Here is a 124,509-nt window from a genome sequence, read left to right as displayed (position 1 = left end):
GGAACTGTGAGGGGACCTAAACCGACTGCGTGCCTACTACAGGACTTTCTATTGAGTACGTGGTGGATTAGATCACTGATTTCTGCAGCCAGAGGTTACAGGGTCAAATCCTGCCTCTGGCCCTGGTTGGTGTGCCTCACTGGATTGACAACCAGATGCCCAGTTGGGGGGGCACGTGAGAGGCAACCGATCGATGCATCTGTCACACATGGATGTTTCTCTCCCTCTTTCTCCCTCCTTTCCCCTGTCTCTAAAAATAAATAAATAAAATTAAAAATAAATAAACAAATTCTGCCTCTGCTACTTCCTGGCTCTGTGATCCTGGGTCAGTGCCTTAACCTCAATTTGCCCATTTTTCCCTTCTGTAAAATGGGGATATTAATAGTATCAACCTCATAGGTCCTTGACAGAAATCACCAAGTTAATAAATGCTCAGAACAGGTTTGGCATATGGAAGGCACTAGATTAATGCTTGGTCTGTAGGTGATTCTGAACATAAATCCAGGAGGGTGGGATTGTATGTATGTGGATGAGAAAACCCAGAGTTCGAAGATATGAAGCAGCTCACCTAAGACTGCAGAGCAATGGGACCCTAGCCAGACTCCAGCACCAATCCCACTGTGCAGTGAGGACCGGGCGGGGCCAACGCCGCCCTGGAGCCTGGGGCAGGCGGGGAGACCAACTAGCCTTTGAGCCCAGAGGAAGCCATGTGACTTCTGCTGGCTCCATCTGTGCCAGACTTTCTTTCCTTCTTTTATGTATATTTTATTGATTATGCTGTTACAGTCCCGATTTCCCTTCTTTATCACCCCTCCGCCCTGCACCCCCCAACCCTCCAGCGTTCCCCCCACTTAGTTTATGTTCATGGGTCATACACGTAAGTTCTTTGAGTTCTGTTTTCTATGCCATTTTTAATCTCTCCCCATCTATTTTATGACTACCAATTATGCTTCTTCTTCCCTGTACCTTTCCCCCCATTCCCTCCCCCTCCCCACCGAAAACCCTCCATGTGGTCTCCATTTCTCTGATTCTGTTCCCGTTCTAGTTGTTTGCTTAGTTTTTGTTTTCATTATTTTTCTTTTCTTTTAGGTTCATTTGTTGAAAGTTGTGAGTTTGTTGACATTTTCCTGTTTATAGTTTTTTTTATCTTCTTTTTCTTAGATAAGTCCCTTTAACATTTCATATAATAAGGGCTTGGTGATGATGAACTCCTGTGGTGGCAACTTTGCTCACAAGTCCCCCTTGTGAGCCAAGCCACGGATAAAAGTGAAACTACCAAGACATGATCTGCTTGGGGAGGAGAGGTGGTCAGTCTCTCAGAGGAGAAGGACCAAGAGCCCCTTCCTCAATGGCTTTTATTGGGTTGTAATACACAGGAATACAGGTAAAGCTCATCAATCAATGTCAGGTGGCCAGGATCGAACAATAGATAACATTTCAAAGAAATCTGAGGGCTTAGTCTGAGTCAGTGTCTGTCAGGTAAGGGGGTTGCAAAAACTTTGGGAGACATACTCATTTCCTGCTCGGACCTTTATCATATGAATAAAAACACTCTTAGCAAAGCAGGCTTCACAGGACTTTGAATTCTTTCTTATGCCCGATCACCCTGGAACCCACTCTAGCTGGCAGAGGACTGCACCACCCTCCCCGTCATAAGTTTTTAGGGTTAAGGGGATTAGAGCCAGAAAGCGCTTCTCCCAGACGGAAATGGGGATGCAGGCTATGCCAGAATAGCCGGCGCGTGAGGGTCCATCACTCCCTCTTCGCTGCAGCCCCGAGTCCTTCCTTGAGGGCCTCCCAAGTGATCGTGTCTGGCTTAGGTTGCCCCCCCCAGAGGGGTTGTACCCGTCATTGACTAACTGACCAAGCACTGGGGACAGAAGGATGAAGCAGAAGCAGCGTTGCTGCCAGAGACAAGCTTCGTCTCCTAAGTGGCTTGCATTCCAGAGGTCACTTACTGAGCCTTAGCCATGGGGGGCAGTTACAGCTCCTGAAACCAGGCAGAGCGGTTCCCAACAAACTCCTTTAACTTGACCTTATCTGAGAAGCACTTTATCTGCCCTTCCATTCTAAATGATAGTTTTGCTGGGTAGAGCAATCTTGGCTATAGGTCCTTGCCTTTCATAACTTTGAATACTTCTTTCCAGCCCCTTCTTGCCTGCAAGGTCTCTTTTGAGAAATCAGCTGACAGTCTGATGGGAATTCCTTTGTAGATCACTGTCTCCTCTCTTCTTGATGCTTTTAAGATTCTCTCTTTATCTTTAATCTTGGGTAACTTAATGATGATATGCCTTGGTGTGTTCCTCCTTGTGTACAACTTCTTTGGGACTCTCTGGGCTTCCTGGACTTCCTGGAAGTCTATTTCCTTGGCTAGATTGGGGAAGTTTTCCTTTATTATTTGTTCAAATAAGTTTTCCATTTCTTTTTTAATTTTTTTTAATTTTTAAAAAAAATTTTAAAGATTTTATTTACTTATCTTCAGAGGGGAAGAGAAGGAGAGAGGGAGAGAAATATCAATGTCTGGTTGCCTCTCATGCGTCCCTTTCTGGGAACTGGCCTGCGACCAGTTCCGACTGGGAATCAAACTGCGATCGTGTGGTTCGCAGGCCTGTGCTCAATCCACTGAGCTACACCAGCCAGGACAAGTTTTCCACTTCTTGCTCTTGTTCTCCTTCTGGAAGCCCTGGTTTGGATACTGGAACATTTCAAGTTGTCCCAGAGGTTCCTAAGTTTCTCTTCAATTTTTCGAATTGTTTTTTCATTCTGTTCCAGTTGGATGTTTATTTTTTCCTTTTGTTCCAAATCATTGATTTGAGTCCTGGTTTCCTTCCCTTCACTGTTGGTTTCCTGAATATTTTGCTTCATTTCACTTTGGGTATCCTTCATTTGTTCTTTCATTTTGGGACCAAGCTCCATCAGTTCTGTGAACATTCTGTTTAGAACTCTCCATCTGGTAGGTTGCCTATCTCCTCATCGCTTAGTTCTCTTTCTTTAGTTTTGTTCTGTTCTTTCATTCGGGCCATATTTCTTTGTCTTGGTGCACCTGTTAAGTTGTAAAGGGGTGGGGCCTTAGGTGTTCCCCAGGGCAGGACAACACTCTTTGCCGTATTGTGGTGCATGTCTGTGGGGGAGGAGCCGGAGGGGGAACCATGCAGCTTGCCTGCTCCGCTCTAGCCCCACTTTCCAATGAACTCTCATGTGAGACTGGGAGTTTCTCCCACCGAGGCAAACTCCCCCCCCCACTGTAGTCCACAGTCATCTGTGAGTCTGTTTCCTGTTCAGCCAGTCCCGTCTGCCTCGTCTCTCTCCTACCAGTCTGGTTGGTCTGGTTGACTGTCTTTTTAACCCCTTGGCTGTCATAGTTCCACGCAGTTTGATTTTCTGGCACTTCTGGTTGTTTATTGATTTTAGATCAGTTGTTATCCTCCTTTTGGTTGTGTGAGGAAGCAAAGGGTTTCTACCTACACCTCCATCTATGCCAGATTTTCTGTTGGTCCTGGCCTGTCCACTGCCAACCCTGATTGGTCAACACCTGCACCGCTCCCATTCCCATTGGTCAAAGTTCTCTCCCCAACCTTCAGCACAACTGTGGTCCATGGACCCCCAGGCACATCTTAGCCCCTTTGCACCTCCCCCATCTCCAATAAGGACACCAGGTTCTTGACTTTGCTTTATTGTTTGTGGGGGGAAGATACAGCCCCGGGCATGAAGAAATCAGGCTCATAAGTTTATGAACTGGGTGAGACGGCAGCAAGATGCGCATCTTCACTAACCCTCCCTCTCCGTGGGTGCGGAAACACAGGAGGGAGGGGGAACGAGGCCGGATCCCTGGCCAGGGCCTGAGACACAGGGTCTCTCAGAGCTTGGAGAAAGTGACGCTCTTCAGGTCCTTCTTCTCCACTGCGGCCTGGACAGACTTAATAATGTCCTCGGTTTGCAGCATGCTCATGTTCCAGGACGTCTGGATAAAGAGAACAGCATGTAATGGAAAAGACAGCAAAACTGGAGTTGGACCAATGAAAAACGGGACACAGCAGCACACCAATCAGAGAACAAGGCCTGCAGCAGACTCTGAGCCCTGACTGGTTGCTCTAGGACCAGAGAAGGGCTGTGATTGGTCAGATGGAGAGTCTTACCATGTAGTTGAGGCTCTCGGCCACCGAATGGTCACGGGAGTAGAGCAGGTTGATTTTTGTGCCCTGAACTGCCACAGGACTCTTGCTGGAAATCTCAGCTGCCAGGACAAAGGCCGCCTCGAGCATGACCTCCTTGTCCGGGAATACTCGGCTGCAGATGCAGGGCAGGGCATCAGGAATCAGGGGTCTGAGAAGGGCTTTCTCCCCTCCCTCCCATATTAGCAGTGGCCAATCACAGTAGAAAGTAGAAGCACCCCTCACCCTCCTCTACCCTGAAATGGACCATTCAGGTCAGAGCCAGAGACTCCAGAATAAAAAACTGACCATTCAGACAGAGGAAGCCATGTGGAATCTGTAAGTGAGGTTCCACGGGGACCCAGGGAGCCCCACCCAGACCTGCTGCCCTTGAACTCTTCACCAGAACCCGCGCAGTCCTACCTGACCAGCCCACTGCCCAGGGCCTCGTCAGCCATCATCTTGCGGGCGGTGAAGGCCAGCTCATTGACCAGGCTGCGGGGGGCGGGGTAGGGCGTTTCCGGGGACAGCAGTCATTCCCGCTCCAGGAGATGCCTTTCAGTCCCCTCCCCCAGGTTGTCCCACATACCTCTGGTTCCCAATGACTTTAGGCAGACGCTGCAGCGTTCCCACGTCAGCTGCCAAACCCACGTCCACCTCCTGCAGGAGTAAGCCCCTCAGGGCTTAGTCTCTGCCCAGTATGGGCCCCCATGCGACCTCAATGCCAGTGAAATTCTGCACCAACAACAGAGGTCCCTCTCCACCCCTCCCTCAAACACCGCCGCCCTGTTACTCCACCTCATTTCCACCCACATACTCTCACCCACGATGGTTCCTTCAGGCTGGAACACAGCCCACCTACCAATTCCCCTGCCACTTCAATTCTTCCAGGTGGGCCACATCTGTCTCCAGAGGGAGTCCCTCCTAACCCTGTCACCTCACCCCTTACAGCACCCCTGGGCACCAGCCGCCCTTTCAGGCACGGACCCCATTAGGCAGCAGCCCAGCCTCCCTCACACCTGACCTCACCTGGACAGCATGACCTACCCTTGACTTCCTCCATGGCCAAGTGCTTTTCTTCTTCCCAAGCCTCACTTTTTAAGGGTCAATTCTCCCATGAAGCCTCCCGGGCTCACTGCAGACCCCCGTCCGCACCCCAGCTCCTTACCTGGGCCATCCCTGCTCTGCCCCCACTCTGCCACTCACTGCCCAGCTCTAAGCAGGGCTTGAGGAAGCAGAAGCTTGGGAGGATGGCTCACCTTCACCTGGAAGAAAGCGTCCTGGGAACAGTACCGGATGTCACAGGCCGTGACGAGGTCCACACCTGGGGGGTAGAGGCTGGGGACACTAAACAGCCTCAAGGACCAGCCCCTGGACCCGGGTTGTGGGGTTTCACCTTGGTACAAAATCTAAGCAACAGATCTGAGGCTGGAGGCCACTGGATGAGGCAAAGGACAGCAGCCAATGGGCGCCCACCCAGAATGAGTTCCGGGATGAGCAGCGGAGGCAGACTTACCTCCGCCAATGCAGCCCCCGTGGATGACAGCGATCACGGGTTTAGGGCACTAGGAGAGAGCGGGTGGGGCGGGTCAGGGCTGGTTCAGGAGCGGTGGGCAGGCGGGGTGCCTTAGGAGCCTCCTGAGTCACCTTCTCGATGACGCTGAAGGTCTCTTGGTATCTGCTGATGAGGTTACGGAGGTGCCAGCTTGTGCGGGCCACATCATCTTTTTGTGGCTGGAGGATACCTGAAGCCATGTCCATGAGGTCTATACCTGGTGGGGAGGTGTGAGGAGGCTGAGGAGCCCCCCAGACCCAACCCATTATCCCATCCAGAGGCGAGAACCTAGGCTCAGTCTACTCGAACCCTCAAACCACCAGAGTGGAGAAACTCACATAGTGCTTAGCACGGGATTGTGAAGTAAATAAAAGTTAACATGTATTGAGTCACTACTCACTTTGTCTTTAGGATAATCCTATGAGGTGGGTCCTATTACTGTTTTCACTTTAGTGGGTGAACTGAGGCACAGGACAGTTAAGTTACTTGCCCAGGTTCACACTGGCTTGTGAATAGTGGGACTGTGATCTTGAAGCCAGAACCAGGGGCCATTCTTTTCACCCTCACGCCAGACAGTCGAGGTTTTGCCTTGAGCAACTGAGTCAATGGCACTAGCGTTTCCTGAGATGAGAAAACATGAGATGGACCAATTCTGGGGGCTCCCACTGCGAGACAACCCCACAGCTGACCTTTCCCCCCTTGTCATTCTCTGTGACCCCTAGTCTCTGTACTTCCCCCGCCCCCGGGGTGCCCACGGCCTGCTCCCCCCCACATGGCGGCCAGGGGGACATCGCAGGCATTTCAGGGACCTCTCTTCTCCCCTCCCGTCCCACTTACTTAGAACAAAATGCAAGGTCTTTGCCAAAACACCTGAAGCAGCTCGGCACAAAAGTCATTTCCAACCCATTCCTTCAGGCACGCAGGCCTCCAACCACTGTTCCCACAACACAACACAACACAACACAACACATTCCCTTCCCAGGGCCTTTGGCCTCCGGCCCCTCTGCCTAAAACAGTCCTTCTTCCTGAGACATGGTCCCAAGATTGACTCCATCACTCTATCCGGGCCACAGCACAGAGGTCACCTCCGCAGGGAGGCCTGCCCTGGGCACCTGGCTGAACAGTACCACCTTCCACCCCCTCCCTCTGCCTGTCTGCTATGTTGTCCCCATGCTGTTGCATAATAATGGGCTTATCTCGTCCAGTGCCTTTCTCCCACCGAGGCTGAGAGCTCCAGGAGCAGAGGAACTGCTGTCTTTTGCCCACCACTGTATTCCCAGTGCCTAAACAGGGCCTAGTACACAGTAGGTGCTCAGTAAGTGAGCAATACAGACATCTCCTGCCCTTATGGAGCTGCCGTTCTGTGCAAGAGACAAACACATAGGAAGACACATTTGGTCAGGTGGCGAGAAGTACTGAAAGAAGGAAAATGGAGCGGAACGGAAAGTGTATGTGTGCAGTGAGGGCTGTGCGGTGTTAAACCGGGCAGTCAGGGACCCTCTCACTGAAAAAGTGACACTCGAGCAAAGATGAGGAGGAGGACGCAGGGAGCTGTAGGGACATCTAGGGTGAGAGGACTCTGAATGGCAGGAACAGCCAGAGCAGAGGCCCAGTGGTGGGAATGCCCTGGTCTGTGTGAAGGCCCCTGAGAAGCGGGAAGACTCAAGGTCAGAGAGGTGACAGGCCCGGCTGTGTGGGGCCTCACGGGCCAAGGGGGGAACGATGGTTTTTCCTCCGAGAGAGACGAGAGATATGGGGCGGTTCTGATCAGAATCACCTTCCGCTTTCTTCTCCCTGAGCCCAATCAAGCTCATCCTGTTGCCTGTCCTCTAACATCAGTTAACAAATGTGAAAAATCCTTTCCACGTACACGCGGCCCCCCAATGCTCAGGCTTCGCTGCCTCCACGGTCTGTTTGAATAAGCGAGGCGGGAGACGCTGGCTCAGGGTAGAGCTGAATTTGCGCAAGTTAAGTATGTTTAAGACAGAACCCCTGTGCGACCTTGGCCAGGTCACTTCATCCTCTGGGCCTTCGCTTTCTTCTCTGTAAAACAAGGGCGCTCTGGCTGGTGTGGCTCAGTGGATTGAGTGCCAGCCTGTGAACCAAAAGGTCGCAGGTTCAATTCCCAGTCAGGGCACATGCCTGCGTTGAGACCCAGGTCCCTATTTGGGGGCATGTTGAGAGGTAATGGATCGATCTACCTTTCTCACATCGATGTTTCTCTCCCTCTCCTCTGAAATGTTCAAAAACAAACCAACCAAAAACCCCCAAACAAACCAAGGGTAAAGTCCTGAGAGCTGACTGCCTGTGAGGCTTCAGGGAGATAGAGCCCGGGGTGCTTCAGCCGTGCCTGGCACCAACGGCATCACAAGCCACTATTCTCACAGACTCCATTTCAACAGAGGCCAGAACTGCCCGGGTCAGTCCGAGGGCTTCTGCTGCCACCCACTCCTGTCTGGGGGACCCAGCGACCCAGAGGGAGCCAAGCCCGGCACCTGGAGATCCTTCCTCCTACCGGTTTTTCTGGTTTACCGCCCCTACCTGGACCTGCAGACACCGGCTCTTATCACCCCCTGAAGTGCAGGGTCCCCAACAGGGCAAGAGGTGTCCCCCTCCACAGTACGAATTGCTCACTGCAGAGAACCCCCCCCACCTCATTCCCTTGTGAACCTTGAAATGTTTCAGGTATTACTCATAGTCATAATGAATTATTCGCAATCACCAACAGCTACGTCACACGGAAGTTACACGCACTGACGTTTTCCCCGTGTGCCCTCACCGAGTCCTCACAGCAACCTGAGGCAGGTGCTGACGTTACCTCTCCATTCTCTTCACGTGAGGAAATCGCAGCACACCCAGGTGAAGGGATGTGGTCAGGAGGCACCCATGGGAGGCAGCTGGCAGATGGGGACACTGCCGTAGCCTTGAACCAGCACGTTAGAGACCCAGCAGTCACGTGGTGGTTATCAGCAGGATTCTGCGGCCAGGGAGCCGAGGGCAAAAATCCCACCTCTGCCACTCACCACCTGTAAGGACTGGCCATTGCCTCCTCTCTCTGGGCGCACGTATGAAAAACGGGGAGGAGAACTGGACCCATCTCTTAGGGCTGTTCAGTCTGAGCTCAACCCACTGAGCCACACCAGCCAGGGCTATCTCTTTTCTTTTTAAATGAGTAGTTCCATTCTATCATTACAACTACTAATGAGCCCTGACCCGTGTGGCTCAGTTGGTTGGGCATCGACCTGCGAAGCAAAAGGTTGTAGTTTGATTCCCAGTCATAAAACATGCCCGGGTTTCGTGTTCACTTCTGGTCTCGGCCCTCAGAGCCTTGCTGTTGAAAACAGGATGGGCACTGAGCAGAAAGGAAAAAGGACTTACGGACATAGACAACAGGGTGATTGTGTGTGGGAGTACAGGAGGGCTAAATGGTAATTTAAAATATACCAAAAAAAATTAAAAAAGAGCCCTGGCTGGTGTGGCCCAGTGGATTGAGCGTTGTCCTGCGAACCAAAGGGTCACTGGTTCAATTCCCAGTCAGGGCATGTGCCTGGGTTGTGGGCCAGGTCCCTAGCAGGGGGCACGTGAGAGGCAACCACACATTGATGTTTCTTCCCCTCTCTCCTTCCTTTCCCCTCTCTCTAAAAGTAAACAAGTAAACTTTCTTAAAAAAAAAAAAAAGAATGGAAGGGCAGTAAAGTGCTTCCCGGATAGGGTCAAATTAAAGGAGTTCATCATCCCCAAGCCCTTATTATATGAAATGTTACAGGGACTTATCTAAGAAAAAGAAGATCAAAACTATGAGCAGTAAAATGACAAAAAAGTAATAACTATCAACAACTGAACCTAAAATATAAAAACAAACTAAGCAAACAACTAGAACAGGAACAGAATCACAGGGATGGAGATCACATGGAGGGTTATCGGTGGAGAGGGAGCTAGGGGAGAGTGGGGGAAAAGGTACAGGGAATAAGAAGCACAATTGGCAGGTACAAAATAGACAGGGGGAGGTTAAGAATAGTATAGGAAATGGAGAAGCCAAAGAACTTAAATGTACAACCCATGGACCCGAATTAAAGGCAGGAATGCCAGTGGGAGGGTGGCGCAGGGCAGAGAGGGATAAAGATGAGAAAAAAGGAAAAAAGAATGGGACCACTGTAAGAGCATAAGCCATATACTTAAAAAAGAAGAAGAAAGCTTCAGGGCAGGGTAGCTTGGGCTTGTTGCATTTCATTGCATAATCTGATCGTGTGTGAATTTCACAAAAGATTCATGTTGTTCTGCTAGTTTGATTTGAGGATTTGCTCATACTCCTCCCGAGATTTATCTTCATAGTCTTTCAAGAGACATCACGTTATTCCAACCCGTGAGTGTAAAGGGAGGCTGGTTCTTCCTCGTCTCGGACGGACCTGGACGACCAGGTACTGCGAGTGCTGAGGAGCGAGGCTGACCTTGAGCTGCAAGCGTCATTCTGATTAAGAACAACCTCTGAATGTCTCCACCTCTGATAATGACCATATTCTTGTTTTACGTTCTGAAAAATTTGCTTCATTGTTGGAAGGCACCACTCACTGCCGGGGGGTGGGCTGTTGCAGAGCCTGCGTGGGGTCTGCATCTGAAGCGGCGGCAGCTCAGCATCTGGGGGCCTCGGGCCCAGTGTGGGGCCAGAAATAGGGTGCAGCACCCACCGCTGCTTTGGGGAACCTGGGCTCTTGAACTCCTTGGCTGCTTCACGTCGCCCTGCATGCCATGCCACCAATGGGCTGGGGACCAGGAGTGGGTGTGGTGCCCGCCCTCTGCAGCCCACCCTCAGGCTCCTCAGCAGAGCACCCAAGCTAAGTAGGTTGGCTCCAATCCAGCAATCGTTTGTGACGCTTCGCTTGGGGCGTGGATCCTCTCACTGATGACAGCTATGTGCTCTGGTTGGACAAGACACAGGGAACATTCTGGAGAGAGTTATCACTTAAAAGAAGGCTCTAGTACCAAGTAAATCACCTGTTTTTAAAGCTTTTAGCCTGAGGCCAACCTGAAGTTGTGCTTGGAGAAGCTGAAGACAGAGGCAGGGGCCGTAGTTGCTGAAATGTGAGGGAGTAAAACAGGAAGGAGATGGCTGGAGAGGGGAGCCCCAAATTGTATATAAATTCTACCCAGACTGCACACTGACCTATGAACCATGAATGCAGCCCAGAAGATTTAAAAACTGATTCAAACTAAGATGATAAAACAGGAATCTCAACACTCTGTTGAGTTATATAACAGGGTCCAGAGTTTCTACATCTTCCAATAACCCAATATCCAGGGCACGATCCGAACTTACTCCAAATATAAATAAAAGAATGCAACACCCATTTTTTTCAAAAGAAAAGATAATAGACAGGGCCAAGATGGAGGCGTAGGTGGAAATACTGTACCTCCTCGAACAACCAAATTTAAGGACAACAAAGATTTAGAAACAAAAATACAACCAAAACAGACAGAAAATTGAACTGTACCGAAGTCCGACAACAACGAACCATTCATCCAGACAGGTAAGAGGGGCGGAGTCAGTGGCCGGTGGAGAGGGGTCCCAGCAGGAGGAGATGGTTGTTGGCGACCCAGGCAGGTGTGGGATGGAAACCCAGTAAGGCTCGAGGCAGCTGGCTGACTGCGGACACACATTTGCAGGCAGATAAACCAGGTAGGTTTAAAAATAGTCGGTGAGATAGACCGTGTAACCCAGGGCCCTAGCAACGGGAAATAAAGCCTAAAAGCACCAATCGGAAAAACTTTCGGGGGTTGAGGTGCTGGGAGAGGCTCCCAGCCTCACAGGAGAGTTCATTGGGGAGACCCAAAGGGTCCTAGAATGAACACAAGCCCACCCATCCGGGAACCAGCACCAGAAGGGCCCAATTTACTTGTGGGAAGTGGCAGGGGGGCCCAAAATCTGAGAGAGGGCAGAAAAAAATGCCATTTCTCCCTCTCTGACCTTGCCCCCAGTCACAACCTAGTGACTGGGCTGACCTGCCCCAGAGAACACCTAAGCTTTCACCCCTCAGATGTAACAGGCGTGAACAGACCAAAACATTATGGCTCAAGAAGAACAGCTCAAAGCCCCAGAGCTAATACTTCTAAGGACCAAGAGATAGCCAACCTATCAGATGCACAGTTCAAAACACTGGTGATCAGGATACTCACAGAACTGGTTGATTTTAGGCACAAATTAGGTGAAAAAATGAAGGCTATACTAAGTGAAATGAGGCAAAAAGCACAGGGAACCAATAGTCATGGAAAAGAAATCTGGGACTAAAATCAATGGAGTGGACCAGAAGGAAGAAAGAAACATCTAACCAGAAAAGAATGAAGAAACAAGAATTCAAAAAAATGAGGAGAGGCTTAGGACCCTCCAGGACATCTTTAAACGTTCTAATATCCGAATTACAGGGGTACCAGAAGGGGAAGAGGAAGAGCAACAAGTGGAAAACTTATTTGAACAAATAATAAAGGAGAACTTCGCAATCTGGCAAAGGAAATAGACTTCCAGGAAGTCCAGGAAGTTCAGAGAGTCCCAAAGAAGTTGGACCCAAGGAGGACCACACCAAGACACATCATAATTACATTAGCCAAGATTAAAATAAAGGAGAGAATCCTGGAAGCAGCAAGAGATAAGGGGACAGTCACCTACAAAGGAGTTCCCATCAGACTGTCAGGTGATTTCTCAAAAGAGACCCTACAGCCAAGAAGGGGCTGGAAAGAAGTATTCCAAGTCATGAAATCCAAAGACCTACAACCAAGATTGCTCTATCTGGCAAAGCTTTCATTTAGAATGGAAAGCCAGATAAAGTGCTTCTCAGAGAAGGTCAAGTTCAAGGAAGGTCATCATCACCAAGCCCTTATTATATGAAATGTTAAAGGGACTTATCTAAGAAAAAGAAGATAAAAAAGATGAACAGTGAAAGGACAGCAAACTCACAGTTATTAACAACCACACCTAAAACAAAAGCAAACTAAGCAGACAGCTAGATCAGGAGCAGAACCATAGAAATGGAGATCACATGGAGGGTCAGCAACAGGGGAGTGGGAGGAGGAGAAGGGGGGAGAAGGCACAGAGAATAAGTAGCATAGACAGTGGGGAGAAAATAGGGGGGAGGGCAAGAGTAGTGTGGGAAATGTACAAGCCAAAGAACTTGTGACATATGGACATGAACTAAAAAGGGAGGTATGGGGGGAGGGGTGTGCAGGGTGGAGGGGAATGAAGGGGGAAAATGGGACAACTGTAATGGCATAATCAATAAAATATATTTAAAAAAAAAGAAAAGATAATAAACAGACTGACCTGAATGTAACCCATATGTTGGAATTAGGAGACAAGGCTTTTAAAGCAGCCTATAACTATGCTCAATGGCACAGAGAAAAACAGGCTCGCGATAAATAAAAAGACATGAAAATTCAGCAGATAAATAAAAATATAACAAAAGAAGCAAATGGAAATTTGAGAACTCTAAACTACAATATCAGAAATTTTTAAAAATCACTGGTCAGGCTTAGCAGCAGAACAGAGATGACAAAGGAGCCAGTGGGTCTGGCGGATAGTAACGACACGTCTGAGGAGCAAACCCGTGCGGCAACCAAAGACCAAACACACGTGTGACTGGAAATCAGTTCCTGTGTGTTGGGTAGTTGCATGGAAGTATATTATTAGTGCCACACACTTTACTGATAAAAAACCAAAAAAGACTCACAGGCTAAGGGCTTTATGTTCAGATTTCAGAATCCATGATCCTGTCATGCTCTGTTAGACTAATTTCTGAATTTGCATGTTTAAAATTTTTTTAGTCCTGGCTGGTGTGACTCAGTGGATTGAGTGCCAGCCCATGAACCCAGAGGTCACCGGCTCGATTCCCAGTCAGGGCACATGCCTAGGTTGCGGGCCGGGGCCCTATCTGAGCATGTACATGAGGCAACCAATCTATGTCCGCACTGACGTTTCTCTCCTTCTCTCTCTCCCTTCCTTCCCTTCTCTCTAAAAAGAAATAAATAAAATCTCTAAATTCAAAAAATGATAAGAGGAGAGGTTAGAAGCTGCTCAAAACCCTAATTAAGAAGCATTGCTTCCATTGAAACATTTATAGTTTTCTTCCAACCTGACCCTCATAGAAGTTTGGAGACTCTGGGTATTATTATCATGGCAATATGGTTGTTTGCATAAATTCATTAGGAATCAGTTCTTGTTATAACAGGACACAATTGGAAATTGGTGTATTACCAAGACTTTGACTGTAATGTCATGTCTCAGAGAGATACACCAGCCAGGGCCCATTGGTTGATTCTTATATGTGTCCTGACCAGGGATCAAACCCACAACCTTGGCATATCAGAACAATGCTCTAACCAGCGGAGCTACCCAGCCAGGACCCTGTGTTTTTCTAATGAAACTGTTTGGCTGCAGCCCTCTGTACCAGTGTTTCATTTGTTCTCCCATCCTTTGCCTTGGAATTACCAAGAACGAAAACTTTTTTTTCCTGAGCCTTGTAACTGCAGACCCCAGCCAGGCAACACAATGTAAATTTTGGATAAGTCATCACAACAGTTTATGCTTAAATGGTTTTGGTGACTGCTGCTGTTTTAGCCACACAGAGAGCTTGCATGAGCTGGTGTCAGGACATTCATCAGGGACGTCTGGACTGTGGGCCAGGGAAATCAGTCCGACTGCCACGGCCTGCCTTCATTCCAGCAAAATGAAGCTCTGGACCTTTCATCTAGAGGTCTTCCCTGCTGGCAGTCTTAAAGACTCAGAGACTGGGTACAGGTATCCTGGCCTACTGCTTCTTCTTCCATTGCTGTGGTTCCCATTTGTAAAATGAATACCTAGAATGCCCCCTCTAAGGCTCATGGACCAGGAGAAAGAGGTGGGCATGTGAGATGGTAAGAGGTGGATAAGAGGGGCATAATAGCCAGACAAATTTGACTCCACCTTTTGAGCTAATTCTCCCTGGATTGAACTGAGACCCAGCTGCCCTATATTCCTCAGGATCGAGGAGTGATCAAAATAAAAGGGGAAACTGTAACTGCATAGTAACTTCATTTATGTAACATGAGCTTTTCTCCTTTCTTTCCTTTTGATTCAAACTGGCGTCACCCAGCACCCCACTCACCCCCCTGCCTCCTCCCTTTCAGGACAACTCCCTTAAGCATTAAGCCCTCAGGACAATGAGGTTCTCATCAGCATCAAATAATCTCAGGAACAAAGCATCCAGTCTATTGAACACAAAGAAAGTTTTGGTCAAACTAGAGATAACATCTAGGCCTCAGTAGCATTTTAGTTCCAGGCCCAGAAAAACAGCCAAACGCCATTATGGCTGACATCAGGACCAGATGCACTGATCAACTACCCTAGCATGGACCAATCAGTAAAGACCACAACCTGACCGCGACCTTAACTCCTCAAGTTATCACGATTAATGATTTTTCCTCTCTGTGACCCATTGCCTGTAAGCCTTCCAGGAGCCAGGTCTTTGAGCATTAACTAACTTGTTTCCAGACATGTGCTACTTCCTGACACCTTTACTTTCTTTGATGCATTAAAAAAAGAAAAAAAAAATTGCTCTATTCCCAGGGTAGGGGACACTGGTGGGGATCGGGTGGAGAGCACCTCATACCTGCAGTGAACATTTTTCCTGCACCAGAGATCACCACAGCCCGACAGTCAGGGTCTTGTGCTATCTTGTTGAAGCACTCCACCATCTCTCTGTGCAGGAGCAAAGAGTGAGGAAGGGCTGTGTCTGGGGTGGAAATCCCCTATCCTCTTGTCCAACCATCTCCCACGCCCCACCCCTGCAATCCCTGTCTCTGCCTCCTCCTGCAGGCAGGCCACGGGGATCTTCCTGCCACACCTCCAGAAGGCCTTGTTCATGGCATTCCTCTTCTCCGGCCGGTTTAGCTGTACATGCAGAATGTGCTTCTGGGCAGCTGTCACCCTAAGGGACTCATAGTTGTGGTGTGGGGCTTCACTGGGGGCTGCTCTGGAGGTCTCATCTTGTGCAGAGGAGCCCATGGGTTGAAGGCTAAGGTTGAGACCCAGGTGGGTGGGGGCTGTCAATCCTAGGGTGACAAAGGAAGGAAGAGCTTTTGATGACCTCAGATTGGAGACGCAGCACCTTCGAGAGCGAAGGGGACACATCTCTGTGACCCTAGACTGGGGAACACAGGACTCTAGGAAATCTCAATTTGGGTAGATACAGAGTTGAAGATTAGGGGTGCATTATCAGCCACCTCAGTCTGAGGACCACTTCAAACTCTTAATCGTCGGGCTGACCCCAGATTGGGGACGGTGAGCCATCAGTGACCCAACAGTAACACAGGCCTATAAAACTGGGGAGCCATTGACCGGGAACACACAGTTCTCTGAGTTTAAGGGACTCCGAACCCAGCGTGGCCTGGGACAGTCCTCCCTGTCCTATAATCTCTATGACAGCACGACAGTGTAACGGACCCTCAGAGCTCAAGAGGTGACTCACGCCACTTCAGAAGGTCTCGGAGTCTGCGGGAAGCCGCCATCGTCACCGCCATTGCCGGGGTTGCTGGAGTAACTCGACAAGAGGAAGCCAAAGAGGCGGGCACAAAAGCAGCCATGTTAGGTGAGGGCACCAATGCTGCAGCCAGATGTCGGTGACACCCCTCCTCCCGCCATACTTACTAAGGGCAACCGGAAATAGCCTTGTTTGGTTGGCTAACAGGACCCTTCGGCCCAGTAGGAACCTGGCCTAAAAGAGTAATTCACCGGGTTATGGACATGCATGCATAAGTTCATCACAGCGCTGTTGTATAATGTCGTTAAAATTGGAAACAGCTCAAATGTCCAAGGACGTAACGGCTGAATAACTGCAACCCTAATAATTTACTAGTGCGATGTTAACTAAATTGAAAAAGTTACCTAGACGGAGTTTACCCACATATAAAGGAACGGAAAAATAGTTGGGCCATCATTAAGCACTAACTGATACTGTTTAATCTCCCACACCACCACGAGGTCCTACATTTTTTTTGGGGGGGGGTATTTTTAAAAAGATTTTTTGTTTTTATTTATATTTAGAGAGAGAGGAAGGGAAGGAGAGAACATCAATGTGTGGTTGCCTCTAGTGTGCCCCCAAGTGGGGGGACCTGGCCTGCAACCCAGGCATGTGCCCTGACTGGGAACCAAACCAGTGACTCTCTGGTTCATAGCCCGCGCTCAACCCACTGAGCCAGCCAGCCAGGGTAAGGTCCTACTTTCTTTGTACACAGGAACCTGGGGCTGGAGATGAGCAGTGCTGGAGAGGATTTATGTTGATTTGAAGCCCGTGTTCCTAAATTTCTTGTAGTCTTCTATAAAAACAGCCGGTTAACCCATCAGCATGTGCCGTGAAACTGCTTGAGTATGCTCATTTAGGAAACGTTCACCAGGTAGTGAAGGGATGGCTCTTGGCAAACAGGATTACAGGGATTCCCCTGCCTTAATGAAATGCAGTAGGCAGGCTCTACTGGAAAACAAAACCGGTGACTGTCCATCAACGGAAAACTGTTACCTATGCAAAGGAAAACTCTGAAACTGCTATGCAAATACCAAGATATGAAAGAGAAAGATATAGAACATTTAGTATTATCAGCATAAAAGTAGGCACACAATACGGTATGTACATAGATCTACAGGAGACTCAAAAGAGCTCACAAAAAAGTGCTGGGAAACAAAAAATGAAATTTATTTTACTCCCATGATTGGCTTAAAAATAAGTCAGATTTTGAAGTCTGGGGCTGCAAGGTGGACTAGTTTTTCCTTGTCTAGAGGTTCTATTTGAAATTCCATTTATTCATCTGATGCCATGTGTCTTCAGTAATGTTAATCTGAGCTTCAAAACTTCACAGTATATTCAAGTGGGTTCTTTTTCAGGAGCACATGCATGAACAACGTGCTGTACTTTCTCTTTTTAAAATTTTATTTTTAGAAAGGGGAGGGAGGGACACATTGAAGTGTGACAGAAACATTTATTGGTTGCCTCTTGAGTGCTTCCAACAGAGTACCTGGCCTGCAGGCCAGGCATGTGCCCTGAGCAGGAACTGAAAAATCAAAACCAGCAACCTTTTGATTTGCAGGACAATGCTCAATCCACTGAACCACACCAACCAGGGCGGTACTATCCTTTTGACTTGCTCCTTTCCACAGGCTACCTCTTCCATGAGCCAAGGTCCTTAAAGCAGACTCCTTCCAGGTTGTCATCCGTCACCCTCATATTACACAAGTTCCCACCTACCACAATTGGCAAGTATCTATCACATTGCAATTGTATATAGATCTTTTGACCCAGTAATTCCACTACCAGGAATGTACCTCCAAAACAATACTGGGGACATTGGCGAAGATATTTGTATTAAGATATACAGCACAGTATATTGTTTGCAGTAGCAAAAAGGTGGAAATACCCTTTGGGACCAGGTAAATTCTGACACACCCACACAAGATAAGTTGCATGGGTAAAGATAAGGAAGTTGCTCAGTATGTGGTCATGATACAGAACTGTGCAGATGTAACTCCAGACCATGCTCCTCCCACCCTGTTCCCCAGGTTTTGCACACATCTTTTGCTGCAGTTCAACCGCAGGGGCCATTGCCCAATGTGACAAGGAAAAAAAAACACACCAAAAATTAATAAAGGAACTGAAGAGAAGACTCTCACTTTTATCTTTCAGAAGTTTTATGTTCAAACCTTATAAAAAAAAAGGTAGGTGGGGTGGTAGGTAGGTGGGATTAATTTTCCTTTAAGGTTTTCCTCCCCCCAAACCATGTACTTTTTAAGTGACTCTCCCAACTAGATTGAGCTTGCTTAGGCAGAATCCACGAAAAGTGCACCACCAGGTCTCCTGATTTTTCCTCAAGACTCCTTAGTCGCTAGCATTCTGGCTGGTCCGCAGCCCTGGCTCACCCTTCTCCTCTCAGGGCTGGGCCTGCAGCTGTGCCCTGGCCTGCCTGCCCTTCAGGGGGATCAAGTGGGAGAAGCAGACACACCCTGGAATCCTAAAGTAGTTAATTTTCCGAACTATTTTATTGAAATGTGCCAAGAGTACATGGGCAGCACAAATATGAACAGGAAAAAATAATCACTTGTACAATAATTTTTAAAAGTGAAGGTTAATCTTGGGAGATATCAATTCCCCTCCCCTCCCCTTCCATCCTTCCAGCATTTCCATTATGGTTAAGCCTCTACTAACCTAGCATTAAAAAAAAGGAATACAGGAACTTTTGCAAAACAAAAAACAAAAACAAAAAACCAGCAAAAAGGAAAGAAATGTTTTCCTGCTCAGATGGGACTCTTCCACGGCAACTAATTACGAGGCATGTTGAGCAGTGGAGAAACACAATTTCAAGGTGTAAGGGTATGGACCATCTGCAAAGGAGAAGAAAGAGGTTTGGCTGAGCCCATCTCTGGAGGCTCTCCCACACAGTCTCCCCCCCCCCATTCACTGCCCAATGTGAGACTTAAAAATAAGCCAAATGCACAAGACCTTCCTCCTTCCCTTTGTCCATTCCTATGAAGAATCCCATTCCTAGCTCTGTAGCTGGCCCAGGGCTAATATGGCCCCTGCCCTGGGTACTAGCTCAGCCAACTTCTGCGACTGACGTGGTAGAGCATTACTGGCAGCTTCTGACAGAGAATACCAGCCCCCTAGAGGACAAGCCCAAGCAACTCCCAGTAGGCAGAGTGGGTGGCAGTGAGCAGTCAGCTGGCCCTCCCCCATGGGGACTATCAGGCTGCTCTCCTGGTAATCAGGTCCCACTTGTCTGCATCAATGACAACATGGAAATCTCTGGGGCTGTATCTTGATAGCAGGAAGGACAGCTCTGGCTTGAAGGCAGCCAACCCATTAGGCCACAAGGGGGATGACTGTACAATACACAGATACTCACTTGGGTTTTTCATCTGGTAATGGTTCAGGAAGCCCAAAGTCTCCAGAGCATCACTCTTGGACTCCCACTCCAGCAGCCCAGAGGAGCTGCGTTCACCTGACCAGAAAGCAAAGGTTTCAGGCTGACCCAAGCAGAAACCAGAGAGCTACCCAATATAACCAAGAAACAAAGGGGAATCAGGGAAGTTTACTCACTTTTGCCTGAGAATACTTTCACAGAAGATGGTCGCTTCACTCCCAGCTCATCACAGATCTGCAGGACAAAAGCAGATGCAGAAACACAAGAGTGCCACATGGCAAAATTCAAGCAGACTATGCTGTGCATGACTGAGTGCATGAAATTTTCTGAAGATTTTAAGCTTTTACCATACACTAAAGTGTCTCCATGACCCAGCCCCCCCAAATCTTCCATCTTCAGCTGCTATATGAGTGTTGACACTGGGTAAATGTTTGATGAACTAAATACCAGGACCAAAGTTCAATTCTACCAGTCATACTTCTTGCCCTAGCTTCTTCTGACTTTGCCCTTAACAGGACCCTCCCTTCAGATGTTATCTAGACAATGGGGCCCTGTCTGACAAAGGGGATATTGAGATTGGACTCTGATCATCATCTAACACCCAGACAGGGAAATCTTTACCAGAAAAAGTATAGACATCTTAGCTTGCAAAAACTGTTAACAGCCTGGCAGAGATCAACAGGTATTTGTTGCAAGGCTAAAATGAAAGGCCTACTCAGATAGCTGCGGTGAGGGACCAATTCCACGACACCCACCTCAAAGAAGTTCTCCTCTGTCACCTCCAGAGGGGCATTGAAGAAGTGCAACACATTGCTAGGGTGCTGGATACGGTTCTTGGCTGCCTGCTCCGGAGTGGAGAACCGATTGTTTCTCGATTCACTGAAGTCTTTGTAACTGGAGGACCCGTCTTCTAGCCCATATGATTGACCAGGCATGATGGCTGGCTGCTTAGAGACACTGCGGGGAATGGACACCTTTGTCAGGCCTACTAACCCCCAAATCCTCCACTAAGGCCTCACATTCCTGTCTGAAAGTGCTGTGGGCCTTAGCACTGCACCTCAGCTGAGGTGAGGCCCACACTTTCTCCAACTGCTTCAGAGAATCTGGAAACACACCCACCACACCCCGCTCCTGCCTTCATCATCATCTCTGCCTCACTGTGTTCCACAACTGGGTCCTGTCCAGAGTGGGCCCCATTTTCCTTCTCTTTTCTCCCCAGTCCCTCACTGACATATCCTACCCAAAGGAATTCGGGTACCTACCAGACTTTCAGCTTTTGCCCGAACATGAAGTTATTGTTGAGGTGGGTTATGGCCCGATCCACAGCATACCCATCAGCCATCTCTACCATGGCAGCCCCTGGCTTGCTTTTCATGAATTTCACCTTGGGGAAAGAAACCACAGTCAGCACCACTTCCCAGCTTAAGAGACCTACCTCTTGTCCCTTCCAAGTTAAAACAATTAACTCCTGCTTGCATATCTTACTTGTGAATGGGCGATCAAGAGAAACAGAAGCACGCTTGGCCCGTGCCAAGGGCACAGCTCAAGATAAACCACAGGAGGACATGACCCATAAGTGGGTCACTTAGCCAAGCACACACACACAAAAATAAGCACAGTGGCGAAAAAAAGAAAAAGCAAAAAGCAAGCAGTCCCCGGTGGGTGTGGCTCAGTGGATTGAGTGCTGACTTATGAACCAAAGGGTCGCCAGTTTGATTCCCAGTCAGGGCACATGCCTGGGTTGCAGGCCAGGTTCCCAGTAGGGGGCATGCGAGAGGCCACCACACACTGATGGCTCTCTCCCTGTCCTTCCCACTTTCTAAAACAAACAAACAAACAAACAAACAAACAAACAAAAATGCTATATTCTCATGTTGTGTTAACAGACACATTTGTCTGGGTACAGGGTCATAATGTAAAATGTTTTATTTGAGTTACAGTAAAAAACACTGGGAAGAAAAATAAATAAATAAATAAATAAATAAAACACCCCCCCCCCCCCCCAAACAACAGTGTTTGTTCCGAAAGCCAGGCCATCTAAGCTTAGTCCTGCTTCCACTAAAAGGTCCATGAACCTGGGCAAGTTTATCACATTCTGTGCCATTTTCCCCACTCGTCTCATCAAGGACTCTTGTGAAAATTATTTTAAGTTACTACATGTAAAGCACTTTTAAGAGTACCTAGTATAGGAAGAATACTTAACACGTATTAGCTGCTATTTAAAAAGCATTCATTCTTACCAGAGAATATATTCCCTGACTTTTTAGAAAGGAAGGAGGAGAGGAAGAGCAGACATAACGATGAGGGAAACATTGACTGACCGCTTCCCACATGCACCCTGACTGCACCTGCAACCTTCCCGTGTAAGGCACGCTGCTCCTCCCACGGCAGCTGGCCAGGGCCTGCTTAGCTGCTACTATTATTAATGGGCCAAGAAAGGCTGCAAACTCAAAAAGCTTCAGACAGGTTCAACAGAAGAAACCACATGATTTGAGTGAACAGTCACCTATCCCGCAAGGTAGAAGGCCCAATGTTGCCAGATCGTCTGGGGAAAACCCACACACAATGAACTTTGTAACATATACATGTTGCAGATCTTAACATTTGTGTAATATTAAGTACTAGTATTTTTTATGTGCTAGTCCTGGTTTTATGACTGAAAATTAAAAAATAAACAAACACCCATGTATGGTAAACAAACCCTGCCTGCAGCAGGTCATCCGATTAAGCAAGTTACTCTTTCTGGATCTCCTTGTCGGCTACTTCCCCCTCTTTGCTGACCGGCATGCCATGAGGTTCAAGGCTTCCTTGGCGCCTGCCATGTTTACAAGGAAAGCAGTGGACCTACCAGAAACTCACCTTCTCCACATTGCCGTATAAGCAGAACACATTGAAGACTCTGTCACAGTTCATCTTGGATTGATCCAAGCCATAGACCATCAGCACAGGGCTGTCAGCGTGGGGGCCATACTCGGGTGGTGGGGGAGGGGGTGGGGGGTGCCCATATTGGGGGCCGTAGCGACTTGGGCCCCGGCGGTGACCCCCCACGGGTGGGCCCATCCTTCTCCCTTCGTAGTGAGGTGGGGGGGGCCCGTAGCCCTCATCATGGTAATGGCTGTGGTACCCACCATGGGGCCCTCCTGGGGGGTGGGAAGGAAAGAGAGGGAGGGCGGGTGAGAATTTGCGTGGCGGGCGGCGGGCAGGGGCACATGAGCCACGGGAGTCCACGGAGGGGAACCCCCTGCCCTCACCATATTCTGCGGGGTGATCTCCCAGGAGAGGGGGCTGCCTCTGGCGTTTGTTAGGGTTGCTGCCAGGGTCACCTATGGACAGAGAAAGCAGTTAGAGCCTAGCGTAGTATGAGAGGTGGTTCTTTCCCTCTTGACTAAGAAGCTAAGCTCCAAGTCCCTTAGCTCCTGCAAGCCTGGATGCAACCCTCTGTATCAGCTCCAAGTCCCTTAGCTCCTGCAAGCCTGGATGCAACCCTCTGTATCTCATGAGGGTTGCTGGGGCCTCCCCTCTGTGGCCTGGCCCAAGGCGGGCATGAAGCCCAAGGCTGGAACCCACTTTACCTCCTTTGCTAATACCAACCGGGCTGCTTTCCTTTCTCTATGAAGGATAAGGCAAGGCTCTGAGCACTGTCATCTTCCTTGGGCCTGGTGGGAAGCCCAGCTCTTGGGCCCTCTGTGGAACCTGAAGCTGCTATGGAAGGTAATAGGTTTTCTAAAGAATAAGTTTTCTAAAATAACACCCAATGAAGGGAGAGAAGATTAAGAACAGAAAATAACCCGGGAAGAGCAGAAAGATATCAACTGGCTCCCAAAGCCCCCCAGTTCTAGGAGCTCTAGACCCTGGTTTCTAGGTCCCTTTTTCCTCAATCCTGGTCCCAGTCACCCTCCCGCCCAGACACGTCCAACTCAAACAGGGACTGGAGAAAAGGACAAGCAGGGCAAAGTCAGAAATCAGTTCACGTGAGCAATCATGTACAAGGCATCAACATTCTCAGACCCCGACAATGGCGCAGATCCACCCCGACCCCAGCTGCAGTTCATAACTGCTACCATTAATTTAGCGCTCGAGTGGCAAACACTGTGCTAAGCGCTTTACAGACATCACAGCTTCTAAAATTCCTCACAACAACCCTATGAGGTAGGTTCTGTTTTAGCCCCATTTTACAGATCAGAAAACTGAGCAGTTAACTTTTAACTGAGCAGTTAAGAGACATTTTAGCCCAAGGTCACAAAACAAGTTAGTGGCTGAGCCGGGACTTGAACCCAGGTCTGGCTGACTCCAAAACCCAGGGCTCAAGACCACTGCCCTTTCCTGCCACCCGGCCTGTGTTTCGTTTTCAACAATCAGTCATTACAAAGATGGAAAAGGGCTACTTACAGCAGTACAGAGTACAATGTCCATTTGTCACAAAAAACAAATCTGTATTTTCTCTTACCATTGGACGCTTCAACAGTGAGTTAGCACAGTTCTGAAAGATGGCGTCCCATCAAACATACACTGCGACCCTGCATCACATGGTTTTACAGTCATAAATACAAGTTACAGTACACATCCGCTACAATTTCTTTAAAGAATTGTTTTTAACAGTCAATGTTTTGATTAAATCAAAAATGGCTCACAGATGTTCTGTCCTCAGAAGATATCAGAAAAGTGGAAAATAAAGGTGTATGAAGTGGGTAGTGTCCCTCCATGTTGTCACCTCCTCACATTGTGTGCTGCAGTGCGGTGCTTCTGGCTGTGTAGCGCTCCATGTTATGAGGTGTGCCAGCGGCCCCACTACGCCCGAGCTTTTGGCCTTGTGAGCGCGCCCGGTTACCCACCAGCAGGTAACTGTGTACCTCTGAGCTGTTTGTCTGGTTTTAGGTCTGTTTTGGTTTTTGATTTTTTGGTTGTGGTTTAATTTTTGGTTTCTTATCTCCAGTTGGTGCAGATTATGTTGGCAGCTGTTGACTGCAGAAAAAATAAAAATATCAAAGCAAACAAAAGAGGCCCTCCCCAAACCAAAGGACTTAAAAAACAAAACAAAACCCATATGGCGAGGAATGGAGAGGATCCTATTGTCTTGGAGGCCCATGGAATCTACTTCAGTCTGTGAAACGGTTTCCGCCAAGAGCGCCGCTGGCTGGCTGAGAGCTCTGTTCTCTGTGTTTCCTACTTCTGTGTACATTCTCGGGTTCGAGTTTGCTTGGATTTTGACCTTGTTTTTAATGTTTAATAAAAAAGCAGTGTCTGCTGCCATGTTGCGTCTCTTTCTTTGTCTCTGTCTGCCTCTGTCTCTGTGCTTGTAGCTGTTCCTTGGAGCGCGGTGTGGTGTTCTTGATGTAATGAGCTCAAGTCTGCAGCTGTTTCTGGGGACGTGGTGGAGGCTGCATGTTCTGTTCTCTCCAGGAAGAGCTAGTGGTTTCTACCCTGTGTGTTGGTGAGCAATGTGCAGAGGCAGAGCCGCTGAAGTATGGTTCCCGAGGGGGGTGGCGAAGCACCGCCCTCACTCCAGGTTACCTCATCAGCTCTCGTTTTTGACCCCCAGCCTTGGGACAGCCAAAACTGAGAGGCATCAAAACCAATGCCCAGCCAGCCCCTGCCACTAGCCCCTGCTGGTCTGCACATCTTCTATTTATGTTCCTTGGAGAAGAAATGGTTGGTTGCCATGTTTCTGTTAGCAGTCATGTAATGCCATTGCCCGCTCTGGTACATTCACTTGGTCACCAATTTGTCTCTGACCTCTGGAGGGAGAAGCCGGGCCCACAGCACCCACTGCGAGGGTCCTGGGGAAGCGTCTAGCCCACCCCACCCCACCGCACTCCACTGCTTGCCCAGCTTCAAGGACGAAAAAGACAGGACTGGCTAGAAATGGGGTCCTCTGGCCTCCCAGGGCCTGTGAGATGGCAGCAACCAGCCTCCTCCCTCAGCCCATGGCCTAGTCCGATGTATCAGACCAAGACAGACACAGAGCTGGACGGTCTTGCTGAGGCAGTACTGCTGCTTTTCAAAGGCAATCCTCCACCTCTCCCTCCCATCCAAGGCAAACCATTCTTGACAAATTCTAGGAAGAGGGTTGTCCGTTTGGGCCCCCTGCAGAGAAGTTGAGTCCCCTCTACAAGTGAGGTAAGGCGTCTCCACCCTGTTCCAATCCAGGGTTTCACCTCTACACAAGGTCAACTTGCTGAGACTCTGATGCAGGGGCCTGGGAGCCTTCATCACCTCCCCAAGCTGCCCCCCCCCACCAACCCGCCACCCCAAGGAAACCCTCTCAATAGTGGACAGCCATTCTCCACTATTGAAGACCATTCCCAGCCCAGTGAGAATGGAGTGGGCCCAAGTAGGATCACAGAAGGGGAGCAGAATTCATTTGGAAGCTGCTACTGGTTTATAAGTCATTGTCACACCCAGCACTCAGTGAGGTCCTACTCCCCACCCAATCCAAACCCCTACTTTGATTCTGTACCCTCAGCTGCACCAAAGGGCCCCAAACAGCAGCTAGAACCCAAAGGGCTCTCACTCACCCTCTCCCACTAAAGTGTCTTCTTTTAAGAACTGATCCAAGGCCCTCCCATGTCCACAGGGAGCCCAATGGCATTACATAACCTTGAGCCCAGGTCTATGAAGTGCGCTAGTCAAGTGAAGACAAGGCGGGTGTGTTTAGAACAAAGTGGCCATCAGGATTACCTTGTCCACTGAGGTTGGGGTTTGTGTAGTCCCAAGTATCCTGATCATTCTTGAATACATTCAAACGTGTAGGCTATAGGAACAAGAAAGAGTTTAAGATCAGCCAGGGCCCAACTCAGCTGCCAGCTGCCAAGGGGCATTCACTCCCCAGACCTACCTTCGCATATTCAATCTTCAGAGTGCAACAGCCGGAGTAGATATCAGCCCCATTAAGTGAGGCCTTGGCCCGCTGGGCACTTTGCACAGAGTCAAATGTAAGTAAAGTTAAGAAAAGCCCCATCACAGAACCTCTTTGGAGAGAGCTTCAAGCTGTCCCAGAAATGGATGAAGACAAGCACCCAAAGACTGTGTTACATATGTGTTTTGGGGTCTGTTCATTGCCACAGCCACCAGCCACTCACATGAAGATGGGCTGGAGTGCTACCCTGGGTGAAAAACCACTGGCCAGAGTTCCTTTATGATCTGCAGTCCAACCCCACCAGCCAAGAGGTGGCAGCAACCTCCTCTGGCACCACTCCAGCAGGCCAGGCCACCTCTCTTGTGCTTTCACTAAGTCTGACAATCTCTGCAAAATGTCAACTAGATTATGATCCTGTTCTGAAAGTCCATCAGTGGCTTCCCACTGCACCCTGACCCAAGCTTCGTTACTGTTGTGGATGCCCTATTAACTTCTCTGAATGTCCATAGCTTAACCCCCTCCCCGTGCCTGCTATTCTTCAGTCATCAGGTCATTTGCTTTCTCCAACACTAAGCTCCTGTCCACCGGAAGATCTTTGCAGAAACTGATTCTTCCACCTTGAATACCAGCTCCTACCTCTTCATGGAAATTAAATATCACATTATCAGAGACCTTCCCAGATCCTCTTGTATCTCACAGCACTTTACGTTCTGCACTTTTACACTACACATCTGATTATTTATTGACGGCCCCTCCCATCAGACTGCGGGCTTTATGAGAGCATCTGGCACATGGCAGGCATTCAGCAGATACATGATTAAAAGGATGGCTCCTTGCCCAGTTCTGAGCACCCATCCCAAGGAACACCTGTTTCCTAGCAAAGGATATTCCACCATGGCCTGGACTCCATTCTTCCGGAAAATGACAATTCTCTGGACAGGGCCACAAGGGTTACAGATAGTGTAAAGAACATCCTGTAAAGGCAAAGACAGGCAATATGAAGGGGCACTGGCAGGTCAGTCTAGCTTGGTGAAGGAGACAGAGAGAAAGGGAAGAAAGGAGATCTCACGGAGGGGCCTAAAGGAATGTCTGCTAGCACGCACCGTGGTAATGGAATAGATGGGGTTCAAGATGGTAAAGAGAAGCACACTGTTGACGCTCCGGGAGTCATCTGAGTCTCCAGGGCGGGAGATCTTCTGGCTGGTAGAATAATTAACAAAAGCTGGGTGACCAGCAATGTAGATTTGGTTGTCAGCTGCATAGTTCACAGCGTTGCAAGCCCCCAACACATCTTCAAACTCCACCAACGCTTGTCTCTTTTTAGGCATCACCACCACATAGCTGGTAGAGAGAACACAAGTTTTAACCCTCTCAGGAGGACGGAGACAAGAGAACAGAATGGCAACAAGAACAGCAGGAGAATGACCTTCAATTTCCTATGAACTGACACTTCCCTGGCCTTGGAACTCCTGTATACTCCTATCACAGTTTTCTGATCTGAACTCCCCTTGTCGTAAGTGGCAAGACAGGCAAAAAGAGGTGTAGCTTTGGCATTACCTCCTCTGGAAAGCTTTCCTTCCTGACCCCTCTCCTCATGACTCAGTCCAATGCTCCCCATAGACTCCTGAGTTTCCCCCATCACCATGCTGATCACTCTGTGTGGGCAACTGTCTAGGAGAAGACCAGGGCAGTTTTGTTTTTTTAAGATTTTATTTATTTGTTTGTTTATTTGTTTATTTATTTATTTATTTTCAGAGAGAAGTGAGAAAAAGAGGGAGAGAAAAATCAACGTGTGGTTGCCTCTCACACCCCGCCCCCAACACTGGGGACCTGGTCTGCAAACCAGGCATGACTGGAAATCAAACCTGCAACCCTTTGGTTTGCAGGCTAGCACTCAATCCATTGATCCACAGCAGCCAGGGCCAAGACAGTTTTACTCACTGCTTTCCCCCCCAGTACCTAGCATGTACCACATTTTCAGTAAATACTTGCTGAATATGAGAATGCTGCTTAGAAGGTGCAAAGTAGAGAAAGAAAGCAAAAGGCCACAGAACTTGCCGGAACTTGACAATGGTCAACCTGATGAGCAGGAGTCTCAGAACTTAAATCAAAGGACCCTGAACCAAAGTGGCCAAGCCACTGCCAACCAGAAACTGGTGACACACGGGACACCAAAAAGTTGACTTGTCTGCACATTCAACCTGTGGCCTCTGAGTAGAGTACCTGATGGGTCCAAACTCCTGCAAGGCCTCCACAAGGTCAGCTTCCACCACGCCATCAATCAGGCCCCTAATATGTACAACTGGGGAGGCAGGGGTTTTGTGTGGGTCATCGTAGTTCTCCTGAGAAAAGAAGCAAAAACAAGATTTTGTTTATTACTGTACAAGATGGTGGCCCACTGACCTATGTGTTATTGAGGACCCAGTCAGGTAAGACAGTTGAGTGTCACCCAGGAAAGACACACAAATCAGACAAGGAATAGCAACTTAAGCCAACCACCTCAAAGGGATTCTGAGACAGCAGGTGGCTACTTGTGTAATGCCTCTTGCTGTAGCTTCTGAGAAAGGAAAAATGGAGGACTAGGCAGATTGCTTATCTTACATTCCTCCCAGAACCTGCCTCTTCCCACTGGTCAAAGAAATGTGGGAAGGGAGTGGCTTGGAAGTGGACACTCCTGGCAAGAGGGGCCTACACAATTCTCTCTTGCAGTCTGAATCAGGCGATCTGTCTGCATCCATTCCGACTTCTTTGCCCTGTCGCCACTAGAGCAAGCTACATCCATCACCCAGTGAAGCGTTACTATTCCCCATCACTCATCCCCAGATTCAGACTGGGTGAAAGAGCATATGCCCCAGAAGCTGTGGTAGTCCAGGCAGTCTTGACTACTTCTAGTTTTTAATCACTTTCCCACCAAAATCTGTGTTGGGAAACAACTACCTAAGCCAAACCACGAAAGAGAGAAAGTTCTTTCAGAAAGAAGAGAAAAACCAACCCATGCCACTAAAAAAAAGACAGCTCATTTCCCAGGGGATGAAGCATCCTCCCACTCTGAAGCCTTTGAGAATCAGGGGGCAAGTTAAATTTTTCCACCTCTTGTGAACTCTGGGCCTAGACTGCTTTCTGAAAACCACCAAACCAAAGCACATAATCGTGCTCTATTTCAGAAATAAACTACACAAACAACGGGAGGCACACACATGCCAGATAGGTACCAGGTCTGCACCAAGGAACAGACCAAGGAGTTCCAAGGCTGAGTTCTAATCCTAGCCCCGACCCTCACTAGCTATAGGACCTAAACGAATTTACCTCATATCTGAAGCCGGAAACTGTAGTACTATCCCCTATCTCATAAAAGTGTCGAGAATTCAATTAAAGTATCTTAACCATAGTATACATCGCAGCTAACCCCTGGAAAACCCTGCACATGGCTGACCGAGAGAGGACTTTCTCAACTTAGAGGGAATGGGCTCCAAGCCACAAGGAACCGGTGGTCTTTGCAGTGGAAACTAACGAGGGTGAATGCCTTCCAAAATGCCCACTCAGAGGGAACATTTTGGTTCATCAAATCCCCTGCACCCGGTTAAGCCCCAGAAATTACAAGCAAAACTGTGATGGCTCCAAAGCTTGGCTCAACTCCCAAACGCCTAGAAGACCTCTCACAAGCCTTTCTTCCAGTTTTCAATGTCCACAAAATACGGGACATAAAGTGTATTACTCTAAAAAACACTGATTTCCGTCTCGAGATAAACCATGGCGCTATAAAAACTGAAAAGCGTTCCAACAAAATTCTCTCGGGCGCGGAAAGGCCGCCGCCTACCCGTTCCCGCTCACGCGGTGCGCCCCCATCCACCCACGAGGCCGACGAGAGAAAAGTGCGCCTGCGCAGGGGGCCGAAGAAGAAAACGAGAGAAAAATCGTCTGGGCCGCAAACCCGCCCCTACCCGCACCAGCCCGCGGCGCCTGCGCACTGCACCACCCGCAGCGCGAGCTCTCAGCTCTGAATAGCTCCCACACGCAAGCGCTTGTCCTCGGGCAAACCCCGCCGTTTGCCCAACGCCTGCCCCTCCCCCACCTCCTCAACTGCGCGAGTGCAGGGGCGCCTGCGCAGAGACCCCTCGCCCCAAAGAAATATCTTCAAGGTGGGAAATTTCCCCTCACTTCCAGGCCACACCGGGACCTAGAGCCCTGGCCTCACCCCGCCTCCGCCGCCTGCCGCCCCGGCTCCTCCGCCACCGCCGCCACCGCCTCCGTGCTGGTCGCCGGCGTTGTCAGTCTTGAGCCGCTTCGGGGCTCGGCCGCCCTCACTGCCGCCGCCGTAGTAGCGGCCACCGCCGCCTCCGCCGCCCGCCGCCGCCATCTTCACCATCGCTCCAGACCGCCTCCGCTGCTCCTCCGGCTGCTGCCTCTGCTCCAGCCGCCGACGCCGTTTCTCCGCCCGGGGCAGCAGCCTCCGCGACATGGCGGTGCAGAACCCGCCTCCCCCCGCCTCTCATTGGGGGAGGGACACGCCCGTCACCCGCCGTCCCCACCCGATAGGGGGAGCCACTGGTCCCGCCGCGGGGGGAGGAAGGCTTTGCATGACTTGAGCCTCTATTGGATAAAGCCAACTCCGTTCGACTGGAGTGCCCGCCCTCGTTTGTTTGGGATACTCGTTATAAGCGAGCGCTTTCTGCCAATCACTTTACCAACCCTGCTGCCTTAAAATAAACTCCAATTTGATAGGCCGGAGCTCTGGAACCGGGCTCCCCACGCTCCTGAAAAGCCCCGCCTCCCTCCCACTTTCATTGGCTTTTTAGCTAATCCATTAAACCAAAAGCTCTTAGTCTTCCAATCACAAAGATTATCTCCCCGCGCCACTCGGCAAGAAGGCAAGGAAGCCCCTCCCTGTGGCCTCTTTCCATTGGTTACATCAGATGCCCGTCTTCAGCACATCCCACACGAGGATGTAGGACCACTGGTGGTCTCCAATTGGGTGGAAAAGGGTTGAGCCCACCCAGTAGGCTCTCTTTGGCTGTCTTGGAAATGATCGGAGATGAGAACGCATGCGCGAATATGCTTTCGGGCGCCACCGGAGACAGGGCACACTCTGAAGCAGCGAAGGCCTTTAGTACTTAAAAGTATTCAGTGAGTGGCGTGTGCCGCTCCGGAAGACTAGACCAGACAGAGTGGCAACTACCAGTGCAGCTGTGTCCCTATCTGTATACCTAATTCCTCTCCATCTTAAGCCTTCACAGTGCCAGAGGATCTTTTTAAACCGAATTTGTCCCTTTACATAGCAGAAAACCTGCCGAACCCTGTCCAGCTCGCTGGCGTCATTTCACCACTCCACCTCTAAATTCAGCCACAGTAACTCCTTCAACTTTGCACAAGAGGGAATCATATGCCGCGCACCTCTATATCTTTGCCGGAGCTAAGAAATGATCCCTTCTGTCCGTGCGGTCCCAGTTAACTCTGAAAAGACTTTCTCGTCCCTACCAGCCCCGACTCCCGGGTACCCCTGATCACTCTGGCCACTGGTTTTAACGGAACAGCCTTGATCTCTCTTAGGTTCTCTCAGTCCGGTGACTGTCTCTTCCTTTAGCATGGAAATCGTTTATGGGCGAGGGAGAGGTGGTCCCTGCCTCGGGGCTGGTCCCTGTACCAGGCACACGGTGCAGTATACGACACAGTACTAGCGCTTTGCCAAAGGGAGTCGTTAACGGTATTCTAACCGGACCTTCCTTCTTCCATAGAAAGCGCTTCCTCATAGTCTAGGATCCCGAACCTGGGGGCAGGGCGGGCGTCTGATTCGGGATCCAGTCCTAAAGGCTCTAAAATGTTAGGAGGTTGCCTGCTGGGGGGAGTGGGGCACTGCATTCAGAAAACGATGTTAGAGTTGTGGGAAATGCGGGGATGCCCCCCAATACTCCAATACTCCTTTCCAACCAGGTGAAAGGGGGTTCCCGAAATGGAGGTCCTTGTGGAAACTAAGTTTGAAATGGGGTCAGTGACGCTACCAGCGAGGGACAAGCCTGGTGCGCCCGCCGGTTTGAGGAGACAATAAATTTGGGAGTGAGCTGATGGAGATCTAAACCAGCTACCACTGAATCTGGGAAGATCCAAAAAGGTCCGCAGAACCCAGATGAGGGGGATGCCTCGCGATCAGGGCGTCAGAATTGAGGCGGGGCTGGTCCCACACAAGGGCGGGGTCGCGAGGTACAGACGTCAGAGGAATGCGGTGGGGGGAGGGGGAGAGAAGGGGCCCCTCCCCTCCCCGCCCCCGAGCTCGGCCCGGATGCCCCTCGCGCCGGCGCGTGCGGACCGGACGCGTTGGAACCGTCCTCTTCGCGTTATTTCCCGGCCCACGGCGGGCAACCGGGCGGCCGCGGTATTTGTATCCCGGTGCTGCTGGCCTCCACCCTTCCCACCTTGCGCTCCGGCAACGGCAACTGGAGGCGGGTGGCACCTCCCACCTCCCCCCCCCCCGCACCCCTCCCCAGCCCCTCGCCCCCAACCCCTACCAGCTCGGCGGCGAGCCTGGCCGGCCGTTCGGAATCGAAAAGAGAGCAGACACTGGGAAGTTTTGGAGAGGGAGGGACGGACCTTAAAGGGACCACGACCTTTTTTCAACCTGGAAAAAAATGGCGGGGGCGTGGGGGGGGGCAGACGGAGAGTTGGTCCGCGGTTGAGTGGAGGAAAGAAGGTACAAAAACAATGGGAAGACCGTAGGGTCTCTGCGTTCGGGCTCCATGTCCCTTTTCTCCAAGCGCCCCCAACCCCTTAAGCCCCCTGCCTCTTTCCCTCACGAAAGGCGCGCAGTTGTCTGGAAATCATGCCTCACTCTTCCTAGTCAGTCAGTAGTGTTGGTTGAAGTAAATGCTGGGGTGCACATCGTACAAATATGGAAATGGACTCAAAGGACCCAAACGACTAGGCCAGAATCCCACAGCTTGTAAGTGACATACAAGAATTTGTTTGCTGCAAAAGACGCATAACCACTGCGTTGCAGTGCCTGTTAAGGTTATGGGGGCTGCAATATGCAAAATAGAAGTTAAGGGCACAGGCCTTGGGGCCAGAGTGCCTGCAGAGGCCACGCTTAGTAGTTCTGTGGCCCATGTAAAAGTGATTTAACCTTGTTGGGCCTGCGTTTCCTCATCCAATAAAAGGAAAGTGATAGCACCTGCCTCGAAGGATGGTCTTAAGGAATGTTGAGAAGTCTGGAAGCAGACAGGATGTCAGAAGCTTACCCCCATTTCAGATTAGGTAAAACCGGCCCGGAGTGGGTAAAGGCCAATGGAAAATCACAGCTAGGCAGCTTCTGAAAGCAAGTAGATCGCCTCAACACCCCCAAGGTATAATCTGACCTTTGCAGGCCCATCTAAATCCAATCCTTTCCACTTTCCTGGGCATGGCCCAAACGCCCAGAGCTCATTCCTGGATTTGTACTGGCTGTTTTCTCTACCTACATTACTCCCCCCCAGATCTTTGCTCCTCATCTGCTCCTCCTGACCACCCCATAATTTTGGCTTCCTGTTTATTTCCCTCTTTGCTCTTATTGCCACGTGCAAACATCTATTTGTTAAATTTCTCCTCACTAGAATCTGGGCTTTGGGGAGCCAGAAGTGGGTGGGTGTGTTTTAAACCTCCTAAGGACCTACCTTGGTGTCATTCAGTCTTTCAATAGGTATTCTATTGAGCCAACACTATTCAGAGCACCTGGGATAAAATGGTGACCAAGATACAGAATGTTCCTCTGGGCTTTACATTCTAGAGTAAGAAGTAATAAGATAAGTGAAACATTGTATCAGATTGTGATAACTGCTATGAAGAAAATAAAAGAGGGAAGGAGGAGGACTGTATGGGGAAGTTGGCTATGCCCAAAAGGGTATTGGGGGAAACCTCACCGAGAAAGTGACATTTTAGTAAAGACCTGCAGGGGAGGAGAGAGGAAGTCATGTTGATACTAGGGAAAGGGGCTCCAAGTAGAGGGTAGAGCCAGTACAAAGGCCCTGAGATGGAAGTGTGCCTAGTGTGTTCCAGGAATTGTTAGAGGCCTTCGTAGCTGGAGCAGAGTTAGTGAGGGGTATGTGGTAGGCCATGCTGTCAGAAAAATGGGGGAAGGGGCAATCTGTGAGGGGCCTTGTGGGCCATGGGAAGGACTTAGAGGTGGAGCCATAGGAGGGTTCTTGGTAGGGGAGGTCCCTGATCTGGCTCAGTTATTCACAGGAGGCCTGTGGCTACAAGGAAGTGGATACAGAAACACTGGGATGTTGGTGAGAGCAGAAAGACAGTAGCCCTATTCAGTGGAGCAGGTTGAAGAAGGTAGATGGGAACAGCGTCTGTGGTGGAGTTGACATGGGCAGGTTGTGGATCTGGTTTGAAAGTAGAATCTGCAGGGCCGGCTGTTTAGTATATGCACAAAGTCGTGCAACCATCACCACTGTCTAATTCCATAACATTTTCATCAGCCGCCCCCCCCCAAGAAACTTTATACACATTAATAGCCACCTCCTTTCAACTTCTAGCAACCACTAACCTACCTTCTGTCTCTGTGGATCTGTCTGTTCTGGTCATTTCATACAAGTGGCAACATACAATATGTGATTGACTAGCTTCTTTTCCTTAGTACTGTTTTCAGGGTTCACCCAGGTGATAGGATGTGCTTCATTCCTTTCTGCAGCCAAATATTCCGTGTATGGATCTACCACATTTTGTTTTATCTCGTCAGCAGTTAGTAATGGTCCCTACTCCTTGCTTCTCCACGGTTTTAGCTCCCAGCTCACTGTCTCTGTTCCTGCTCCTGTCCTCATTGTTGGTAATTTCCGTATCCAGGTAGGTGACCTTCACACCACCCCAGTCTCTTGGTTCCTAGACCTTCCCTCCAGTGATATTGCCCTTCCCCATGGTCACACTTAGACCTTGTCTCAATAACCACAGGCCTATCAGAACTTAATTTCAGGCATCTTGCCCTCTACCTATCACCTGTCTTTTTTCTAGTTCATTCCTTTCAGAAGCTCAACTCCAAAAATCCATTGGCTCTACCATCATTCCACCACCTCTAAGGCTCCTCACTGTCGTCACACAGGTGAAAGGCCATGACCAATCATTATAATCACACTTTATGGACACTCTGAACACACCACTCTCTGTCCTGTTCATCTGATGAAACCACAATCCTTGCTAAATCTAAGATTCCACCTGTTGCACGCCTGTGTCTATGCAAGGGAATCGGGATGGAGAAAAATATTCGCCCACGTTAACTGGTCTTACCTTAAATTCGTGCCCACTGACTTGGAGTAGACCCATAATGCTGCCCAGCAAATTTGCCTATGTCCCTTATCTTCTCACTCTCCCAGCGATATATCAGACCTCATCAAAACTCCAACAGCTCTTCCTCGTCCTCACTCTCAGCCCTGACCTTCTCGTTTCCTGAGAACTACAGCCGCTTTCCACCTCGTCTACCGTCCTTCTGTGCCTTCGCCGCCCCGGCTGCCTTCCCACCAGTGACTGTTCCCATCTGCTGAGCTGCTTTTCCCCTGTGCGTATTCTCATTTTTCTCTTCCCCATTCAAGAAATTGTTCCCCTGTGGGCTAGGGGTCTCAGAGGAGAACTGTGACAAGCCCCAAAGCAGCATTAGGCCAGCTTGCTTTTTCACTCTTTTCTTTAGCCTCCCCAGGGCTCCAAGCGGAAATAGCTTCACGGTCTGTCACACCTCAGATTGAAAACTCAGATGCTCTCTGGGGCCACTGGGTAAAGCCAGCCTGTGAACAACAAGCTCTCAGTTTCATTACATAGTCGTAACGCTGTTTCCCCACCATTACTGAGGTATAACTGACATAGACGAAACCACACATATTTCAAGAATCCAAGTTGATGAGTTTTAACTTACGAGTTTAAACCTGTGAAACCACCACCACAATCAAGATAATCGCCGTAAGCTAACGAACATCTCTGTCATCCCCAAGTTTCTTCATGCCTCTCAGTAAACCCTCCAGCCCTCGCCCTCCACACACGCATCCCCAGGCAACCACAGATCTGATTGCTGTCACTATGGGTTAACTTTTATTTTCCAGAATGAATTTATATAGCATTAACTCTCGTGTCTGGCTTTTTTCATTCAATATTATTTTTTGCAGATTCATAAATGTTGAACAAGAATTCATTCTTTTTATTTCTAAGTATTACTCCATTGCATGGAATAGTTTGTCACTGCGATTTGTTTACTGAGTTACCCACTGCTGGATATTTGGGTTGTTTCCAGTTTTGGCAATTACACATGAAGGTGATAGGAACATTGGTGTATAAGTCTTTGCGTGGACATTTTTTTTTAAAAAGAATTTATTTCTGGAGAGAGAGGAAAGGAAGGAAAAAGTGAGGAAGAGAAATATCAATGTGTGAGAGAAACATAGATTCGCACATACTGGGGAAGTGTGCCTTTTGCACACGCCCCCAACCAGGGACTGGGCCCACAACCCAAGCATGTTTCCTGATTGGGAATCAAACTGGTCGCCTTTCGCTTTGCAGGACAATGCCCAACAAACGGAGCCATACCAGTCAGGGCGTGTCTGGCCATTTCTTTCCTCCAGCATATACTCTTGGGAGCGGAGTGCCTGGGTCCTACGGCAGGTGTACATTTAACATTGTCAGAAACCGCCCAGTTATTTTCCCAAGTAGTTCTAACATGGTACCATTTATTTAATAATAATAATAAACTGGCTGAACATATAGGCTTTATTTTCATTCATTCATTCTTTTATTCAAAAGATATTTATTGGGCGCTTCTGTGTGCCGGGCCCCGGTCCAGGCACTGGGAATGCAGCAGTGAACAAGGCACAGAAAATCCCCACCCTTGGAAGCGAAGGTTTGACTTAGATCCTCTCTGCAAGCCTCACGCGGTTTGGAGGCTGGGAGCACACATTGCTCAGGAGATAGATGCCCCAGGTCCAAATCTTGGCTCTGCCCTTTCTTAGCTTTGGGCCAGTCCTCTGATCTCTGAGTCTGACTCTGTAGAAAGGGGATGCTGGCGGCACAATCATTACCTACTAAGGTTGTGGCCTTGGCTCACAAACTGGTTGCTATACATAGAGGGCAGGGAGAGACCCAAGCAAGAGGCAGGCCCCTCCAGATTGGTAGGTGGCAGGTTTCATTAGTAAGGGAACTTCTGAAGCGTGACTTGGGCTGCTGCAAGATGGGTAGATTCCTGCACCCGCATGTTAGCCCCTTAACCACTGAGGCCTGAACTGGGCTCGGTCACCTGTACTGGCCAGTGTTGCATTCGATGGGCGAGAAATCAGACATCCAGAAACTTAGAGCTTATGATGGTATTTATTGGCCAAAAGTTTTTTTACCTGCGCAGGGGCGGCTTCCTTCCCCCCCTGGGGAGTCAGGTAGCTTCTCAGAGCTACAACATGGAAGCCGCACGTGGCTTACAAACTATGGGGTTTTTATAGGGCAGAGCAAGCGAATGCGGGCTTACAGAAGCAGATGTGGCGGTTAGCTATTAGCTAGGTTGCTAAATTGAAAACGGTGAGGGTCTCTCTAATTGGTGGGTATTGCTGCTGGTGGGCCCTGGTTAGTTACCTTATTTGGCTAGAATTTTTCTTTTTTTTTTTTTTTGAACCCAACTGTTCCCGGAGGATTATTTATTACCCAGTCTCAGGAACTGCAGATGCCTAACGGCTATCCCTATGTTTCCACTACTAATGGCCATTACAGCCAGATGGTTTCAACGGCTCCTTTCTCTTTCAACGCCTCCTTTCTCTTTCAAGGCTATGTCCTTGGAACAGCGCCCTCTGTGGAAACAGTAGGCAGAAGTACATTTCAAGGACAGGGGAAGGAAGGAGGAGCTTCTGATCGCCCAGGTGCAGCTCAAGGGTCAACTGGAAGTCATGTCTTCTCCATGACCTCCTCCAACAGGCAGTGAGCCACTAAGCACTAACCAGTATCCCCTGGGGAAACCAGAGGAGAAATGGTGTTGGCCCATTGTGTTTGGGTTTGCATTTCCCTAGTGGTTAGTGATGTTTAGCGTCTTTTCTTGTGCCTATTAGCCATTTGTTTATCTTCTTCTTCTTTTAGAGCTTCTTTGAAGAGATATATTTAAGTCGTTTGCCCATTTTTAAATGGGTTGTTTGTTTTTTGGTTGCTGAGTTTTAGGAAATCTGTGTGTATTCTGAATCTTAATTCCTTATGATTTGCAAATATTTCCTCCCATTCTGTAGATTACTTTTTCACTCTGTTCATTGTTTCCTTTGATGCACAGAAATTTTTAATTTTTAAAAAGATTTTATTTATTTATCTTTACAGGGGAAGGGAAGGAGAGAGGGAGAGAATATCAATGTATGGTTGCCTCTCATGCATCCCCTGATGGGAACTGGCCCGCAACCCAGGCATGTGCCCTGACTGGGAATCGAACCATGGTTGTTTGGTTCCCAGGCCTGCGCTCAATCTACTGAGCCACACCAGCCAGGGCAGAAATTTTTAATTTTGATGTAGCCCAATTAGCAAGGGACACGAGCTTAATTTAGATACCAAAAATATAAAAACCACCCTGGCTAGTGTAGCTCAGCTGATTGAGCACAGGCTATGAATCAAAGGGTCGCTGGTTTGATTCCCAGTCAGGGCACATGCCTGGGGTGTGGGCTAGGTCCCCAGTGTGGGGGTGCCACACATTGAAATTTCTCTCCCTCTCTTTCTCCTTCCCTTCTCTCTAAAAATAAATAAATGCAATCTTTGTTTTTTTAAGCCCTGAAATTGTATTTCTTGCAAACCTAAATTCTGGCCTAAGAGGTCTACGTATAATGTATTTTAAAATTTTCGGCACTGGCCGGTATGGCTCAGTGGATTGAATGCCAGGCTGTTGATCGAAAGGTCATAGGGTATGTTCCCAGGGCACATGCCTGGGTTGTGAGCCAGGTCCCCAGTTGGGGGTGTGTGAGAGGCAACCGATTGATGTATCTCTCACACATTGAGGTTTCTCTCCTCTTTCTCCCTCCCTTGCCCTCTCTCTAAAAATTAATAAATAAAATCTTTTAAAATTTATTTTATTAATAAATAAAATATTTTAAAAAATAAAATAAATTAGGTTGCAGACCCCCTACTGGGAACGTGGCCTGCAACCCAGTCATGTGCCCTGACTGGGAATTGAATCTATGACCCTTTGGTTCTCAGGCTGGCACCCAATCCACTGAGCTACGCCAGCCAGGACTAATAACATTTTTAAAGAAACCCATCCAATATGTTTTAAATTCTCAATAATTTTTTTAAATTGACTCATTCTTTTTTAAATTCAACACATTTATTTAAACAGGAAATGTCGCCCTGACTGGCGTGGCTCAGTAGATTGAATGCCGGCCTATGAAGCAAAAGTTCCTGGTTTGATCCCCGGTCAGGGCACATGGCTGGGTTGCAGGCCAGGGCCCCATTGAGGGGCGTGTGGGGGCAACCACACATTGATGTTTCTCTCCTCCTCTTTCTCCATTCCCCCTCTCTAAAGATAAATATAGAAAATCTTTAGCCCTGGCTGGTGTAGTTCAGTGGATTGAGCACGGGCCTGCGAACTAGAGTATCATGGTTCGATTCCCAGTCAGGGCACATGCCTGGGTTGCAGGCCAGTTTCCGGCAGGGGACACACGAGAGGCAACCATACATTGATATTTCTCTCCCACTCTTTCTCCTTCCCTTCCCCTCTCTCTCGAAAAAAAAATAATAATAAAAAAAATTTAAAAAAAAAAGAAAATCTTTAAACAAACAGGAAATGTCATTTCACACCAAAAGGTAGAAAACTGATAGGGGAACTGAAGCATTAAAAATGTGAGCCTTAGTTGATAGGCTTAAGTGATTAATGCGTGTGGGAAGCTGTGGTTCCCCTGGAATGCAGGGAGGTCCACCAGCAGTTAACCTTTATGCCTCAGGTGGTCTGCAGGTAGATGAAGATGGTATCTGAGCCACTGTGTTCCAGGGAGGGAACATCCACGATGCAGATAAAGAATAGATCAATATCCCTGGCTTGTGTGGCTCAGTGGGTTGAGTGCTGGCCTGTGAAACAAAAGGTTGCTGGTTCGATTCCCAGTCAGGGCACATGCCTGGGTTCCTGGCCGGGTCCCCAGTTGGGGGTGTGCAAGAGGCAACCAGTTGATGTGTCTCTCATACATCGCTGTTTTTCTCCCTCCCTTTCCCTCTCTCTAAAAATAAATAAATAAAACCTTTAAAAAAATACTTGATCACCAGATGGAGGAGTGCTGGGAAAATCACCTCTTGGACTGCAAATCATCCAACTAAACTTTATTCCAAACCCTTTATCTGTCCTTCCTTCTCTCAGCTTGAGATGAGACATTAGACAGCTTTGAGGGTACCTAACCCGCTCTCTGCTCAGATAGCTGACATGTCAATAAAGTGCCCATAAAGATACAATCCTTGTCTCTGCTTGTTGGTCCTGGTGGTGACAGGCAGCACCACCACAGACGTTTATGGTTTCAACATGAATAGCAACATGCCAGGGAGGAAAGGTCAGGGGGTCTAATCTGTATGACCACGGGTACTCGAAGGGGGGAAAGGCCACCCTGGTGGGGGAGGTCCCACCCCAGTTTTACCCATTGCTAGGTACCCGGGGCTTTCTGCCATGGTGACTTCCCATACCTGACTTGGTTCTAACTCTGCTCACGCCGGTCTACCTGCCTACTATATCAGAGTCATTTTGTATGCATGTTCAGTTTATACGTTAATAATAAACCTGTTAGGCAGGAGTTTACAAGAAGAAGGAGGGTCCATAGTACTGGCAGAAAAAGCTCATAAATAACTTTGATTAACTGCCTCCTGTTTTTAACAGGATAACAAGAGGTGGTCTGGAACCAGATAAAAATCTGAGTTAACAGACCTGCACCCATATTTATGCTTAGGGGGTCATGCCCTCCCTTGGGAGAGTGTTTACCACCTTCCCCCACCAAATCGACGTGTAATTCCCTCCCCCCACCACACAGTCATGTAAGTCCTCAGAACAAAGAGCCCGAGCACCTGTGCCCTTCTCCCCGACCTGGGCTAGGCCCATTCTCTTCCATGAGGACGTATCACTAATAAACTTTCCTCGCATACCAATCGGCTTGCTGATCCGTAACACTTTACTGAATCGGCAGGAAGAATTGAGCCTCCCACAACAAACCAAAAGAGGTCATAAGAAATGTTTCAACCAGAAAAATTACCCCGCCCTCCATTCCACTCACTCGGTGAGCAAAATATGCCCCAAGTGTGCATGAGATCTGAGGCAGTAATCTGATGCTCCCTTGGTTCCTAGCTCTTGTCTGAATGTGATCTGAGTGTATTTTTCCTTTTGTTTTCCCTTTTTAAAAAAATATTTTTTGAAGATTTTATTTATTTATTTTTAGAGGGGAAGGGAGGGAGAAAGAGAGAGAAATATCAATGTGTGTGGTTGCATCTCACATGTCCCCCACTGGGGACCTGGCCCGCAACCCAGGCACGCGCCCCAACTGGAAATTGAACCAGCGACCCTTTGGTTTGCAGTCCGCACTCAATCCACTGAGCTACACCAGCCAGGGTTAAAAATATTTTATTTATTTCTTTTTAGAGGGGAAGGGAGGGAGGAAGAGAGGAAAAGAAACATCAGTGTGTGGTTGCCCCCTACTGGGGACCTGGCCCACAACCCAGGCATGTGCCCTGACTTGGAATTGAATAAGTGACCCCTTGCTTTGCAAGTTGGCATTCAATCCACTGAGCCACACTAGCCAGGGCTAAATATATTTTTCATATAACATGGCCCCCAGTGTCAACTGACATAAATAGAATATAATAGACAAATAATTCAGCAAGGATCAAGAGGTGCTCAGTGCATTGGGTGAAAGACTGTTGGAGACAGGTTAGTCACAGGGTCACAAAGAACTACCCGCAGGTGACATCCTCATGCAGAGAGGGAAAGACATCTTCGCGGGGAAGAGATCTGGCACCCACTTCCTGTTATGGACTGAACTGTGTCCCCTCCCTGAATTCCTATGTTGAAGTTCTCAGAACGTGACTGTATTCAGAATAGAGCCTTTAAAGAGGTAATTAAGATAGAATGATGTAGTATAGAATTCTACACTTATATAATTTTATTAACCAATGTCATCCCAATAAATTCAATTAAAAAAAGAAAAAGATAGCCCTGGCTGGTGTAGCTTGGTGGACTGAGCGTGGGCCTATGAGCCAAACAATCTCGGTTTGATTCCCAGTCAGGGCACATGCCTGGGTTGCAGGCCAGTTTTCAGTGAGGGACACACGAGAGGCAACCATACATTGATGTTTCTCTCCTTCTCTCCCCTTCCCCTCTAAGATAAATAAATTAATTTAAAAAAAAAGATAAAGATAAAATAAGGTCATACCGTTACCAAACTCAAGGGGCTCACCACTGGGCTGCTCTATTCAAAACTAACACGTGGTTGCCACAAGGTAGTTTTATTTACTTGCAACAAGTGAAGGAGATGGGGGATTCATGTGGAAAGGCCTGCCTCCAGGAAGGCAGGCGTAGCCACTGCCTTCCTATGCTATTCGGTGAACCACACACTGATTTCAGTCGGCTCCGCTATTGGCCGGGGCTTCCTGTCAGCTCATCCTGTCTACAGCTGGTCTGCCAAGTATTGTGCTACATTTACCATTTAGCAAGAACAGTGTTTAGTAAGAATGGCCCAGACCTTGGGACCCTTGTCCTACCTAACAATATGGGTGGGTCCTGATGTAATACGTGTGGGGTCCTCATAAGAGATTAGGACACAGACATGCACCGAGGGGACACCGTGTGAAGACAAAAGGGAGAAGACAGCCACCGACACGCCAAGAAGAGAGGGCTCAGAATGAAGTCAACCTTGCTGACACCTGGGTCTCAGACTTCCGGCCTCCGGAACTGTAAGAACACAAATTTCTTTTTATTTGCACCCAAATTTCTTTTATTTAACCCCCCAGCCTGTGGTATTCTGTTACGGCGGCTCCACCAAACTACTGTGCTCCTTAACGCCACAGGCAGAGTTAGCATCACTGCTCGTGGGGCCCCTGACTGGATGTCACCCGGGAGGTATTCTTCCTCTAAGTGCAGGACCAGAGTCTGATCAGGAGGACACACCGGGCAAATCCAGAAAGTGGGACTGTCCACAGGACAGCCGGCTGGGGCTCTTCCAAAAGCCGATGTCGGCGAAGACAAAACAAAAGAGACAAGGGGGCTGTTTCAGATTAGGTGGGACCCAAGAGATGTGCCAACCAACTGCAGCACGTCATCCCAGATTTTATTGTATTCTTTTCTTTTTAAAGATTTTATTTTTGGAGACAAGGGGAAGGAGGGAGAGAAACATGAATGTGTGAGAGACACATCAATCAACTGGCAACCTTTTGATGTACAGGATGATGCTCTGAGCAACTGAGCCCCCTGGCCAGGGCCCAGATTCAATTTTAGTATAAAAAAAAAGACACAACAGCTGTTTTGGGAGAGACAGGTGGAGAAATAAGACTTTGGACTGCATGTTGGATAATGTGACCAAAACGATGTTAAAAATACATGCATAGCCCTGGCTGGTGTAGCTCAGTGGTTTGAGCACAGGCCTGTGAAGCAAAGGGTTGCTGGTTCGATTCCCAGTCAGGGCACATGCCTGGGTTGTAGGCCAGGTCTCCAGGAGGGGACGTGCAAGAGGCAACCACACATCGATGTTTCTCTACCTCTCTCCCTCCCTTCCCCTCTCTAAAAATAAATAAATAAACTCTTAAAAAATTACATATATGCAACCTAATACTATAGAACTCCTAGAAAAAAACATGGGGAAAGTGTACATGATATTGAATTTGTCAATGACTTCTTGGATATGACACCAAAAAAGTAGGCAACAAAAATAAAAATAGATACTTTCGACTGAGTCAAAATCTTTTGTGCATCAAAGGAAACAATCAACAAAGTGAAAGGTAATCTTACAGAATGCAGAAATTTATCTGCAAACCATGTATCTGATAAGAGATCAATATCCAGAATATAAAGAACTCCTACAACTCAACAACAACAAAGGACATGACCCAATTTAAAAGGAGGCAAAGGACTCGATTACACATTTCTCCAAAGAAGATACGCAGAAGGCCAACAAGAATATGAGAAGATGGGGGGTGGGCTGGGATGGGAGTAAAAGACAGAAAACTGTACTTGAACAATAACTAAATTAAAAAATAAAATGGAAAAAATAAAAATAACATGAGAAGATGTTCAGCATCACTAATCATTAGAGAAATGCAAACCACAACTACCATGAGGTGTCACTTCACAACCATAAAGATCCCTGCTATCAAACAACAAACAAACAAACAGAAAATAAGTGTGGGCAGGAATAACGACGGGGAAAAACTGGAACCCTTGGGCACTGCCGGTGGGGATGTAAAATGCTGCAGCTGCTATTGGAAACAGTTTAGAGTTTCCTCAAAAAAAAAAAAAAATCAAGAAAGAAAGAAAAACACAAAACCCAAACCAAACCATGTACACCCAAGTTCACTGCAGCTTACTCACAACAGCCAAGAGGTGGAAGCAACCCAAGTGTCCATTGACGGATGGCTGGATGAACACAATGTGGTGTATGCATACAGTGGAAATGTTTCAGCCTCTAAAAAGATGGATATTGCCCTGGCTGGTGTGGCTCAGTGGATTGAGCACCTGCCTGAGAATTAAGGGTGGCTGATTTGATTCCCAGTCAGGCACACGCCTGGGTTATGGGCCGGGTCCCCTGTTGGGGGCATGTGAGAGGCAACCATTTCTCTCCCTCTCTTTCTGTCTCCCTAAAAATAAATAAATAGAACCCTTTAAAAAAAAGATAGAAATCCTGTCATGTGCCACAACATGAATGGACCTTGAGACCATTATGCTGAGTGGAATAAACCCGTTCACCAAGAAACAAATGCTGCACGACTCCACTTACACGAGGTACCTACAGCAGTCAAAGTCAGGGAAACAGAAAGTAGGAGGGCGGTTGCCAGGGACTGCGGGAGGGGGAGCTGGGAATTGTGCTCCCTAGTTACGGTTCTAGTTTTACAGGATGAAACAGTTCCAGAGAACTGTTACACAATAGTGTGAATATAACGAACACCACTGAACCATACACTTAAAAGTAGTTAAGAGAGTAAACTTTATGTTTTTACCACAATTTAAAAAATTAACAATACACACATAAACAGATAATAAATAAATGCAGCTCAATTCTGGGTGCCCTGCTTGCCCTGGAGGTCCGCTCTTTCTCGAAGGCGGAGATGCCCCTCTCAGTTCTCTCAGGGCCTGGTGGTTCCCCTTAGTTCTGTCTGAACAGAAGATCACAGGCCACGGCCTTCTTCAAGCTTTTGGACTTGGAAAAACAATTGCAAAAACTCTTTCCTGGCGCAATTTTTAATTGACATCTAAAATGACACAATTTCGATCATTATAAAATGTAAAATTTTAATGACAAGGCATTTCTTTGTCAGATGGATTGAGAGGGATCTTTCTGAGGCAGGGTAGTAAGAAGCCAGGACAATTCCTGGGCAAGCAGAATGGGGGACACCGAGACAAGAAAATTAAACAAGGCCAAACAGTTTGAACAACTCATTGCCAGCTAGTGAACCGCAAGACCTTATCTTCCCTAAAAACACTAGAGAACAGCCCTGGCTGGTGTGGCTCAGCGGGTTGAGCGCTGGCCTGTGAACCAAAGGGTCGCCAGTTCGATTCCCATCCGGGGCACATACCTGGGTTGCAGGCCAAGTCCCCGCTGTGGGGTGTGCAAGAGGCAACCACACACTGATGTTTCTCTCCCTCTTTCTCCCTACCTTCCCCTCTGTTTAAAATTAAATAAAATCTTTAAAAAAAAAAGGGAACACGAGAGAACAAATGGTTTCTCCTCGCGGACCAGAGAATACATAGTTTACACAACCCTGGTCAGGGAGATAGATGACAGAGACCCAGTTAGTTAATGCCATTTGTGCCAGCTAAACCCAAAGACAGATGAAATCAGGAGAACAAGTAAACCAAAACCCCATCAAGGCCAGAGGGACCCAAGATCAAAGTGAAACAATAAAATAGACCAAAAAAACCCCTCCAAACTCCTCTATATGCTCATTTTGATACATCAGCATATTAAAAATGTAACTGGGGCCCTGGCTGGTGTGGCTCAGTGGATTGAGTGCCGGCCTAGGAACCAAAGGGTCACAGGTTCAATTCCCAGTCAGGGTACATGCCTGGGTGGCAGGCCAGGTCTCCAGTAGGGGGTTCATGAGAGGTATTGATGTTTTTTCTTCTCCCTCCCTTTCCCCTCACTCTGAAAATAAATAGATAAAAGCTTACAAGCAAAATAAAAATGCAACTGGAAAGTTGGTGAATATTCTATTGAAACCCTCCCCCTGAGATTCTCACCTGCGGAGGAGAAATAAACACCCTTACAACAAAGCCATGGGTGGGCTCACTCTAGAGCAGTGGTCCCTAGCCTTTTTGGTACTAGGAACTGGTTTCATAGAAGATGACTTTTCTGTGGACCGGGGCTGGGGGTTGGAGATGGTTTTGGAATGATTCAAGTGCATTGCATTCAAGCTCACCTCCTGCTGTGCGGCCCGGTTCCTAACAGGCCCGGACCGACACTGGTCTGCAGGCCTGAGGTTGGGGACCCCTGCTGTAGAGCATGCCCTGTCCTTTGACGGGCAGGAACCTTTTACTTCCTTCTAAATCTAAGGGTCCCCGTAAGACTTAGAAACCAGTGGGCAGCAGCAGCGGCAGCTCATCCTGGTCTTACCCCCGAACCTGTCTCCAAAACCCCTTTTTCTCTGACTTCCCAGTGAGCTAACAGCAGCCCCGCCTTGGCTCACTCCTTTCCTATAGCATCTCCAGGGAGCCAAAGCAGAGCAGCGCCTAGCCTGTCTCCTGTTGCTTCCATGCTAAGCCCGTCCTTGCTTCACTGTCCCCAGCTTTAATGAACATACTCTCAAAATCACCTGGACTCGTGTTCTAAGATCTTACCCACAAGAAGTCAAGAACCCACACACCACTGACTGGCTTGTGCAGACCAACCCCAGGCCCAGTCCTTATCTGGTGACATTCCTGTTTTTCTATGTAATTACTGTATATGTAGATGACTGTCCCTTGTTACAGTGAGTTGGATATTAATTCTACTCTTTTTTGATGTTAAGAGCTGAGGAACTGTTACATTGCCATTGCCTGCGGTAACAAATGACTAAAAATTTGGTGCCTGAAAACAACAGATTTATTCTGCTACAGTTCTGGAGACTGTAAGCCTGAAATCAGTATCACCAGGCTTAATCAAGGGGTCAGCAGGGCCCCTCCTGGAGGCTCTGAGACTAAGGAGAACTGCTGCCTGCCTGGTCCGATTTCTGGTGCCTGACAGCATTCCTGGTGGCTGATAACATTCCTGCTGGCTTCAGGCTATGTCACCGCAAGGCCATTATCTTCAATTCTATGCTCTGTCTTCATGCTGCTTTTTCCTATTTGTGTCAAATTTCTGTCTGCCTCCTTTTTATGAGGATACACATGATTGCATTAAGAGGCCCCCTGGATAATCCAGGACAATCTCCCCATTTTAAGATCCTTAATTTAATAACATCTGCAAAGGCCCTTTTCCAAATAAGGTAACAATCATGGATTCTAGAGATTAGGACACGGATATCTTCTGGGAAGCCCGTTTCAGTTTACCACAGAAACTGTGTTCGTTGAATCATTCGGCAAGTATTTATTGAACACCTACTGTGTGCTAGGCATTTGGTAGGCACTGAGGATCCAGCTATGAACCAAACAGAGATTCCAGCCTCCCAGAGCTGACATTCTAAAGCTGCATTGTCCAAATGGTAGCCACAAGCCCTGATATGGCCACTGCGCATTTGAAATGCGGCTACTCTGAACCGAGGTGCGCTGAAGCGTGATCTGCACAGCGGATCTTGAAGACTGAGCACATATACACGAAGAATGGTAAGTATCTCAATAATTTAAAAATATTGATTACATGATAAGTAATATTTGGGATATATTGGGTTAAATCAAATGTTATTAAAGTTAACCTCGCTTGTTCCTTTTTCATTTTTTTTAAATGTAGCTACTAGAATATTTAGAATTACATGTATAGCTTGCATTGTATTCCTCTTGGATGGAGCTATTCTAAGGGGAGGGGGAGACTATGGACAATTAACACAAGAAATAAGCATATTATATGGTGTATTAGGAAGTGATAACTTCTATGAAAAAAAGATAAAGATTAGGGTAAGGGAGTACATTGGTTTCCTGGTGCTGTTGTAACAAATTACCGCAAACTTCGTGGCTTAACCCCTCCCCCCCCACCAATTTATTATCTTGCAGTTCTGAAAGTCAGAAGTCCAAAACATACCTTAGGGATCTAAAATTAAAGCCTGAGTTTCTGCTGGAGATTCCAGGGGGAAATGCATTCTTCGTCTTTTTCAGCTTCCAGAGGGCTTCTGCCTTTCTTGGCTCCCAGCCCTCATTCCAGCCCCTGCCTGCATCATGGTATCTCTTCCTCTGACTCTGAGCCTCCTGCCTGCCCCCTTATGAGGCCCCTGTGATTACCTTGGGTCCACCGGAACTCAGGATAACCTCCCCATTTTAAGATCCTTAATTTAATTGCATCTGTGAAGTCTCTTTTACCACATGAAGTAACATAGTCACAGAATCTGGGGACCAGGAAGTGGACATTGGGGGCGGGGTGCATTATTCTGCCTTCCACGGGTTAGGTCACAGGAGAGGAGTTACCGCGTTACACAGTCGTCTCTGAGACTGTGAAATCTGCCTAAAGATCTGAAAGAAGGGAGGGCAGGAGCAGTGTGAATGTTAGGGAAGGGCATTCCAAGAAGCGGAAACAGCCAATGCAGAGGCCCAGTGGTAGGACATTCCCTTTTCCTGGGACCTCCTCCTCCTTGCTGCCCCCGAAGAGCTGGTGCCTCTGCATCTTGCTTGAAGAACAGAAAGGTTTGAGATCCCTATTCATCATTGGTCTCTCGTCACAGTCTCTATTCCCCAGGGTTCCTCAAAGGGCGGGTTAGCCCTAAGGGGCAGGCAGGCGCCTTGTGTCAGAAAGGCAACAGGATCAGCCCGCCCCTCTACCCACAGTCCAAATGGCCGGTCACCTGGGATCTGGCGAGGCCCTGTCTGTGCAGTGTCCGCCTGTGGTGCCACTGGCGCAAGGAGGCACGGGCCTCCGAGCTGAGCCCCTTCGGTGCACGTCCCGCGTCGGGCTGGTAGTTGGCGATGTGGTGCAGTGCCCCAAACCAAGTGGTCAGGTAGTACCCAGCTAGGGGCAAGAAGAAGAGGTTGGCGCAGCTCTCCTGGCTTCCCTTGTGGCAGGAAGGCCCCTTCAGTTTGCCGCCTTTCCACCTGCTGCAGGGGCAGGCTGTTTGGGGCCCCACCCTGTCGGGTCCTGACGCTCTGGGGATGGGGCCTCACCTTCTCCCAGTAGCTCTTCCGGATCCAAGAGCTCCATAAGAAACTCCACGTCCAGCTGTGTCTCCCCAATGTCCGGACTCCAGATAAGCTCCTCGGTCAACGCTGGGAGGAAGGCGTCGGCGCCCAGGGGCTCTGTGGAAGCCGAGGGCGGGCTCTGAGATAGATGGGGGCGTGCAGGCCCCTTCCATCTGATCCCCAGGACCACAAACTCTGGCTGTCTCTCACCTTGCTGGGTGTGCAAATGCCTCTTACCTGACCCCCAGGCCTGCGAAGACGCCTCCCATAGAGCATGGCGCCCTGCCCCAAGGACGTCCACACAGGAGCCTCCTACCTGGCTCCCGCAACCCTCAAGGCTGCTCCACATCCAGGTAGATGCAGACTCCTCCTTTACCTTCGTTCTTGCCTGAAGCCAGCCCCGCGTAGACATCACTGCACACCGCCAGCAGCAACGCCACCTTGCGGCGTGGGGCGCAAGCGGCGTGGAGGTGCGCAAGGCGCGAGTGGATGCGGCTGCGCAGGGCGGGGCCCTGGCCCTCAGGTCCCGCCCCCTGAGCTCCCGGAGGCCCAGCCCCAGCCCGCAGAGCTGTTTGTCGCCGCCGCAGTCGCCGCAGGTCCGGGGCGCGGAGCGTGCGGAGTCGTGCCCACAGGGCCGGCTTCAGAGGTGCCAGTACCGCCCGGCACAAGGCCGCTTCCACCGCGGGGCCTGCGAGGTGTGGAGTCGGGGAGGGAAGAGTCACTGGGCTGCCCTGCGCCCACCTGCTCGCTCCACCAACCCATCCTGGACGACTGCCACCCCTCCCCAGCTTCTGGCCACCCATAAGTGCAGACATGGGTATGAATATGTGTGGAAGAGGGACCCTGGGTGCGAACACATGTGTGAGAGAGGGAATCAGGGCTGTCACGCCTGTGTGAGACAGAGCGATGAACACAATAGGGGTTACTCTGTGTGGCAAAGGGCGTGTGAGTAGAACAGGTGTGCACAGGGATAGAGAGGAAGAACTTGCATGTGAACACATACGTAGGACCAGGTGGTGGCAAATGTGGACAGCGTGGGTTCAGGGAGCGGCCCTAAGTCCCCTCCCAGGCCTCCTCATTACCCAGATCCTCGTCCTTCTGGGGGACCCCAGGCCCCCTGCTCCCAACGAAAGCCCTGACACTGGGGTCCTTTGCTAAGTGATCCTGGAGGTCGGTAAGGAGGTGCCGCACATCCTGAAGCAGCTCCGTGGCGGGGTCCCCGGGCCTGTGGGGGCCCCCGGCGTCTGAGGTGAGGCGTGCCTTGAGACCTCGGAACTGTCTGGCCACATAGCTGCTTCTGGACCTGGCCAGAGCCTGGACATGACTAGTAAGCACATCCTCAGGTCCTTCCTCTTCATCTTTGTAGTCGTCAGTCTCCTCTTCCTCCTCCCCCAGGCTGGGCAGAGCTGGCCCAGGAGAGTGTGCTTCTGAGCTGAGTGGGCCTTCCACCCAGGAGACCCGATGAGGGGCAGAGTGCCTGGGGGCTGGATGTGAGGAGAGGGTTGGTCCTCCAAACAGCAGCAAAGAGCTCCCTCACCCCAGGGCCACGCCCAGCTGACCTGGATCACTTTTCTCGGCAGTCTCTGGAGGCGTCTCTGGGGAAGTTTGCTCCATCCCCTGCCCTCTGTGGAGCTCCAGGTAGACCTTGTTCACCACGGACAGCACCCTCCCTGAGCAGTCGAGTTGGACACTGCCAATCTGCAGAGGATCTGGTCCCCCAAGTGCCACCCTTCTGGGCCACGTAGGCAGAAAGCCGGCCTCCCCCTCCCTTACACAACTGTGCCTCACCTGCGTGTTGCTCCCCAGGTCCCAGAGCAGGAGGGGGCAAGAGCAGAGTTCTGGGCAAAACATCCCTGAGAAAAGATTAGTGGGAGCCATGGTGTGGGTAAGGTAGCTTAGGAAAGGATCCCCCTTAACCCTCGTGATGGGTGAACTGTACCTGCTGGCTGACAGGAAGGCCAGGAGATGGGGCAGGTCTGGCATGCAGAGGTTAGAGGATTCCAGACACACACCTGTGGGAGGGAGCCAGGAGGGACAAGTTAGAAAATGTGAGGGTGGCCGCCTCCTCTTCCCTGCGACTCTCTCCCCCAAGTCCTGAATCTCTCCAAGCACCTTTACCCAGGGAAATTTCTATTTCTTGGAGTCTGCACCTTTTCCTGCGTCTTTATGTTTGGATCCCAGTTATGCCCCCGAGTATTTATTCCTTAGACAAGTATTTGTCCAGCACCTTTTCATTCCCAGGTACTGGGGATCCAGTTGTGAAAAGGCAGACACAATCACTGCTTTCCTGTAGCTTACGTTTTTAGTGGGGGGAGACAGAAAATAAATGAGTAGAAAAATAAAGATAAATATATTGTATTGTGTGCAATGAACAAAGCAGAGTGATTGAAAATGGCCAGGGCTGTCCTCACTGTGGTGGTCAAGAAGGTTACAGTTGCACAGAGGGCTGTAGGGTGGAGACCAAACCAGTCATTTGGGGAGGAGCGTCAATTCAGATGGGGTGAGCAGATGCAAAGGCCCTGGGGCTGGGATTCATCTAGTGTGCTCGAGGAAGAGAGGACAGAACGGTGTGGCTGGGGCAGAGTGAATGAGGGGCAGTAGATGGACGGGTGGGCCGGCTGGCTACTGAAACACCTTATGAACCATGACAATGACTTTACATTTTTATTTAAGGATATCGTATATCCTTTGCAGAAATGTGTAGCATCTGATTGACTGAAAATACCACTCTGGCCGCTGGGCTCAGAATGGATTGCGGGAAGGAAGGGGTGGGCACAGGGGTACCAGAGAAGGGCCTGCCGAACTTGTCTGGGAACGGGCTGATGTTGGCTCGGACTGGGGTTATGGAGGCGGAAGGGATTGGGAAGATTCGAGAGATGTTTGGGAAGTAAAGTTGACAGCTCTTGATGCTAAATTTGCTGTTGACTGGAAATGTGGGGGTAGGCTGCTCACCTCCAGGAAGCTTCTGGATCTGGTAAGTGTTGACTTCCCCTGGTGAAGGTCCTGTCCTCAACACCAGGACCCGGCTGGGGTCGTGTCCTGTGACCAGGAAACTCTGGGGGTGGAGACAAAGGTCAGCATGAACAGGATTTGTGCAGATGTGTTATTTTTTGCCTGCCTAGCCTCCATTTCCCTTATTTAGGGCTGCATGAGGCAAATTTCCTTTAGAGAAGGTCCCCCTCCTTCCCAGTCCACTTGTGGGTAGGACTGACTTCCCATAAGTCCTCAGAGCGGGTCCAGGCCCTGACCTAGCCAGTAGGACGACAGTGCTGACCATTGTGATTGGTTCAGAGATGGGCATGTGACCCAAGGTCAGCCAACAGAAATCTTCCATAAGACTTTTGCTGGAGCACTTTGGGAAGAGGCCTCTTTTTACGATGGGGTTACTAACTTGGTGAGATGCAGGGCTGAGCTGGGGACAGCTATCTCTGCCACCACAGGGAGAGAGCTTCCCCAAGGAGGAAGCTACGGTAGACCCCTTAGTTATCTTATCCAGCCTATCCCCCATGCCTTGCAGCACACCAGCTTTGCTCAGGGCATTAATATGCAGAGCCATCAAAGATGAATAATAACTGAGTACTTCCTATCTCTGGCTGTATAACTCCTAGATGAGCTTTAAAAAATATTGCTATGGGACCCCATCCGTATATTCTGAATCAAATTAAAGGATATTGCCTTTGCTGATTAAAAAAAAAAATGGGTGCACCCTGGCTGGTGTGGCTCACTGGATTGAGTGCCGGCCTGCAAAATGAAAGGTCACTGGTTCGATTCCTGTCAGGGCACATGCCTGGGTTGTGGGCCACAGGCCCAGTTGGGGGAGTGCAAGAGGCAACAGATGGGTGTTTCTCTTGCACATCAATGTTTCTTTCCCACTCTTTTTCCCTCTCTCCAAAAAATAAATAAATAAATTTTAAAAATCTTTTAAATAGATGCAACTGGAGCTTCCCTTTTTCCTCTTTTTCTGCCTAGAACACACGTGTGTGCTTGGACCTGGGGCAGCAGCCACTGGGCAACCAGGACAGAGTTCAAGAGAACTGCAGAGTCTCTGCCCTTGATGCTACCCAAGCTGCTGAACCAGAGTCAGCAGCTGCTTTCCCGGTTATGGTGGAAAGATAAATGCCTATTTGTTTAAACAACTGTAGAATGAGTGCTTGTTACTTACAGCCCCAAACATTCAGAATTCCCCAGTTTCAAGATAGGCCAAGATTCCCTGCTCTGACCCCGCCTCCACATACAGCGTCACAACCCAGCGACCTGGGAGTCCAGGGCTCCGCTCCTCACACTTAAAGGGCCCGAACAGACCAAGAATGGCTCAAGAAGATCTCAAAGCCCCAGAGCCTATAAATCTAAGTGATGAAGAAATAGCAAAACTCTCAGACGCACAGTTTAAAACACTGGTGATCAGGATCCTCACAGAACTGGTTGATTATAGCCACAAATTAGAGAAACATATGAAGGCGAAACTAATTGAAATGAATGGAATTGTACAGGAAACCAAGAGCAATGAAAAGGAAACTGGGACTCAAATCAATGGAGTGGACCAGAAGAAAGCAAGTAATGGCCAAACAGAAAAGAGTGAAGAAGCAAGAATTCAAAAAAATGAGGAGAGTCTTAGGAACCTTCAGGACATCTTTAAATGCTCCAACATCCGAATTATAGGGGTACCAGAAGGGGGAAACGAACAGCCACCAGTGGAAAACTTATTTGAACAAATAATAAAGGAGAATTTCCCCAATCTGGCAAAGGAAATAGACTTCCAGGAAATCCAGGAAGCTCAGAGAGTCCCAAAGAAGTTGGACCCAAGAAGGAACACACCAAGGCACATCATCATTACATTAGCCAAGATTAAAATTAAGGAGAGAATCCTAGAAGCAGCAAGAGCTAAGAGGACAGTCACCTACAAAGGAGTTCCCATCAGACTGTCAGCGGATTTCTCAAAAGAGACCTTACAGGCAAGAAGGGGCTGGAAAGAGGTATTCCAAGTCATGAAATCCAAAGACCTACAACCAAGATTGCTCTATCCAGCAAAATTTCCATTTAGAATGGAAGGACAGATAAAGTGGTTCTCAGATAAGATCAAATTCAAGGAGTTCATCATCACCAAGCCCTTATTATATGAAATGTTAAAGGGACTTATCTAAGAAAAAGAAGTTAAAGAAACATGAACAGCGAAAGGACAGCAAACTCACAGTTATTAACAACCACACCTAAAACAAAAGCAAACTAAAAGGACAGCTAGATCAGGAGTGGAAACAGAAATGAAGATCTCAAGGAGGGTTAGCAACAGGGGAGTGGGAGGAGGAGAAGGGGGGAGAAGGTACAGAAAATAAGTAGCATAGACAGTAGATAGAAAATAGATGGGGGGGCAAGAATAGTATGGGAGATATAGAATCTAAAGAAGTTGAGACACATGGTCATAAACTAAAGGGGGCGTAATGGTGGGGACGGGGGGTAGAGTGGAGGGGAATGAAGGGGGGGAATAGAACAACTGTAATGGCATAATCAATAAAAAATAAATTAATTTAAAAAAAAAGATAGGCCAAGAAATAGGATGAAGAAAAATTTGTAAGTCGTCTGATTTGAAGGATCCAGGCATTCCTGAAATCATTTCTGGGTTATTCGGTCATTTGAATCAATAAGTGGCTTTTTAGGTTTGGCCTGTTTGTGTTGTGTATGTCGCTACCAACTTGCAGAGTTCTGACTGATCCAGGGTGTCATAGGAGTGTCAGAAAGGGTCCCCGGCTGTGAGTACTCACCCCTGGTGGCCACAGCTCCAGAAGGGCTTCTGCGCCCTGGGTGTCCAGCTCTGGGATCTGCCACACCCCCGACGTCCTCTGCAGGCGAAGAACTGGTTCTGGGGCCCCGAGGATGCCTAAGCAGGCCTCTCCTGCTCCGTTCTCCAGGCTGGGATGTGGAGGGTCCAGGAGACCAGGGGTCAGGAAGGGGCAGTTGGATACTGAGGTGGGGCCAGAGGTCAGGAAGGGGTAGCCCAGGGGTAGAGAGTGAGACATGGGGTTCTGGGTCCCGTGGGGGGCAACACTGGATGGAAGGGATTTCTGAATCCAGGGGCAGGAGATGGAGACCCCAGCCCAGGAGCCCTTACCTGTCCCCATAGGTGGGGCCTGCCGAGGCCTGGTCCTCTGGCTGGGCCATCCTCACGATTTGGGAGGCCAGCGGGTCATGGCCTGGCCTCTGGCAGGGCGTGGGGGGGGGGGCGGAAGATAAGGCTCAAGGCTGCTCCAGTTCAGGGGTAAAGTTCAAAACATTTACAACCAATATGGCAAAGACCCTGACCAATCAGAATGGACCCCAGGCTCCTTGCTGTGCCAGGAGTGAATTCTTTCATCACTGGATGGTGGGGTGCTCTGGGATCCCAGGAGGGAGGTCAGTGTGTCTTGGGGTGAGGGGAGAGGGAGAGGACTCAAAATGACAAGCATTTACCAAGTGGTAGGGCAGTATTTCAGGGTTTAACATTCAGCGCGGCCGTGTGAATGTGGACGAGCTGAGTAACAAACCCACCCATAACCCAGTGCCTGGAAAAGGGCTCCGCCCACAGGAGGTTCCATAAATGAGACAAATGTTACACCACATCCCCTCCTCCTCCCTTCCCTGATGACGAAGGGGCCCTCAAATATTTTCCCCCAACAATTTTTTTAATGAAAGTTTCAAACATTGAGCAAAATGGAAAGAATTTTACAGGGAACATCCACACACTCACTACATAGATTCTACCGTTATTTTTCTCTGCTTTCTCACACAGCCGTCTGTCTAGCCGTGTGTCCGTCAGACCTCAGCTCTTAGCCGGGTATGGAGACCTAGCGTGGGCCACCGGCTGAGGCGGGCATTAGTTCCCCTGCAGCCCTCCCGGGAGTAGGGAGCTTAGGTCCATGCATCCATGCATTCCCACAACTATTTATTGAGTACAGGCCCAGAATTAGGTGCTCTGGACACAGAACAGGCCCTGCTCTCAGGGGCATCCATTCTTCTTGGGGTGGATAGAAAATATGGATAATAAACAGCTAAGCAAACCAACCAGCCTGCTGATCAGAGCCCAGAGTGTTAGGAAGAGAGGACCAAGGCAGGAACCCTGTCCAGCGAGGAGCAGGTGGCAGGGGTGGGGCGGGGGAGGCAGATGCTCACCTGGGTCCCATGAGGGGCAGGAGGAGGTGGGTGGTGCTGGGCAGGGCAGGATGGGGAGCTGCCTAATACCAAAGGAGGCAGAGTCTCAGGTAACGAGGCCAGCTGCTGGGTCCCTGGGGGCCCTACCTGTTCACGGAGGCTGGAGGAGGAGGAAGTGAAAGTGCTCCTCTCAGAGAGGAAGCTGAGTTCCAGGGGAAGAGGCGGGGCTGGGGTATCTGAAATCGACCTTCCTCCCTATTTCTGGCGGCTCAGGCCTCAGGTGGCAGGACTTTGGAGGAAGGGGCCCTGGCAGACTCAAAGTCCAGGGCTAAGAGCCCTGAGGCCCCCGCCCGCCCTGCAGTCCCCTGGCGGCACCCCTCACTCTGTTTCTGACGTGAGCATCTAGATGTCCTGGTTTCCTCAGTGGCCCGAGATCTCCCCCCCTCCCTCCAGCTGCTTCCTGGTGTGCCGGCAGAAAGGAACAGCGAGGCCAGACGGCTGATTGTTAGTTCTTGTTTTTAATCTGTCTCCAATAAGCAACATCATCTTTCCATCCACACATGGAGGTGAGTCCTGAGTGCAGGTGGCCAAGCACCCACTTTGGGAGTTGGAGGCCGAGAAGTGGGAGGTCCAACCCCCACCACTGGATGAACTATGTTCGGAGCCCCCCCTTTCCCAGGGTAGGTTAGATTTTGTCTACTTGGCCACAGGCCTCTGGGAGCAGTAGTATGGGGTCCTGGGGACCTGTCCTGGGATGGTTAGAAATTTGGAGGCCCTCCAGCCCCCTGGGAGCAGTTAGAGATTAGGGGAGTTCGATCCTCGGCCCTTGGGAGAGGTTAGAGGCTCTGGGCTGTTAGACAGAGCTGCCCAGGCCTCAGCCCCCAGGAGATGTTAGAGATCTGGCAGGGGTGGGGGTGGGGGCTGGACACCAGTTTGGGGAGAGAGTGGTTATGAGATCGAGGGAATGCTCTGAGCTCCCCAGACAAGAGCTTCAAGTTAGGGAGGTCCGCGGCTGGTTGGGGCTCGGCGGTCCCAAAGGAGCTGGGTGCCCTGCCTGGGAGACAGCTGTCACTGGGGTTTCTCCCCGTCCGTGGTCCTGGCCTCTTCCTTGGCAGGAGGTGGGGACTTGCTGGAGGAAGCTGACGTGGTGGGGTTGGGGCGCCCCGACTCTGACTGAGCATCTATGCTGGCGTGCTCCTTCCGGACAAGGTCCTCCAGCTCCTTCTGCGGGGGACAGGATTTCCAGCGGTCAGAGGTCACCATGCCTCATGAAGTCAGAGGACCCGTGAGACAGGGGCCCAGGGACTGGGTTTGGGGTGGCCCGGGGTGGCCGGAGCTCCTCACCTTCCATCCGAGAAGGTCAGCAAGAGCCAGGCAGCCCTGGTCACAGTCACCCAGCCAGGCCACATCCCTGCGGGTGAGTGAGAGTCAGCTCTCCCAGGCTCGGCCCAGGCCCCTGCCAGCTCCGCCCTGTCCCTGTGGCTTCATGCCCTTCCTCCCACCTTGGACCTGTCCCTTGCAGGCTCTGCCCCTCACAGCAGACCCAAGCCTCACCTGTAGGCCTTCTTGGAGTCAAAGTCCATGCCTCCTCCGAGGCCCATCATCATTCCCAGGAAGGGGTCAGTCTGCAGGAAAGGGGAGTGTGGGGGGGCTAAGAGCACAGACCCTCGAGCCAGGCGGCCTGGGTTTGTATCCCAGCTCTGTGACTCTGCTCAAGTGACCTGGCCTCTCCAAATCTCAGTTTCCCTACCTGTGGAGAGGGACGATCATCGAATCACTCCTGGGGTTGTACTGTCAGTAAATTAACGCAAGAAAAATGCTTACAAGAGTGTCTGGCGTGAGGTATGTTTTTGCCTGTTTGGGGAAACATCATTCCCCAGGGCCCAAGGCGCCGGCTCCAGCTCACCCCGACCCTTCAGTCCCAGGAACTGCAACATCCCTGTTTTGGCTTCAGTCGCTTTGGAGTTGGGGTTTGGTCACTTACTCGGAAGGCTCCTGAAGGCCCAGGGAACTACTGATCCCTTCGGACTCTGGAACCCCTCGTCCTGAGCCCCAGGGGCCTGAACTGCTGGGATCCCTACAGACTCATCCAGATGCAGCAAGGAAAGAATGTGGGGGAGGGGCAGTGGTGGTGCATGAATAAAAGCTGACTCACCTGGCCAGTTTTTTCCTTGTTGATGAGCAGGCGAGGGGTAGACAGGGGTGCCCTGGGGGGATGTCGAACTGAGTGGTAAGGACCTGCTCTGGCTCCCGTCCCCTCCCTGCCCCCCCACTGCCCCGTGCCCCAGCATCCCCCCAGCCCTGACCCGCAACCTACTTGCCAATGAGGGATGCAAAGGGCTGCACCTGCAGGGAGGTGCCCATGATGATGAGCAGGTCCACCTTCAGGAAGTCCTGTGGAGGGGCAGTGCCATGAGAGCTCTGCGACGGGGTGGTCTGGGTGGCCGTCCCCACCCCCACCTCACCACAAGCTCGTGACCCTGCCCGGGGCAGGGCCCGGCTGTCCCTGCGTGGGCCAAGCACAGGGCGGTGGCGGAGATACTTACCGACTGAATGCAGGAGAAGAAACGGGCTGGGAGGTTCTCACCGAAGAACACGATGTCTGAGGTGGAGACGGACGGACAAACAACACCGGACAGAAAGAGTCAGTGAGTGGGGGAGGCGGAGAAAGGGAAGGAGGTGCGAACAGGCAGGAGCAGGAGGCAGACCGCAGCGCTGTGCGGGAGTGCAGAGCAGCGGGGACAGGCCAGAGAACGGAAACCTCTCCCCGGAGAGAGGGGGACCAGAGGGCAGGTGGAGGGTGAGTGTGGTCTTCGTGGGAAGGATTAGCGCAGGGAGGGGGGTTCCCAGTCCAAATCCCCCTTGGTCGTTCCAGCCCCAAGGCTCACCGGGCTTCACCACGCTCTGGCACTTCTCACACTTGGGAGTCACCTCGGAGAAGATCTTCTCTGGGCGTGGAGAAGGGGACGGGGAGAAGGTGGTGAGAGGCTCCGGGCCGGGGGCTGCAGCCTGCCTGCCGCCTCCCCCTGCCCCTTCCTTCGCTCTCCACACAAACACACCTTAGTCACGGGGAACCTCCTGGGGCATCTGACCTGCTCAGAAAGGGCCTCCTCTCAGAAAACTACCCCTTCCCTCCCCCATGCCTCAGGAGTCCAGGGGTGGCTCCCAGCACCAGGCTGCTGAATGGAAGAATAAACGAATGAGCAGACACTTGCTCCTAATAGAGGCCACTGGACGCCCGACCCCCCACTGGGGAATGGGGAACGGAGCTTGCCCGCGGGTCTCTGAGGGCAGCCCCCCTTCCTCCTGGGTCAGAGAGGCCTGGTGGGCGCAGGCCGTGGCAAAACAAGAGGAAAGAGTATGCAGATGGTCCTGGGGTGGGGAGAAGTCTGTAGGTGCAGCTGCTTCCCACCCTGGGTCGGTGACTGACCCCCCACCACACACACACCACACGCACACTTTCCTCGAGACAATCATGCTCATTATTGCTTATTGATTAAAGAAACTTGAAAAGTGTTCTGTCACCTGCAACCCACAGAATCCTGGCTTGCTCATTCAACTATTTATTCGTTTCTTCAACAAATACTTAGAGCACTGTTCCAATGTCTGCCATTTGCTGTAAGACACTTCTGCACGGACATTATGCCACTTTGTGGGGGCGGCACGTGGCCACAATGGGTAGTGCTAATTGTACAGGACCCCCAGCTGTGCGTGGCTCCCTATTCAGGCCTCCCCACCCCAGGGCTGGTCAGCTGGTGTTTTCTCAAAAAGGCCACACTCCAGAGGCCCTGCTATAAGGGCTGTCCTTATCTCGCAGGGACACCAGAGGCTTTGTGAAGTCAGCATAAAGAATGCCAGAAATGGGTTTCCAGGGTGAAATAAGTGACTTCTTAGTCAGCACAATGGATGTCACAAACAGTCTCTTGCTGGCATCCAAGAAATAAGGATTGGCTGGCATTCCCCCTTCTGAACCCTCTGTCCTTACGTGAACAGACACCACGACTTCAGCAAGCCCTGCAGTCTGCCCCGGCGGGGCAGCCCCAGCCCCCGGCCCTGTGTCTGGGGGCCTGTGTCTGGCTTCACACTCCATCCCATTCAGGCGACTCTGCTCCCCTGAAACTCTGGGCTGGGTCCTGTGCTGCTCGTGCAAGTGCTGTCCCATACAGTCATCATAGCAGATAATGGCTTTTTACATTTAAGTTAATAAGATCTAAAATTCAGTTCCTCGGTCCCACTAGCCATGTTTTGCTGTCACAAGTATCAAGTGGCTGACACACTGGACAATGTAGATATGGAAGGTCTCCCACATTTCGGAAAGTTCTGTTGTACAGTTCTGCTCTTCTTAGAGCTCAGCCCCGCCCTGGCTGGTGTGGCTCAGTGGCTTGAGTGTTGGCCTGTGAACCAAAGGGTTGCAGGTTGGATTCCCAGCCGGCACATGCCTGGGTTGCGGGCCAGGTCCCCTGTAGGGGGTATGTGAGAGGCAACTGATCTCACACAGCAATGTTTCTCTTCCTCTCCTTCCCTTCCCCTCTCTCTAAAAAGAAATAAATACAATTTTAAAGAATTTAAAAAAAGAACTTAGTTCCACTTTTCTTGATGAGCACCTCATGTACAATAGGGTGGGAGCCCCTCAAAGGACGACAGCGAAGGTTTTATGACCTCACAGAACAGGCCGTGGGACCACTCGGGACCCTCTCTGCTAACTCACGTCTCCGTGTGTGACGGAACTGGGTCTGGAGCTCGCACCCACCCTACGGTGGCTGTGAGGTGGTGCTGGAGGCGATGTCACGGTCACCTCACACCTTCGGAGGCTGCCATTACCAGACACAGAGCTGTGCAGGGCAGAACAAGGGCCCACGGGGTAGAGGTCCTGCCCCTGGTGCCGAGCGGTGGACAGTGGGCGGGAGGCCTGCCCTGGCAGGTGACCTCCAGCCCCTCACCTTTCATCCAGCTGAGCGGATACTCCTGCCGGCAGAGGGGGCTGACGCAGTGCGACGTGTGGAAGGTGCCGTGGGCCTCCACCAGGTCCTCGGGCTCCAGGCCGGCCACGCGCTCCAGGGTGTCTATGTTCTGGAAGGAGAGACGGAGGGAGGAGGGTCAGGAGTGAACCACTCTCCTCAGGGGCAGAAGGCGGGGCAGGGGGTTGTAACCAAGAAAAACCAGTGGGACGGGGAGAAGGAAAGAGAAGACAGGCAAGGGGCAAAGTGTGTCTGAAAATTCCTGTTTATTCTGATGGTGCCACTAAAAGGTAAAAGGGATGCTTCCAGGCAGGGCCCCAAACTCAAATGTATGTGGGCCAGGCTCATGGCCACCACCCAGCCCACATGGTGTTTTTCTGAAAATTCAGGCCACTTTTCTTCTGTTTTTTAGATTATTTGTTTTGTCAGAACCACACACTTCAGTGCCACCAACCAGAAATCTGTTGAAATAATGTAGAAATGCACACTATTTCCACTGACGCTGGAGCCCCTCCCCCAGACGTGGAGCCCCTCCCCCAGACGTGGAGCCCCTCCCCCAGACGTGGAGCCCCTCCCCCAGACGTGGCGTCCTGGTGCACAGCCCAAGCCGCACAGCTGCGTGTGGCAGCCCCGGCCGAGCACTGAAAGAAATGAAAAACTCAGGGGTTACGATTTGGTTTTAATCACACCGTTCCTGTTTCGCAGCGAGGTTTCTGACTGTGGTCTGTTTCACAGATGGCATCCTAATCTGTATTTCTCTAAGACAGAGATACTCTGCATTTTGACCGAACAACAGCGTCCTCTTCCACAGAGACGTCTGTGCTCCCTCATTTCTCTCTAAACGCGCAGCCCCTCTGGAGCAGCTTCTGTTTGCCCACCAGGCAGGTGCAGACGTAGGACAGTGGCAGACGTGGCAGACACGGCGCGTTGCGTGCCGCCCCTATCTGAGCTGACAAGGCTTCCTGGAGTCTCCACGAACAGCTGAAAGGCTCCCTTTCAAGGACAGATGGCCCATCGGCCCTGTCAGCTCCCTGCCTGCGGTCAGCCCTTCTCTACTAGGAATCCTAGTTTTGCCTGTTACTTGATTCAGCCTACTCCTGACTCCCTTGCTTAAGCAGTGTGCATGCAAATAATTCAAGAGCGTGAAGAACTGCCTAAATGACCCTGACATTCTCTGACGCCACGCGTAATCAAGAAACCACAAACAAAATCAAAGAATGAGGCTAACCTGTATGTACTGATACGAAATGATCTCACCAAGAGGTTAAAAGGCCCAAAAGCACAGAAGCAGCGTGTACAGGATGTGAAAAAACACATTTGAATTTATGTATCTGCTTGCCTAGGTATAGGGTATCTTCAAAGGAGACACACGGAGGAGTCAGCAGCAGCAGCCCGCGGTGGGGCGGGGCAGCGTGGCCCAGGCAGGCTCTGCACCGAGGACCAGCACTGAACTCCAGGTGATACGCAGCCACCGCCCCGGTGGCCCCAGGGCTGGGCAGGAAGCTGGCAGTGGGGAGGAGGTGGGGCCTGGGACAAGGGTGGGCCGTTCCCGGAGTGGGTAGTGGCTACCCAACTCCAGCCCACTGTTCTCCCTAGGACCGCCACCCAGGGTGCAGCTCCTCCCGGTTTTCAGGAGGAGACTGAAGTCTGGATTTTCACCTGAAATCTGATTTTTAAACCTTGGTTCCCTTTTTATTTCAAAACGTCATGTGCCTGGTTGACACATCGCCAGTGGCAGCTTTTAAAAAGCATGAAGATGGTGGATGTTTCTCATTCACATCAATGTTTTCTCCCTCTTTCTCCCTCCCTTCTCTTCTAAAAATTAAATAAACAAAATCTTTTAAAAAAATGCCTGACCAGTGTGGGCTCCGTTGGTTGGGTGTCATGCCACAAAGCAAAGGGTTGCCGGTTCGATTCCCGGTCAGGGCACATGCCTGGGTTGAGCGTTTGGTCCCCCGCTGGGGTACACACGAGAGACAGTCGATTGCTATTTCTCCCTCATGCTGGTGTTTCTCTCCCTTGCTTTCTCCCTCCCTTCCCTTCTCTCTGAAATTAAATAAAGTAAAAAAAAAAAATTTTTAAAGCATGAAGTTGCTACGTGGGTGTGAATATAGAATAGTCTCCTCGACAAGGAGTCAGGTGAGAGAGCCAAGCCCAGGGAGCACATGGCATCAGTGTGGCTAAAATACGCACAATAGTTTTCTGTTTTAAAACTGTGGCTGTTGCCCTGGCTGGTGTGGCTCAGTGGATTGAGTGCCAGCCTGCAAACCAAAGGGTCGCCAGTTGGATTCCCAGTCAGGGCACATGCCTGGGGTGCAGGCCAGGTCTCCAGTCGGGGGTGTGCAAGAGGCAACTGATTTGATGTTTTTCTTCCTCTCTTTCTCCCTCCCTTCCCCTCTCTCTAAAAATAAATTTAAAAAATCTTTAAAAAAAAATAGACAATAGTGTGGCTGTGCCTTACCAAAAGGCAATCTGAGTCAGAAGCCAATGAATTTGTGGTGACAAGAAATTTCCTTCTTTTAGCTGCCCTGTTAAAAGATTTTCACGATAGAAAAATAACTAAATAAAATTAATAAAAAAAAGATTTTCACGATAAATGTTAAGAGAAATAAAGAGAGGCAAATAAACTGGTCATAAAGAAAGTACAGATGCCGTGTATATTTAAAAGAATGTTTGGCTGTGGCGATCACAGCGACCTCAAGGAGCAGGACAACTGTTCCCACGTTTGAGTGGACACATGTGCCTGAGATAAAAATAGCTCGAGACACGCTTCAGGATTGCTGCGTCACCACAATTCAGAAAGAAGTGAAGACAACATGTTCCAGAAAACTGGGTCAGTGACTCAAATAGTGGCCAAGATCAAAGAAGAGGGTGTCAAACTTGAAAAAAAATGGTTTCATGAAATGTGAGAGAGGAAAGATTTTTTCCACCCATATCTACTTTAGGTGGTATGCTTTTCAGAGTGTTATGTGTAAGTTTCATGCACTAAATATTGCAGCTGGTGGGAAGAGTGCCTGAGAGTGCACTTTGACCCCAGAATGTACTCATGTCAGCACTCTTGTAAAAATAGCGGGCAGTCAGTGTGCTTTTAGGGTCGACCGCAAGGGTCTTGGCCCTGGCAGAGCTGGAAGGTGACCCGCCAAGCAGCCCTGACGGGCCACTCGCCCCCAGGTGCCAAATCTGGACCTACAAAGAATTCATCTCCCCCCCTGGTGGCAGCTTCTGAGGTTGCAGGCTGCAAAGCGCCAGGTCAGGAAGGAAAAATGAGGGCGCTTGCTTCCCCCGGCTGGCTGGCGGCCGGTGGGCTCAGCGGGCTGAGTGCTAGCCTGCGAACTCAAAGGTCATCAGTTTGAGCCCCAGTCAGAGCAACTGACTGATGTTTCTCTCCCTCCCTTCCCATGCCCCTAAGAATGAATAAAAACAAAATCTTTTAAAAATGAATAGACTACCTCTTTATATTCATGTGTTCTCTATTTTATAATTTTGAGTTCTTAGGTATAATTTATAGTAGCATGACAGAATTTCAATACACAATCATAAAACAAAGGTAGAGGCACAAACATGTTTTACTGTCAGGGGTGTGAGATCCCGGAATTCTTGCTGACTAGTCCAGAAGCCAAAAAGGTGAGCCGCCCTCGCCTGCCTGCTGCAGGGTGAGGCCATCTGGCTCAGCGCCTGACATGGCACCTATGAGGCCTTTGTGAAAATTACAGAAAGATGTCCCTTTCTTAAAGTACTACGTCACCCGTTAGGGTGCTATCACAGTACATGGATTTTGTTAGATCGAGTCGCTCTGGTATCACCTGCTGGAAAACCCTAACGTATATGAAATCTACAGTGCACATGGTGACCACCCCCTCAGACACGAGGTCCTTTCTCAGTGCACAGGGCACGGCTCCGAGAGGACTGCCCCATCATGTCACCACAGACCTGAGAGCGGGAAGCTTTTCCGGCCTCTGCTTTATGGAAGGGCAAACTGAGGCTGAGAAGGGAAATGACTCACTGCAGGTCACCTGACAAAGAAGCAGCGGCCTGAGCTCTGAGCCCTGAGGCACCAGGGCGCCTGCAGCCCGCACTCTTCCTCCCGGACTGACGCCCACTGGCCCGCCTACCTGAGTGTAGCAGCGCAGGAGCAGCCCTTTCTCCTTCAACAGGCGGATGAAGTAGTGACACAGGGTCGGCTGGAGGGGAGCAATCAGAACAAGGCTGACAGTGACACAGAAGACCCCGTTTTACCTCGGGGAGGCACCACATCGACCTTGCGAGGCGCAGTCCATCATTATCCCCCTTTCGTGGTGAGGAAACTGAAGCACAGGGAGGCTGACTGTCTTGACAGTCACACGGGGGCCAAGCTGTCGAGTTGGGATTTGTACAAAAGCAGGCTGGCTCCAGAGTCCGGGCATTTACACGTACTGTTAACTCATTTAAGCCTCACAGCAACCCTCTTCGGATGATATCAGCAGCCTCATTTTATAGGTGGGGAAACTGAGGCTCAGGATCAAAAGAGCAGGATAGAAGGGATTAGGAGTTGGACCCAGACAGTCTGGGCCCAGAGCCCAGGAGCTCCTTGACCACGTGACGCTCGCCCAAGCGGTCTTTCCCATGCCTCCTGTCTGCCACCCTTTTCTGTTGCCCTCGGCTGAAAAAAGAGCTCACCTTGAATTGCCCAGGATACAGCTCCTTGGCGAGAGCAAAGAAGGGCTCTGGATGTTTCTGTGGGAGAGACAGCGAAGGGCAGGTGGGTACCCAGATGCCCCTGGTGAGAGGAGAGTGGAGGGACCCCTCCCCCCCGACCCCACCATTGCAGACCTTCCTCCCTGCACGTACCTTGAAGTAGCCAACCTCAAAGATGGCCTCCGGGTAGGGAAGATGGTACTTCTGCAGGTTGGCATAGAGGCCCGTGGATGGGGAGCGGAAGTCGGGGATGCCCGCGGCTAGGGGAGGAGGGGCAGGGAGCAGTCCATCAGGGACTTGGGCCCCATCTATTCCACAGTGACCCTCCTGAGTGAGGTCCCAGACATGGCTCCTTCGGCTCCTGGAAGGGGCTCCCCAAACCAGGGCGTGGCTACTGGGGGAGGGGTACTTACATGTGGAGATCCCAGCTCCCACCAAACAGATGACCCTGCGACCTGAAAAAGAGTATAGGTATCATGTGACTTGGTTTGCTCATCCCCCAAATAATACCACCCATCACAGCCCCTGACACTGTTTACTCAGTTCCAGGTGCCGGGTCCTCAGTTCCAATGCATGAATGTTCCTCTCAACCATCTTGAGGCAGGTGGTGTTAACACCCCCATTTTACAGATGAGGAAACCAAGGCTCAGAGAGGGGAAGCAGTCACACAGTTGAAAGAGCCAGGATGAGGACAAAGAATCTACCATTTGAAATTATACCAACTTCATCAAGAAAAGACCCCTAAGTTGGAGAGAAATTTCTGTCCCTAACCAGAGCTAGAGAAAAACACAAGACCTTAACGAGGAGGCTGGAGCTGGAGGTTCCCCTAGAAAAGCTACAGGTTACTGTACAATTCTCTGGCAGCACCTCGTCTTTTGGACATAATCCTGAATGACCATCCATTTCTAGCACATTATACACATTCCTTTCCTCTGCAATCAAACACCCACCAGCCACCCGAAGTCTGGCAATTTTCCGGGTGAGGACTGAAGATTTGCCACCCTCAGCCCAGGACAGTGGACAGGACAGCGGGTGGGGGCTTCAAATCCTGGCTCTCCTGCTCACTGACAGGGCGTCTCAGTCAGATCAGCCGTCTGACTTCGGCTGCCTGCTCTACTAATTAAATGAGCATGCAGCAATGACCTTGCAGGCAGATGAATGAATGTATTCATGTAAAGCTTTGATCTGTGCCCAGACTGAGCAAACGCCACACGGTTGACCCTCGATCAATGTGAGGGCTTCCTAGAGATGGCGCCACCCCCACCCTGGCCGCTGAAAATCTCTGTAGAACTTTTGACCGCTCCTAAACTTATCCACGATACCCTACTGTTGACGGAACCTTTACCTATAATGTAAAGAGTAATTGATACATAGCTATGCTATATGTATTACACACTTTGTTCTTACAATGAAGTAAGCTAGAGAAAATAAAATTATTATGAAAATCCTAAGAAAAATAGTCACAGCATTTATTGAAAAAACCTGCCTATAAGTGGGCCCGTGCAGTTCAAACCCGCATTGTTTAAGGGTCAGCTGTATGTGTTTGCGGTTGTTCTTTGAGTCAATTGTACTAAGCATGAGACTCATAATTTGTGTAGCAACAAGCAGTGTATTCCCCCATTTTCACCAGCTTTCAGAGAAGAGGACAGGAAGGCCTTGGCAGGGGTTGAATCACTTCCCTACAGCCCGGCTGCCTCTTCAGCTGCTGGCTGGCAGACGGCCCTGCGGCACAGAGCCCCGGCATCTGCCCGTCGGCTGAGGGACAGACGCGGGTGAGGCCCTGCGAGCCAGGCGCCTCTGGGGTGTCCTGTCCAAAGCAGGACAGCAGGGGTGACAAAGGCTGAGGCCTGCCACAGCCTCAGCCCTCAGCTTCCATCTCAGGGATGCCAGCAGACAGGGCCTGGCTGGACCCAGTGGGGGGCTCCGGGGCAGGGGGCCTGTGTCTGGATTCAGGGGCCTCAGGTTGCTTCTAACCGGCTGTGTGACCCTGCACCAATTCACTGCCTCTCTGTCTCAGCTCCCTCCTCTGTGATGACCTCACAGATACAATGTGGAGGAGGCCTGTCAAGTGCTTGGTCCAGTGCTTGGCAAGTGGTGAAGGCTCGATGAACTGTTATTATTATCCCTTCGTAGGCCCTGTCATGAGCCAATTATCCTAAAATCCAGGTGCAGGAGGACGGAAGAAACAAAAGCTCTGTAGCCACTGCCTGCGTCCTCCGGGGCACACCCAAGCCGGAAGCTGGCTGCAGACAGCTGCCCGGCCTGCCCGGGAGAGGGAGGCCCAGGGTGGTGGGCCTGGCTGCTGGAGGAGGGAGCCGGCAGCGGCTGGAGGACAGGGAAACTGGAGAAGACGTCCTCAACAAAGGGCTGTTCAGGACCCTCAAAGGGTTGATTGTTGTAGTTGAGGACTGCTGAGGGCTTGGTTTCTCAAACTCTGGTGACCTCAACTCACAGCAAGAAATATAAACCACACGGTGACCCAGTAAAGAGGCACCTACACACACCAGCTGAAAGAAGCTTCCTGTAATCATTAATAATCATAGGGAACACCTACACAGCTCTTGCTCTGTTCCAGTCCTGTCCCAGGCATTTACATATTTATTGTTTTAACCCCTAGTGACTCTGAGGTAAACGCTATTATCATTCCATCAAATAGGACTGGCCAGTCATCAGAGCACGGTCATTCGGCAATGCAGATGTAACCCAGGTTTGGCCAATCAGCGACAATAGGGATTGGTTTGGGGTGAGAACACAAGCCAGCCTGGGCCAACTGAAGCCAATTTCTGCTTTTTTGCTTCAACCACTTGGAGAAAGATGCTCTCTTCAGTCGGAGCTGCAAGGCCAGTGGAATTGCATTTGGACCTGCATTTGGACCTGCTAGGAGCTACCTTTGCCCCAACACAAAGCAGCACCAGAGATGGTTAAGACTTTTGACAACATGGAAGCCCCTGGCCCCAGGCTTCAAGCTGGATTTTAATTAAGGGGTCAACAGACTCCCCCCCCTTTTTTTTTTTGCACAAACCAGTTTGAATTGGGTTTCTTGTTACTGGCAGATAGAAGGTATGAATGGTTCAAGTGGCTGGGGCTGGGGCTGAGGAGGGGAGAGCGGCGCAGCACAGGGAGGGGGGGGACTTACAGCGCTCACTCATCATGTAGCGGGCCACCCCTTCCAGGGTCAGGCTGTCCAGCAGACGCTCTTTCTGGGTGCCCAGGCCCAGGGCCTGGGAGAAGAGATTCCGCAGGAAGTCCACTGGTCGAAGAGAGACAGCAGTAGCATTCAGCCCGGGTGCGCAGAGGCCCAGAGCGGCCCTGCCCCAGCCCAGGGGTCTCCTGCCCCCCCCCTCCATTCAGCCTCCCATGCCTGACCCAGCCATCGGCCTCCGGGAGTTGGCACTGTACCCATTATTACGTACCCGAATGTCACCCCTGATGGAGCCATGGAGGCGAGGGGTATCACCCTCCCCTAAACCGCCCCTCCCCCTCCCCCCACAGAACCAGGCTTCTGAGGAAGATACTCACTCTCTGCTTCTCCACCAGCTGCTCCTTCCTCAGTGTCTGAATCTGAGTCCTGGAAGGGGTGGGGGTGGGGTGGCCAGGCCCAAGAAGTGGGGTTAGGGAGTGGGGGATGGGTGACACCCCAGTTTGGGAAAAGGCTCTGGCTGGGAGGTGGACCCAAGGAAGTGAGGGGCAGTGGAGGGATAGCTCTGGGGGGCAGTGCGGGGGCTCTGGGACAGGGAGCCTGCAGTGGGACCTGGCCTGCCACTCCCAAGGACATAATCTCATGCAAGGGACTCTGCTCCTCTCAGAGCCCCTCATCTTGGAGATGGAGCTCAAGGGCCCCCCACTAAGGGGCCATTGTGAGATGAAGTGAGTTAACCTAAGTGAGGTGCTCAGGCAGCATCCAGCAGGGTGAGTGTGCAGGAAGCGCTGGCTCTTGTTATTTCATGTGCCCAGGCCACATCCTCGCCTTGCATCGCCACTGCCCCCTGTAGCCTGTGCCCTCCTCACCAAAGTCACTCTGTAATGACGGGATAATGCCAGTGAAAACACTTCAGCCTTCACCCTGTGGCCGGCACCCTGCCTGCTAGAAGCCTCGGATACCACCTATCTAACACCTCCATCTTGTTACTGACCCCTCCTGGCCAGGCTCCCAAATTGCAGGTCTTGGGACTGTCCTGGGTGCTCCCTGCTTTCTCTCTGCACCTTCCCTGGGGTGGCTGCCTCTTCCAAGCCAATAGCCTCTGTCCAGTCACTGATGATGCCACCTCTCTGATCCAAGGTTCCTGTGGCCTCCTGGATGCCTCCCTCTAAGGGACCCCAGGACCTCACTCCCACTGTGTGCCAAACTGGCCTCAGCATCTCCCTCAAACCTGCTCCTCCCCCTGATGGTGGGAGATGAGACAGCATCATCTCAGTGTGGCCTCCAACTCACAGTCTACCTGATGCCTCTAACCTCCTTCCCCTGATCGCCTGCCACAATGTGTCCCCTCCTCAGTGTTCCCCCAGGTCCAGCCTGTTCTCTCCCCTAGGGGAGCCTGTCTCAGCCTCCCGGCCTTGCTCTCCACCTCTGATCGACCCCACCACCCTCTGTGTGAGGGCCTGTCCCCTCCACCTTCGTCTCTTCTCTTTGGTGTCTCCACTCTAATCATCTCATTGGAGTATCTACGGGGTTCCCCGTGATGCCAGCTCCAGGAGGCGGGGTTTTTTCACCACAGGATGTCCAGCACCAAGAATAGGGTCTGGCATGCGGCAGTGCTCCAGAAGTATCCCGCACTGAATGAATGAGTACCTACGTGTTATGCCGGGGCTGGGCCCTATAATGGCTCTGGTAAAAACGATTCTTACCAACTCACTCTCCTGCTTCAAACCCCTCCAACAACCCCTCTGGCCCATCACTCACTATCTGGTTTCAAGTCTTTTTGAATAGGAACCTCTCTTCCAAACAAATGTACCAGTACATTTTTATTGCATTTTAGATTATATACGCTTTGCAAAAAGTCCGACTTTCAGATAAGGTGTAACTTGGGGCACCTGCCTTGTAATTTCACTCCCTCCCCCCAAGATAACCACTATTAACCACACAATGGTCATTTCGCCAGATTTTTTAAATCTGAATATAAAACATTATTTCCCAGATATGGGTCATACCAAAACACAATGCCACACCTTGCATCTTCTGCAGGACAAGATACTGTAGACCTACCTCATTCTTTTAACCAGCTACACTGTGTTGCATTCATTGTAAGGAGGCCCCACAGTTCACTTAACTGTCTACTGACAGCCACTTGGGCTGCTTCCAGTTTTGCCCCATTATGGACAATGCTGCAATTTACGCCTTCGAATCTCTCTTTGGGACTGAGGATCCTTTATAACATTAAACCTTTTTCTCTGACAGTGGCCCTATTTTGGGAGCCAGGCGAGGGAGAAGCCTTGGCCTGACAAGAAACTCTTATACGCTCTGTGTGCACCTGGGAGGTGCTTTACTCACAGCTTCTGCATCGCCTGCATCTGAACAGCGACTTCACTGCGGGGGTGGGCAGCAGGCCTTCAGGCTGCAGACAGGCTCTGCGGAAGGACTCGAGGGCCCTGCCCAGCAGGCGGGAGCAACTTGGCCTAAGCGGGAGCTGGCATTGCTCACGGGGCCTTCGGGCCTCCCTGAGGCAGCTGCCTACCTCTCCCTGGACATTCTGAAAGGCATTGTGCTGTGCGCTGTGGGTTGCAAATGCTTCTCTGGTATTCTGAGTGACAGAGAACAGGATACTTAACAACTCTGTCTCAAGTTCCTTTTCTGTAAAATGGCCACAATACGCCTTGACCCCCATGGGAATGCTGGGAAGATGAAATGAGGTGATGGCCGTAAAGCACTAAGCAGAGTACCCGGCTGAAGTAAGTACTCAATGAATGCCAGCCATACAGTTAGTTGACCACCCCCAATCACTGCCTACAAAACCCACCACACTCTTCCATGCTCCCAGGACTCTGCACTAGCTGGGGGAAATACCTCTGTGTGAAATACCACTTCTCAACTCGCCTGAGAAAATTCTAAGTTATTCTTCATGTACTACAAATGTGTCTACCTCAATCTGACGCCTAGACTAGCCTGTGGACTCCTCCGGGATGGACTGGCTGCAATCTCTGTGACCCCACAAAGTTTCTTCTGGGCTCCCACAATGCCCTGGGCTACTTTCACAATCATTTTCATGTAAGGTCATTTGCTAGTCACTTGTTGATGAGATCTGTGAGTTCAGGGACCAAGCTGGATGCCTGTCCCAGGAACAGCATAATGAAGTTCAGAAGGGACTGAGGTGTGTGGGGGGCGGGGCAGGACGGGGAAGGAGAGAGGAAAGCTCAGTAGGGCAGGCCTCGGCTTGAGGCTGCCCACCCTCCTTTGATTCTCAGTCCTCAGCATCCACCACTCCCCAGGAGGCTGAACTGGGCCCTGGGACAAGAGAGTGGGGCTGTGTGCTGAGGGCCCTGGGGTAACTCTCCCTATTGTCACCTCCCCCCAGGGGAGTGGGGTGTAGGAACAAGTCCATCTCTCTCCTTCCCTCCACCCTTCCCCCATCTCACCTGAGCCTCCTGCACCTTCCCTGCCTGGGTCTCCAGAGGGTCAGAGGCTGGGGGAGGAGGGGGAGCAGATGTGGTTATAGTGGGGGGAATGGTTAAGGGGTTATCAAGGGCTTCAAAGCAGGGGGATGGAGGCAAGAATACCCACCAACCTAGCTATACTGGGGTACGGGGTGGTGGTAAAAATGGAGTAGAGGGAGGGAAGGGCTGGGGAAAAGCAGAGTGGAGGGTGCTGGGAGGGACAAAGGGCCAGAGATGAAGGTTTAGGAGAGGGAGGAGAAAGTAAAGGATACAGGGCATGGAGGAAACCTTAGGAGGAGTTAGGACGACATATAGTGTGTGAGTGTATGTGCGGGGAGGGCTCGGTTTACAAGGAGTGGTAAGTTTAGAAAGGAGGAGAGAAAGTAAGAGATATTCGGACTGAAAATAGGTGTGGGGGACAAGGTGCGATGAGGGTGGTATGTTTAGGAGAGGTACAGGAACTAGAGGGAAGAGATAGGAAGAGGCACCAGGGGTGCCCTAGCATCCTACAGTTCCCCCAAACAACCAGGTACCCTTGGCAACCGGGGCTGCAGCAACTTAAGCCCTTAGCAACCAAGGTCCTTGACAACCAAGGCTAGTGAAACACGGGATCATTAGTAACTTGGGAGACATGTCAAAAGGCCCCTTAAAACTTCGCGACCCAGAAACCCACCAGCCTACCAATATGGATCACTTAGCAACAGCCCCCCCGAACCCCACTTCTCCTGCATGCAGCCCCAATCTCCTTCCCCACCACACCCGCCCTCGAGCCCCGGGGCCTGCAGCTCTCAGCCAGGCCCCGGCGAGGCCCGGCCCGACTTTCCCACCGAGGACCCCGACTCACCGTCCCGTTCGGCCATGGGCACGGGGCGGGAGCCCTTGGGGCTGTCACCGACTGCTCTGTCCCGTGACAGCACCGGAAACAGTAGGGGCAGAGATGTGGCCGAGATAGGGCAGAGAACTACTACTCCCAGCAGCCAGCGCGGCCACATAAAAGCTTTCGCTTAACCAGTGGCGTACGCCCTTTCGAAGTACGAAAAAAAATAGGCGAGGTCCGGACTACGAGTCCCAAAGTGCCCCGCGCCGGTAGCCATGCTGATAAAGGGCGGCCGGAAAATGTGGGAACCGGTAGAGAGCCGTAGTCCATATGAAGACTCTGATTGGTCGTGGTGTGGTACGGGGGCGAAGCGTGAGCGTTTAGCCTACTCTGATTGGATGGATTAGGGGGGCGTGTTGGGGAATTTCCCGCAGGGCGGAAGCTCCAGAGCTTCAGGTATAGCCCAGCGAAAGGCGGGCGGCCGCGCAGGGCCCCCTGAGGCTTTGGGGGCCATGGCCGGGGTCGCTTGCTTGGGGAAAGCTGTGGATGCCGACGAATGGTGCGACAGTGGCCTGGGCTCTCTGGGTCCAGATGCAGCGGCTCCCGGAGGACCGGGACTGGGCTCAGAGTTGGATCCGGGGCTGTCGTGGGCTCACCTTGTCTTCAGCTACGTCACTGAGGATGGGGACACGTGAGTGAAATTTAGGCTGCCAAACTGGGCCCTAGGATACTACATCTGATTTCCTAGTCTCTGATCCCGGCTTCCCAGTCACTCCTTAATCTGACTTCTGATTTCAGATGCTTGACTTCCTGACCTGACTTTTTAAAAGATTTTAGATGTGTATTTTTAGAGAGAGGGGAGGGAGAAAGGGGAGAAAGAGAGGGAGAGAAATATCAATGTGTGGGTGCCTTTCGTGTGCCTCGTACTGGGGACCTGGCCAACAATCAACCCAGGATGTGCCCTGACTGAGAATCGAACCAGTGACCCTTTTGTTCGCAGGCTGGCGCTTAATCCACTTAGCCACACCAGCCAGGGCTCTTAACCTTTAATAAAACCAATTTCCTACTCCACTTTGATCCTCATTCAGTACTTTCTGACCTCCCTTCTTGTTCTCAGAGTTCCACATTCTGTTTCATTGATCCTAAAACTCGATTTGACCTTCCTGACCCCAGTCCTAAAACCTTTATTAGAACTGCAGCTCAGGCAGGCACGTCCTGACCTCTAACCTCCAAAAATGTGTATGGTCTTTGATCTTTTGCTCCTGATTTATGAGCATTAGACCTTGAATTCCAAAATTGACACTTGGACTTTGACTCTAAGGTCCCACCTTCTGGGCACTGATCTTCGCACCTCACATTCAAAGAGAAAATTTGTAAGCTCCATGATAGCAGGGATTCATCTGTTAGGCAAACAAATGTTTATCAAACACTGCCATGTTTTAGGGGCTGTTTTAGGTGCTGGTGATAAGACAGCGAAGAAAATAGAAAAAACTTATGCCTGTTGGGAGTATACATTTGAGGGAGGAGGGTAGATAGGCAGAAAGACAGGAAGGGAGGAAGGGACTGAAAAAAAGAAAGGAAGGAAAAAAGAGACGGAGAGAAAGACAAAGACAACAGAAAGACACAAAGTAAGACAGAAAAGAAAAGAAAAAAATGACAAAAATAAAAAGGACAGGATAATGGTGTGCTGTAGGGCAGTAACTTCTTTGGAGAAAAATCAAGAAGGAAAATGAAATGAGTAGATTATTCGGGGAGAGCATTCTGGGTAAGAGGGTAAAAAGAGCAACCTTGGAAAGGCCCAAGTGAGGGACTGTACCTGGGGTTTTTGCTGTGTGCTGTGTTTTTGCTATATCCCCAGTGACTGAACAGGGCCTGACCCGTAGGGGGCATTCAGTAAACACTGATCTCAAAAAACCCAGCTGGTTTCATAATTTTTCTGTCTTTTTTTTTTTGGCTATTTTACTGACCTGTGTTCTTACTTTCATTATTTCCTTTCTTTTGCTTGCTTTGGGTTTAACTTATTTTTCTTTTTCTGGTATTTGAGGTAGAAACTGAGGTCATTGAGACCTTCCTTCTTTGTTACAGGTATTGGGTACTATTAAGTTCCTCAAGCACAGTTTTAGTGGTATCTCACCAATTCTGATGTGTTGAGTTTTGACTTTTATTCAATTCACTATACTTTATCATTTCTCTTTTGATATCTTATTTGGTTGGTGGAGTATTTAGAAGTGTTCTATTTAGTCTCCAGACATTTAGAAGACTTTCCAGATACCATTCTTTTTTTTTTTTTTTTTAAGATTTTATTTATTTATCTTTAGAGGAAAAGGGGGGAGTGGTTTTTTGGTGAGTAACCTTCTTTATTGATTTTTAATTTGATTCCATTGTGGACTGAGAACATACTTTGTATGACTAGAATCCTTTTAAACTTATTAAGACTTGTCCTATGGTCCAGAATATGTATTCTGCTGTTGTTGGGTATAGTGTTCCATTCTACCATGTCCTTGCTGATGATTTCTGTCTACCTGTTCTATCAATTATTGAGAGATGTATTGAAATTTCCAATAAGAATTGTGGATTTGTCTATTTCTCCTTGTAGTTCTATCAGGTTTTGCTTTGTGTAATTGAACACTCTGTTATTAGGGGCACAAGTGTTTAGAATTATATCTCTTGCTTCATTGACCCCTTTCTCATTATGAAATAACCTTTATCCTTGATAATATTCCTTGCTTTGAGATCTACTTTGATATTAAAATACTCAAGCCCTGCTTTCTTTTGGCTGACTAGTGTGAGCATGATACACTGCTTTCCACCCTTTTATTTTTAACCTATTTTAAAATATTTATATTTAATGAGTTTTTTATAGGCAGCGTATATTTGGGTTTTGCTTTTATAGTCAATGTGACAATGTCTGCTTTGTAATTAGAGTGTTTAGGCCATTTACATTAATTATTGATGAGGTTATATTTATTATATTGCTATTGGTTTTATACTTATCTCTCCTTTGTTTCTCAGCTTCTCTTTATCTTCCTTCTTTTGGAACTGGTACATTTTGTTCCCTTGTATTTCTTTGTTGGCTTATTAGCTTTAACCCTTTGTTTTGTTATTTTAGTGGCTGCTCTGAAAGACGGGGCTGGCAGACTCTGGGCTCCAGGAGAGTCCAGCCAGCCAGCTGCTTTTGTGTGGCAGTGAGCTAAGAATGGGTTTTAAGCCCTGGCCAGTGTGGCTCAGTGGATTGAGCACATGCCTGTGAAGCAAAGGGTTGCCAGTTCGATTCTCAGTCAGGGCACATGCCTGGGTTATGGGCCAGGTCCCCAGTGGGGGACACATGAGAGGCAACCACACATTGATGTTTCTCTCCCACTCTTTCTCCTTCCCTTCTCCTCTCTCTCTAAAAAAAAAAAAAAAAAAAAAGAATGGGTTTTAAATAGATGAAAAGAAAATAAAAAGAATATTGTGTTACCAGTGAAAATCATGTGGGATTCCGATTTCAGACTCTGTAAATCAAGTTCAGTTTCAGTACAGCCCCACTCATCCATTTCCGTATCGCTGGCGGCTGCTTTGGCTTCGCTGCAGCAGAGCAGAGTAGGTAAAAGAGACCGCTTGGCCCCCAAAGCCTAAAATATTTATCTGGCCCTTTACAGAAAATGTTTGTGGATCCCTCCCTGAGAGCTCGTGGTGTACAAATTGACCTTGATTGACAGGACGCCAGCTCCCGGGCGTGAAAGAACCCTAGACAGCGTTCCATTCAGCCCTCCTGGCCTCTATGTTGTTGTGGTCGCACATTTTACTCCCACAGGTGTTATAAACCCCGCCATACATTGTTACTATTTTTGCTTGAATAGTCAATTATATTAAAAAATTATCTTAGAAAGAGGCTTACATAATAAAAAACCCTTGCCCATTGATCCCCAGCATTACCGTTTTCAGCGTTCCTTAGCCTTTGTGTAGATCCATATTCCATTTGGTCCCATTTTCCTTTCCTCGCAGTTTCCTCTGACATTTCTTGTGGGGTGGGTCGGGTGGTGATGAGTTCCTTCAGCTTTTGTGTATCTGAAAACATCTGGATTTTGTATTCATTTTTTTTAAAGCTATTTTTGCTTTCAAAGAATGAAAGCAAAAGATCAAAGAATTCTGGTTGGATAGTTACTATCTTTGAGTACATTGAAGATGTCGCTCCATTGTGGGTTTTCTTGCATTTTTCCCTATGCAAAATCTGCCGTCATTCTTATTTCTAGTCCTCTATATTTAATGTATCTTTTCTCTGGCTACTTTTTTTTTTTTAATTTTTTTAAAAGATCTTATTTATTTATCTTTAGAGGGGAAGGGAAGGAGAGAGGGAGAGAAACATCAATGTGCAGTTGCCCTTCATGTGTCCCCCACTGGGAACTGGCCTGCAACCCAGGCATGTGCCCTGACTGGGAATCGAACCACGATCCTTTGGTTTGCAGGCCCGCACTCAATCCACTGAGCTACACCAGCCAGGGCTCCCTGGCTACTTTTAATATATATATATGTATATTATTGATCTCTGGCTGCTTTTAAGATTTTGGTCTTTATCATTGGTTTTAAGCAGGTTTTTTAATGATAGATCTTGGTGTAGTTTACTTCATATTTCTTGTTCTTGGCAGTCACCATCTTGGTTCTGTGAGTTTAGAGTTTTCAGCAAGTTTGAGGGATTTTCTAGATACTGTTTCTTCAAATATATATATATATATATATATATATATATATATGCACTTTTTAAAAATAATCCACCTCCTCCTTTAGGGACATTGTTCCACAGCTCACTGATATTCTTCCATTTTTTAAAAAAGATTTTATTTATTTATTTTTAGAGCAAAGGGAAGGGAGGGAGAAAGAGAGGGGGAGAAACATTGATATGTGCTTGCCTCTCAGGTGGCCCCCACTGGGCACCTGGCCCGAAACCCAGGCGTGTGCCATGACTGGGAATCGAACTGGTAACCTCTTGGTTCACACACCTGTGCTCATTCCACTGAGCCACACCAGCCAGGGCCATTTTTTAATATGCTCTTTGTGTTTTATTCTGGAAAGTTTCTGTTATGAAGTCTTCCAATATGTGAGTCTCCCTTCTGCAGTGTGTAATCTGCTGTTAATCCCATCCAGAGTGTTTTTCATCATGTGCTGTAGTTTTTATCTCTAGTTGTAGTTGAATCTTTTTCTTTCTTTTTTAATTTTTTTGTTTTATCCTCATCTGAGGATATGTTTTATTGATTTTATCTTATTTTTAATGATATTTTTATGATTATGCTATTACAGTTGCCCTGGTTCTTTCCACTTTGCCCCCCTCCATCCAGCATCCCCCACTCCCTCAGGCAGTCCCACCCCCATTGTTCATGTCCATGGGTTGTGCATAGGTTCTTTGGCTACTCCATTTCCTGTACTGTACTGTACATCCCCATGGCTGTTCTCTAACTACCTGTGTGTACTTAGTCTGCTCACCTCTTCACCCATTCCCCCAGATCCCCCTCCATTTTAGAACCCATCAAAATGCTCTCTGCATCAGTCTCTCTCTCTGTTCTTTTTCTTCTTCTTTTTAAAGATTTTATTTATTTATCTTAGAGGGGAAGGGTTAGGGAAAGAAATATCAATGTATGGTCGCCTTTCGTGCATCTCCTGATGGGAACTGGCCTGCAACCCAGGCATGTGCCCTGACTGGGAATCGAACTGCAATCTCCTTTGGTTTGCAGGCCCATGCTCAGTCCGCTGAGCTACACCAGCCAGGGCTATTCTTGTTTGCTGAGTTTATTTTTTAGATTCAGTTGTTGATAGGTATGTATTTGTTGCCATTTTATTGTTTGTAATTTTGATCTTTTTCTTAAGTTAGTGCTTTTAACATTTCATATAACAATGATTTGGTGATGATGAACTCCTGTGTTTTCTAGGCTGGGAAGATCTTTATCTGTCTTTTGATTCTAAATGATAGCTTTGCTGGGTAGAGCAATCTTGGCTGTAGGTCCCTGCTTTTCATAACTTTGAATATTTCTTGCCAGTCCCTTCTAGCCTGCCGTTTCTTTTAAGAAATCAGCTGACAGTCTTATGGGAGTTCTGCTGTATATAACTAACTGCTTTTCTCTTGCCACTTTTAAGATTCTCTCTTTATTTTTAACCTTTGGCATTTTAATTATGATGTGTCTTAGAGTGAGCCTGTTTGCATCCATCTCGTTTGGGACTTTGTTGTGCTTCTGGGCTTGCATGTCTATTTCCTTCAGCAGCTGAGGGAAGTTTTCTTTCATTACTTTTTCAAACAGATGACTAATTTCTTGCTCTTTCCCTTCTCCTTCTGGCATCCCTATGATGCAAATGTTGGACCTCTTGAAGCTGTCCCAGAGTCTGCTTATTCTCATTTTGGGGGGTTCTTTTTACTTCTTGTTCTGTTTGGTTGTTTTTTGCTTTCATAGGTTCCAAATCATTGATTTAATTCTGGGCTTCATTCACTCTACTGTTGATTCTCTGTAAATTGTTTTTTTATTTTAATTAGTGTATCCTTCATTTCTGACTGGATCTTTTTTATGCTGCTGAGATCCTCACCAAGTCCCTTGAGCATCCTTATAACCAGTGTTTTGAGCTCTGCATCTGATAGATTGCTAATCTCCATTTTCTTTAGCTCTTTTTCTGGAGTTTTGATTCTGTTCTTTCATTTGTTCTTTCATGTTTCTCTCCTCATTTTGGCAGCCTCCATGTGTTTGTTTCCATGTATTAGGTAGAACTGCTATGATTCCCTGTCTTGGTAGTGTGGCCTAATGTAATAAGTGTCCTGTAGGATCCATCACCCAAGCTGGGTACTCGAGGTGCACCATTTGTGTGGGCTGAGCGCGCCCTCCTCCTGTAGTTGAACCTTGATTACCGTCGGCAGGTCAGTGAGAGGGATTTCCCCAGGTCAGTCAGCTGTGAGGGTTGGCCGTGACCACTGAGGACAAACTTCTACTCTTCATGGAGGATCAGCTGTGCAGGGCAGGGTGGTGGTGCTCCAGTGTGGTCTGTGGTTGTTTACTACAACTACAGCTGTAGGGTGCGCAGGCCCTGGGGTTTCTCGGGTGGTGCAGGAGAAGGTCAGCCCCTACTATGTTGTAAAGCAATCTGAGATGACTGCTACTTGGGCTGGGCTTGGAGAGTCCCAGGCGAAGCCAAGCTGTGAATCTAGGCTGGTTGTTGCTAGTGCTGGGCCTGGGGCCCCTTAGCAAGAAGTACGGGGGCGGGGAAGGCGGGGGCTAAGGACTCACTGAGGTTGGCTGTTGCTTGTTGGAAAGGGTTTAGGAAGTTGGGAAGCGTGATCCAAGACTAGCCATTCATATAGAAAAGCACCTTGAGGTGGGGGTGGTCTGTAGGTTTGGTGGGACCGAGTCTGGGGATCTCCAGGTCAGGGCAAACAGTATTAGCCAGGTTGATGGGGTCTCAGATATGGCACCTGCCTGTCTGGCTTTGTAAGGGGAAGGTTCAGAAAAGGGACAATGGCCTTTGCCCACCTTTCTGTCTAGGAGAAGGATCTCCCCCAGCTCTCGCCTTGATGCCAGACTCTTCACTTTCTCCCTGTGTGCCATGGTGCCTTTCGAGATGCCCCAGTGCTGGAGCTCAGAAGGAGTGAGTCTGATTAAATCCGTGTATGGTTTCTTTAAGAGGAACTGCTTGGGACTCCAGAAGTTTCTTCCACCTACTCAGTCCCCACTGGTTTTTGCAGCGAGAAATTATGGGGGCCTATCTTCTTGGCACTGGAATTCTGGGCTGAGGGGCGTGGTGTGGGGCTGGGACTCCTTGCTCCCAAGATATTCCTTCTGAATTTTCATCTACCACACGTGGATGTGGGACCACCCTTTTCCACATCTCTGCCCCCCTGGCAGTGTGGATGGCTGTGGTTTCTTTAGTTCTGTAGTTGTCAGACTTCCATTCACCTTGATTTCTGATGGTTCTGAGCGATGGTTCTATATTTTAGTTGTAATTTTGATGTGGTTGTGAGAGGAGGGTGAGCCGTGTTTACCGATGCACCATATCGACCGGAAGTGTTTTTATTCATTTTAGAAAGAGAAAAAGGGAGTAGGAGAAGAGAGAGAGAAAATTCGATGTGAGAGAGAAACATTGATCTGTTATCTTCTTTACATGCTTCAACCACGGATCAAACCTGTGACCTTTGGTGCACAGGATGACACTCCAACCAACCGAGCCACCTGGCTGGGGCTGGAGTCTTTTTCTTTTATCATCCATGTCTTCGCTTTTGCAATGTGTGAGATCTAGTTAATGAACTGTTGTAATATTCTGTTTGCTAATTCTAATGTCTGGATCACTTCTAGGTCAACTTCAGTCAATCGATAATTCTGATTAGGATCATGTGTTTCTGCCTCTTTGCATTGCCTGATAATCTTTGAGTCGATGTCAGACATTGTGGAATTTACCTCGTTAGGCTGGTCCGTTTGTGTTCCTATAAATATTCCTGAGTTTTGTTTTGGGTTTCAGCTAAATTACCTGTAGGTGGTTTGATCCTTGTGGGTTTTGCTTTTATGACTTGTTAGGTGCGTCCCGAACATTGTCCCGCCTCGTGCTCATCGTTCCCCACTATTGAGGTAGGCCCCTCTGGACTGTTCTACTCAGTGCCCTGTGGAGGATGGGTTTTTCCTAGTCTGGCTGGTGGGGACAGGTGCCATTCCCAGTCTCGGGTGAGCGATGGGCATGTTTCTCTAGTGCTTTTGGATGATGCTTCCTCACACTGGGGTAATTCCCTCACACCCAGGCCCTGATCAGTATCCTCCTACATACAGGAGAGGCCCCTCTGCAGACGTGGGGGTCTCTCTGTACATCTCTCCTCTCGAGTTCTGTATCCTCTGATTCTGGCCACCTGGCTTCCCCCAAACTCGGCTCCATCTCCTCACCCAGGCGCCTCCCTGCACTGTGTCATGGAAACAGTCAGTTGAAGGGTTCACCTCGTTTATTTCCTGTCTCTCCCTGTCATTCATTGCATGATGTCCAGTATATTGCAGACTTTTGTTTCATACAAGAAGAAAGAAAGAAAGAAAGAAAGATGCTGTTTTGTATACTATGTTTTGTTTGATTTGTTGGTTGATTCAGATAGGAGGGAAATCTGGTCCCTGTTTGAGGGGAGGTAGAAGTCCTACTTAGTATACATTGATTAAACAAATTTTCTGAGTTAACGCCTACCTGACCCTTTGAGATTCCTGACAGCTGGTTCCAGAGCTGTGGTCACAGTGGCTAGCTAGTACACGGTGGGCACTCCATGCGTATTGAATGAGTAAATGCAAGAGGACTTGACCTCTGTCTTCTGATGCCTGTCCTTGTTCTCAGAGCACTACACTTGGCTGTGATTCATCAGCATGAGCCCTTCCTGGATTTCCTCCTAGGCTATGTGGCTGGCACTGAGTACCTGGACCTGCAGAATGACCTGGGCCAGGTGAGCCACTGGAGGACAGTGCAAAGCTGGGGGCCAGGGTTCTCAGTGCAGCTCCTAACCCCTGCACTCTGCTCCTGCAGACAGCCCTGCACCTGGCAGCCATCCTGGGGGAGGCATCCACAGTGGAGAAGTTGTATGCTGCAGGCTCCGGATTGCACGTGGCAGAGCGTGGGGGCCATACAGCTCTGCATCTGGCCTGCCGTGTGGGGGCACATGCCTGTGCTCGAGTGCTGCTCCAGCCCCGCCCCCCAAGGCCCAGGGAAGCCCCCAGCACCTACCTCACTCAGGGCCTGGACCACACCCCTGACACCAGCCACACCCCTGTTGCCTCATACCCCGAACCCGACTTGGAGAAGGAAAAGGATAAGAATGAGGACTGGAAGCTGCAGCTGGAGGCTGAAAACTACCACGGTGAGGGTCTGCAGTCACTGAGAAGGGCCAGGTGACAGCACCTGGCTCTGGGCTCAGCTCTTCGGACTCAACGTCCAGTCCCCTGGGAAATAATATTGAGGCTTCAGGGACTCAGGCATTGGGACCAAAGAGTCCTGCTCAGGCCCCAGATCATTGAGAACTGGCCACATGGGACCCAGGACCTCCACCCGAAGGCTCCAGATCACTTGTAACCCACAGGGCAGAGCTACTAGGGCCAAATCCAGGTGTTGGGCCCAGTCTCTGTAGTCAGAAGGCACAACTCACCCTGGACACCCCCCTACCCTCAGCCAGGGGTCCTAGTCCACCCAGGATTATGGAACTGTAGGCCCAGGCCCTCTGAGATTCTGGCAGCCCAGGTTCCCAGAGATTGACATTGGAGTTCAGGGACAGCCACCTGCAGCCAGTCCTCATGGGACAAAAGACCGTCTACCCAGGGCCCTGGTGCCTGGGTCTCAACTCTCCCGTCTGTAAGTCCAGCCACCTGAGACAAGGCCCTTTCGCAAGGGGCCTGAGGTCATCCACAACCCAGTCAGTGTTTAGGGCTTACCCTAGGCCTCCAATGTACAGGCCCTTCAACCACTCAGGACCCAGGGATTTGGGTTCCAGGTTCTTTGTAAAGTAAGACCAGAGACTCATGGCTCCTGACCCCAAGATCCAGGCCTCTCGTCCGTAGCCACAGGCTCTTCAGCTGTCAGGCCCCAGACACCCCACAGCCAGGGCCCTGGCACCACCAGCCACTTTCAGTCCACCTGAGACTGAGGCATTTGCAGTGCAGGTGGCTCTTTGACATACCCAGCAATTCAGGAGCCAGACCCCAAGCTCAGTCACCCTCAGGCCACGGAGCTCTCCCCCAGGAGTGTGGTGTTGGGTACCCAGGCCCCTCACCCTCATCATCTGACATTAGTCGCTCTGTCCTCAGGCCATACCCCACTCCATGTGGCCATTATCCACAAAGACGCAGAGATGGTCCGACTGCTCCGGGAGGCCGGAGCTGACCTCAACAAACCGGTGAGCCTCGCGGGGGCGAAGGTGTGGCAGGATGGGGCTGTCCCCAGGGTGGGGTAGGGCTTCCTATGACCTCTCTGCTACACCCCACAGGAGCCCACGTGCGGCCGGAGCCCCTTGCACTTGGCAGTGGAGGCCCAAGCAGCCGATGTGCTGGAGCTTCTTCTGAAGGCGGGTGCTGACCCCACTGCCCGCATGTACGGTGGCCGCACCCCACTGGGCAGCGCCATGCTCCGGCCCAACCCCGTCCTCGCCTGCCTCCTCCGTGCACACGGCGCCCCTGAACCTGAGGATGAGGACGACAAGCCTGGCCCCTGCAGCAGCAGTAGCGACAGCGACAGCAGGGATGAGGGCGTGAGTCAGGAGGAGAGACTGGGCAGCCCAGCTGCGGGCTCAGGGTAGCCGGTCAGATGCAATGCCCTCATTAGGAGAAATTAGGCAGCGTGCAGAGACAGCTCGGGCTGCTGCAATTAGAGAACTCAGGCAAGCAGTGCCAAGTGAGCTGGATGGTGGGGGGTGGGGGGCAGCAAGAACTGGGGCTATGGTGGTTGAGAAATTACGGCAATGGCAGAGGGAGAGAAAAGACCTCGGGTGCAGTGACCTATAAATAGGCAGCAGTGAGCAAGCAGCAGCGTGGGGAGTGCTCAGGCTGTGGGGAGATGACCTTGGGCAGCAGTGATTTGGACACTGGCAGCAGTGGGGAAAGACCCTGGGCAGCGGTGAGGATGTTTCTTTGAACCCAGGCTGCTACTTTGGGCAGAGGGTGGTGTGGAATGGGGGCACTGAGGAATCTGGGTAAAGGCAGAGGGGAGGGGCCGGGGAGGGAGACCTCAGTGGCTGCGGCTGCTAAAGGACTGGAGAAGCAGGCGGGCTAGAGCCCAGCGGTAGTCGTGGGAAAACACAGCCGGCCTTGAGATTGCTGGGTGGAGGACCAGGAGCTGGGAAGTTGAACTACAAGCAGGGAAACTCAGGTTTCAAGACAAGACCCAGTGTTTTGGGTGAGTGGGAGAAATTGGGCAGCGGGCAAGGTGGCAGCCACCTGAGCCCCTGTTTGGCCTGCTCTGCCCACAGGATGAATATGACGACATCGTGGTCCACAGCAGCCGGACCGCAAACCGAATACCTCCTACCCAAGCCTCCAAACCTCTCCCTGATGACCCTGTCTGACTCAGTTGTTAATAGAATTTCCAATGTAATAAAATCCCAGTTCTGACAACCAGAGACTAGATTGCCTGTTGCCTCCCCAGTTTTCCAGTTTACTCCTGGGCCCCATTCATCCCGAATTGAGTGCTGCACAGTTGGCCTGGGTGGTTTTCCTTGTGCTTTATTCACTCAGAAGGGTGGGAGTGGGTTTCGTGGGGGCGGAGCGTCTCCTGAGTGGGTCTGAGCCAGGCCCTCTGGCCAGTGCAGACTCGGCCCCTCAGGCCTGGTTCCAAGGCACACCCTCCTCCCACCCCTGCGGTTGGGAGTGGAGTGGGGTGCCTGGTGAGGTGGGGGCTTTGGGAGCCAACAGTCCTAAGCCACGGGGTGTATGGGGAAGAAGGAGGACGTGAGTCGGGAGTCAGCCCGCCCTCCGGAGCTCCTGCCTCAGCACCTCCGCAGCCTTCGTCAGCTCCTCTCTCGCGTGCTCCAGCCTCTCTGCGTCCTGCTCCTGGCGGGGTCAGAAATGGGGGGGTCAGCGCCCGCCAGAGGCAGGTCTCCTCCATGGTCGCCTGTGCACGGGGGCCATGTCGGCTTGCACAGTGGCAGCCGGCAGGGGTCATCCTGGGCTACGACAGTGACCACAGTGGTTGCCACAGCCCCAGAAGAGTAATGTTGGACAGCGTGACCAGTGGTGGGGCTATGGTGACCGCCACAGGCAACAGCAGCAGCAGACACGGGACTAGCAAAGGTGCCCACTGGGGTGCCAGGACCCATCTGGGAGGTGATGGCCATTTCGGTTACAGCCTGCTTTCCGCAGGGGTGCCCGTCTTATAGTTCAGAGAACCAGGCCCAGCAGCGGCCTGTCCATGTGGCCAATTTGGTCGTCGGGGACTAGCAATGGTGGCTAATTCAGACACTTCTGTGCACTAACAGTGGCTGTCTGGGTCGCTATAATGAGTGGGAACCATCTTGGTCAGGTAGAGGCCCTGCTTGGATGTTCCTGTCCAGTCCTGGTCACGGCGATCCTTTCACGGTGGGCCTTGCACTCACTGGCAGCTGCGGGGCAGGAACGCCTCGGATGGGTCTACCCCACTCCCACCGCCCCCTCCGCTCACCTCCCTCTCTGCAGCCTCTTCCTTCTGCTTGGGCTCAGTCCCCGGCCGGCGGTGGTGGTGGTGCGGCAGCTCCTCGGGCCTCTCTCTTCCCCTGCCCTCCGCCCCCTTCCACAGGCTGTGGCCCCCGCCCAGCACCTGCATGCCCTTCTCAGCCTCGAACTGGGCCGTCTCCTCGTCACTGGCCTGCTCTGCCACCCGCTTCTGGGGGCCACCTCCATCCTCTGGCTGCTGCTTCCACAGGCCCTCAGAGGTCTCCGAGGGCCCCCTCTCCCTCCCCCCCTCCTCCTCCTCTTCATGGTCCTCCTGGCGGAGCTGGCTGTGGAGCTGCTTGCGGATTCCCTGTTCTTGCACTTCAGACTCGTGGATCCTCTCTGCTGCCTCCTCCTCTTCCTCATCCCTCATCTCCTGGCTGGACCTCATCTCGCCAGCCTCGTGCTTCTTGAAATCTCCAGCCAGCGGGCCTTTTCCCTCAGCGGACACGCAGCTGTAGGGTTCTGTCTCACACATCTCTGGCGGAAAGAGGGCGGACGCTCTTCTCCAGGAAGTTGGGAAACACCTGCAGGAGTTCTGGGGCCCACCCCGAGCCCCACGGGGGGACTGCCCAGGACTGGGAGCGGAGGGTCAGGTGCTGAGGACACTGTCTGCCCCACCCCTGGGCCTCTGTCGGGGAGCCCCCGGGGCTGGCTGGGGCCAGGCCGGACGTGCTGGGAGAAGATAGGGCACCGCCATCTCTGCCAGCCCGAACCTGAGCCCAAGTAGGAGGAAGAGGCTTCGGAGAGGGAGGTGAGCGGAGGAGGCAAGGGCGGGTTGGGGGTTTGAGGACACCCTCCAGGCAGCCCGGAGCAGAACCCCAGGTGGGGTGGGAGCTCCCGGAGGAACTGCAGCCTGGGCCCTCCTTACCTTTGTGGAGGAGAGTTGTACAAGGGCCTCGCTGGGCCTGACCCAGGGTCAGCACTTCTGTGACCACCTCTGCCAGGCAGCGGGTCAGCTGGGGGGGTAGGGTCAGAGGGGAACCTGAGGTTAGGGCGGGTGGGCGTAAGGGGAGCAGCTGCAGAAGAGATGACCTGGAGGCGGCTGGGCAGGGATGGCCGGGGCCCCCCCTCCCCGGGGTGTGAGCCAGGGCAGGGGGCCCGCACTTTTTACCTCCTCCTTGGACGGCCTCGGTGCCAACGGAGCAGCGGAGGCTGCGGAGGAAGGAGGTGGGAACTGGGCTCAAGACCCCGGCTGTCTCCAAGCGCCAAGGGCGTCCTGGTACCTACAGTCTCCTCCCCGGTCCACCTGCCAGATGCACTGTCCCCACGGGGAAACCCGTCCACCGGAGTCCCTCATCCGACCCCGTGGGGTGCACTGTCCCAGCCCCCCAGCCCCCGAGTCCCTGATCCCCAGACTGCCTCCGAGGCGCTGCCTCCTCAGTTTCTGACACTCACACGCCCCCAGCAGCAGCACCAGCAGCGGGGACAGCGGCAGCACCTGCAGCACCGGGCGCCCACAGCGCGGCATGGCGAGGCTTCCTGACCAGGGCCTTGGTGCCGTGAAGACTAGGGTGGCAGCTCCTTATAACCCGCGCCCCTGGCCTCCGCGAGGGAGGAAGTGACGTCACCGCCGCCCCCTCCCCGCCCGCGGCTAGACAACAGCTGTGGGGCGCCCGACATGCCTGAGACCCTCAATTATTCATGGGAACCCACACCCTGCGCCCGCTCCGCTCCTGCTTTTGGCGCCTCAGCATCAGGATATGGGGGCGGCGGGAGGTAGGTAGGTTTCCCCACAGAAACAAGGCCCGACAAGCTTAAGTCTTAGCTGGGAGGCAGGGCTGGGTTCAAATCCAGCAGCAGCCACTTACTGACCGACCTCATGCAACTCCTACCCTTCCTTGGCCCCCGTTTCCTCATCTGGAAAGTGGGCCTCAAAGCCTGTTTCCTGAGGATGTGGCTGGGCTCCTCCTGACTCCCAGCTCCACAGTGGCCATCCCTGCAGTCCTGGGACAATTGCTTCACCTCTCAGACCTGTTCCTTTGTTTGTAAAATAGAGCTGGTGACAACTTCCTCTGTAGCTGAGGTCCGACAGTGAGGATTAAATAAATGAACGTGTGTATACGCTGACAGGCAATTCCGGGGGCTGTAGCACCTTCAGCTACACGTGACTGGCTGTGCTGTAATTTTTGTTGAGCACCTACTACATGCCGACCCTCTTGCAGACCCAGAGGCTGCTGCAGTGAAGGCACAGATATTTGAAGAGGGGTTGGCATACAACACTCACAGTGTGTAAGGAGAGAGGGAGGGACTGTGATGTGTCACGTGTGTGTGGGTGCATCACTGGGTGCTGGGGGTTTTACTTTGTGGCCAGGAAGCTCCGGGTGGTCCTCTCTGAGGTGACACCTGGGCGGAGACCTGAGTGATTAAAACGAAGCAACCACACAAGATCTAGGGGAGCGGGAGCCAGGGAGGGGATGAGTGAGTGCAAAGTCCAGAGTTGGGGATGGCCACACAGAGAGAGAGGGAGGGTGGAAGAGAAAGGTAGGGAGCAAATTGTGTGGGGCCTTGTGGGCCACCGTGACAACTCTGTCCTTTCCTGCGTGAGCTGGAACCACAGGAGGGCTCTGGGCAGGAGGGGCGTGGCTGATGTTGGTGTCCCTGGGTCCCTCGGGCTGTGTGGGACAAGGAGCAGGGAGACAGCAGAGGTGGCATGACTCTCCAAATGGGAGACAGTGGTGGACAGGACCATAAGGGGCCAGGGACGAGAGACAGAGGGCGGGACCTGGGAATGTTTTGGAGGTGGAGCCGTCTGGTCAGCACATGGCGTGGATGTGAACGTGACCTGCAGGGCTGTGGCCACAGGAGCTGGGAGAATAGCTCCATGGGCCACGGGCACACCCAGGGGAAGGGCAAGTTTTGGTTTTACCGTCTGTACTGCCTACTGGCCCCTGGACGGAATCTGGAAACCAAGGGGTGAGGGTGAAACAGGTGAGCATGAGATGCCACTGTCCTAAGTGTAAGGGGAGAGACCTCGGCATCCTCTCAGCCCCCTTGGTGGCCCCCACGCTACTGTGCAGGTGCCCTGGAAGTTGCTGGACACTTCCGGCAACGGCTCTTTGATGGTTGAGCACTTCTGAGCAACTGCCCAGTACCCCCGCAAGCTGGCCAAGACCATCTCCTTTGCTCACAGATCCATGAAGGCCAATGTTCTGACCATTTATTGTGGACCTTCTGCTAAGCACTGAGGTAGGGAGGGGAGGAGGAAGGAAGTGTGGAGGCCTCTCTCCTTTCCCCACCCCTAGAGCCTTCAGGTTCCCAGATGTCCTGCCTCTCAGTACAGGCTGGGACCCCCAGTGACAACAGGGTCACTAACTGATTGTAAGGAAGTAGGGAAGAGGGAGAGGTAGACCCTGAAGTCCACAGGCCCAGGCGTGGAGCTGATGTGAGGCACACAGATGTCAGGACGGTCCCAGGACAACAGATCCCAGGGCCCCAGGGTCCCCTGAGGTCCAAGAAGCAGCAATGACCCCGGTGGCTGATGAGTCCTCAGCTCAAGACAGGCTGTCCCGGGAGCCTGGGCTTCTGGCGCTGGTTGGGCCCGATGTACTGGAGAGGCACATGGGTGGGAGCCGTGATCCGCTCGGTGCCGAGGTAGGGCTGGAGAGCAGGTGGCACGAGGACCGAGCCGTCCTGGGGACAGAGCAGAGCTCAGGCCGCTGCCGCTGCAGGAGCCCTCTGCCCCTCCGGGCGCAGTCCTTCAGCCTCTCACCTTTTGCTGATTGCTCTCCAGGAGGGCGATGAGCAGGCGGGGGACAGCACAGGCGGTGGCATTCACCTGGGAGAGGGCCATGCTCAGACGGCGCCTGCCAGGCGTCCCAGGGAGGGGCTGAGGCCATGGTGTGGGTGTGGGTGTGGGCGCGGGGAGGTGCAGGTGCTCACCGTGTGGGCGAACTGCAGCTCCCCAGCCTCCGTCTGGAACATGATGTGGAGGCGGCGGCTCTGGAAGTCTGTGCAGTTGGAAGCACTGGTGACCTGGAAAAGGGGGTGGGGTTGGGCTGAGGGGATCAGGCGTGGGGGGCGCTGTCATCCGCCTTCCACCCCGCGTCCCCACGGGAGCGGGGGCTCACCTCGCCAAAGCGACCCCGGCCTGGCATCCAGGCCTCAATGTCGAACTTGCGGTAGGCAGGAAGGCCCAGTTCCTGGGTGGGCATGTCCAGAACCCTGCAGCCATGGAGCAAGAAAAGGCGAAGTTCAGGGTGAGGAAGAGGAGGGAAAAAAGAGAAACGATGGAAGAGAAGGCAGCCAAAAGGGTGGGCAATGGAAGTCACAAAGACAGTGGCAGAGGGGGCACCTCCTTGAGGCAGGGGCTGGTGACGGAGCAGCTGATACAGGAGGAGGGACAGGAGGAGCTGATGGGAGAGGCCGGGGAGGGGAAAAGGCCCTGGGCCACATCTCCGGGCCGTTCACCACGGCCAGTCACACCGCCTGTAATAACGGCACCCCCAGTTTTTGTAATGGGTCACCCAGAAAAATGTTTCCATTTGTCTCTTTTGAAAGCTACACGTGACTGGCGGTGAGAGGGGAAGCAGACATCCAACACCCAGGGGCGTGCCCCCTTCTCGCGGGGCCGTGGGGAGGCAGCACCCTGGGGATGGAGAGCAACAGGGAGGAAGGGGCCTGGGTCTCAACCCCGTGCTCTTTATGCTGTGGTTACAATCCCATAACCCTAACGAGGACTTCAGAGACTGGTGGGCAGAGAGCCTGTATATAATGGTAATACAGGGAAAAGGGGGCAGTGGGAGAAGTGGGAGGATTTTCAAAATGGAGAAGCACCAGCCTGGCATCTGCCTCCTTGAGCCCCTCACCCCCCACCACAGCCGCCCCCTCCGCACCGGAAGTGCAAGCCCAGCTCCGTCAGGATCTCCATCTGCAGGGACAGGAACTCCTCCAGCAGCTGCGAGCTCTGCTCCAGCCCTGGGCCTGTCACCCCAAACATCTCCACCTGGGGCAGAGCAGGGGCACGGGAGTCAGGAGACCCCAGGCTGTTGGGGGGACCCCCCGCAGCGCCCACTGCGCCAACCTTGGTGAAGTGGTGCACTCGATACAGCCCCCACGGCTCCTTCCCAGTGTCCGTCTCTGCCCGGTAGCAGGTACTGGAACAAACCATTCTGGGGGGGCAGGGGGGAGGTCAGGGAGGGGAGAGGGCATGTCACACACAGGTGGGGACAAGGTATACAGGAACTGGGCATCACCTGACCGGCAGGTCCCTGAAGGCTACAGAGTGGTCCATGAAGTAGCCTGGGAGGAGAGGGGGACAGAATGGGTCAGCCAGGGCCTCCTCCCATCCATAGACAACTTCTGAGAGGATCAGAAAAGGTGTCCCCTCTGGCAGATGCAACCTCCTGTCGGGGTGCAGCCGACAACCTGAGGATGCACCTGTCCGGCCTTGGGGTTGCTGAGGTGTCCCAGGCAGGCGGCTGCCCCCATCAGTATGCTCCGGGTTGTCCCCCCGCTGTCCCCCTGCTCTGAGGACACTGGAGGTGGACTCACAGCCCCTGGCCCCGGGCGGGCGCTCACCTGCAAGCCCCACCTCTGCTGTCCCGGCCAGGCTGAGGTCTTCAAAGCGGCAGGGGTCAATGTTGTAAATTTGGGACGGGTTGGCATTTGGGGTCATCCCGCAGCCTTCCTGAGGAGGAGGCCAAACCACAGGGGTGTGGGGCAGGTAACCATGGCATCCTCCATCCTTGCGGTCACAACCCCTACTTGTCCCCTAGAAGCATCTGGCATCACCCCGGCCTCCCAGTTCCGTCCTGATCCCTCAAACCAGCCCCAGGACTCTTTCCTCAGGGGACAGACTGGTCTCCCTGCCCGGAGCCCCCCCGAACAGGGCCTGAGGCACAGCCTGGCAGAGAGAACAGAGTCCTCACTCACAAACACAGCTCCTCGGAGAAGGTCCGGCACCGCCATGGGGGTGAAGCCCTGTGTGGGGGAGGGGGAGGGGTGAGGAGCACAGGCAGGACCCCCGCCGGATGCCGAGCTGGGGCCTGAAGAAGGGACACTGCAGACGGGCCAGTGGTGCCCCTGTCACTCCACCCACTCCAGAGGAAACTGAGCAAAGCCCAAGCAGTGGGCTTGGGGCCGGCCCTGGGGTCCCTGTCTCTGGGACCCTCTTCTGGTGCTTCATGGCTTCCACACTCAAATTATCCCGCAAGGGGCAGCCAGAAGTACAGTGTGCCTGTGTTCCTCGCCTGCTTAAATAAAGACCCGGGGGTCCCCGGGTAACATCCAAGGCCCTCACCACGGCCATGACCCATGCGTTCAGCGCCTGCTGACCCCTCCGGTTTCAGAGCACACGGTCTCCCCAACACTCCTTTATGTGACGGGCAGGCGGCGAGTGTAGTCGTTACAAGGACGGCTCTGCCTTGCACCCACTGCTGAGCCTTAAGGCCTTGGGCTACTTACTTCCCTGCCTAGGCCTCAATTTCTCCATCTCTACAGTGGGGGTAACACTAGCACCCACCTCATAAAGTTGCCATAAACATTAAGTGGTACATAAATGAATGATACAGAAAGTTCTGAAAACAGGGACTGGAACAGGTCGTACCCCTTCTCAGCACTTTTTGAGCCTTCTGAGCTCAGCTTCAATGCCTCCCCCTCCAGGCAGCCTGCCCGGCCTTGCCCATACCCGGTGGATGAGCTTGTTGAGTGTAAAGTTGACCAGGCCGTGTTGCAGGAGGGCTCCAGCCCCGCGCAGGTAATAGGAGCGGTGGCCAGACACGTGGGACAGGCGCCTGGGAGACAGATGGGCACAGCGGTGGGGCGTGTGGGGGAGGGCTGGGTGGGGAGAGGGGGCCCCATGCACCCTGGGGCAGAGGCCCAGCTGTCAAACGGGAGACCGGGCATCAAACATTCATGTAGGGTGTGGCCTTGGTGGTTCAACATCCCGTGCTGGGCAGGGGGAGGCAGAGCCGGCAGCCAGCTGTTGGGGTGGCGGGGGGGGGGGGGGGGCTCACTTCTGACGGATGATGTCGAGTTTCTCGGCAATTTCCAGGTGGCCCCGGGGTTGGAAGGAGAAAGCTGGATGTGGATAAAAAGCAATGGGGTGAGAAGGGGCAGGGGGACTGGGACAGAGAAAAAGGTTAGAGAGACAGTGGGAAGGAAAGGCGGTAAGACAGAGGGAGGGAAAGGGAGACAGAGGCAAACAGCCCTGGAAAAGGGACAGAGAGAGGAAGAAAGAGAAGAGAGAAAGACACAGAGTGAGGAACAAAGAGAAAGAGAGGGAACGAGACGGAGGCAGAGATGGAAGCTGGAAAGGAGGTAGAGAGGAGGGGAAGGGAGACAGGAGAGGAGAAGGGAACACTGGGTGGAAAGGAGAGAACTGGAGAGAGAGGGAGACACACAGAGCCGGGGAGGAAAAGCGCATGAGAGAAGGGGCCCATGACGGAGCCCGCCAGCCAGCCAGACGCCCACTTGGGTACACACAGAGACGGCAGGGGGAGCGGGCACAATGGGGTGAGGTGACCGCCCCACAGACACCCTGGCCAGAGCCCAGCCAGAGCCGGCGAGGCAGCGAGCTGGAGCCACCTCCCACTGTGCCCGGGGTTCTACAGGTGCCAGCACAGTCCCGGACCCTAGGAGCCCCGCCCCCGGCCCAGGGTTCCTAGGTCTGCGTGGCCCACCTGGTTTGTCTCCAATCACGTGCAGCACTCGGGCCCGGCTCTCATCCCCGATGGGCTGAAGGGAGACAGAGGGCATCACTGGGAAGGGGACACGAGGCAAGCCCCTGGCCGCCGGCTGCCCAGCGCTGGGCTTACCACGTCTGGGTGGGTCTGGTTGGGCAGCCTCAGTGCCTGCAAGTAGAACTGCTCCTCAAGCAGGGCCTTCTTGGGGTACAGGAGCACGAGCTGCTTCCGGAGCTCCCGACCATGTGCCCGTAGACTCTGATATTGGGGGTCCTGGGGGCGGAGCAAGCAGGGTCACCCCAGGACAGGGTGGCGGAGTCCCTCAACCAGCCCGACCAGGATCCTAGCCGGCAGATCCTTGTGGGAGACATTTGTTGCCTCTTCTTTGGGCCCAATATCCTTAATTTCCTTTAGGAAACCTCCCTTCTCCCCTCCCCTTCACATGGCACGTCCATGGGGATGTGACTCAGGCCTGGATTACTAGAACATTCCACTGCCTCGGCCAGTGATTGGCTCAAAGACAGGCACATGGCACAAGCCAAACTCATGAGAATCGGCCCTAGGACTATGGCTGGAGCTATCAGGGACGCAGTTCTCTCCGTGCCTGACTGCATCCTTCCACCAGAGGGAGAATGCTGGTCTGGGAATAAGAGGGAAGCAGAACCAAATATGAAGCCAGGACCTGGATCCAGCTGTACCTGAAGCTCACATTTTAGTTCGATAGTGCCTCATGAATCGATACTGCCTGGTTTTCTTTTTTCCTTAATCCTGTTTGAGTTGCCACATACAATGGAGGAATCATGACCGTCACTGTCACACAGAATGGGGCAGTCATGACTGATATGATACCTGCTGCCCAGCCCCCACCAGGGATAGGACGGCACCTCCCCCCGTACCTGCTGCACTTGCTTATTGTCCTGGTTCACCTGGTAGAATAGAGAGAGACAAGGTGATTAGGTTGATGAAGTTGGAAGTGGGGAGGGGGGAGGGTGAAAAGTCAAACAGGGCCAAGGGATCCAAATTCCTTGCTTTGCTAATGCCTGGCTGGGCCCCTCCTGGCCTGCGCCTCAGTTTTTGCCAGTAAAGCTGGGAGGAGGCAAAATTACCTAACAGTAATCATCGCTGCAGCCCTCTTTATTGAGTGCTGCCTCATGCCTGGCTCTGTACAGAGGGCCCTCCCACAATCCTGTTTCTTCATAGTGTACTCCGTGAGGTTGGCACCAACATGACCTCGCTTTGTAGACCAGAAAACTGAGGCTCGGAAAGGCAGCCCGTGAGTATGTATTTAGAGGCCTGCAACCAAGGGCCTTTGACACTCTGAGCCTCTATGAAGCCGAGCAGCAGAGGGAATCAGACAGACCTGGTCTGGGTGCTCCGTGCTGAGCAGCTGTGTGCCCTCTCTGCCCTCTCTGAGCCTTGGTATCCCCACTGCAAAACGGGACAATAGCAGGGCCCCCAGCAGCCCAGCGCGCAGTTTCCCTGAGACGATGTGCTGGCACTCACTGACCACTCACCAAGGTCCACTGTGTGTCTGTTTGTTTTTTAATCCTCACCTGAGGACGGGTTTCATCGTTTGTAGAAAGAGAGGGACGGAGGAAAGGAGAAAGAGAGGAACATCCACGTGAGAGAGGAACATTGATTGGTTGCCTCCTGTATATGACTGGACCAGGGTTGAACTTGCAACCTGGGTATGTGCCCTGACGGGAATCAATCCCGCAAACGTTTGGTGCATGAGACAACACCCCCACCAGCCAAGCCACCCGGCCAGGGCTCAGCTGTATTGTTTTCGTTATCTGCCCCTGTGCTTCATGCGGCCCAGGGCCCGGCACGGCCGCAGTAGGTCCCTGGGAGATGCATTCAGTGTTGCGAGAGGCCTTCCAGCAGGGTGGTGAAGAGCAGCCCCAATGCGGGCGGGGTGCAAATCCTGCCGCTCACACTTCCTGGCTCTGAGCCTCAGCCTGAACTGGGTTTGTACTGTAACTGTCTCAGAGTTGAGAGAATCAAGAGTAAGGAAAGAACCTAGGACAGTGCCCGGTACACAGTGTTTCATATGTAAACGTCTGCTATTATTTTTGTGACTATTTTTCAGCCCTCCATGGTGGATGCCGCTGGCTGTCTATTCCAAACTCGCCTGCCCTCCTTCCTCCTTTCCCACAGGCCCCGGGCTCAGTTTGCCCGCCCAGGCAGCCTGGGGTTCAGGGAACGTGGGCGCAGCTGAGGCTGCCTCTTGCTGCTGACAGGTGTGGAGGTGGGGTCTTGGCCTATGAGGATGAGGGCACTCTGCTGGAGGCTCCAGCGAAGGTCTCCCTGCTCTCGAAAGGCACTCAAGCCAGAGAAGTGCCATTTCCTGCCTCTGGCAGAGTCACTAGGAGACACTGTACTACGGCATCCATCTTGGAACTGTGAGAGGGAAACTGAGTTCAAATCACCACAGTGAAGTCACGGGTAGAGGGAGAGGGGAAGAAACTGGGGTGGGGATGCTGGGGGAGCTGCTGATTTATCAACCCCAGTGTCCCGGACAGCCTGTTGTGTGAGGTGATCAATGTCCACGTCCTCCTTCAAGTTCCTCCCACTGGGTTTCTCGTTACAGCAGCCAGAGGTGCCCCGGCTGTGCGGCTCAGTTGGTTGGGGCATCGTCCCATACACCCAAGGGCTTCAAGTTTGATTCCTGGTCAGGGCACGTACGGGAGGCAACTGATTGATGTTTCTCACATCAATGTTTCTCTCTCACCTCCCCCATTTCTTCTTTCTCTAAAATCAATAACATATCCTTGGATGAGGATTAAAAAAAAAAAAGAAGAAAAAGCTGCCAGAGGCATCCTGGCCCCCCTCCCCCGACCTGGGACCCCCATGCTCACCAGCAGGGCCCGCACTGCCTCAGCCACGGCTCCCTTCTCATCCTCCAGGCTCTGGATCTGCTCTTGCAGCTGCCTCAGCTCCTGCCATGTCGAGATCTGGGGGCAGACACAGCAGGGAAAGGTGTGAAGTGGCCCCCATCCTTTGCCTCTTCTGGCTGGAACCTCACCCCACTGGCTGCCCAGACCAGCGGTCGGGCGAGCTGGAGACCCTCACTGCGCAGGGTTGCCGTTCTTCCCTGCTTCTCTTCATTACTGGACTTCCCGTTGCTTCTTTTTCAGTCCTTTTGGATTGGACGGTGGACCCTAAGGATCGCTGAACATGACAACATCCTACGGGACACGAAGCAAGAAGACGACAGGATCTGGACACTAAGGGACGTGGAGCTGAGGCCCTGCCAGCACTCAACTCTTGATTCCCACGTTAGAGCAAAAGAGCCTCTATCCTAGGGGCTGCCACAGCCGCTAACCCTGCACTCTTCTACTCAGGTCAGGAGGGGCGAGAAAGGCCGGCACTGCAGCTATCCCTCCCTGGGTACACATATTGGAGTGGGGGCTCTCTGGGAGCCCAGGTCCCTGGGCAAGCCCCTTTGCCCTCTCTGGTTGCAGTTACCCTTTGACAAAATGGTACAGATGCTGTCTTACTGCTCCGGGCTGGGAGTCTGAAGGGACAAGCTAACCCCAGGGTGGGCTGCTACCCGCTTGGTGGCTCCTCCTGAATGATCCCTGGACACTTCATGCTCACCGTGGGCTGCTAGTACCTGTAAAGCCACGTGCCACATCCGGCTTCACACTTCATACCCCAAAGAAGTGTTTTTTAAGCTTTGGAATGTGACCCATTACTGGGTTATAACATTCATTTAGGATCTCTAAATCTGCACTTTAAAACACTGTGGTAGATGTACATCAAATTTACCGATTTTGTCATTTTTAAGCGTACAGTTCAGTGGCATAAAGTACATTCACACTGTTGTGCTATCTTGACCCCTACCTGTCTACAGAACTTGTTCATCTTCCCCACCTGAAACTGTGCAGCCTTAAACACTAACTGCCATTCTCCCCTCCCCTAGCCCCTGGCAACCACCATTCTTCTGTCTCTATGAAACTGACTACTCTAAGTGGAATCACATAGTATGTCTTTTTATAAGTGGACTTTTTCACTCAGCACAATGTCCTCAAGGTTCATCCATGATATAGCATACGGCAAGACTTCCTTTTTAAGGCTCAATATTCCGGTGTGTGTGTGTGTGTGTGTGTGTGCGCGCGCGCGCATCCCATTTTGCTTATCCATTCATCTGTCAATGGACACGCAGGTTATTTCCACACACTGGCTATTGTCAACAATGCTGCCACAAGAATCAGTGTACAAATATCTGTTCAAGTACCTGCTTTCAGTTCTTTGGGACATATACCCAGAAGAGGAATTGCTGGGTCACATGGTAACTCTGTATTTCATTTTTGGATGCACTGCCAGACCGTTTTCCCAAAGTGGACGTAACATTTTACATTCCCACCAACAAAGCAGAGGGTTCTAATTTCTTTATACCCTTGCCCAAACTTGTTATTTCCTGCTTTCTTGATAAGAGCCATCCTAAAGGGGGTCTAAGCTAGCAGTTTTAAAATTAAATATAATAAAACATAAGAATACATCACGCATAGTAAGAGCAAGTATTGTCGATAAAACTTTGGCTTCATCTTTGGCTGTGTGTCCACGATCAGGATGTGCGATGTTTCTTACTCTCAGCCACAAAGTTTGGAAGACCCGAGTAAAGGCGGTGACAATCTAAATTACCTGCCTGTATGCTTTGGGGGTAGTGCTGGTCCTTCTACTTGGTACACTCTTCTCCTCTGTTCCCCTGGCTAACCTCACTCACTCCACAAATGTCTGCCCAATGCCACCTCCTCTGAGAAGCCCTCCCAGTACTATGTCCTTTACTCTCATCACAGCACTTACCAAAGACTTATTTTATGTTTTTATGTTAAATATCTTTCTTTCATAGACTGTGAACTCAGATTGCCCTGCTCACCAGTAAGCATAGTGGAGTAGTCAAGACTGGCTTCCGGAGCCAAACAGCATTGTTCAAATTCCCACCTGTCACTTACAAGCATCATGATTTGGGGTAAGTTACTGTATTTTTTGGACCATAAGTTGCATCCGGGTTTTATAGGAAAATAGGAAAAAAATTTTGAAGCAAAAAAAAGTGGTAAAATATTTAATAACATAAATAACATAATATTCCGCTACTGTAAATGTAAACAGAACTCAACAGCAGCATTAACAGCCATTATTCCACCCAAATGGTGGCAGTGGGGGTGGGGAGGGGGGAGTGCGCCTTATAATCCGAAAAATATGGGTAATTATCTTTTCTGAGCCTTAGCTTCTCCTCTGATAAAATGGGGGAAAGAATGACACCTTCTTCCCAGCGTTCTTGCAAAACTTAAATGAGGTTCATATGTACAAAGCACTTGGAAGAGAATGGTAGGCAAATCCAAGCGAGGGCCGCATGGATTTGGGGTCCTCACCATTCCCCACCTAGAAGTATGGTGATCCAGGTTCCAGTTCCCCAAAAGATAGCATTACATAAATGCTGAGTATTTTATTATTATTCACCACCTATTCTCAACACCAGAAACATAGACAGGCGCTTCCCACATACCGGTTCATTCGTTAAATAACCCTATTTAACTGCCTGTTATGCGTGGGGCAGATGCAGGATCTTTCATTCTCTAAAGGCAAGAACCACTCCCACTCTCCCACCCCGTCAGATTCACTCCCCTCCTCCCCTCGCCTTTGCATTTGGTCCCAGGCTAAGCCTGGCATGAAATCGAAGCACAGGGGACATTGGCACAAAGTTCCTAGTGCAGAGTAGATACCCAGCCCGCTTTATGGGACAGGCGCATAATGGTTAGTTTAGAGAACAGGGACTTTGCACTCCGTGCACAACTGGCACACTCTGTGCAGGGCCACGTGGCACAATACTGGTTACACTCGGGAGGGAACTAAAATTCCTGCAACAAGACCGCTCCCAGCTGGAGAGTGTCTCGCACGCACATTTCCCCCCGTAAAGCGTACAGCTAGTAGGCAAAGCACCCCGGCCCCTGAAGGCTGACCCGCGCAAGCGCACTCACGATCGCCTGCAGGTCTTCCGGCCGCAGCTCCCCCTTGCGGTGCTCCAGGGTGAGCGCGGCTTCTTCAGGGCATGCGCAGAGCCGCTCCATGTCCAGCTGAGGGAGTGCACTATAGCCATCGCGTGCGTGTTCGTACAGGAGGTTCCGGTTTCGTCTCTCGGTTGTGAAACTCCTCCTTGGGCTCTGGTTGCAGAGGCAACCTCTCCGGGGCCGGATCCGTCGGCAGGTCACCAAAGACCACAAACGCCGCGCTGTGGACGCAGCCATCTTGGCAGGAAGATTAGCAGACACACACCCTTCGTCCCGTCCACTCCGCGTTTAGACCAATTGCAAAGCAGTCGTCCTGGTTAGGATGAGCCACTCAGACCCTGGAACAGTTGAGCCCCTCCCGTATCCAAGAAAAATTTACCGAGATTGACTCTGTCCTTGCCCAATAGCAGTCTGTGCTACGCCCTTCGTTGACGTGAGAGGCAGAACTAGCCAATCCCGGCCAGGCTAGCCTCCGGAAGCACAAAGAGCCGGGTTTAGCGTGTCTGCGGGCCTTACTAGGGTTTAGGTAAGGTCGAAGGGATTCTGGGCCATCTGTAAACCTCTCCTGTTCTCTCAGTTTCCCTTTACTTTAGTATCCAGAGCCTATCCACAGAAGGGCGTTACAGGACATTCCTTAAGTTTAACCAGAAGGTTCTGAGGGCGGGAAGGGGAGGATTTGGATCTTTGCCCAACTACAGCCACTTCTCCTTACTCCTTACTGAGTCTGTTATCCACTAATACAGGAACCCTGCAGGCGCGGAATGTCCTGGTCCCATCTTCTTCGTGGTCTCAACACATCCCTAAGTTATGGTAAGTGGGAGGCTTGGGCTGCAGAGATGAGGCTGGATGAGGGTTATCTCCTCTGGGACTTAAGTGCCTCTGCCGCAGACCTGAGGGAATCAGGGTTTTAAGTCAAGGATGGTTGCACAATGGGTTTTGGCGGAGCTCGGGGTGCAAAAAGCAAGATGTGAACAGTGGTTGCATTGAGGGCTACTTTGCATCGGTTGAGTACCAGGAGTTTGGTTCAGTTACTTATTTCTTTAGTAACTGCTGTACTTACTAAATTACCACCGTGGTGGAGACATCCAAGCAAGGTGTTTAACTCATTCATTCAGCAGATATTTTTCAAGAGCCGTGTATGTGCCAGGCACTGAGTGGGATGCTTTGTTTATGAACTCCTACAAACGTTAAAATACTTCTCATGGGCCATGCCCTTTGTGAGGTATTTCATTCATTTATTTACTATGCAAACCTTTATTAAGCACCTTCTGTTTGCCACTCACCAAGGATCACAAGGCTGAGCACGATAGGCCTGCACTCTGCCTGGAGAATCTGGGTTAGCTTAACATGCAGGTTTCATGGTAGCCTCTCACACATGGTGCTCAGGAGGGAGACTTGATTAAGGAGGACACTGAGACACTGAGAGGTGAAGAGTCTTGCTGAAAGGCACACCACTAGGAAGAGACTGCTAGAAATGTTTCATTCCCTTTGAGGATTCTGCTGTAAGAGACAAAGATGTGGAAATGGACAGGAGGGCCAGGACCTATCCTGTATATAGAGGGGACTTAGGGTATGAAAGGGCATCCGGCCCTGGCTGGTGTGGCTTAGTGGGTTGAGCACTGGTCTGCAAACCAAAAGGTTGCAGGTTTGATTCCTGGTCAGGGCACATACCTGGGTGTGGCTCAGGTTTCCCAGTTGGGTACATGCAAGAAGCAATCGGTCAATGTATCTCTCACACACCGATGTTTCTTTAACTCTCTTTCTCCCTCCCTTCCCCTCTTTCTAAAAGTAAATAAATAAAATCTTAAAAAGAAAAGAAAGGTCATCTATGCCAGTGACAGAGGAAAGAATGGACCTCAAATTGGACCTGGAACTCTTAAGGGGGCATGGAGATCCAGGGCTGTCTCAGTCACCGCTGTGTCTCCATTACTGGGGCCAAGACACAGTAGGTGCACAATGAGTGCTGTCGAGAATCCAGCTATCTTTGAGTCTTTTTGCATCCTCCATTCTATCCATGAGCAGATCCCATGGGTCTGCCTTGGAAATATATTCCCTCCCCCACCTGCCTTTCCTCTTCCTACAGTGCAGCCACACTGCTGTGATTTCTGTTGGTGTGTTTGGGGACACAGGCTGCAGCCGGGTGAACGAGGGGATGAGTGGGGAGATGAGGTGAAGGAAGTACCAGGGGCAGGCCGTGTGGGGACTTGTGGGAGGACTTTGATTCATACCCTGAGTGAGGTGGCCCCACAGGAGGCTCTGAGAAGAGGAGGGATGTTATCTGACCCAGGTGTGCACGGGGTCCCTCTGGCTGCATGTTGGAGCAGGTAGTGGGAGTGGGAAGACGCAGGAGGAGGACACAGAAGAAGAGGGTGGACAGGACCCTAGTGGGTGCAGTGGAAGAGGGGAAGGGGTCTGTTTGAAAGTTCAGCTGACGGTCTGCTCACGGGGTTGCTGTGGGGATGGCGTGAATTAGTGTAGGTGTGATACTACAGAACAGTAGACGGACATTGCGAGCCCGTTTGCTTTTACTGTTTTTAAACAGCATTATAATGAATACTTCCCTTGCAGAATGAAATGAGTTAATTCATGTAAAATGCTGAAAATAGAACCTTACACATGGTGGTTGCTTGATAAATGGTAGTTGTTATTGCTGTTATCTATGAGTACCCTGAGATATAAATAGGGATCTTTAAAGTGCTTGGAACAGTGCCTGGAACGCAGGAATTGAATCGCTAGTACTGTTGTTTGTTCCCTGGGATAATAACTCCCCTGCGCCCTCCCGGTTGTGTCTCTCCAGGTATAGCCCTGGTCCCCCAGCTCTGGGCCACTCGCCCCATGGCCACCCTGAACCAGATGCACCGCCGGGGCCCTCCGAAGTGGCCACCTACAAAACTGGGTCCCACGGAAGGCCGGCCGCAGCTGAAGGGTGTAGTTCTCCGCACATTCATTCGTAAACCCAAAAAGCCCAACTCGGCCAACCGCAAGTGCTGCCGCGTGCGCCTCAGCACAGGCCGCGAGGCGGTCTGCTTCATCCCCGGAGAGGGCCACACCCTACAGGAGCATCATGTCGTGCTTGTGCAGGGCGGCCGTACCCAAGACCTTCCTGGCGTCAAGCTCAAGGTTGTGCGTGGCAAGTATGACTGTGGCCATGTGCAGAAGAAGAAGTGACCACCAAGTGCGTGGTGTGCTGGGATTCATGCAGAACGAGAACCTTCGTGTCTGGGTTCCTACAATATCTTTGGGAAGCCAGGCCAGCTCTCGAAGCAGTCTGTCCTGGTTCAAATCCTGGCTTTCCCTCTTCCATCAGGACTATCAGTCATAGCCCATGGAGGTCCTGGGTGCGAATTAGAAAAGGGTGCCCCTCTGCCAGCACCCTTGGTGTCCATGTATAGAGTGTTGGTCAGGAGGCTGTGTCTGCTGGGCCAGTGCACTGTATTGCCCCCTCACAGGAAGGGCTTGCAATAAATACACAGACCCTGTGGTTGTGATGTTTACCACTTGCCGTGTTCACCCTCTCTGTGGTCTTGGCAGCTGACATGCCCTCTGGGCCTCCGCCCCGCCCTCTACCCACAGCATCCCCTTTGCTGGCTTTGGTGGATAGTAGACACTGTGAACACAGCACATGCTGACAGGGACTCGGTTTTAAGTTTTGGCATCTGGTGGCAGAACTGAGACCCAGTTCCCCTTCCTGCTGGCCCTGGGGCCTGGGCAAGGGGAGCCCCACCCCCATGCTTCCTCCTGAAAATGGAAGTAATTGTAATGAGGACAGTGAAGGGGGGCATTGAGAAAGGACTGAATGGGGGTTGCTGCTGCCTACATGGGAGCTTCTCCAGAATTCTGTGTCCTAGTTGTTCTGTGACTTTGGGTCTGTTTGTTATCCCTCTCTGGGCCTGTTTGATCCCTCAGAAGACAGTCCTGAAAGTAATGCTGCCCTGACCTGATCTTATGCTTGGCCATGTTAGAGTTTAAGATTAGATGTGCTTATAGCCTTTTTTTTTTTAAGGTTTTATTTATTTTTTTGAGGGGAAGGGAGTGAGAAAGAGAGGGAGAGAAACATCCATGTGAGAGAGAAACATTGATTGGTAGCCTCTCGTATGCACCCTGACTGGGAACTAAAACTGCAACCCGGGCATGTGCTCTGACTCGGATTTGAACTGCAGGCCTTTTGCTTTACTGAATGATGCTTAGCCAGCGGAGCCACACCAGTCAGGGTTGTTCTTATATTTTTGGGCTCTGGAGCCTGACTCAGGTCCAAGTCCTGCCCCTCCCTCATTTACTGGCCAGGTGGCCTCGGGCAGGTCCTTACACTCAGTCTGTTTCCTCCCAGACTAAATGGCACTGATAATGGTGCCTGCCTGAGCGCTGCTGGGAGAACCACTGAGAACTGGCATCGGAGCTGTTCCCTGCAGCCGTGTTGCCCGCCTCTGCTTCTAGCACCGTGCTTAGCATACCTGCAAAGTTGTCACAGTTAAGAAAACTCCACAAGGCCTTTTAGGATCAGAGCAGGGGGCAGATAAGTGCATTGATTGCAGACAACACCCCGTCACCTCCCATTTAGCACTAATTTCACTGAGCTACTTTGGTGGCTGTGCCCATCTTGGGAAAGAGCTGGAGACACAAGGGGCATCTGGACAGGAGAGCTTGCCTTGCTCCTGGAATTTGGATGTAAATGGACCTGACTGGGCAAAAGGAGGGAGTGGCCTTACAGGAAACAAGCTGCCCCTGAGGCAGAGGCAGGAGGTGTGGGTGGATGGCACAGCACAGACCTGGTTTCAGATTCTGTAAGAAAGTGCCAGTCTGGCAAAGGGGAGGTGCTGATGGGCTAGTGCTGGAGGAAGTTGCAGGGGCCTCAGAGCTGAATCCCAGAGACTCCCCCAAACAACAAAGGGTTCCCTCCAGGGCAGGCTTTAAGAACTGGCTTCTGCTCCCTGCCAGCAATCAGCTTAACTCAGAAACTTGCCAATGAGGGTCCTGTCCCAGGTTGGTAGTGGTTTCCCCCCATTGGCAATAGTTTTGGCCTTTGTCTTCTGACTTGTTCTACCAGTTGACATCCCCATGTGAGGAAACCATTTGCAGGCAAAGTAAAACTCTCAGTTAATCCTTGAATCCCTGACTCGGGAAGCTGTGAACAGCCTGGTGCACGGCACGTGGGTTACCATGCTAAAGCAGCAAGTGGGGTTTGCAGGAAGCCGGCTGGGAACAAGCCGCATGGGCCCCAGCGCTCCCTGGGCATCCTCTGGCTCCGGCTACAAAGCTGCTGGTGATTGGCAATGATGTCTGGCGGGCGGTAGTAGGTCCTGGAAGGCCTACTCAGGGACAGTGGGATCCTGACCCTCACGCTGGAGTGGGTCACAAGGGTGCCGCAGTGCCCCACCCAGGAGCACTGTGTGTCTCTTCCATACTCAAAAGACACGTATCCGATGCCCTTGCAAAGTCGGTGAAGACGTGGGAGACCTGCGTGGGGAAGGAAAATGAGATGGTGAGGACCTGTGGGCTCCTGTTCCTCCAACTGGACTGATATTCCCCCAAATCGAGTAGGTGCCAGGCCCCGCCGTAGGTGCTGGGGATACAGCAATGAAGAAAGCGCCTCAGAGATCCTGGCCTGGTGGAACTGACCGTCCAGTAGGGGACCCAGACACTGGGGAGGGCTGGGGGTGGGCAGAGGGGATTCTGCAGGAGGCTGAGGCTGTGAAGTGAGTAAGCAAAGGCCCTGCTGAGGTGACAGTTGAGCAGACACACCTGAGGGCAGGGAGAGAGCCAGGTGAGGATCTGGAGGAAGGTGTTCCGGATACGAGCACAGTGCAAAGGTCCCGAGGTCGGGGTGACTGGAGCACAGTGAGGACAGAAGTAGGAAATGAGGTCAGGTAGGTACTCAGTAGGCAACGTGGGGCCGCGGGGCCACGGGAGGACTTTGGTTTCTGGCTTTTTTATCTCGAAATTTTTTTTATTGACCTAAAATTCACTCAACATAAAATGAACCATTTTAAACTGTACAATTCGGTGTTGTTGTTTTTTTAGTAGATTCACAATGTTATGCCACCATCACCACTGTCTAATTCTGGAACGTTCCATCACCCCATTGGAAAAAACCCTCATATCCATTAGCCATTACCCCCAATTCCTCCCTCCTCCTGCGCCCTGGCAACCACTAATGTATCTGCTGTCTGTCTCTAAGGCTTTGCTTATTTTGGACATTTCATAGAGATGCAGTCCTACAATATGTGGCCTTTGGGCCTGGCCTCTTTGGTTTAATATACTGTTTGCGAGGCCCATCCATGTTGGGGTGTGGATCGGTACCTTGCCTTCTGTAGCAGGATGAGAGGACTTTGGCTCTTACTCTGGGATGTAGCCACGGGAGGGCCACAAGCAGGGCAGACTGGTGATCTGACTCACTTCGTAATGGAACCTTTCTGGATGGTGGGTCCGTTGGATGGCGAGGGAGCAGGGGTGGAAACAGACTACCCGAAGGGCTACTTTGATAACTGTGATGTGATGATTTTGACAGCACAGGCTTAGGTGCCATCCTGGGCTTGAATCCAGCCCTGCACACTTGAGTGTGACTTTGGGGCAGTCACTCGACCTCCTGTGCCTCAGTTTCCTCACCTCTAGAATGGGAATAGAGCCAGGTGCTCAGTAAACGTATGTCCAACAACTAGGCTGTTGTACTGATGAAAGGAAAGGGGAAACTCTACGAACAGGGCCTGGGATGAGATAAGGACTCAGGATTGCTGGCCCTTACTAGTAGAGATACCCAGCGGTGGGACAAACACGGGAGTCTGAGCACAGCGAGAGGTTAGGTGTGCCTGGGCCCACCAGTCCGCAGCCTCCCTCCATCCACTGAAGGACTGCTTGGGTGAGGCAGAGAACTTGACCACTTCATATCTGTACGCATCCAGAAGGCGGACCCGGAGCTGGTAGGTGCAGCCGCAGTTCTCTTAGGTGCCCCACCTGCCGGGTAGCGGTGAGCCTTGATTCCCCCACCACGCCCCCAGTCCATGGGTTGGGAGGAGGGAGGCTGGGGGCTGAGCCTCCCGGCACTTTGATCAGGTCAGAGCTGCACACGCCCACACCCCATATCAGCCTGGGATTCTGGGGGGAAGAGGCTGGTGCTCCAAGGATGGGGCCAGAGCCTGGGGGAGGAACCTGGGCCCTCCTGGGGTGGATTCTAGAGACTGACTGGATCAGGTGTGTGTGTGTGGGGCGGGGCATGAGTGTGGTGCTCTGGGAGAAACCATGGCCTGGGGGGCGGGGTGAGGAGCCTGAGCAGTCTGGTTGCTCTGGGGAGGAGTCAGAACCCCAGGGAAGAAACTGGATTTTCTGCCCTGGATGGTGTGGCTCAGTGGATTGAGCGAGGGCTGCGAACCAAATAATCACCAGTTGGATTCCCAGTCAGGGCACATGCCTGGGTTGCAGGCCAGGTCCCCAGTGGGGGCCATGTGAGAAACAACTACACATGGTTGTTTCCCTCTCTCTAAAAATAAAGAAATAAATCTAAAAAAATAAAACAACGGGATTTTCTGTGGAGGAGCAAGAGCTAAGTGCCCTCAGAGGAGGGGCTCCTCATAGGCCTGCAGGCTGTGGAGGCCCAACTCCGCCCCTTCTGAGCCTCAGTTTTCAGGGCACAATGCTGCCAACCCTTCTGAGGCCTTGGTGTCCACAAGCCCTTGTCAGGGCAGAGCTGCAGGCGATGGTGGTGAAGTGGGTGAGGGGAGATACCTTGTTTCAGACTGAGCCAAGCCGGTCAGTGGCCCCCATGCCAACAGCAAACCCCAGGACCGCTGGGAAGAGGATGGAGAGGAACGCAGAGTGGGGGCTCTGTGTAGGAGACTGTTCTGCGTGGCGTGGGCCCAGCTCCAGCTCGGAGATGCACAGGACCGACACCCGTGGATAGGTTCTTCATGGGTAATCGGGCCTGCAATATGCCTAGGCTGCTTTGAGTCTTGCTTTTTGCTAAAAAACTCCCTTACCGGATAAACATTTACTGCAAAATAACTTCCTAAAATCCATGCTAAACCTTCCTAGGACCAGTGTAACTGGTCCATCCACTTTTGCCTTTTCATTTGCGATTTTCCCTCTTCTGTGATGTGATTAGTGGCATGGGCTCCTTTGTTTTCTGTAAAAGGTAACCACCTAAAGCAACCTGTGCACAGTAAATGAGGACCATCATGTAATGTGTGGAGAAACCTAATAAAGGTTGGTCACGGCAAGGGCCACAGCTTTTGCTCCCCTTGAGAGAAAGCCATGTTGTCCCTTTTCCTCCACCGGACTCGGTAGTCTGTGTGAATGTCTCATCTCATCCATAATGACACGGACACTGTGGGCTGGTGTCCTCATCAGCTCTGGGCTCACTGCGGTGTCACTTCCCCTCTCAGCCTCACTATGAAGGGGGCACAGGACCAGTGGCCAGCTCATGGCATCGATGGGGGCATGAACCGAGTCCCTTTTGCAGAATTGCTGCCACCACCATTGGTTCAGGGGCAGGTTGCCATTCTTCACTCACCAGTCAGCCACACAGATCTCGACCTGGGCACTGTCCAGTAGCTCCTGCCACACCCCTTCCATCACCAGGTCCACAAGCTGCCTCTTGAAGCACCATCTGGGGAGGGGAGAAGGTGTGTGGGTGGTGGGTAGTATGTGGAGCAGACAGTCACAGCCCCAAAGTCATCTCCTCCCAGAAGCCTCCTCTGATAACCCTGTCAAAGTGGCCTGAGGGGTTTGCTCTGTAGACAAGATGGGTGATGGGCTGGGCATCCCCATTGGCTGCTCACATCCCTCCACTATTTTCCACCCTGTCCTGGACTCCCGGATGCAGGCCCGCCTCTGATATTTGTGGGGACCAGGACATGAGTACAAATGGAGGCCCACACTGAGCAGGGAATTTTGGGACCTCCTAAAGTGTGTGTGTGTGGGGGGCCCAAGATCTGAGGTCTGTATGGACTAGTCACCCTTACCCTTTCCTTCCTGTCGGGTCAGCCAATGAAGCTCCAGCAGAAGATGGAAGTGAGAAGAGAGAGTAAAATCAGGCTACTTAACCTCCTGGCTCCCTCCCAAGGGATCACTTGGGACTCCTGTGTTTGTCAACGGAAAGACACAGCTCCACAGGGCCCTCTCCTCGCAGCCTTCTCTGACCTACTTTTCAGTAACTGCTTCCTGCCCTTACCCCTGTCAGGCCTAGAGGTGGTAATGACCCTTCCCCCATTGTTACTAGCCCCCGGGGTCATGTGGCATCCCTTGTGGTCTGCCTACAGCTTTGTAAACAGCCCTTCTTCTCCCATCATTTGAATATACCATAATACAGAAATTGTGTCGCACTGGAGGAAGACTGCAAAGGTGCCCAGTGGAACAGAACACAGTGCTCAGGGACAGAGAGATAGATGAAAGGTTTTCTTAGGCTCCGCCGAGGAAGAAATGCTAACCGGCCACAAAGTTAGGCAGTACAGAGCTTTATTGGGGTCTGCGCACCTGGGCGAGGTTCTCTGGTCCGCAAAGTGGGGGCCAAAGAAGCCGCACGCAAGCAGGGAATGTGGCGAGGTTTTATTTTGGTTGGCTCTCTTTGTGGGAGCTGGGGAGCTGGGAATTTGATCATAGGAAAATAACTACAAAGAACACCATGGACAGAGTTAATACAGAAATTTTCCCAATTTCCAGGATGGACAAGGGACAGACATCTAGAATAGATGAGAAATTTTTGTTTATTAAGAAGAATAAGACATCAGCTCTAATAGAAAATATGAACAGGAAATTTATAAAAAAGGGAATCGGAGAAGCTAACAAGCATATGAAGAGATGCTTAGTTATTACTAAATCAAAAACATGCAAATTAAAATTAAAACAGCAATGAGATATTACTTCACCCCTAATATACTGGCAAGTACTAGAAGGCTGGATAATGCCATGTGAGAATGGTTGACCATGGGGGCAGGAAACAAGGAAATGGGGATGGGGCACAAGGATAAAGAGAATCAACCAACTAATCAGAAGCTCTGGAGCCAGATAACCTGGGTTCAAATCCCAGCTCCACCATTTACCAGATGTTGGTAACCCTTTGTGCCTTGTAAGTGGAGGTAACGATGGTATGTATCTATGTCGTGGATTAAAGGAGTTATATGTAAAGCATCAGAGAGTAAGTACTTTGTTGTGTTCTTGTTATTTTACTGTTTATGTGTTTAATGTCTCCTCCCACCCTACATCTAAAATGCAAATGAAAACAGCAGGTTCCTGATTTTTCCGATTTTTCCTTGTATCTTGACCTACAAAACACTGCCTGGTATATAGTAAGCCCTCAACAACCATTCGTTGAATGAATAAATAAGGGGAAGGTGAAGGTGGGTGAGGGTGAGGATGAGGACAGTGGTGTAGGGTCCGCCACCCTCCTTTAAGCCCCTGCCCCAGGGATCAAGGCCACTCACTCAAAAGAAGTCACAAAACAGGTCTGGGAGGAGCCCCCAGCACCACTGTTGGGTTCTTTTCCACGGACCAGCCATTCCCACCGTGTTCCACCTTTGAGCCTTTGACGCCCTCTCTGTGGTACAATGGGGTTGAAGACAAGAGATTCACCTGCCAGCTGGCCCAGCAGGGTCCACCACCACCCCACGTGCCCTCCCCGACCAAGCTCCTCCCTCCTGCTTCTTCTACTCTGGCCCCGCCTCCCAACAGCTGGCATTCCTGGCTCCACCCCACAATCGCGTCACTCAGCTCTCCTCAGGCCCACTCCGGCACCCTACTACACAGATATCTTCCTTCTGCCTCTTAACTACTCGGCTTGTCCCCTGGCCCCGCCCCAGGCCCCACTTGCTGCTAGCGTCACCTGCACTGGCCCCACCCACTTGCTTCCAAAGAGTTTCTATGCAAACTCCACCCCCGCCAGTACCAATCGGCTTCTTCTCAGCCCTCCCCCTGGCTCCACCCCCTTTGCCCAGCTCGCGGGACTCTACAGTCCCAGCACTAGTGGTTCCTGACACTGCCCGGTCCCCTGCTTCCTTCTGTTCTGCCCTGCCCATCCACTTTGTCTCCTTCTATGGCGCACAGCCTAGCCTTGCCCACCCAGTTTCCCAAGGGCCTCTACCTCGGTCACGCCCCTGACTCCCTGCCATGGCCCCACCCCCGTTTTCTTAGCCGGGCCACGCCCACTTATTCCGCCTCCTGGCTTTCCCCAACTCATTTATCGCTTTAGTTTACCCGCCCTTGCCCCACAGTTCTTTGGCTCTGGCCTTCATACTCACACACTGCTCACCGCAGGAGTTGAAGATGAGGTTGCGGCCTAGGGGCGCTCGCAGGCAGTAGCGCACCAGGGCGCAAAGTGGAAACTGTCAATAGCAATGGCCTTGCTATTGGGTGGGCAGTGCTGGACCACCGAATAGAGTCTATGGCTTTCAGCGTTGCAGTCACGAGCCAGCTGCAGCAGTCACACTGTGGGCCCGTTGCATGGCACACTAAGCGGCAGTAGGTCACCAGTGCGCCCGGCGGCACATAGCTCAGCACCTGCACGAGCAGTTCTGGGGGCAGTGAGTGCATCCAAGGCTGTGGGGCTTGTCCGCTGGCAGCCGCCACTGCAGCGAGGGTTGGGCGCCCATCTTCAGTGGCTGGAATCCTGCAGGTGGAGAGGGGATAGAGGGTGAGGGCAGTGTGGCTGCCCTCTAGTGCTCTCAGGACACACAGCTCCTGCGGCTTGTTTGTTACCCCACCAACTTTAATAGATGACAGGGGCACTGCCACGGCCATGAAAACCGGGCACCTAGGCTGTGGAGCGTGATTTTTCTCTCTTGGGCAAAAGACCGCTGTCCAGACCTACTCCACCAGGACTGCTAACCATGGCTTCCATGTCTGGTCAGTGCACTATTATATATTTGCACTTTATATATGTGACCATAAGCACACTGAGGACAGACGAGAAAACCACCAGGAGGAAACCATTTCCATCCCATCGCTCAACATGTCCTAAGTCCAGGGGCCTTCAGAATTTATGAATTACCCCAATCTCTTCACTGAACATTCTTGTCACCTTCTTGCTCTAACCAGAACCCAGCTCTCCCATGACCCTTCTGGGTACATGGGAGAAATGGGTACATCTCCTTGCTCCTTGGTGCTGCTTCCAGACAACTCTCCATCCTTCCCTAAAGTCCCAGCTATGAATCTTGTCATCAAAGTAGATGGTACCCACCTTGTGAACCATCTGCTGGCCCAGATTGTTATTGCTCACTCCTCCATGATTTTAGCTTCAAGCTCACTGTCACCTCCCCTACTCCCATCATTCTTGGTGATTTCCATATCCAGGTAGGCGATCCTTCCTTCTGCCACCCCAGCCTCTGTTCCCCGACCTGGCCTCCTCTCAGACCTCCCCCCCACACACCATGGTTGTTCTGAGACCTTGTCTCAATCACAGCCTCTTCAGAATTTCAGTCTTGGGCACCTCTCTCCCACCCATCACCACCTGTCTTTCCAGTGTTCTCCCTCCAGTGTCCCAAGTCCCCACAACCCTTCCAAACCACTGGGATCTGCCATCCTAGGTGCTTACCTCTTTTTCACTTTCCCTCACTCCTTAGGTCCTCATTTCTTCTTAATCATTTACATTCATTGATTAATTGTGGAAAATACATGATCTGTCCAGAAGGTATCCAGCCATGTACTGTGGAAAAGAGACATGTATTGAAGAAGATACAAGACACAAGAAACCCTGTACAGAGGACAATGATGCCTCAGTCCCCTTCAAAGTAGGCACCTTGGGACCTTACACGGTTCTCCAAATTGCCATCAGCTGCCCCGTCATATTTTCCTAAATCTCACTGGTGGTCTGAAATCTCTTCCCTTTCAAAGGTGATTTTACTTTTGGGAAAAGCTGTAAGTTGCAGGGCACCAGATCTGGGCTGTAGTGGAGCTGAGTCACCTGGGTGATTTGATGTTTCACCAAAGAACTCTGCACACGATGTGATGCATGAGTGGGCATATTGTCATGATGAAGATGCCAGTCACCAGTTGTCCATAGCTGTGGCCTTCTGAATCATCCGAATAGTTTCCACAGAGGAAAGTTCAAGCTTAACGCAAAATGATACAATTCATTGTTCTACCAGGGGTGTCCAACGTTTTGGCATCTCTGGGCCACAGCGGGAGAAGAGTTGTCCTGGGCCACATATTACATACACAAATACTAACAAAAACTTATGAACAAAAAAAAGGTTTTAAGTAAGTTTCTGATTTTGAGTTGGGCCACATTCATAGTCATCCTGGGCCACGCACAGCCCGCAGGCTGTGGGTTGGACATGCCTGCTACTCATTCAGTCATTTTGAATGCGATGGCCACACAGCACACATGCTCCCTCAGCGGTGTCTACTGCCCCCGCTGACTAGTACAGTGAAGTTCTCATCGTTCACGCATCTGCATTTCAGTCTACTTTTCTAGGCTGCCACGTTACATTGATGTTGCACAGACCTTTCTCGTTATATTAACAATGGCTGGACTTTTTCTGAACCGGCCTCATGTTCTTTGCATACATCCTGCCTCCTCTGGCTTCCTCCTATTCAATACATGTGACCCTGGTTAAATTCAGCCTTCCACCTACCCTGTTCCTGCACCCACACAGTTAAAGTGGCTGAAGAGCAATACACAACTCTACTGGCGGGTCTCACTTCAAAGTTTTGAACTTGACCCTCAAGCCCCTAAAGCTGACTGACAATCAGATTATGTTTCTCCTATCCACTCACTCCTCCTTTCTATAGATAACTATTTCTTTATTTAAAAAAATTGATATTGAGAGAAAGAGAAGCACATTAATTTGTTGTTCCCCCTATTTATGCATTCACGGGTTGTTGCTTCTTGTATGTGCCCTGATGGGATTAAACCCACAACCTTGGATATTGGGACAATGCTCCAACCAACTGAGCTGCCTGACTAGGGCTAGATAACTGTTTCATACCTTCTCCCCTACCTCCTATTTCGTCACACCTCCTTCCACCTCTTCACTCTCTTCTTGCTTCCTATCTTGCAGAAAAATATACAAGTGATGAGAAATGAACTTCTACAGGCTGCCAGTGCCCCGCCTACTACCTACGTGCCTGGGACCCACACACGTCCCTCTGTGTATATCTACCCATCCCTCCCGCCCACTCCAGGCCACGATCTCAGTTGTCTACTTTCTGCTGCACCTTCAGAACCACTTCTGCACTGGATCATTCCCGTCGGTCGCACTGTGTCATCTCTCTTATCAGGAAACCAACCCTCTCTTGACCCCGCCTCCCCTCCCAGCTATGGCCCCATTTCTTTGCTCCTCTTTATAATAAATCTTGTCAGAAAAGTTGTCTATACTTGTTGTCTCCATATTTTCTACTCCTGTTTTCTCTTAAACCTTCTCCAGTCAAACTTTGCTCTTCTCCACCACCCTGAAATGTCAAGGTCACCAACGATCCCCTTGGTGCTGAGCCAATAGTTCTGTTCAGCCCTCCCCTTGCTTGACCTGTCAGCAGTACCTGACACAGTGGGGTTACTCCCCCCTACGCTTGGCTCCGGGCCAGCACACCCTTCTGGACCCCTCCCATCTGCCTGGTGGTTCCTAGTGAGCCTCCTAGGCTGTTTGTCCTCTTATCTCTAACCTCCAAAAGTCAGGGTTCAGCCTTCGAAGCTCCTCTATTCTCCATCGCCACTCACTCCCCCGGGGATTTCATCTGTCCTCATCATCTCTCACCTGGACCATCTCTCTCCCTGCATTTTTCCTCCAATGACTGTTGCTCACAAGCATCCAGGTCAGGTGTGAATACCTGCGTCAGGTCCTGTCTCTCCCTGCCCAGAGCCCTCCTGTGGCTTCATCTCACTCAGGGTAAAGGCAAAGTCCTCCCTGCGGCCCCCAACCTGTCCCTCCTCATCTCCTTGCCCTCATCTTCCACTCACTGACCTGGCCGCACCAGCCTCCACACCGCAGGGCCTTGGCATGGGCCGTGTGCTCCACCCGGATCCAGAGTATTTTTCTGTTCACCGCTGTACTTCCTTCAGGTCTTTGCTCAAATATCGATCTCTCCCTGAAACCTTCCCTGGCTGCCTTATTTATAATTTCAGAGCCTCGTGACCAACCACAGCCTCCTCTCCCCTTTTCCTTATTTATACTTCTCTCAAACTTCTTTCACCTTCTAACACCCCATACCTAAGTAGGTAAAATTTACTTAATTATCTGCTTTCTTGTCTGACTCCCTCACCACATTGTAACTGCCATGAGGGCAGCACTGTTGTTTCCTTTGCATACAACATTCCACAGTGTCCACGCCAGTGCTCAATAAAGAAATATTAATTGCCCCGGCTGGAGTAGCTCAGTGGATTGAGCACGGGCCTGCGAACCAGAGTATTCCAGTTTGATTCCCAGTCAAGGCTCATGCCTGGGTTGCAGGCCAGGTCCCAAATAGGGGACTCAAGAAGCAACCACACATTGATGTTGCTCTCCCTCCTTTTCCCTTTCTCTAAAAATAAATAAATAAAATCTTTAAAAAAAAAAAACCCACTGCACAGATTAGAAAACCGAGGCACAGTGAGGTGAAACACCTTTATTCAATAAGAACTCAGTGGTTAAGACCTAATCAGGCCCCGGCTGGCGTAGCTCAGTGGACTGAGCGCGGGCCTGTGAACCAGACAAACGCGGTTCGATTCCCAGTCAGGGCACATGCCGCCTGGGTTGCAGGCCAGTTCCCAGCAGGGGATGCACAAAAGGCAACCATACATTGATGTTTCTCTCCCTCTCTCCTTCCCAAAAAAAAGACCTAATCAGAAAATCATTTCATTTCCTCATCAGAGGCAGAACAGCCAAGAAATAAAAGCCTTGTGCTTGGGTTCAAGTCCCAGCTATGCTTTCTGCTAGTTACATGACCGAGGGCACTTCACTTAATCTCCGTGTGCCTCAGTTTCCTCTTCTGAAAATGGGGATACTATCAGCACCTACTTCTTAGGGTTGTGATAATGAAATGCAGTAATACTTGTAAAATGTTTAAGTAAAACCATTGGTGTCTCATAAATAAGAATGATATTGATATAAAATTAAGCATTAAATTATATTAGTTGCTATTATTATCGCACATCATAAAAAATGATGAGCAACCATTTAGTGATGAGCCTTTCATCTGGTGACATTTATTGGGCCCTTATAAGCCACTGTACTGAACATTTAAGCTGGAGCACCTCACTGAGTCCCATTATCTTGTTTTAATGGCCAAAAGGATCCTTGCAGGTTGCCCTGGGTTAAGAGGCTGCAATGATCTAATGCTTGTACTGTTACTTACTGCCATGTCAGCTGTTAAAATTTTAAAATAAACTGATTAAGGTTTTGTTAAGAAATAAGCCTATCTCAGGCAAGTGGTCTGTGGACACGGCAAGAAGCCTGACACCTCTTCACCCCCACTACAGAGGGACTCAGCTGTGCAGACAGGCTGTAGAAACCAGGCTGTGCTCTGCCCCAGGGGGTGATTAGTTGCACTGAACTCTGGCCGGGGAGCTCAGCTGGTGAGAGCGTTGTCCTAATACACCAAGGTTGTGGGTTCCATCCCCTGTTGGGGCTCATACAGGAATCAACCGATGAATGCGTAAATGAATGGAACAACAAAACAATGTTTGTCTCATTCTCTCCTTTATCTCTTTCTAAATCAGTGGGAAAAAAATTAGACTTCCAGTTAAGATGGTGGCATAGGCGGACACGGCTCGCCTCTTTGCACAAACCACATCAAAATTACAACTAAAACACAGAACAACCATCATGCAGAACCATCAGAAAACTAGTTGAATGGAAGTCTGACAACTACCAGATTAAAGAAACCATATTCATCCAGACTAGTAGGAGAGGTGCAGATGCGCAATGAGCTGGTCCTGTACCCATGTGTGGTGAATACACATTGGAGAGAGATATCTTGGGAGCAAAGAGTCCCAGCCCCACACTGGGCCTCCCAGCCCAGGATTCCAGTGACAAGAAGATAAGTCCCCACAACTTCTGGCTGCAAAAACCAGCAGGGATTGAGACGGTGGAAGATACCGCTAGAGCTCCAAGCAGTTCCTTTGAAAGAATCCTCACGTGGACTCACCTACTCAGACGCGCTTCTCTCTGAGCTCCAGCACCGCGGTAGCAACTTGAAAGGCACCACTGTTACACGGTGAGAAACAGAAGTATCTGGCATCAAGGTGAGCAGGGGCCATCGTCCCTTTTTGAAACCCTCTCCTCACAGAGATGGTAAGTGGTGCCATATCTGAGGCTCCATCCAACTGGCTAACACTGTTTTACTTGCCTTAGAGATCCCCAGAGACTCTGCCCCACCCAACTTCCGGGCCCACCCAAGCTGCTTTTCCATGTGAATGTCTGGTCTCGTCTCCTGCTTCACAACTTCCTAAATCCTCTCAAACAAGCAAGAGTTGGTTTTACTCAGCCCCAGGCTGCACATTAGAAGCAGCCACCTTAGATTCACAGCTTGGCTTCACCTGGGAATCTCCAAGCCCAGCACAAGTAGCAGCCATCTCAGATTGCTTTCCAGCTCAGGCAGGGTGCCCTGGGCAAAACACAGGTGGGGGCTGACCTTGGCCTGCGCCATCCAGGAAACCTCAGACCCTGTACAGCCAGTGGGCAGCTACAGACCACATCAGAGCAACTCCATCCTGCCCTGCACAGCAGACCCTCCAAGGAGAGCTTAGTCAGTGGTCACAGCCAGTCTTTGCACCTGACTGGCCTGGGTAAATACCTCCCATTGATCTGTCAACAGCAACCAAGGCTCAACTGCAGAGGAGGGTTTACTCAGCCCACATGAAGGGCGAACCATGAGTACCCAGCTTGGGTGATAGGGGAGGCTGTGCCACTGGACCCTACGGGACACCTACTACATCAGGCCACACAACCAAGACATGGGGCCAAAATAGCTCTACCTAATACATAGAAACAAACACAGGGAGGCTGCCAAAATGAGGAGACAAAGAAACATGGCCCAAATGAAGGAACAGATCAAAACTCCAGAAAAAGAGCTAAAAAAATGGAGATAAGCAATCTATCAGATGCAGAGTTCAAAACACTGGTTCTAAGGATGCTCAAGGAACTTATGAGGCCCTCAGCAGCATAAAAACAGTGAGTTATCCAGTGAGAAACAAAGGATAACTAGTTGAAATAACCACTTACAGGGAATCAACAATGGAGCTGTTGTGATGAAGCTGCAGATCAAATCAATGATTTGGAACATAAGGAAACAAAAAACAACCAATCAGAACCACAAGAAGAAAAAAGAATTTGAAAAAAATGAGGATAGTATAAGCAACCTCTGGAACAACTTCAAGAGGTCCAACATTCACATCATAGGGGTTGTTGCAGAAGGAGAAGAGAAAGAGCGATAAATTGGAAATTTATCTGGAAAATTAGTGAAAGAAAGAAAGCTTCCCTAATTTGGTGAAGGAAATAGACATCCAAGTCCAGGAAGCACAGAGAGTCCCAAACAATTCGGATGCAAAAAGGCTCACACCAAGACACATCATACTTAAAATGCCAAAGGTTAATGATAAAGAGAGAATCTTTAAAGCAGCAAGAGAAAAGTAGTTAGTTATCTACAGGGGAGTCCCCATAAGGCTGTCAGCTGATTTCTCAAAAGAAACTGCAGGTTAGAAGGGACTGGAAAGAAATATTCAAAGTCATGAAAAGCAGGGACCCACAGCCAAGACTGCTCTACCCAGCAAAGCTATTGTTTAGAATGGAAGAGCAGATGGTGTTTTCCAGACAAGAAAAAATAAAGAAGTTCACTGTCACCAAACTATTACTATATGAAATGTTAAAGGAACTTCTTTAAGAAGATCAAAACAGTAAACAATAAAATGGCAAAAAATACAAATCTATCAACAATTGAATCCAAAAAACAAACTAAGCAAACAAGACAGAATCATGGATATAGAGAATGTTTTGATAGTTGTTAGATGGGAGTGGGGAGGGAAAGGATGGGTGAAGAGGTGAAGGGACTAAGGAGCACAAATAGGTAGTTACAGAACAGCCACAGGGATGTAAAGTACAGTATCGGCAATAGAGCAGCCAAAGAACTTCCACGCATGACCCATGGACCCTTGGTGTGAGGATTGCCCGAGGGAATGGGGCTGCTGGTGGGTGGCTGGGGCAAAGGTGGCAAAATCAGGACAACTGTAACAGCATAATCAATAAAATATAATTTAAAAAATTAGGAGCAGTTTATAAGCAAATCCCCCACAGGCTGGCAAGTCAGAACAAGTGTTGTAGGGAAACTGAGACTGTTGAACAAACTGGCCGATTTATAGCCAGATATGGAAGGTCATCTCCCTAGAGGTAACATCCAGGCCTCAGTTGTATTTCAGCTCCAGAAAAGCAGGAAAACAAGGTCGGCAATGCCAGGACCAGCTGCAGTGACTAGTGACCCTCTTCCCTGACACCCAGCCAGTTGGCGGTGGGAGACCCTGAAAGAGCACACCTGGAAAACAGGTAGATATTCTGCTCAAATCCTCCCTTGAGACTGTAACCAAACAAAAAACAGAGGTTTGGCTACCTGTCGTCATGAAAGCCAAACTTGTGAGGCTGATGCTGGTACAAAAGGAAGCGGTTTTATTCGGGTGCTGCAGGACCTGGGAGAATGGCAGACTCCTCTCTCAAAGACCATCTCCTGTTTCTGCTGTGGAAAAAGTCCACTGTCCTCAGTAAGGCCAAGACAAAAGCCAGTGTCCAGGGGCCCTGCTATACTGTAAAGTACAGTCCAGGCATGCCAAGCAGTCTCAGTCCCCATCCAGGTCGCTTAGCTTGTTCCTGGCTGCTGTCCACTGCAGGCTCCCTCCTGGAGCCTGGTGTGGAGCCTGCACGGCCATGGGTCGTGCAGCTGCCAGGGCCTCAAGATTGCTTGCTCCCAGGTAAGAGAGCGCGCAAACGCACTGGCAAGTGCATCACCAGTCGGGCAAGGGAGTGAGAGAGGCTCCTTCCTGGAGGCCAGGGCCCATGTGGCTGCCAAGGCCACATGGCCCATGGAGAGAACAGATGCTCACACCCTGTGAGTGCAGGTCACGAGCAAGAGAGAGGGACAGATTCTTTGTTCTCCTGGGATTATGTTAGTTTGGATGTGGGATGGACAAGGTGCTTTTTCAAAATGCCCAGTCAACTCCCCAAACTTCTGTGCACTTCGTTTGGGTGGGTCCACCTCCCAACCTGTCCCCTGCTTCCCCAGGTTAGACCAACAGGCCTCCATGGTCCAGTGCCTCCCCCCAGTAACTCAAGGACCTTCAACTGATGTATCTTCCGAGCCCTGGGTATATAAAACGTGTGTGGGATGCTCTGCTGAGAGCCGCGAGGTGCCTGGCAGCCGCCATGTCCACACAGCTGCATGCCAACAACCGCCTGGGTCCTGTGGGACGCGGGAGGCACAGCGCCACCTGCCTCCCGGTGTTTGGGAGGGAGGTTATTTTACTGGTTGTCACAAGGACTGGGGGATGTACTGGTATTTGGTTTCCAGGGATCCATGCTGCCATGGCAAAGCGTATCTTCCCAAAGTGGCTGTAATAACACGTCCTGACATGCTCTTCCTGGACCTGACCACTCTCCAGTGAGAAGTGGAGTCCACACCCCTCCCTTTGCCACGGGCAGGCCTTTGTGACCACAGACATGGCATTGCTAAGGGACTCCCGAGGCCACGCTGCAACGGAAGATCCTGCTCTGCCGGATTCTCTCTGATGCGTGCCAGGAGTCAAGTCCAGCGGTGTGCGGCTCAACGGTGAACAGCTAGCTCTCCAGGGGGAAGGAAGTCTAGGTCTGTAAGTTTGCTGACTTCTCTGGTGTAAATATACTGACCACAGCTGACTGCAAACTACCAGCGTGAAGTGCCTGAATGGTAGGAAGAGTTGCCCCAAATCCACATGCGCTGGTGGGAACTGCCCCAGCACACCGCCGCCTGGGTCACCCCTGAAATCCAGTTGCCCTGAAGTCCGCACTGGAGAGACCACGGCAGGACAGCAAGAAGCGCCTGGAGCGCCCCAGCTGCTTGGCTTCAGTCCCAGGCGCTGGATAAGCTGCCAGATGACCCAGCTCCAGCCATGGTCTACTGTTAGCGGCCTGTGAGGACTGCTTAGCTGGGCCAAGTCACGCTCCATAAAAAAATAATAATAACACAATAAAGGTTTAAGTCACTGGGTTCTGAGTGGCCTGTTATGCAGCACTGGCTGAGTGGAAAGAGGCTCAGTGACCTGCGTTGTAGGGGACTGGTACCCCCACAGACAACTGGCCTGCCCCCAGTGCCAGGGGCCCCGACTGTAAACGTACACCAAACCGGATTCAAATCCTGACTCGCCGCTTTCAATCTGTGTGAACTGGGGCCAAAACAAAAATCTCCCATGAGCCTCGTACACGTGATTCAGGAACAACTTGTTGTTTTGTTTTTAAATGGTGTTATTTTAAAAAACTGACTGCTGGTTTTTTTTTAAATGATCAGAAATTTTTCCTTTTTTAAAAAATTTTCTTACTTTTAGAGACAGGGGAAGGGAAAGAGAAAGAGAGGGAGAGAAACATCAATGTGTGAGAGATACATTGATCAGCTGCCTATCACACACCCCCAACTGGGGACCAGACCCACAACCCAGGCATGTGCCCTGACTGGGAATCGAACCGGTGACCTTTTGGTTCACAGGCCAGTGCTCACCAGCCAGGGCAGAAATCTTTCTTTTTTGTTGTTCTTACTAGTTGCCTATTTTATGGGCAACATTTAAAAAATTGTGGTCAAGTTCACATAACAAAGTTTACTATCTTGACCATCCTTAACTGTGCAGGTCAGTGGTACTAAGTTCATTTATAATGTGTGTGCTACCATCTCCAGAAGCCTTTCCATCTTTCGAAACGGCAATTCCCATAGCTCCTTCCCTTCTGCCCCCAATAACCACTGTTACGCTATTTCTGGTCTTGACTAAGTAATCCATGTAAGACAAATCAGTGTTTGTCCTTTTGTAACTGGCCTATTGCACTTAGCATGGCCCGTCCATGTTGCAACAAGTGTCAGGATTTCCTTCCTTTTTATGGCAGAGTAATATTCCATTGTAAGCATATCCTGTTCTGCTTATTCATTTATCTGCTGATAGACAGTGGTTGCTTCCATGTTTTAGCTATTCTGACTACTGGTATTTTTGTTGGTGTAATACCTTTATATCACTTTACTTAAAAGTCTAGAATATTTTTTTTTAAAGATCTTATTTTCTTATTTTTAGAGAGAGAGGAAGGGAGGGAGAAAGAGAGGGAGAGAAACATCAATGTGTGATTGCCTCTCATGGCCCCCACTGGGGACCTGGCCTGCAACCCAGGCAATGTGCCCTAACTGGGGATTGAACCAGAGAGCCTTTGGTTCACAGCCCATGCTCAGTCCACTGAGCTACACCAACCAGGGCTGGAATGTTTTGCATCTTGAGTATGACTCAATGATTTATTTCACGATGAATTTATGTGCTGAGCACCAACAAGAACTTCTCTGCTAAAAGACATTCAGGCAGCAAATTTCAAACTGGGCAGAGGTGAGGGCTGGCTATGTGTGCACATTTACTTATAAAAATTCATCAGACTGTACCTTTGTACATTCTATAAAAGGTATGAACAATAACAGTAAAATGAGATGCTAGCCCATAGAAACGAACAAAAGATGTTCAAAAACCTCTCCCCAAAGCTATATAAGATAGGACAATTTTAAAATGATTAAACTCAAGCAAACTATTTACAGTTCCCTTACCTGGCTTCTCAGCGGTTCCTCAAATTGTGTAGGGTCAGACCGTTTTACGGTGACTGGAAAATTGTACACAAAAATATGTCCGTGTCTCAGCGAAGACGCCCTTGGCCCCGCTCTCCTCAGGAGCACGCCCGCACCTTTCCCTTCTCCCTCTTCTCCCCCGGCCCGTTTACCTGGGCCTTTCTCTCTCCTAAGCTCCAAGGGCCCTTCTTTTGCCTCTAACTTTTTCCTGAGTCCAGGCAGCCCAGCTGGCTCACTTCTACTACCTCCCTAACTTTCTAAAGTTTCTCTTGTAATTTGACCTCCCACCCCGCCCCAAAAGACACCATTGACAATGGTGTATTTGTTTGCTGGAGGTGATACTTACAATGACCATCGTTTATTTATTTTTTGTGGCTCTGGGGACTACAGGGCTCAGCTAAGCAGTTCCTAGGGCTGCGTGCAGTTGCCCTCGGGCAGAGGGTTGGGGCCGTGTCCTCTGAAGGCTTGTTCAGTCCTACATCTAACACCTGGGATTGGGAGACTCAACGATCCGGGCTCCTCAGCCATTTCTCTACCTCCACATGGTCTCTCCAGCTAGGCCATACTTGTTCCAGAGTGTACACTCTTGACAAAGATCCAGTAATACAATTTGAGCCCTGGCTCGGTGTCCTAGTTGGTTGGAGCGCTGTTGTGTACACCAAAATGTTGCAGCTTTTATTCCTGGTCAGGGTACATACTAAGCTGTGGGTTTGATCCCCAGTCAGGACATGAGCAGGAGGCAACCGATTGATGCTTCTCCCTCACATTGCTGTTTCTCTCTTTCTCCCGCACCCCCTCACCTTCCTCTCTCTTTAAAAAATCAGTAAATATGCTCTGCTGGTGTGGCTCAGTGGACTGAGTGCTGGCCTGTGAACCAAAGGGTCCGAGGTTCCGTTCCCAGTCAGGGCACATGCCTGGGTTGCAGGCCAAGCCCCAAGTAGGGGGTGGA

At 50.9% G+C, this 124,509-nt stretch overlaps 9 protein-coding genes across 18 annotated transcripts; 2 read left to right on the top strand and 7 right to left on the bottom strand.

Annotated features, from left to right (window-relative positions):
* Window positions 1-3,657: 3,657 nt before the first annotated feature.
* Window positions 3,658-16,329, bottom strand: ECH1 (enoyl-CoA hydratase 1). 2 transcript variants are annotated; one of them, XM_037132882.2, is made up of 10 exons: window positions 16,172-16,329; window positions 15,573-15,780; window positions 15,339-15,427; window positions 5,799-5,923; window positions 5,668-5,716; window positions 5,411-5,475; window positions 4,741-4,811; window positions 4,575-4,646; window positions 4,137-4,287; window positions 3,658-3,961 (listed from the first exon to the last, which is right to left on the bottom strand). In XM_037132882.2, the coding sequence occupies exons 2-10, from the start codon at window positions 15,731-15,733 to the stop codon at window positions 3,857-3,859; spliced, it is 888 nt and encodes a 295-aa protein (XP_036988777.2). In that variant the 5' UTR covers window positions 15,734-15,780; window positions 16,172-16,329; the 3' UTR covers window positions 3,658-3,856. The 2 variants fall into 2 exon arrangements, with proteins under 2 accessions (XP_036988777.2, XP_036988770.2); XM_037132875.2 differs by having other exon boundaries at window positions 16,197-16,329.
* A 2,406-nt stretch (window positions 16,330-18,735) lies between these two features.
* HNRNPL (heterogeneous nuclear ribonucleoprotein L) lies at window positions 18,736-33,051 on the bottom strand. Of its 3 annotated transcripts, none has more exons than XM_037132911.2 (13): window positions 32,992-33,051; window positions 28,715-28,833; window positions 27,595-27,832; window positions 27,380-27,465; window positions 26,471-26,567; window positions 26,314-26,386; window positions 22,887-22,958; window positions 22,495-22,775; window positions 20,898-21,019; window positions 20,391-20,592; window positions 19,812-19,869; window positions 19,618-19,713; window positions 18,736-19,096 (listed from the first exon to the last, which is right to left on the bottom strand). In XM_037132911.2, exons 3-13 carry the CDS (start codon window positions 27,817-27,819, stop codon window positions 19,038-19,040), a joined length of 1,371 nt encoding a protein of 456 aa, XP_036988806.1. In that variant the 5' UTR covers window positions 27,820-27,832; window positions 28,715-28,833; window positions 32,992-33,051; the 3' UTR covers window positions 18,736-19,037. The 3 variants fall into 3 exon arrangements, with proteins under 3 accessions (XP_036988806.1, XP_036988797.1, XP_036988788.1); XM_037132902.2 differs by lacking the exon at window positions 32,992-33,051 and adding an exon at window positions 30,687-31,280; XM_037132893.2 differs by lacking the exon at window positions 32,992-33,051 and adding an exon at window positions 30,687-32,782 and having other exon boundaries at window positions 22,495-22,958.
* A 12,523-nt stretch (window positions 33,052-45,574) lies between these two features.
* Window positions 45,575-57,358, bottom strand: RINL (Ras and Rab interactor like). 5 transcript variants are annotated; one of them, XM_053667557.1, is made up of 12 exons: window positions 57,051-57,357; window positions 56,014-56,102; window positions 55,667-55,814; window positions 52,863-52,965; window positions 51,850-51,922; window positions 51,699-51,763; window positions 51,470-51,580; window positions 50,993-51,394; window positions 50,287-50,598; window positions 49,896-50,027; window positions 49,580-49,743; window positions 45,575-45,865 (listed from the first exon to the last, which is right to left on the bottom strand). In XM_053667557.1, exons 2-12 carry the CDS (start codon window positions 56,061-56,063, stop codon window positions 45,782-45,784), a joined length of 1,644 nt encoding a protein of 547 aa, XP_053523532.1. In that variant the 5' UTR covers window positions 56,064-56,102; window positions 57,051-57,357; the 3' UTR covers window positions 45,575-45,781. The 5 variants fall into 5 exon arrangements, with proteins under 5 accessions (XP_053523532.1, XP_053523533.1, XP_053523535.1 ...); XM_053667560.1 differs by having other exon boundaries at window positions 45,796-49,497; window positions 57,051-57,356; XM_053667558.1 differs by lacking the exon at window positions 56,014-56,102.
* Window positions 57,359-57,528: 170 nt separating this feature from the next.
* SIRT2 (sirtuin 2) lies at window positions 57,529-74,213 on the bottom strand. 2 transcript variants are annotated; one of them, XM_037132959.2, is made up of 16 exons: window positions 74,094-74,213; window positions 73,232-73,278; window positions 70,181-70,229; window positions 69,798-69,911; window positions 67,075-67,116; window positions 66,815-66,921; window positions 66,644-66,700; window positions 66,100-66,168; window positions 61,970-62,099; window positions 59,918-59,977; window positions 59,576-59,631; window positions 59,347-59,423; window positions 59,185-59,236; window positions 58,584-58,654; window positions 58,374-58,440; window positions 57,529-58,253 (listed from the first exon to the last, which is right to left on the bottom strand). In XM_037132959.2, the coding sequence occupies exons 1-16, from the start codon at window positions 74,107-74,109 to the stop codon at window positions 58,098-58,100; spliced, it is 1,170 nt and encodes a 389-aa protein (XP_036988854.2). In that variant the 5' UTR covers window positions 74,110-74,213; the 3' UTR covers window positions 57,529-58,097. The 2 variants fall into 2 exon arrangements, with proteins under 2 accessions (XP_036988854.2, XP_036988857.1); XM_037132962.2 differs by lacking the exon at window positions 73,232-73,278 and adding an exon at window positions 70,539-70,679 and having other exon boundaries at window positions 74,094-74,210.
* Window positions 74,214-74,495: 282 nt separating this feature from the next.
* On the top strand, window positions 74,496-86,134 carry NFKBIB (NFKB inhibitor beta). Its single transcript, XM_037133006.2, has 6 exons — window positions 74,496-74,757; window positions 83,376-83,481; window positions 83,562-83,892; window positions 84,833-84,921; window positions 85,012-85,272; window positions 85,990-86,134. Exons 1-6 carry the CDS (start codon window positions 74,579-74,581, stop codon window positions 86,083-86,085), a joined length of 1,062 nt encoding a protein of 353 aa, XP_036988901.2. The 5' UTR covers window positions 74,496-74,578; the 3' UTR covers window positions 86,086-86,134.
* Window positions 86,135-86,239: 105 nt separating this feature from the next.
* On the bottom strand, window positions 86,240-90,248 carry CCER2 (coiled-coil glutamate rich protein 2). Its single transcript, XM_037132994.2, has 5 exons — window positions 88,604-90,248; window positions 88,320-88,360; window positions 88,077-88,164; window positions 87,177-87,685; window positions 86,240-86,569 (listed from the first exon to the last, which is right to left on the bottom strand). The coding sequence occupies exons 1-5, from the start codon at window positions 88,674-88,676 to the stop codon at window positions 86,480-86,482; spliced, it is 801 nt and encodes a 266-aa protein (XP_036988889.2). The 5' UTR covers window positions 88,677-90,248; the 3' UTR covers window positions 86,240-86,479.
* A 95-nt stretch (window positions 90,249-90,343) lies between these two features.
* SARS2 (seryl-tRNA synthetase 2, mitochondrial) lies at window positions 90,344-101,210 on the bottom strand. Its single transcript, XM_037132970.2, has 16 exons — window positions 100,815-101,210; window positions 97,689-97,784; window positions 95,727-95,756; window positions 94,963-95,103; window positions 94,828-94,882; window positions 94,162-94,225; window positions 93,834-93,939; window positions 93,080-93,127; window positions 92,726-92,834; window positions 92,401-92,446; window positions 92,229-92,316; window positions 92,041-92,150; window positions 91,276-91,369; window positions 91,088-91,180; window positions 90,918-90,983; window positions 90,344-90,838 (listed from the first exon to the last, which is right to left on the bottom strand). The coding sequence occupies exons 1-16, from the start codon at window positions 101,079-101,081 to the stop codon at window positions 90,695-90,697; spliced, it is 1,557 nt and encodes a 518-aa protein (XP_036988865.2). The 5' UTR covers window positions 101,082-101,210; the 3' UTR covers window positions 90,344-90,694.
* A 251-nt stretch (window positions 101,211-101,461) lies between these two features.
* On the top strand, window positions 101,462-104,338 carry MRPS12 (mitochondrial ribosomal protein S12). Its single transcript, XM_037133029.2, has 3 exons — window positions 101,462-101,495; window positions 101,588-101,654; window positions 103,642-104,338. Exons 2-3 carry the CDS (start codon window positions 101,606-101,608, stop codon window positions 104,010-104,012), a joined length of 420 nt encoding a protein of 139 aa, XP_036988924.1. The 5' UTR covers window positions 101,462-101,495; window positions 101,588-101,605; the 3' UTR covers window positions 104,013-104,338.
* Window positions 104,339-104,853: 515 nt separating this feature from the next.
* FBXO17 (F-box protein 17) lies at window positions 104,854-112,430 on the bottom strand. Of its 2 annotated transcripts, XM_053667502.1 has the most exons (5): window positions 112,078-112,430; window positions 111,254-111,364; window positions 109,345-109,440; window positions 106,584-106,669; window positions 104,854-106,298 (listed from the first exon to the last, which is right to left on the bottom strand). In XM_053667502.1, exons 1-5 carry the CDS (start codon window positions 112,356-112,358, stop codon window positions 105,997-105,999), a joined length of 876 nt encoding a protein of 291 aa, XP_053523477.1. In that variant the 5' UTR covers window positions 112,359-112,430; the 3' UTR covers window positions 104,854-105,996. The 2 variants fall into 2 exon arrangements, 1 of the variants encoding a protein (XP_053523477.1); XR_008392085.1 differs by lacking the exons at window positions 104,854-106,298; window positions 106,584-106,669 and adding an exon at window positions 109,161-109,221 and having other exon boundaries at window positions 112,067-112,430.
* Between the last annotated feature and the right edge of the window lie 12,079 nt (window positions 112,431-124,509).

This window comes from Artibeus jamaicensis, unplaced genomic scaffold, assembly GCF_021234435.1.
Source record: "Artibeus jamaicensis isolate MK-2021 breed Jamaican fruit bat unplaced genomic scaffold, CSHL_Jam_final contig_47, whole genome shotgun sequence".
NCBI lineage: Eukaryota > Metazoa > Chordata > Mammalia > Chiroptera > Phyllostomidae > Artibeus > Artibeus jamaicensis.
Note: the sequence above shows the minus strand (reverse complement) of the source record. Positions and strands in the feature narration are given on the sequence as shown.

What these genes read in the sequence shown, in the direction of transcription:
- SARS2 (XM_037132970.2), bottom strand. Translation starts at nt 101,081, where the DNA reads ATGGCTGCGTCCACAGCGCGGCGTTTGTGGTCTTTGGTGACCTGCCGA. An exon ending in CGGAAGACCTGCAGGCGATC is followed by an intron (nt 97,785 to 100,814) that starts GTGAGTGCGCTT and finishes GTCTGCCCCCAG; the next exon opens with ATCTCGACATGGCAGGAGCT. An exon ending in CTCGACATCATCCGTCAGAA is followed by an intron (nt 93,940 to 94,161) that starts GTGAGCCCCCCC and finishes TCTGTCTCCCAG; the next exon opens with GCGCCTGTCCCACGTGTCTG.
- FBXO17 (XM_053667502.1), bottom strand. Translation starts at nt 112,358, where the DNA reads ATGCACTCACTGCCCCCAGAACTGCTCGTGCAGGTGCTGAGCTATGTG. An exon ending in CCTCATCTTCAACTCCTGCG is followed by an intron (nt 111,365 to 112,077) that starts GTGAGCAGTGTG and finishes TGTACCACAGAG; the next exon opens with AGGGCGTCAAAGGCTCAAAG. An exon ending in TGTTTTGTGACTTCTTTTGA is followed by an intron (nt 109,441 to 111,253) that starts GTGAGTGGCCTT and finishes TCCCCTCCCCAG; the next exon opens with ATGGTGCTTCAAGAGGCAGC.
- HNRNPL (XM_037132893.2), bottom strand. Translation starts at nt 30,950, where the DNA reads ATGTCGCGGAGGCTGCTGCCCCGGGCGGAGAAACGGCGTCGGCGGCTG. An exon ending in TATACGGCAATGTGGAGAAG is followed by an intron (nt 21,020 to 22,494) that starts GTGAGTTTCTGG and finishes TCTTTCCCCAAG; the next exon opens with GTGAAATTCATGAAAAGCAA. An exon ending in CAGAGGAGAACTTCTTTGAG is followed by an intron (nt 19,870 to 20,390) that starts GTGGGTGTCGTG and finishes TTTGTCCTGCAG; the next exon opens with ATCTGTGATGAGCTGGGAGT.
- SIRT2 (XM_037132959.2), bottom strand. An exon ending in TTGAGGTTGGCTACTTCAAG is followed by an intron (nt 66,701 to 66,814) that starts GTACGTGCAGGG and finishes TCTCTCCCACAG; the next exon opens with AAACATCCAGAGCCCTTCTT. An exon ending in GACTCCAAGAAGGCCTACAG is followed by an intron (nt 58,441 to 58,583) that starts GTGAGGCTTGGG and finishes ACTCACCCGCAG; the next exon opens with GGATGTGGCCTGGCTGGGTG.
- CCER2 (XM_037132994.2), bottom strand. Translation starts at nt 88,676, where the DNA reads ATGCCGCGCTGTGGGCGCCCGGTGCTGCAGGTGCTGCCGCTGTCCCCG. An exon ending in GGTGCTGCTGCTGGGGGCGT is followed by an intron (nt 88,361 to 88,603) that starts GTGAGTGTCAGA and finishes CTTCCTCCGCAG; the next exon opens with CCTCCGCTGCTCCGTTGGCA. An exon ending in CGAGGCCGTCCAAGGAGGAG is followed by an intron (nt 88,165 to 88,319) that starts GTAAAAAGTGCG and finishes CTACCCCCCCAG; the next exon opens with CTGACCCGCTGCCTGGCAGA.
- ECH1 (XM_037132875.2), bottom strand. Translation starts at nt 16,311, where the DNA reads ATGGCTGCTTTTGTGCCCGCCTCTTTGGCTTCCTCTTGTCGAGTTACT. An exon ending in AGGAAAAATGTTCACTGCAG is followed by an intron (nt 5,924 to 15,338) that starts GTATGAGGTGCT and finishes CCTCCCCACCAG; the next exon opens with GTATAGACCTCATGGACATG. An exon ending in CTGGGCAGTGGGCTGGTCAG is followed by an intron (nt 4,288 to 4,574) that starts GTAGGACTGCGC and finishes CTGCATCTGCAG; the next exon opens with CCGAGTATTCCCGGACAAGG.
- NFKBIB (XM_037133006.2), top strand. Translation starts at nt 74,579, where the DNA reads ATGGCCGGGGTCGCTTGCTTGGGGAAAGCTGTGGATGCCGACGAATGG. An exon ending in TGCAGAATGACCTGGGCCAG is followed by an intron (nt 83,482 to 83,561) that starts GTGAGCCACTGG and finishes CTGCTCCTGCAG; the next exon opens with ACAGCCCTGCACCTGGCAGC. An exon ending in GAGCTGACCTCAACAAACCG is followed by an intron (nt 84,922 to 85,011) that starts GTGAGCCTCGCG and finishes TACACCCCACAG; the next exon opens with GAGCCCACGTGCGGCCGGAG.
- MRPS12 (XM_037133029.2), top strand. Translation starts at nt 101,606, where the DNA reads ATGTCCTGGTCCCATCTTCTTCGTGGTCTCAACACATCCCTAAGTTAT. An exon ending in CAACACATCCCTAAGTTATG is followed by an intron (nt 101,655 to 103,641) that starts GTAAGTGGGAGG and finishes GTGTCTCTCCAG; the next exon opens with GTATAGCCCTGGTCCCCCAG.
- RINL (XM_053667557.1), bottom strand. Translation starts at nt 56,063, where the DNA reads ATGGCCCAGCCAGAGGACCAGGCCTCGGCAGGCCCCACCTATGGGGAC. An exon ending in GCCTTCCTGTCAGCCAGCAG is followed by an intron (nt 51,764 to 51,849) that starts GTACAGTTCACC and finishes ATCTTTTCTCAG; the next exon opens with GGATGTTTTGCCCAGAACTC. An exon ending in GGAAGAGCTACTGGGAGAAG is followed by an intron (nt 49,744 to 49,895) that starts GTGAGGCCCCAT and finishes TCTTGCCCCTAG; the next exon opens with CTGGGTACTACCTGACCACT.